This window comes from Erinaceus europaeus, chromosome 6 (genome assembly GCF_950295315.1).
Source record: "Erinaceus europaeus chromosome 6, mEriEur2.1, whole genome shotgun sequence".
Taxonomy (NCBI): Eukaryota; Metazoa; Chordata; class Mammalia; order Eulipotyphla; family Erinaceidae; genus Erinaceus; species Erinaceus europaeus.
In genome coordinates this window covers 4,458,841-4,596,711 of record NC_080167.1, presented here as the reverse complement: position 1 = coordinate 4,596,711, position 137,871 = coordinate 4,458,841, and the positions used below count along the sequence as shown (strand labels likewise).

The 137,871-nt window shown below is 55.5% G+C and overlaps 4 protein-coding genes across 17 annotated transcripts in view; 2 read left to right on the top strand and 2 right to left on the bottom strand.

The window, feature by feature from the left end:
* GLTP (glycolipid transfer protein) overlaps positions 1 to 9,030 on the bottom strand; it is a 20,462-nt gene extending 11,432 nt beyond the window's left edge. The window contains exon 1 of the mRNA XM_060192611.1: positions 8,759 to 9,030. Coding sequence (XP_060048594.1) covers positions 8,759 to 8,861 — 103 coding nt within the window. The 5' untranslated portion in view covers positions 8,862 to 9,030. The remainder of the gene's footprint in view (positions 1 to 8,758) is intronic.
* Positions 9,031 to 26,281: 17,251 nt separating this feature from the next.
* Positions 26,282 to 39,165, top strand: TCHP (trichoplein keratin filament binding). 2 transcript variants are annotated; one of them, XM_060192596.1, is made up of 13 exons: positions 26,282 to 26,440; positions 31,294 to 31,487; positions 33,010 to 33,214; positions 33,524 to 33,580; positions 33,929 to 33,997; positions 34,240 to 34,413; positions 34,571 to 34,683; positions 35,121 to 35,187; positions 35,511 to 35,683; positions 36,098 to 36,179; positions 36,823 to 37,008; positions 37,647 to 37,790; positions 38,266 to 39,165. In XM_060192596.1, exons 2-13 carry the CDS (start codon positions 31,294 to 31,296, stop codon positions 38,296 to 38,298), a joined length of 1,497 nt encoding a protein of 498 aa, XP_060048579.1. In that variant the 5' UTR covers positions 26,282 to 26,440; the 3' UTR covers positions 38,299 to 39,165. The 2 variants fall into 2 exon arrangements, with proteins under 2 accessions (XP_060048579.1, XP_060048580.1); XM_060192597.1 differs by lacking the exon at positions 26,282 to 26,440 and having other exon boundaries at positions 31,354 to 31,487; positions 32,951 to 33,214.
* A 3,558-nt stretch (positions 39,166 to 42,723) lies between these two features.
* On the bottom strand, positions 42,724 to 93,847 carry GIT2 (GIT ArfGAP 2). 13 transcript variants are annotated; one of them, XM_060192569.1, is made up of 21 exons: positions 93,549 to 93,847; positions 91,567 to 91,606; positions 88,701 to 88,834; positions 85,172 to 85,284; positions 84,578 to 84,683; positions 82,333 to 82,419; positions 82,115 to 82,245; positions 80,241 to 80,335; positions 71,990 to 72,035; positions 70,062 to 70,113; positions 67,300 to 67,372; positions 66,960 to 67,057; positions 65,052 to 65,163; positions 62,319 to 62,461; positions 60,665 to 60,814; positions 57,372 to 57,620; positions 55,438 to 55,527; positions 50,101 to 50,183; positions 49,572 to 49,760; positions 45,472 to 45,535; positions 42,724 to 44,589 (listed from the first exon to the last, which is right to left on the bottom strand). In XM_060192569.1, exons 1-21 carry the CDS (start codon positions 93,807 to 93,809, stop codon positions 44,377 to 44,379), a joined length of 2,529 nt encoding a protein of 842 aa, XP_060048552.1. In that variant the 5' UTR covers positions 93,810 to 93,847; the 3' UTR covers positions 42,724 to 44,376. The 13 variants fall into 13 exon arrangements, with proteins under 13 accessions (XP_060048552.1, XP_060048555.1, XP_060048553.1 ...); XM_060192572.1 differs by having other exon boundaries at positions 60,710 to 60,814; XM_060192570.1 differs by having other exon boundaries at positions 70,062 to 70,110.
* Positions 93,848 to 100,327: 6,480 nt separating this feature from the next.
* On the top strand, positions 100,328 to 137,252 carry ANKRD13A (ankyrin repeat domain 13A). The gene is made up of 15 exons (XM_060192613.1): positions 100,328 to 100,456; positions 108,844 to 108,976; positions 111,531 to 111,655; positions 116,010 to 116,055; positions 119,335 to 119,478; positions 121,358 to 121,547; positions 124,606 to 124,672; positions 125,837 to 125,918; positions 126,804 to 126,865; positions 127,737 to 127,867; positions 128,421 to 128,578; positions 129,509 to 129,616; positions 132,248 to 132,408; positions 134,179 to 134,246; positions 135,552 to 137,252. Exons 1-15 carry the CDS (start codon positions 100,373 to 100,375, stop codon positions 135,745 to 135,747), a joined length of 1,755 nt encoding a protein of 584 aa, XP_060048596.1. The 5' UTR covers positions 100,328 to 100,372; the 3' UTR covers positions 135,748 to 137,252.
* The last annotated feature ends 619 nt before the right edge of the window (positions 137,253 to 137,871 follow it).

Below are 137,871 nucleotides of genomic sequence, written 5' to 3'. Positions count from 1 at the left end.
CCAGTTCCTTACCCCACCCTACTCCACCCCCAGGAAAAGATCAGCTGCCCCCCCCCCCTCCTTTCCTGAGACAGCTCTAACACACTCAGCTTCTAAACAGTCAGGCCTGGGGTCTCCCTGGGACACAGCCCCCTGGCCCCTTCTGTGCAGACCACGAAGCACCAGGAAACTGTGCCCGGAGTAAGGTTCCCATGGCAAGTGGTAAATATTTGACCGTTTTCCTTTCTTTTTCTTGTTAGTTCTGCACAGAAGGGGCCAGGGGGCCCTTTCAATCTCAGAGAGACACAGACACAGGAGAGACACCCCAGCCTCTGCTCCATGCTGGTGAAGCTTCCCCTGCAGTGTCTCCATGTGGTGCTGGGAACTCGGACCCAGGTCCTTGCATCCGGTACAGGGTGCGCTCTGCTGACTGAGCTATCTCTGTCTCCCAGCCCCGCCACCTCCCACATGCTGAGTGCACCGACCTTCTCTACTTCAGCCATGCTGGATGGGGCTTCCCTAAGACTTTAAAGACTCAGTTATGACACGTGAGAGATGTCACAGGAGAGAGACGCCAGAGCATCATTCCAGCACATGTAGTGCTGGGGACTGAACCAGGACCATCAGGCCTGGAAGTCTGATACCCCTAGCAGTGGGGCTGCCTCTCCAGGCACATGTTGGGGTGTTCAGGGCAGCTGAGTGAGGCTCTTCCTGTGGGCTGGGAGCCACTTCTCCAACCCCCGCTGTGCTCCTGCCGCCAGAAGGTGACCCGCAGAGCAGTCAAGCCCCGGTGACACCTCAGGCTTCCTGCTGCGGCCACATCCCCGGACACCCAGGCTCCTTCCTCTCTTTCCAGGCGGGCTCCCGGCAAGACCACAGCAGAGTCTGGAAATTTCCATCCACCCACGCTGCCCTCAGTGCCCGCCTCTTCCCCTACAGGAAGTGGCGGGGGCCACGGGGGTGGGGGGCTGTGACCCTACCGCCAGCCTGGCACTCGGGGCCGGCTCCCCTGGGGACAGACTGCAGCCCGGCACGTGGGATCACAGGAGAGTCGGGCCTGGGGACGCGGCGAGGGGGGCGCAGCTCTGGGAGCTTCTGCTCTAGACTCAGCTCTTTCTTCCAAGGGGCTGGATGATGAGGTGGGGGTGGGGAGGGGCAGGCTAGCTTTACAGGCCCTGGGTCACGAGGGTCAGAGGGAGGCACTCGGGTAACAGGCGAGGGGCATGAATCATTCATTGCTGTGTCTGGGGGAGGGGGTGGCCAGTCTGCCATAGGGTCCATTTGGAAGGTACAAGCCCTGAAGATACCCACCCAACTAGGGTCTATGTATCCATCGGGAAGAACCAGGCCTGGGGTGACAGCCAAGTGGTTCTGCAAAGACTTGCACACCTGAGGCTGAGGTCCAGGTCTAATCCCAGCACCACCATCATCCAGAGCTGAGCAGTGCTCCGGAAAAGAAGGAGAAAAGACAAGAAAAAGTGCAGAAGAATTCCAAATGCCGCTTTTAAAAGTCACCTCCGTGGGGCCAGGTGGTGCTGCACCTGGTTGAGTGCACATGTTACAACGCTCAAGGACCTGGGTTCAAAGTCTGGGTCCCCACCTGCAGGCAGGAAACTTCATGAGCGGCTGAAGAAGGCCTGCAGGTCTCGGTCTCTCTCTCTCTCTCGCTCTCGCTCGCTCTCTTCCCCTTCCCTCTGTCTCTATGCAATAATAATTGTTATCTCCATGACACGTAACTCTCTGACAGCCTCTTTGGCAAAAACCAGCCTTGAATCATGTGTGTGTTTTGAGGGAACTTGGAGCCTCTGGTGCCTCAGGCATGGAAGTCTGGGGTGACGTCAGTGGTGCTGTCTCCATAGCCCTGGCTCAGCCTTTCAACAAGGCAGCAATGGCTTAAGACATATTCCATCAAAGGCCAGATCTCTCCTTGAAGGGAGTATAGAAGGGACTCAGGGAATGGCCTGGAGGGTGGTTCAACAGATAATGCGTCAGGCTCTCAAGCAGAAGACTCTGAATTCAGTCCCTGGTATTGCTTGTGCTAGAGTGAAGCTCTGGTTCTTTAATAAGTTTAAAAAAAAATTAAGGGACTTGGGGGAGAGTGAGGCAAAGAAAGCATTATTTCTGAGCCCTGCGGTGTGAACCGACACCCTGACCTCCGGATAGAAAGATGGGGTTTCTACAGGGTCCCAGAGAGGGCTGACGGCTGGCGGAGCTGCGCACCAAAATAAATCCGTGAAGATAGAACAGGCCCCCATAGAGCAGTGCTGTCGGCAGGGAACGGAGCAGCCAGCAGCCACCACCCCGGCCATTTTAAAACCAAAAACAATGAAACCCAAAAGGAGAACCTAGTACTTCCACCAGCTGCCAGCTCACCGGAGCAAACCACTTCCTGTCACTCCCCTCCCCCACAAACAGCACCCAAGGGCGCACTGTGGCCTGGAGGAAGGAAGGCTGCCCAGAGCCTGAGGCCACCATGGAGGAAGGAAGGCTGCCCAGAGCCACAGTTGGGTGGCAGGTCCCAGTGTTTCACCCTCTGAAGCTCAGTCTCCTGAGAAAGGGTGTGGACTCTCCCTCCTTATGAGACACTGTGAGGCTGGGGGGCTGGGGCATAGCTGTAAGAGCTTTTGCTGGGATGTATGAGGCCCTGGGTTCAAGCCCCTTCACCACCAAAGAGCAATAAAGTCAAAGCCAAGTACAACTACAGGGATGGATGGTGAAGCAGTGCTCGCTCTTTCTCTCTCTCTCTCTCATCCAAAAACAAAAAACAAAAAACAAAAAAAAAAAAAGTGGTCCGGGAGGTGGCGCAGTGGTAAAGCTTTGGACTCTCAAGCATGAGAGGTCCCAAGTTCAATCCCAGCAGCACATGTGTCAGAGTGACGTCTGGTTCTCTTTCTCCTCCTATCTTTCTCATTCATAAATAAAATCTTTTTTAAAAAAAAAAAAGAAAGAAAGAAAAGAAAAAAGGAAAGAAACTGGGCCAGGGAGGCAGCTCAGTGCATTCATGAAGCCCTGACTTTGATCCTGATACTGAATAAAAATAAGGACTGTGACCAAGGGGGAGCTCACCTGGCAGAGCACACTCTGCTGTAAGTGAAGCTGTGGGTTCGAGCCCCAGCACCATGTGGGAGCACCACGTGCAGCACTGGGGGAGGCTCCATGGCTGGTGGAGCTCCGGTGGTGTCTCTCCTCTCTCCTGACCCATCTCCCCTCTTCTCCTCCCACAGAACAGAGAGTGAGGGACTGAGCTGCAGAAGCCACTTAGGCGATGGGCTCATGCCCTGGCTTCCCCACCGGGTGACTCCACACCCGGCTCACTCTGATTCACTTTCAAATCAGTGTGCGCTGGGACCCCGCCTGGAGACCACCTGGGGGGGAGCCCTGCACACCTGGTCCCCTGGTCCGGGGTCCCAGCGGCTTAGACAAGTCGCCATGGTGACCAACCACTGTCACCTCCTCTAGCTGAAAGGAGGCTGGGACAGCAGGTCTCAGGGCCGCACTCCTCCCCAGGATCGGGGCGCCTGGGTTCCTATCATTCTGCGCTCGCCGGCCAGAGTGAGGGGGGACCCCTCTTTCTGGGGGCACTTGAGGCTTGTGACTAGACAGCCAGGCCTACAGATGCCCACTTAATGAACTGCCTGACCCCAGAGAGAACACCCCCAGATTCTGGGTCCCACTGAAGCCGAAACCACCCCTGCCAGCAGCTATGCCCCTGTCCTCCCCTCAGACGGTGAGAAGGAGCAAGGGGCCCCTCTGGCCAGTGTGGGTCACCAAGTGTCCCGGGAGCAGACCTGGCCTCAGGTACAAGCGCTGGAGACAAAGGTGGGTAGAGCCCATGGATGGTGGATGAGTGCTTTCTTTGCTGTCTGTCCCTCTCCAAATCTCTTTATGTCTCTGGAAGCACAGACAGAGCACTGGGCCAGGGCGGCGTGTGCCGAGACCTTGGGTTCTGACCTCTGGCACGTGTGTCCCCACTCCGAGGGGAAGACACTGTCATGGCCGGTCACTCGTGCCTGCGGGGAGGGTAGGAGGGGCCCTGCCTCCTCATTTGGAAAGGGAAGAAAGGCAGGCACTTCTAGAGAGCCCACAAAGAGAAGAGCGGGCCCGGGGACATTCCCTCCTCAGCAAACGTCACAGCTCACGGAGGGCTGTGCCCGGGGGACTCGGCACAGACGGGGCAGGTCCTGTGGAGCCAGGAGATGCTCTGCTGGAGTGGCCAGAGATGCTTCCCTAGGGATAAAAGGGCGTGTGGTGGGGACAGCTTGGGGCCTGAGGTCAGACCAGCACCACACGGGAGCACCTCACAGCACCAAGGGAGCTCTGTGGTTGGTGCAGTGATGCTGTGTGGTCTCTCCATCTTTCTTCTACTCTCTCTCCTTTCTCCTTTAAAAAAAAAAATGGTTGGGAGTCCGGCGGTAACGCAGCGAGTTAAGTGCAGGTGGCGCGAAGCGCAAGGACCAGCGGAAGGATCCCGGTTCCAGCCCCCGGCTCCCCACCTGCAGGGGAGTCGCTTCACAAGCAGTGAAGCAGGTCTGCAGGTGTCTGTCTTTCTCTCCCCCTCTCTGTCTTCCCCTCCTCTCTCCATTTCTCTCTGTCCTATCCAGCAACGACGACGACATCAATAATAACTACAACAATACAACAACAAGGGCAACAAAAGGAAATAAATATTTTTTAAAAGATGGTTAAGTGGAACCCAACATTCCAGAAGCAACTGTTGCCAAGAAACTCTTTTTGCTGCCCCCAGGGTTGTCGCTGGGGCTCAGTGCCTGCACTGCAAATCCACTGCTCCCGGAGGCTGTTTTTTGTTGCTCTTATTATTGTTATTGCTGGAGAGAGGAGGGAAGACAGAGAGGGGGAGAGAAAGACAGACACCTGCAGACCTGCTTCACCACCTGTGAAGCGACTCCCCTGCAGGTGGGGAGCCGGGGGCTGGAACTGGGATCCTTAAGCCGGTCCTTGTGCTTAACCTGCTGTGCAACCAACCGCCTCCCGCCATGGAACTCTTGGCGCCAACCAACCACTCAGAAAGCTGTCTCTCAGAGTGGGGTTAAGCGGGAGCCACTGAGGCTTCTAGGCAGGAGTGACCCCTCAGCTGTGGCCTCTCCCTCCCTCCTCCCACAGTTGACTGAACAGATGGAGGCGGTCACAGGCCAGCAGAGGAGGCAGATTACGGGGTCAGGGAGGATGAGGGTCACCCACAGAGGGCCGGCCTCCTGTGGACACAGTAGGAGCTGAGCTGCCGGGCATCCAAGCTTTGGGCTGGGATGGCTCCGCCCAGAGCTGCTGTGACACTCCCTGGTGGGTGGGCTTCTGCAGTTACTTTTGATTTTCAGAAGAGAAGATACTCAGGCAAAGAGAGTGACACACACCACCACCACCACCACCACCACCACCACCACGTCCCCAGATCAGAGCTGACGGACAGCTGGTCCCAAGAGTTCTAGGGAAAAGCCACCAGCGGCTAGGAGACCTACTCCCCGGGAGAGCTAAGAAGACTTTCTGTGGGCCGGGGCCGCTGGGCCTGTGTAAATGGGGCTTCTGTCTGCTCTGTGACAGCCCCCCCCTCTGCCTGCTCTCCCCCCACCAGCATGGAGCAAAGACAAGGGCCTTTGAGATGGGGGAGCGGGAGCGGGGCTCACTGCTGGCTCCAGCTGCCACCAGCCCGGCCCCTGAAGCCGGTGGATAATGGTGTCAAAGGTGAAGGTGCCGCCAGTATGAGGAGGAGAAAGAGAACCCCAGAGGGGTGCTCTGCCAGCGTTTCTCACCCCCACCCCCGGCTCCAGGGAGTCTCTCCTCACACCACCCCAAAAGTCAGAAGTCATTCCACCTTGCCAGATGCTGAGAACCGCCCGCTCAGACGGGTTCTGAATGTGCCTCAGAGAGCCAGCGACAAGCTGTCACAGCAGTGAGCCCCTGCGTGTGGGGACACTGCCTGCCCTCAGTGGGCACAGTGGCTGGGCCCCGCTAGGCACCAGGCAGTGGACTGGTCCTGGCCGCCCACCACTCCAAACTGGAGCCAGCGGAATTCAGTGACCACTCCTGCCACCCTCAGACCTGCCTGGCACTCGGGGCTCCCCCGGGGAAGTTGGCACTAGGGAGACACAGAGGCTCAAGTCACAACTACAACCAGTGCAGGGTTCGAGGCTCCAGGGGGACCACCACCCACCTCAGCCCAGGGGGAGTGAGGGCCTGCCCCGGAGGAGGCCGTGTCCAAGCTAAGGACCGGCCAGCTCACAGGTGGCAGCAGGACTCTGGCCTGGGCAGGTGTGTCCCCTGCCTGCAGTGCAGGAGTGACGCGGCAGGCCGGCTCCGGTTGCATATTCCTGACCGAGCCAGGAGGCGAGGGGCAGGCTGGGCTACTGTTTCCTCTCTTGCATTTTCCATCCAAGCCTGTGCCGGGGGTGGGGGTGGGGAGCCGGCTTAGGGGCAGCTTCCAGGGCTCCAAGGACCTTCCTGGACCCGAGGGAGGGTGTGCGTCTCTCAGAGGGAGGGGGTCCAGCTCAAGCATCCTGGGTCTGCAGTGGCCCCAGGACGCTGCTCCCCCTCGTCCTGACTCCTGACCCAAACAGGGAGGGAAATTCCAGGTGGTTGGTTCTAAGACTTCCTAGAAACAGGTCTTAGAATTCTGTGACTCTGTCTCTAGAACTCTGCCCTGGAGCGGCCCTGGAGAGGAGGAGGTGGGTCTTGGGTCTGGGGTGGGGGGTTTCCCAGGGAAGAGAGGGCTCACCAGGAGGGAGACCGAAAGGAGAAGCGGAGGCGGGTATGAGATGGGAGAAGGGAGGGCTCACTTTCAAGGAGGAGGAGGGAAGAGAGCAAAGATGGGGGAAGACCTGGGAGGAGAAAGGGGCAGAGGTGCTGGAGGCGTAGGAGGAGGCCTGGAGGTTGGAAGTGATTTGTAAGAGTAAGAGGGGCTGGGTGGTGGAGTAGATGGCATAATGGTTATGCACAGAGACTCCCGTGCCTGAGGCTCTGAAGTCCCACGTTCAGTCCCCAGCACCACGGCAAGCCTGAGCTGAGGGGTGTCAGGGCAGGTGGGCGATTAGGGGTGCACAGGGGTGGGGGGGTGCTGAAGTGCATCTGGGGATGTCAGGTGCCTGGGGGTGGCTGAGACTTGGGGTTCTGAGAGGTGAGTGAGATCTGGGGGTGTCAGGGGAAGGTGGCTGGGTCTGGGGGTGTCAGGGGAAGGTGGCTGGGTCTGGGGGTGTCAGGGGAAGGTGGCTGGGTCTGGGGGCGTCTGGAGGGGGTGGCTGGGTCTGGGGGTGTCTGGAGGGGGTGGCTGGGTCTGGGGGCGTCTGGAGGGGGTGGCTGGGTCTGGGGGTGTCAGAGGAAGGTGGCTGGGTCTGGGGGTGTCAGGGGAAGGTGGCTGGGTCTGGGGGCGTCTGGAGGGGGTGGCTGGGTCTGGGGGCGTCTGGAGGGGGTGGCTGGGTCTGGGGGTGTCTGGAGGGGGTGGCTGGGTCTGGGGGTGTCAGAGGAAGGTGGCTGGGTCTGGGGGTGTCAGGGGAAGGTGGCTGGGTCTGGGGGCGTCTTAGGGGGTGGCTGGGTCTGGGGGTGTCTGGAGGGGGTGGCTGGGTCTGGGGGTGTCAGGGGACGGTGGCTGGGTCTGGGGGTGTCAGGGGAAGGTGGCTGGGTCTGGGGGCGTCTTAGGGGGTGGCTGGGTCTGGGGGTGTCTGGAGGGGGTGGCTGGGTCTGGGGGTGTCAGGGGACGGTGGCTGGGTCTGGGGGTGTCAGGGGAAGGTGGCTGGGTCTGGGGGCGTCTTAGGGGGTGGCTGGGTCTGGGGGTGTCTGGAGGGGGTGGCTGGGTCTGGGGGTGTCAGGGGACGGTGGCTGGGTCTGGGGGTGTCAGGGGAAGGTGGCTGGGTCTGGAGGCATCCGGAGGGGGTGGCTGGGTCTGGGGTCGTCTGGAGGGGGTGGCTGGGTCTGGGGACGTCTGGAGGGGGTGGCTGGGTCTGGGGGTGTCAGAGGAAGGTGGCTGGGTCTGGGGGCGTCTGGAGGGGGTGGCTGGGTCTGGGGGTGTCAGGGGAAGGTGGCTGGGTCTGGGGGTGTCAGGGGAAGGTGGCTGGGTCTGGGGGCGTCTGGAGGGGGTGGCTGGGTCTGGGGGTGTCTGGAGGGGGTGGCTGGGTCTGGGGGTGTCAGGGGACGGTGGCTGGGTCTGGGGGTGTCAGGGGAAGGTGGCTGGTCTGGGGGCGTCTTAGGGGGTGGCTGGGTCTGGGGGTGTCTGGAGGGGGTGGCTGGGTCTGGGGGTGTCAGGGGACGGTGGCTGGGTCTGGGGGTGTCAGGGGAAGGTGGCTGGGTCTGGGGGCGTCTGGAGGGGGTGGCTGGGTCTGGGGGCATCTGGAGGGGGTGGCTGGGTCTGGGGGTGTCAGGGGAAGGTGGCTGGGTCTGGGGGCATCTGGAGGGGGTGGCTGGGTCTGGGGGCGTCTGGAGGGGGTGGCTGGTTCTGGGGGTGTCAGGGGAAGGTGGCTGGGTCTGGGGGCGTCTGGAGGGGGTGGCTGGGTCTGGGGGTGTCAGGGGAAGGTGGCTGGGTCTGGGGGCTTCTGGAGTGGGTGGCTGGGTCTGGGGGTGTCCGGAGGGGGTGGCTGGGTCTGGGGGTGTCTGGAGGGGGTGGCTGGGTCTGGGGGTGTCAGGGGAAGGTGGCTGGGTCTGGGGAGGACCTCAAGCAGGCGGTAGGGAGGACTTGGGGTGCAGTGGAGGCCATGGGACCTGGGGGCGGCGGGCTGGCTCGTGGGGGCGTGGGGCGTCGGGGTGCACGGGGGACGCGGAGGGCCCCATCCCGGCTCACCGAAGAAGGGCGGCAGGTGGGACACCGCCTCCAGGAAGGGCCCCGTCTCGATCTGCTTGTCCGCCGGCAGCGGCTTCAGCAGGTGCTCCGCCAGCAGCGCCATTTCGGGGTCGAGGCCCGCGGTGATGCCCCAGCCGGCGGCGCGGGGATCCACGCCTCGCCCGGGGCCGCTGCCGTCCGCGCCCGGCCCGTCCCCGCCCCCCGGAGGCCCCGCGGCCGCCAGCGTCGCCACTTCCGCCCGCCGCCCGCCCGCACCGCGAGCTCCGAGCGCCCCCGCCCGCCCGCCGGCGCCTAAGCGGCCGCCGCGCCGCCCCGCCCCATGCGCTCCGACCAATAGGCGGCCTCCGCCGCGCGCCCAACAACCAATAGGCGCCCGCCTCCGCCCGCAGCCGCGCCGCCATTGGCCGGGAGGCGGAGCCAGCCCGCGGGCGCGGAAGCGGGCAGAAGAGCCGCCCAGGTGAGCCGCCCAGGTGTGCCGCTCCCAGGTTCGCCTCCCGCCGCCCCCGCGGGCCCCCCAGCCTGGGCAGGCCGCTCGGGCCGGGTCCGCGCCCGCTGGGGGCGTGGGGTTCCCAGCCTCAGCCAGGTGACAGTCCCATCCTGCAGACACCTGCTCCTCCCCAGAGCCCGACCTCTGGCAGCCCCAGCGAATCCTTTGGACGGTGCTTGGGTGACTCCATCTCTATAGCACTCAAAAAAAAAAAAATGTTTTTAATAGTAAAAAAACGATTTGAGGGGCCGGGTGGTGGCTCACCTGGTTAGGCGCATATGTTACAATGAGCAAGGACTTTGGTTCGAGTCCCCTGTTCCCCACCTGCAGAGGGGAAGCTTTTCAAGTGGTAAAGCAGGGCTGCAGGTGTCTCTCTCTGTCTCTCTCCATCCCTAGCCCCCCCCTTCCCTCTCGATTTCTGGCAGTCTATATCCAGTAAATAAAGATAAAAAAGTTAAAAGAAAAATTAAAAGATTTGATTTACTCTTATTATTTATTATTGGACAGAGGCAAAGAAATCGAGAGGAGGAGGTAGAGGAGAGAGATAGAGAGACACCCACAGCTCTACTTCACTACTTCTTGAAGCTGCCCCCCACCCCCGCGGGTGGGCATCAGGGGCTTGAACCAGGTCTTTGTGCACTGTAATGTGTGTGCCTAACCAGGTGTGCCACCACCTGGTCCCTAAAAAAGGAAAGGAGAGAGCAGCAGTGGGTCCACTCAGGAACACGTGATGCTGAGGACCAAACTAAGGACACCAGTCCGCTGGGGCCAAAACTCGTCACTGTACCACCATTACGTCCCTGGCCACCATTTCGTCTTTCAATTCCAGACGGGGGTAGACAGACACAGAAGAGACACCACTGGGGGGCTGGGCTGTAGCGCAGTAGGGTAAGCACACATGGAACAAAGCACAAGGACCGGCATAAGGATCCCGGTTCGAGCCACTGGCTCCCCACCTGCAGGGGAGTCGCTTCACACACGGTGAAGCAGGTCTGCAGGTGTCTGTCTTTCTCTCCCCCTCTCTGTCTTCCCCTCCTCTCTCCATTTCTCTCTGTCCTATCTTTAAAAAAGAGAAAGAGAGACACCACAGCAGCAGCACTCCACCATCCAAGGTGCTGTGCATGGTACTCCCATGTGGTCCCAGGGAAGTGTGCGCCCTACCCAGTAAGCTATCTCCTGGCTCCAGGATCATGTTCTGTAGCCAACCAGTGAGGACGCCTGATTCCACACCTTTAACAATCAGGTAGGTACCTGTTTGGTCCACGCCCAGCCAGGACTCCTGTTGCCCCACATCTGGGCAATGCTCTGAAGTTACCCGGTGGGCCCAGCCCAGTTTACATTCCATGTCAGCTGCCGCCCAGCTGGGTCAGAACCTGGAGCTCAAGTCCTCTCCTCCACACACAGCCCACCTGGGGGCCTGTGTCCTAAACCCAGCACCCAGCACCCAACACCAAGGACCCAACACCCAGCTGCTTCACAGATCCAAAATCTAGCAGTCTGTCGTTGAAAGCCTCTGATCCATTCAGTACAGTCCCTGTGGCCCTGTGCTGGGCCGTGAGGATGGCAGGGACACAAATTCTAGCCAGAGTGACAAATACGCTGCTAGCAAATGAGTGAGCATGTGTGGAAGAAAATAATAATGATAGGGAGCTGGGCGGTAGTGCAGCAGGTTAAGCGCAGGTGGTGCAAAGCGCAGGGACCGGCGTAAGGATCCCGGTTCGAGCCCCCGGCTCCCCACCTGCAGGAGAGTTGCTTCCCAGGCGGTGAAGCAGGTCTGCAGGTATCTTGTCTTTCTTTCCCCCTCTCTGTCTTCCCCTCCTCTCTCCATTTCTCTCTGTCCTACCCAACAATGACATTAGTAACTACAATAATAAAATAACAAAGGCAACAAAAGGGATTGAATAAATAAAATATTTTTAAAAGAAAAGAATAATAATAACAGTGGAGGGGCTGAGAGGCTTCTCATGATGAGGATTGGGGTTTGAACTCAGGTACCATGTGTGCAGGGGAAGTTCCACAGGCAGTGAGTGCAGTGGTGTTATGGTGTTTTTCCTCTCTCTCTCTCTCTTTCAACCCCCATAGGTTTCTAGGATTAAAAGGAAAATAAAAAAAGGAATCGTACAGGTGCAAAATTCTGGTGACAGCCCATTGACAAGAAGGAGAAAAAGGCACAGAAAAGGAACAGAAGGGGCTGGGCGGTAGTGCACCAGGTTCAGACACATGGTGCAGAGCGCAGGGACCAGCAGAAGGATCCCGGTTCAAGCCCCCTGCTCCCCACCTGCAGGGGAGTCACTTCACAAGCAGTGAAACAGGTCTGCAGGTGTCTGTCTTCCCCCTCCCACCTCTTTGTCTTTCCTCTCTTCTCTTAATTTCCCTCTGCCCTATCTAACAACAACAAAAACAATAACAACAAGGCAACAAAAATGGCCTCCAGGAGCAGTGGATTTGTAGTGCAGGCACTGAGCTCCACCCATAACCCTAGAGGCAACAAAAAAGAAAGAAAAAAAAAAGAGAGAGAAAGAAAAGAAAAGCAGAGTGGAGAGTCACATGACATGGCTGTGTGTGTGAGTGTGTGTGTGTGTGTGTGTGTGTGTGTGTGTGTGTGTGTGTGTGAGTGTGTGCGTGCGCGCACAGTGCTCAGACTTCACATCTAAGGTTGGAAGAGGCAGGAGGTGTCCTGAGGGAAGCGGCATGTACAGAGCCTCAGGGCAGCCAAGAGCCGGTGTGGTGTGTGTGAGCGCCCCGGGCCCAGGAGGGGTCGGGGGCAGATTGATGGTGGGCGGTGAACTGCGACAGGGTGGGCCAAGGGGGAGGCGGAACAGCTGCTGGAGTTTCTCTCAAGGACAAGAAGAAACCACTAGAACTTGGAGAAAGAGTGATCAAACACATTAAAGATTTCCATTCTTTCTTTCTTTCTTTCTTTCTTTCTTTCTTTCTTTCTTTCTTTCTATTTTACTTTTCCCTTTTTGTTGCCCTTGTTTATCTATTGTTGTCGTAGTTATTATTATTGTTGATGTCGTTGTTAGATAGGACAGAGAGAAATGGAGAGAGGAGGGGAAGACAGAGAAGGGGAGAGAAAGACAGACACCTGCAGACCTGCTTCACCACCTGTGAAGCGACTCCCCTGCAGGTGGGGAGCTGGGGGCTCGAACCAGGATCCTTACGCCGGTCCATGCGCTTTGCACCATGGTGCGCTTAACCCGCTGCGCTACCACCAATTCCCAAAGATTTCCATTTTCATCTCAGGCCAGGTGGACAGAGGTTGCTCCAAGCCCAGGGGTGAAGCAGGTCTGCAGGTGTCTCTCTTCCTCTCTATCTCCCCATTCTCTCAATTTCTCTGTCTCTATCCAATAATAAATAAATAACATTTTTTTAAAAGAAAAAGAATGGTAGAGATTGACTTAAAAAGTCATTCTTTTACCAGTAGGATTATGACCTTCAGGGAGTCAAGCGGTAGCACAGCCAGTCAAGCGGAGCACAAGGACCTGCGTAAGGATCCTGGTTCAAGTCCTGCCCCTTCCCACCTGCAGGGGAGTCGCTTCAGAGGCGGTGAAGCAGGTCTGCAGGTGTCTGTCTTTCTCTCCTCCTCTCTGTCTTCCCCTCCTCTCTCCATTTCTCTCTGTCCTATCCAACAACGACGACAACAACAATAATAACTACAACAATAAAACAACAAGGGTAACAAAAGGGAATTAATAAATAAAATAAAATATTAAAAAAAAAAAAAAGAAGTTCCACCCATTCCCTCTCCTAATCCAGACCCAGCGAGTCCACCCACGTCGCATCTCCCCGTGAAGGGGCTTCAAGCCTCTGACTCTGCTGCTTCCACGCCACCCCGTCACTGTGGGCACCCCACGATACCATCTCCCTGACCCTCCCAGCCCACCCAGTGCCAGCACCCCACCCACCCTGAGAACACCTCCATTGAGTCCACCGAGCAATCACAGCCCACATGGGGACTCCAGAAGTGGGCGACGCCCTGATTTCCCCATCGCAGCCGAACCACCCAGCACTGCGACTGATGCAAGAAATGCCAGCGACAAGAACTGTCTTGCTGTGGAGCGTGGGCTTGGTGTGCCGGGTGGGACTCTGCACTGGGGTAGTGGAGAGCCTTGGAAGTTTTTCCATCCATCCATCTGTTCAGCCATCCAGCCATTCAGCCTCCAGCCAGCCAGCCAGCCAGCAAGTCTCCAGGCAGCTATCCAGCCAGCCATCCACCTATCCATTCAGCCTCCAGCCATCCAGCCAGCCACCCATCCATTCATCCTCCATCTATCCATCCATTCATCCTCCATCCATCCAACCAGCCAGCCATCCACCTATCCATTCAGCCTCCAGCCATCCAGCCAGCCATCCATCCATTCATCCTCCATCTATCCATCCATTCATCCTCCATCCATCCAACCAGCCAGCCATCCACCTATCCATTCAGCCTCCAGCCATCCAGCCAGCCACCCATCCATTCATCCTCCATCTATCCATCCATTCATTCTCCATCCATCCAACCAGCCAGCCATCCACACTTCCATTCAGCCTCCATCCATCCATCCATTCAGCCTCTATCCATTCAGCCTCCATCCACCCATCCACCTATCCATCCATCCACCCATCCACCTGTTGCCTTGACTCGGTTCTGGGGTGTGAACCCAGGGCTCTGTCTATACATAGGCCACCACCACTGGAAGGCCTACCCAGACAACTCTTCCACTCTGTTTTGTTTTGTTTTGTTTTGTTTGGGGGGGGGTGGATAAACAGAGAGAGAAGAGAGAAAGGAGAAGTATCACAGGGCTGTCCCAGTGTCTATGGTGCTCCCATGGGGTGCTGGGGCTCGAACCCGTGGAATTGCATGTGGCAAGGTGTGCTGTCTACCAGGGGAGCCCTCACCTGGCCTGATGACGTTAACTTTGATGACTTAGGGAGGTGGGGTTCCGGGTCTAACCCCCACCACCACCGTGAAGTGAGAACAGACTCTCCGTCTCTCCTCTGACTCCCCAGTGGTGTTTGTGACTGCAGGCTCCTGATCCCATGGATTATGAGTGGCTGCTGGTGGGGGGAGATGGGGGGGTTCAGTAGGGCAGCCTGGTGGTCTTAGCTTCAAGCTGACTCCTGCATCCTTCTGATGTTTCCCCATCTTCTCTTTCTTCTCCTCCTTCTCCTTCTCCTTCTTCTTCTTCTTCATATTCTATTTATTTATTCATGAAGATAGAAGGATGGAGAGAGAAAGAACCAGACATCACTCTGGTACATGTGCTGCCAGGGATTGAACTCAGGACCTCATGCTTGAGAATCCAGTGTTTTATCCACTGCGCCACCTCCCGGACCACTCTTCTTCTTTTTCAAATCTGTATTTATTGGATAGAGACAGCCAGAAATTGAGAGGAAGAGGAAGAGGGCAACAGAGAGAGAGGGAGAGAGACAGAGAGAGAGAGAGAGAGAGGCCAGCAGCCCTGCTTCACCACTCACAAAGCTTCCCCCCCCACACCCCGCAGGTGGGGAGGCCTGGGGCCTTGAACCCGGGTCCTTACATATTGTAACGTGCACTCATCCAAGTGCACCACGGCCCGGCCCCATGGTTCTTTAGACTGTCCTTAGCCCCCTGGCACAAAGCAGGAAGCCACAGAAACCTGGGATAGGCTGGTGGCTCACTGACTGTCCGTCAGGTGCATCCCACCCCACCCCCACGGATCCTTTGCAGAACCAGCCCGGTGAGTGGCATGACTCCTTGGTGGAGAGGCAGGAGGTTCAGCCCCACCCTGCCTAATTACTTGTCCTGCTGAGTCACCACAGCCAAGTTGCTCGGCTTCCCCTCCCTGCAGGGTCTGCAGGGGAAGATAAGGTGGGTCTTTCTGCCAGTTCCTACCTCCAGACAACAACAACGAGCCCTATTTGCCACGGAGCTGTGGCTCCAAGGAGCTACAGGCACAAGGCCCTGGGTTCTATGATGGCCACACAAATGCCAGAGTGGTGCTCTAGGCTCTCTCTCAAGACAAAAATAAACACTAGGGTGGTCTGGGAGGTGGCGCAGTGGGTTGGGCATCAGACTCTCAAGCGTGAGGTCCTGAGTTCAATCCCCGACAACACATGTATCAGAGTGATGTCTGGTTCTTTCTCTCTCTCCTCCTATCTTTCTCATTAACAAATAAATAAAAAATCTTAAAAAAATAAACACTAGGGGAGTCAGGCGGCAGTGCAGCGGGTTAAGCGCACGTGGCACAAAGTACAAGGACCGGCATGAGGATGCTGGTTCGAGCCCCCAGCTCCCCACCTGCAGGGGAGTCACTTCATAGGCGGTGAAGCAGGTCTGCAGGTGTCTGTCTTTCTCTCCCCCTCTCTGTCTTCCCTTCCTCTCTCCATTTCTCTCTGTTCTATCCAATAACGATGAATCAGTAACAATAATAATAATAACCACAACAATAAAGCAAGGGCAAAAAAGGGAATAAATAAATAATGAACACTAGAAAAATAGAGTGGGGGGGAGAGGGGGGTGGGTGGGTGGTGGCGCACCTGGTTAAGTGCACACAGTACCATCACAGGGACCAGGATTTGAGCCCACCGTGGACCCTACCTGCAAGGGGACACTTCATGAGTCATGAAGCAGGTCTGCAAGTGTCTCCCTATCTTCCCATTCCCTCTCAATTTCTCTCTTTCTTGAATAATATATATATATTCCTGGGAGTCTATTTGCACAGGGTTTTTTTCTCTGGTAAAAAAAAAAAGGGAAGGGAAGGGAAGGGAAGGGAAGGGAAGGGAAGGGAAGGAAAGGGAAGGGAAGGAAAGGAAAGGAAAGGGAAGGGAAGGGAAGGAAAGAGAAGGGAAGGGAAGGGAAGGGAAGGGAAGGGAAGGGAAGGGAAGGGAAGGGAAGGGAAGGGAAGGGAAGGGAAGGAAAGGAAAGGGAAGGGAAGGAAAGGAAAGGAAAGGGAAGGGAAGGGAAGGAAAGAGAAGGGAAGGGAAGGAAAGAGAAGGGAAGGGAAGGGAAGGAAAGGGAAGGGAAGGGAAGGGAAGGGAAGGGAAGGGAAGGGAAGGGAAGGGAAGGGAAGGGAAGGGAAGGAAAGGAAAGGAAAGGGAAGGGAAGGGAAGGAAAGAGAAGGGAAGGGAAGGGAAGGGAAGGGAAGGGAAGGGAAGGGAAGGGAAGGGAAGGGAAGGGAAGGGAAGGGAAGGAAAGGGAAGGGAAGGGAAGGAAAGGAAAGGGAAGGGAAGGAAAGGAAAGAGAAGGGAAGGGAAGGGAAGGGAAGGGAAGGAAAGGGAAGGGAAGGGAAGGAAAGGGAAGGGAAGGGAAGGGAAGGGAAGGGAAGGGAAGGGAAGGGAAGGGAAGGGAAGGGAAGGGAAGGGAAGGGAAGGGAAGGGAAGGGAAGGGAAGGAAAGGGAAGGAAAGGAAAGAGAAGGGAAGGAAATAGAGCCCAACCCCTCCACTGTCTACCTGGGTGGCTGTGAGTAAGCCCTGCCTAGCTGAGTTTTCTGTGACCACTGCAACAGATGGCCACAACTTGTTTCAAAGCATTAAAGAGGGCACAAGATAGCTGGCACCGAGCCCCAGCAATGATCCTGCAGCAATGGAAAAAATGGAGAAAATAGATAGACAGACAGACATATAGCTACAGACAGACAGACAGACATTGAAATAATAGTCAAACCATATCTGCTACCTTGGAAGAACTACAGTTTCCAGTAGAGGGAATGGGGACACAGAACTATGGGGGTGGAACCGTATGGAATTACAACCTGTTGGGGGTGGGGAGGTGGCGCAGCGGGTGAAGCGCAGGTGGCGCAAAGCACAGGGACCGGCGTGAGGATCCCGGTTCGAGCCCCCGGCTCCCCACCTGCAGGGGAGTCGCTTCACAGGCGGTGAAGCAGGTCTGCAGGTGTCTGTCTTTCTCTCCCCCTCTCTGTCTTCCCCTCCTCTCTCCATTTCTCTCTGTCCTATCCAACAACAACGACATCAATAACCCCAACAATGCTAAGCAACAAGGGCAATAAAAGGGAAAATAAATATTAAAAAAAAAAAGAAACAATGGAATTACAAGCTGTTATCAACCTCCTGTTATCTATTATGGTTTTGTAAATCAATATTAAATCACCAATAAAAAATCCAAAAATTAATTTAAAAAAAAAAAGAGGCCATGCCCTTAGGAGGCCCCGGGTTCAACCTTGGCACCAGGAGGTCAGCAGTGACGGGCATCTCTCAGGAGTCCCTGCAGAGAGGCTGCTGCATGGTGGCTGTTAGGAATGGATGTCCTGTGCTCTGCCGCCTAGTTCTGGCAGCTGAGGGCTCACAGATTCCAGGGACACCCTCCATCCCAGCTGCCAGACTTCCGGTAGGACTCCCTGTCTCCCAGAGCCAACTCGCTGGCTGTGACAGCTGCCTGCCAGCACTGCCGTCTGTGTGCTGTCTGTCTGCCTCTCCTCCCCTGGCTGTGGGCCGGAGGAACACAGCACCCCCAGCAGCCCCACACAGGGACAGCGCTTCAGTTACTGCAGCGAGGAGAGCATCTGATGCCTGGGAGACAGCACAGTGGTAGAGCGCAGACCTTGCCAGCCTGAGGCCCACGTTTAGTCCCTGGCACTGCCATATGGTAGAGCTGGCTAGTGCTGTGTGTGTGTGTGTGAGAGGGGGGGGGGGAGGGAGGAAGGGAGGGAGAGGGGGGAGAAAGAGGGAGGGAGAGAGAGAGGGAGGGAGAGGGGGAGAGAGAGAGGGAGGGAGAGGGGGAGAGAGAGAGAGGGAGGGAGAGGGGGAGAGAGGGAGGGAGAGGGGAGAGAGAGAGGGAGGGAGGGGGAGAGAGAGGGGGGGGGAGAAAGAGGGAGGGAGAGAGAGAGGGAGGGAGAGGGGGAGAGAGGGAGGGAGAGGGGGAGAGAGAGAGGGAGGGAGGGGGGAGAGAGAGGGAGGGAGAGGGGGGAGAAAGAGGGAGGGAGAGAGAGAGGGAGGGAGAGGGGGAGAGAGAGGGAGGGAGAGGGGGGAGAAAGAGGGAGGGAGAGAGGGAGGGAGAGGGGGAGAGAGAGAGGGAGGGAGAGGGGGAGAGAGGGAGGGAGAGGGGGAGAGAGAGAGGGAGGGAGAGGGGGAGAGAGAGAGGGAGGGAGAGGGGGAGAGAGAGAGGGAGGGAGAGGGGGAGGGAGAGAGAGGGAAAGGGGAGAGAGGGAGGGGTAAAGGAAGAGGGGGAGGAGAGGAAGAGGGAGAGAGAGAGGGAGACACAGATAAATAGGGACTGGGTGGGCAGTGGTACACCTGGCTAAGCACACATAGTACTAAGTGCAAGGATCTGGGTTCGAGGCCCTGGCTCCCCATCTGCAGGAAGGTTGTTTCACAAGTGGTGAAGCAGGTCAGAAGATGTCTTTCCTTCTCTGTCTCTAGCTCTCCCTCCTCTCTCAATTTCTCTTTGTCTTATTCAATTAAAAAAAAAAAGGAAACATGTCTGCCAGGTGGACTGATTTGTAGTGCTCGAACCGAGCCTCAGTGACTAGAGGTAAAAAAAGAAAAAAGAAGGGAGTCAGGCAGTAGCGCAAAGCACAAGGACCGGTGTGAGGATCCCAGTTCTTCTTCTTCTAGCGTTTGCCCTTCTTCCGTAGCCAGTCAACAGCGTCAGGTTGAGCCTGATGTCAAGTTTCGAGACCTCCTTTGAATCTGGAGAGGTGGCAGTCGTTGACTATGTGGGTCATAGTCTGTCTGGAGCCGCAGGGGCAGTTCGGGTCGTCTCTGGCTCCCCAGCAATGGATCCCAGTCTGAGCCCCCGGCTCCCCACCTGCAGGGGAGTCGCTTCACAGGCAGTGAAGCAGGTCTGCAGGTGTCTATCTTTCTCTCCCCCTCTCTGTCTTCCCCTCCTCTCTCCATTTCTCTCTGTCCTGTCCAATAACGGCGACATCAGTAACAATAGCAATAATAACTACAACAATAAAACAACAAGGGCAACAAAAGGGGATAAATAAATACATATTTAATAAATAAATACATACTAAAAAAAGAAAAAAGAAAGAAAGAGAAATATAGAGACGGGGGTTGGGAGGTAGCTCAGCCAGTAGAGCACACACCTTACCAAGACCTGGGTTCGAGGCCCGGCACTGCATGGCAGTATCACAGCCCAGGGCACGCTGCACGGATGCTGGGGCAGTACTGCGGCATCTCTCCTGCATCCCCCATCTGAAATAAAAACAACAATGAAGGAGTGAACACACAGGGCTCAGCAACAGGGCTTGGTGGGCACCTCCCACCAGAGCAGGGACCCACCCAGCCTGCCGAGCCCCCAGGGACTCCGCCAGCTGTGCGGCTGACTCTTTCCAAGATTGTCCTTCCCTTGGGGCCTCAGTTTCTCCTTATGTTAACCGAGTGTTGGATTAAAGGCGCTCCTGGGCCAGCGAGCTGTATCACTCACCTGCTTTGCCATCCATGTGATCTGGGTTTGAGCCCTGGCCCCACATGGGGGAACACTATGGCACTGGGGGGAGATGCCAGTGCTGTGGTTTCTCTCTGTCTCCATCTCTCTCTTGTTTTGTCATCTCTGGGGCCTCACAATTCTGGGCCGACTTTTCCAGATAGAGACGAGAAGGGGCTGGGTGGCGGCAGTGAACCCCGCAGTATGGGTGCTACCTACCGTGGATAAGGCTGCAGTTTAAGCCCCTAGGGGGAAGCTTCATGAGTGGGAAGGAGTCCTGTATGTCTTTTTTTTTTTTTTTTTTTGCCTCCAAGGTTATTGCTGGGGCTCAGTGCCTGCACCATGAATCCACTGCTCCTGGAGACCATTCCCCCCCTTTTTGTTGTAGCCTTGTTATGGTTATTATTGTTGATGTTGTTCGTTGTTGGATAGGACAGAGAGAAATGGAGAGAGGAGGGGCAGACAGAGAGGGGGAGAGAAAGACAGACACCTGCAGACCTGCTTCACCGCCTGTGAAGCGAATCCCCTGCAGGTGGGGAACCGGGGGCTCGAACCGGGATCCCTACGCGGGTCCTTGCACTTTGTGTCACATGCGTTTAACACACTGGGCTACTGCCCGATCCCCCCACATGTCTTTCTGTCTGTCTGTCTCCACCGTTCATCTCAACTTCTCTCTCCAAAAACTAAATAAGATATAATATACAGATAACAATGAGAGAGATGGAGGGAGGAGGAAGAAGAGGAGGAGGAAGAAGAGGAGGAGGAGGAAGAACCAAGGCTCAGAAACAACTTGGAGGAGGGCTGGGGAGAGTGTTTCTGCACAGACCTTCACGCCTGAGGCTCTGAAGTCCCAGGCTCAGTTCATGGCATCACCATCAGGCAGATCTCAACAGGCAACAGGGGTCCACTCTCTTTCATTAAAAAAAAAAAGAATTTAAAAAATATTTATTGATTGATTCCCTTTTGTTGCCCTTGTTGTTTTATTGTTGTAGTTATTGTTGATGTTGTCGTTGGATAGGACAGAGAGAAACGGAGAGAGGAGGGGCAGACAGAGAGGGGGAGAGAAAGACAGACACCTGCAGACCTGCTTCACCGCCTGGGAAGCGACTCCCCTGCAGATGGCGAGCTGGGGGCTCGAACCGGGATCCTTACGCCGGTCCTTGCGCTTTAAAAATGAATTTTTTTTTGTCTCCAGGGTTGTCACTGGGGCTCGGTGCCTGCACTACGAATCCACTGCTCCTGAAGGTTTTTTTTTTCTCCCTTTTGTTGCTCTTGTTATCTTTGTGGTTGTTGTTGTTATTGTAGTTGTCATTGCTGTCACTGTTGTTGTTGGACAGGACAGAGAGAAATGGAGAGAGGAGGGGAAAACAGAGACGGGAGAGAGAAAGACAGACACCTGCAGACCTGCTTCACCGCCTGTGAAGCGACTCCCCTGTAGGTGGGGAGCCGGGGGCTCGAACCAGGATCCTTAGTCCAGTCCTTGTGCTTAGGCCATGTGTGCTTAACCTGCTGTGCTATGGCTCAGCCCCTGAGAATTTTTTTTTTTTTTTTACTTATTGCCACCAGGGTCATAGCTGGTACCCTGTGCCTGCACTATGAATCCATGGCTGTCGGTGGTCATTTTATCTCCCCCCTTCCTTCCTTCCTTCCTTCCTTCCTTTTCTTTCTTTTCTGTTTTCATTACATAGGACAGAGAGAAATTGAGAGGGGAGGGGGAGATAGAGAAGGAGAGAGAAAGACAGACACCTGCAGCCCTGCTTCACTATTGTGAAGTTTTTCCCCTGTAGGTGGGAAGTGGGGGATTGAACCTGAGTGATTGCACATGGTAATGTGTGTGCTTAACTGAGTGAGCTACTGCCAGGCCCCCAAACAAAGTATTTAAAAAATAATTGGGGGGGGGCTGGGTGGTGGTGCACCAGGTTGAAGGCACATGTTACAATGTTCAAGGACTCAGGTTTGAGCCCCCTTCAGGGGGAAAGCTTTACAAGTGGTGACTCAGGGCAGCAGGTGTCTCTCTGTCATTCTCCCTCTCTGTCTCCCCCTTCCCTCTTGATTTCTGGTTGACTCTATCCAATAAATAAATATAGATAATAAAAAATTTGAATAATCACTTGGAACAAGCCAAAACGATCGCCCCCTCCCTATTGGGTTGGCCTTGAAAATCTCTGTGAAGACCAGAAGTGGTAATGCCTCTCCAGCAGATGGAAGCCAGTGGGGCTCTGGGGTGGGGGTGGGGTCTGAATGGAAGGTTCTGGAACGGAACACCAACCTCCAGCTGCTTCTGCACAGAGGCACAGGCCTGATGGAGTGAGGGCTGAGGAGGTGACCTCGTTCAGAGCGGCAGCACTGGGGCGGCTCCAGCCTCCCGGCGGAAGGGACAGGCTTGTCACGCAGCCTGGTTTAGGGGGTGCTCTTCCACACCCTGGGGCCAGGTACACATTACCAAGCACAAGGGCCTGGGTTCGAGTCTCTGTTCTCCACCTGCGGAAGGGACGTTTCCTGAGCAGTGGAACAGTGGGTTTAGGTATCTCTCCTTTCTGTCTTTCTCTGTTTTGTTCTGTCTTTCACCCTCTTTCAAAGAAAAAGGAAAGAATAACAGCTGGGCGTAGTGGAGTCACTGTGCCGGCACCGAGCCCCAGTGATAACCCTAGAGGCAAAACAAAACCCAACAACTAAAATAAGACATTTAATTACAAATCCCCAAGCCCAGGCTCCATCTCTGATCAATACGTCAGAACCTTGTTCACAAGGATCAAGTCTCAAGGGTTTATTTTATTTTATTTATTATTGAATAGAGACTAAGAGAAATTGAGAGGGGAGAGGGAAATAGGAAGAGAGACAGAGAGATACCTGCAGCTCTACTTCACCACTTGTAAAGCTTTCCCCAGGGCTTGAACCTGGGTCCTTGTGCACTGTAATGTGTGTGCTTAACCAGGTCTGCCACCACCTGCCCCCCCCTTTAATTGCCACCAGGGTACAGGCCAGGCAGCGGTGCACCCTATTAAGCACACACAGCAGGAAGCACAAGGACCTCTGCTCCCCATCTGCAGGAGGGACGCTTCACGAGCTGTGAAGCAGGGCTGCAGGTCTCTCTGTCTCTCTATCTATCTCCCCTTCCTTCTCAATTTCTCTCTGTCCTGCCAAATAAAATCAGAAAGAAAAAAAAAAAAAGGAAAAAATGGCCACCAGAAGTGGTGGATTCATAGTGCACTGAGTCCCAGCGATAACTCTGGAGGCAAAACAAACAAACAAACAAACAAAAAAGATTGCTGGGAGTCAGGCGGTGGCGCAGTGGGTTAAGCGCACATGGCGCAAAGCGCAAGGGCCGGTGTAAGGATCCCGGTTCGAGCCCCCGGCTCCCCACCTGCAGGGAGTCGCTTCACAGACGGTGAAGTAGGTCTGCAGGTGTCTGTCTTTCTCTCCCCCTCTCTGTCTTCCCCTCCTCTCTCCATTTCTCTCTGTCCTACCCAACAACAATGACATCAATAATAACTACAACAATAAAACAACAAGGGCACTTGATGTCCTCCTCCGGCTGGTGAGAGTTAAGCTGAAGCATAGAAACTAAACGCTGGGGATTGGGCGGTGGCGCAGCGGGTTAAGCACACATGGTGGAAAGCGCAAGGACTGGCTCAAAGATCCCGGTTTGAGCCCCCGGCTCCCCACCTGCAGGGGAGTCACTTCACAATCGGTGAAGCAGGCCTGCAGCTATCTATCTGTCTTTCTCTCTCCCTCTCTGTCTTCCCCTCCTCTCTCCATTTCTTTCTGTCCTATCCAACAATGACGACATCAATAACAACAACAATGATAACTACAGCAATAAAAAACAGCAAGGGCAACAAAAGGGAAAATACATAAGTAAATATTAAAAAAATAAAACAAATAACATACTTTAAAATAAGTCAATAAAAATAAATCTTAAAAGTAAAATTAAAAAAAAAACCCCACTGGAGCTCTGGAAGCAGGCCTAGAGCCTTGCATCTTGGGGAAGGTGGGGATGCCCCCACTGGACTAGAGAGAAACCAGAGTGGGTGGTGGTGAAGTGTCTTGGCTGGGCCTCCCGCTAATTAAGGCATCAGCCCCAAACACGTAAAACCAGCCTCCTCAGCCCATCCACATGCAGCCGTGTTCCCCACAGCAGGGAGGGCCACCTCTCAAAGGCCTGGGGACTCTGAAATGGGGACAAGGAGCTGGGTCACAGGGTGCCTGGGGGACAGGGGACAGAAGCCTTGGAGGCAGAGGAGTGGAATGACCCAGGTAGTGTGCATCCTGTCACCAAGTGGGTGGACACTGGCCGTGGGTGAAAGGGGGGCCCAGAGCCCAGGCTCGCCAGGCCCATGGCTTCCCACCCCCTCTCACATTTTTTTAAAAGATCTTGTTTGTTTATGTATTTATTTTTGCCTCCAAGATTATTGCTGTAGTACCTGCACTACAAATCCACTGCTCCTGGAGGCTATTTTCCCCCCTTTTGTTGCCCTTGTTGTTTATCATTGTTTTTGTTATTATTGTTTTTTTAAAGATTTTAAAAGATTTTATTTATTTATTTTAAATATTTATTTATTCCCTTTTGTTGCCCTTCCCTTGTTGTTTTATCGTTGTAGCTATTATTGTTGTTGTTATTGATGTTGTCGTTGTTGGATAGGACAGAGAGAAATGGAGAGAGGAGGGGAAGACAGAGAGGGGGAGAGAAAGACAGACACCTGCAGACCTGCTTCACCGCTTGTGAAGTGACTCCCCTGCAGGTGGGGAGCCGGGGGCTCGATCCTGGATCCTTACGCCAGTCCTTGCGCTTTGCTTAACCCGCTGTGCTACTGCCCGACTTCCAGATTTTATTTATTTATTAATGAGAAAGATAGGAGAGAGAAAGAACCAGACACCACTCTGGCACATGTGCTGCCAGGGATCAAACTCAGAACCTCCTGCTTGAGAGTCCAAAGCTTTATCACTGCGCCACCTCCCGGACCACATATTGTTGTTGTTGGACAGGACAGAGAGAAATGGAGAGAGGAGGGGAAGACAGAGAGGGGGAGAGAAAGACAGACACCTGCAGACCTGCTTCACTGCCTGTGAGGAGACTTCTTTGTGGGGGTCCTTGAGCTTCGTACTATGTGTGCACGTAACCTGGTGTGACACTGCCTGCCTCCCCCCCCCAGGGAATGCATTTCTCATTATTTCTCCATTGCCCTTGTTGTTTTATTGTTGTAGTTATTATTGATGTTGTTGTTGTTGAGTAGGACAGAGAGAAATGGAGAGAGCAGGGGAAGACAGAGAGGAGGAGAGATAGATAGACACCTGCAGACCTGCTTCACCGCCTGTGAAGCGACTCCCCTGCAGGTGGGGAGCCGGGGGCTTGAACTGGAATTCTTATGCTGGTCTTTGTGCTTTGTGCCACGTGAGCTTAACAGCTGTGCTACAGCCCGACTCCCTATTTCTCCATTTTTTAAAAATTTGTGCTTACTAGTAAGTTACAAGATTGTGGGGATCTAGTGCCACACCACACCCACGACCATTCATCTTGCCCCGAAGGACACGAATGATGTCATCTTTTTGATGGCAGAGTAGTATTCCATGGAATATCTATCCCATAACTTCTCTATCCCGTCATCTGTCGATGGGCATTTAAGCTGCTTCCACTCTTTGGTATGTCCCCTCGAATTAGTGTTTATCCGTTGGACAGATGCCCAGGAGTGGGACTGCTGCGTCATAAGGTAGTTACATTTTTTTTTTGCCTCCAGGGTTATTTCTGGGGCTCGGTGCCTGCACCATGAATCCACTGTTCCTGGAGGCCATTTTTTCCCCTTTTGTTGCCCTTGTTGTTGTAGCCTCGTTGTGGTTATTATTGTTATTGTTGATGTCGTCGTTGTTGGATAGGACAGAGAGAAATGGAGAGAGGAGGGGAAGACAGAGAGGAGGAGAGAAAGACAGACACCTGCAGACCTGCTTCACCACCTGTGAAGCGACTCCCCTGCAGGTGGGGAGCCGGGGGCTCGAACCGGGATCCTTACGCCGGTCCTTGCACCAAATTTGCGCCACCTGCGCTTAACCCGCTACACTACTGCCCGACTCCTTAAGTTTTTAAGATTAATTTATTTATTCTCCCTTTTGTTGCCCTTGTTTTTTATTGTTGTTGTAGTTATTATTATTGATGTTGTTGTTAGATAGGACAGAGAGAAGTGGAGAGAGGAGGGGAAGACAGAGAGGGGGAGAGAAAGACAGACACCTGCAGACCTGCTTCACCGCCTGTGAAGCGACTCCCCTGCAGGTGGGGAGCCGGGGGCTCGAACCCGGATCCCTGAGCCGGTCCTTGCGCTTTGTGCCACCTGCGCTCAACCTTCTGCGCTACCGCCGGACGCCCGGCGACTGCATTTTTATTTAAGGACATGCAGGGGGTGCATTTCTGTGAATGCAGAAGAACCCCAGCACGACTGGAGCACCTGGCGCCTGCAAGCCGGGCGCTTTTCGGTCTTGCCGCCTCCCCAGGCCCGGGTCCCGGGGCACCTGCAGCAGCGCCGCTCGCGGTGGTCCTCCCGCCGCCAGGGGGCGCAGGAGCGAGGCCCAGGCGCCGCCTCTGCTCCGTCCCCGCGTTGGGCTTCGCGCTGGCGTGGTTTGGTCCTCGCCGCGCTCCGTCGCCGGGGCAACGAGCGAGCGGGAGAAACGGCCGGCGGCTGAGCCAGGTGGCGGCGGGGTGCGGTCCCGGGGGCTGGACGCAGTTTCGGGAGCTGACGGGCTACTGGGGAGCCGCGCGGCCGGGGTGCTGCCGCCCTCCCCCCAGAAGCTCCAGCCCGCCCTGCTGCACGGAGACCCCGGGCCCTCCCGGGGCAGGAAGCGGCACTGCAGGTGCAACAGGGAGCCCCCCTCCACACTTTGCAGCCCCGGGCTGGGAGGTCCCCGGGATGCGGGGAGGGGCTTGTCCCTGCCGTTCGGTAGAGCCGCGGTAGGCAGGGCCCCGGTTTGCAGAGTCCCGGTTTGCAGAGTCCCGGTTTGCAGGGCCGCGGTTTGCAGAGTCCCGGTTTGCAGAGCCCCGGTTTGCAGAGTCCCGGTTTGCAGAGTCCCGGTTTGCAGGGCCGCGGTTTGCAGAGTCCCGGTTTGCAGAGTCCCGGTTTGCAGAGTTCCGGTTTGCAGAGTCCCGATTTGCAGGGCCCAAATTTGCAGGGCCCTGGTTTGCAGGGCCCCGGTTTGCAGAGTCCCGGTTTGCAGGGCCGCGGTTTGCAGAGCCCCGGTTTGCAGAGTCCCGGTTTGCAGAGTTCCGGTTTGCAGGGCCCCGGTTTGCAGGGCCCCGGTTTGCAGAGTCCCGGTTTGCAGAGTTCCGGTTTGCAGGGCCCCGGTTTGCAGGGCCCCGGTTTGCAGAGTCCCGGTTTGCAGGGCCCCGGTTTGCAGAGTCCCGGTTTGCAGGTCCCCCGGTTTGCAGGGCCCCGGTTTGCAGAGTCCCGGTTTGCAGAGTCCCGGTTTGCAGGTCCCCCGGTTTGCAGGGCCCCGGTTTGCAGAGCCCCGGTTTGCAGAGTCCCGGTTTGCAGAGTCCCGGTTTGCAGGGCCCCCGGTTTGCAGGGCCCCGGTTTGCAGAGTCCCGGTTTGCAGAGTCCCGGTTTGCAGAGCCCCGGTTTGCAGAGTCCCGGTTTGCAGAGTCCCGGTTTGCAGAGTTCCGGTTTGCAGAGTCCCGATTTGCAGGGCCCAGGTTTGCAGGGCCCTGGTTTGCAGGGCCCCGGTTTGCAGAGTCCCGGTTTGCAGGGCCGCGGTTTGCAGAGTCCCGGTTTGCAGAGTCCCGGTTTGCAGAGTTCCGGTTTGCAGAGTCCCGATTTGCAGGGCCCAGGTTTGCAGGGCCCTGGTTTGCAGGGCCCTGGTTTGCAGAGTCCCGGTTTGCAGGGCCGCGGTTTGCAGAGCCCCGGTTTGCAGAGTCCCGGTTTGCAGAGTTCCGGTTTGCAGGGCCCCGGTTTGCAGGGCCCCGGTTTGCAGAGTCCCGGTTTGCAGGGCCCCGGTTTGCAGAGTCCCGGTTTGCAGGTCCCCCGGTTTGCAGGGCCCCGGTTTGCAGAGTCCCGGTTTGCAGAGTCCCGGTTTGCAGGTCCCCCGGTTTGCAGGGCCCCGGTTTGCAGAGCCCCGGTTTGCAGAGCCCCGGTTTGCAGAGTCCCGGTTTGCAGGGCCCCCGGTTTGCAGGGCCCCGGTTTGCAGAGTCCCGGTTTGCAGAGTCCCGGTTTGCAGGGCCGCGGTTTGCAGAGTCCCGGTTTGCAGGTCCCCCGGTTTGCAGGGCCCCGGTTTGCAGAGTCCCGGTTTGCAGGGCCCCCGGTTTGCAGGGTCCCGGTTTGCAGGGCCCAGGTTTGCAGGGCCCCGGTTTGCAGGGCCGCGGTTTGCAGAGCCCCGGTTTGCAGAGTCCCGGTTTGCAGAGTTCCGGTTTGCAGGGCCCCGGTTTGCAGGGCCCCGGTTTGCAGAGTCCCGGTTTGCAGGGCCCCGGTTTGCAGAGTCCCGGTTTGCAGGTCCCCCGGTTTGCAGGGCCCCGGTTTGCAGAGTCCCGGTTTGCAGGTCCCCCGGTTTGCAGGGCCCCGGTTTGCAGAGCCCCGGTTTGCAGAGTCCCGGTTTGCAGAGTCCCGGTTTGCAGGGCCCCCGGTTTGCAGGGCCCCGGTTTGCAGAGTCCCGGTTTGCAGAGTCCCGGTTTGCAGGTCCCCCGGTTTGCAGGGCCCCGGTTTGCAGAGTCCCGGTTTGCAGGGTCCCGATTTGCAGGGCCCAGGTTTGCAGGGCCCTGGTTTGCAGGGCCCCGGTTTGCAGAGTCCCGGTTTGCAGGGCCGCGGTTTGCAGAGCCCCGGTTTGCAGAGTCCCGGTTTGCAGAGTTCCGGTTTGCAGGGCCCCGGTTTGCAGGGCCCCGGTTTGCAGAGTCCCGGTTTGCAGGGCCCCGGTTTGCAGAGTCCCGGTTTGCAGGTCCCCCGGTTTGCAGGGCCCCGGTTTGCAGAGTCCCGGTTTGCAGAGTCCCGGTTTGCAGGTCCCCCGGTTTGCAGGGCCCTGGTTTGCAGAGCCCCGGTTTGCAGAGTCCCGGTTTGCAGAGTCCCGGTTTGCAGGGCCCCCGGTTTGCAGAGTCCCGGTTTGCAGAGTCCCGGTTTGCAGGGCCCCCGGTTTGCAGAGTCCCGGTTTGCAGAGTCCCGGTTTGCAGGGCCGCGGTTTGCAGAGTCCCGGTTTGCAGGTCCCCCGGTTTGCAGGGCCCCGGTTTGCAGAGTCCCGGTTTGCAGAGTCCCGGTTTGCAGGGCCGCGGTTTGCAGAGTCCCGGTTTGCAGGTCCCCCGGTTTGCAGGGCCCCGGTTTGCAGAGTCCCGGTTTGCAGGGCCCCCGGTTTGCAGGGTCCCGGTTTGCAGGGCCCAGGTTTGCAGGGCCCCGGTTTGCAGGGCCGCGGTTTGCAGAGCCCCGGTTTGCAGAGTCCCGGTTTGCAGAGTTCCGGTTTGCAGGGCCCCGGTTTGCAGGGCCCCGGTTTGCAGAGTCCCGGTTTGCAGGGCCCCGGTTTGCAGAGTCCCGGTTTGCAGGTCCCCCGGTTTGCAGGGCCCCGGTTTGCAGAGTCCCGGTTTGCAGGTCCCCCGGTTTGCAGGTCCCCCGGTTTGCAGGGCCCCGGTTTGCAGAGCCCCGGTTTGCAGAGTCCCGGTTTGCAGAGTCCCGGTTTGCAGGGCCCCCGGTTTGCAGGGCCCCGGTTTGCAGAGTCCCGGTTTGCAGAGTCCCGGTTTGCAGGGCCCCCGGTTTGCAGGGCCGCTGTTTGCAGAGCCCCGGTTTGCAGAGTCCCGGTTTGCAGGGCCCCGGTTTGCAGGGCCCCGGTTTGCAGAGTCCCGGTTTGCAGGGCCCCCGGTTTGCAGAGTCCCGGTTTGCAGGGCCCCGGTTTGCAGGGCCCCGGTTTGCAGAGTCCCGGTTTGCAGAGCCCCGGTTTGCAGGGCCCTCGGTTTGCAGAGTCCCGGTTTGCAGAGCCCCGGTTTGCAGAGTTCCGGTTTGCAGGGCCCCGGTTTGCAGAGTCCCGGTTTGCAGAGTCCCGGTTTGCAGGGTCCCCGGTTTGCAGGGCCCCGGTTTGCAGGGCCCCGGTTTGCAGAGTCCCGGTTTGCAGGGCCCCGGTTTGCAGAGTCCCGGTTTGCAGAGTCCCGGTTTGCAGGGCCGCGGTTTGCAGAGTCCCGGTTTGCAGGTCCCCCGGTTTGCATGGCCCCGGTTTGCAGAGTCCCGGTTTGCAGGGCCCCCGGTTTGCAGGGTCCCGGTTTGCAGGGCCCAGGTTTGCAGGGCCCTGGTTTGCAGGGCCCCGGTTTGCAGAGTCCCTGTTTGCAGGGCCGCGGTTTGCAGAGCCCCGGTTTGCAGAGTCCCGGTTTGCAGAGTCCCGGTTTGCAGGGCCCCGGTTTGCAGGGTCCCGGTTTGCAGAGTCCCGGTTTGCAGGGCCCCCGGTTTGCAGAGTCCCGGTTTGCAGGGCCCCGGTTTGCAGAGTCCCGGTTTGCAGAGCCCCGGTTTGCAGGGCCCTCGGTTTGCAGAGTCCCGGTTTGCAGAGCCCCGGTTTGCAGAGTTCCGGTTTGCAGGGCCCCGGTTTGCAGAGTCCCGGTTTGCAGGGCCCCGGTTTGCAGAGTCCCGGTTGGCAGAGTCCCGGTTTGCAGGGCCGCGGTTTGCAGAGTCCCGGTTTGCAGGTCCCCCGGTTTGCAGGGCCCCGGTTTGCAGAGTCCCGGTTTGCAGGGCCCCCGGTTTGCAGGGTCCCGGTTTGCAGGGCCCCGGTTTGCAGGGCCCCGGTTTGCAGGGTCCCGGTTTGCAGGGCCCCCGGTTTGCAGAGTCCCGGTTTGCAGGGCCCCGGTTTGCAGGGCCCCCGGTTTGCAGAGCCCCGGTTTGCAGAGCCCCGGTTTGCAGAGTTCCGGTTTGCAGAGTCCCGGTTTGCAGAGCCCCGGTTTGCAGAGTCCCGGTTTGCAGAGTCCCGGTTTGCAGAGTCCCGGTTTGCAGAGCCCCGGTTTGCAGGGCCCCCGGTTTGCCGAGTCCCGGTTTGCAGGGCCCCGGTTTGCAGAGTCCCGGTTTGCAGAGTCCCGGTTTGCAGAGTCCCGGTTTGCAGGGCCGCGGTTTGCAGAGTTCCGGTTTGCAGGGCCCCGGTTTGCAGGGCCCCGGTTTGCAGGGCCCCGGTTTGCAGAGTCCCGGTTTGCAGGGCCCCGGTTTGCAGAGTCCCGGTTTGCAGGTCCCCTGGTTTGCAGGGCCCCGGTTTGCAGAGTCCCGGTTTGCAGGTCCCCCGGTTTGCAGGGCCCCGGTTTGCAGGGCCCAGGTTTGCAGGGCCCAGATTTGCAGGGCCCCGGTTTGCAGGTCCCCAGGTTTGCAGGGCCCCGGTTTGCAGAGTCCCGGTTTGCAGAGTCCCGGTTTGCAGGTCCCCCGGTTTGCAGGGCCCCGGTTTGCAGGGCCCAGGTTTGCAGGGCCCTGGTTTGCAGGGCCCGGGTTTGCTGGGCCCTGGTTTGCAGAGCCCCGGTTTACAGAGTCCTGGTTGGTTTGCAGGACCCCGGTTTACAAAGCCCCGGTTTGCAGAGCCCCGGTTTGCAGAGCCCCGGTTTGCAGAGCCCGGGTTTGCAGAGTCCCGGTTTGCAGGGCCCTGGGGATGGCCTGCAGCGAGTGGTCTCCAGGATGCTGGTGCCCGGGCCTCGCGGGGCTCCGGGGCGATGACAGCTGTGGGGGGGGCGTCTGTGCCCCCAGACGCGGGTGCCCCCAGCTCACGGCCCCGCCACCCCGCAGATGGCGCTGCCCACCCTGTCCTGCTCGTGGGGCGGACACAGGCCTGCGGAGCGGCAGCAGGCCCGGCAGCGCCAGCGCGAGCAGGAGGCCCGGCAGCGGGGGCAGTGGGACCAGAACAGCCGCTACTTCCGCCTGTCGGATGTGCGCAGCTCCAAGCAGGCCGAGTGGAGCTCTCAGGCCTCCTACCTGCGCAGGTGACCGGGGCGGGTGGCCGGGTGGCAGGTGGGAGAAGGCGGCACCCGGGTGGGTGGGAGCCCCGTGGCCCCCCAAGGGGGGGCAGTGCTGTGGTATCTTTTCTCTTTACCTCTGTCTTTTTTTTTTCTTTTTAAAAATATTTATTCCCTTTTGTTGCCCTTGTTGTTTTATTCTTGTAGTTGTTATTGATGTCGTTGTTGGATAGGACAGAGAGAAATGGAGAGAGGAGGGGAAGACAGAGAGGGGGAGAGAAAGACAGACACCTGCAGACCTGCTTCACCGCCTGTGAAGCGACTCCCCTGCAGGTGGGGAGCTGGGTCTCGAACCCGGATCCTTATGCCGGTCCTTGAGCTTCATGGCATGTGCTCTTAACCCGCTGCGCCACCACCGGACTCCCTCCCTCTGTCTTTCACACAGGGAAATAAAGAGCGGTGGGGGTGGGGGGTGCACCCGGTTGAGTGCACACACCACTGTGCACAAGGGCCCCAGGTTCAAGCTCCCCGTCCCCGCCTGCAGGGGGGAAGCTTTACGAGCCGTGCTGTAGTGCTTGCAGGCGTCCATCTCTGTCTCCCCTTTCCCGCTCAATTCATCTATGTTGCTCTGCAGTAAAATAAATAGTCAAAGTTGGGGGGGGCCTTTGAGCTGGGGAGGCGGTAGCGTTGTGTATGTGGGAGGCAGGCCCTGGGTTCGTTCCCTGGCACTGCATTAACATCAGAAGGAAGTGTCTGCAGGGCCAGGGGGCGAGCGTAATGCTTCTGCAAAGGACTGTCGTGTCCGAGGCTCTGAGGTCCCGGCTTCCATCCCCGGCAGCACCACCAGCCGGAGCTGAGCAGGGCTCCGGGAAAGGGTAGAAATAAAGAGAAGCAGGAGTCGGGCGGTAGCGCAGCGGGATAAGCACTCGAGATGCAAAGCGCAAGGACCGGCGCATAAGGATCCCGGTTCAAGCCCCCGGCTCCCCACCTGCAGGGGAGTCGCTTCACAGGCGGTGAAGCAGGTCTGCAGGTGTCTATCTTTCTCTCCATCTCTCTGTCTTCCCCTCCTCTCTCCATTTCTCTCTGTCCTATCCAACAATAACAACTACAATGACAACAAGAAACAAGGGCAACAAAAGGGAATAAATAAGTGAAATAAGTATATAAAAAAAGAAATAGAGAGAAGGGTCCATAGACTGGAGAAGTCGCCCTGTGCCCTCATCCCCAGAGGAACCCTGACTGGACCACATCTTCCCACACGCTCCCCTGGCCTGTAAGGATTCTCAGATGCAGAACCAGACGCAGACAGACGTCCTTCCGGTGCCCCGCTGCAGAACGGGGACGGTGGGGCTGAGCCAGCCTGCTTGCAGGGAGCTGTGCCGCCAGAGGCATCCCTGGGCACAGTGCCCGCTGTGGGACGCAGCTGGGAGACCCTTAGCGACCAGGCCCCCTGACGCCCCCAGGCTGAGCTGGCCACCCCGCACCCCCAGCATGCACGTCCAGGCCCCCTGACGCCCCCCAGGCTGAGCTGGCCACCCTGCACCCCCAGCATGCACGCCTACCAGCGCGAGAAGCTGCAGCAGGCGGCCAGGCAGCACCTGGAGGCCCGGCGGGAGCGGCTGCGACAACTGCTGGTGGAGGAGCAGGACCTGCTGGCCCGGGAGCTGGAGGAGCTGAGCCTGGATGGCCGTGAGAGCAGACTCCGGGCGCGGCACGGGAGCCTCAGGGCGGCCAGAGAGGAGCAGAGGAGGCGGGTGAGTCCTGCTCCATCTGTCTGTCTGTCTGCTCAGCACAGGCCCGGCCCGCGCACACTCTCCCTCCCCTTCTCTTGGCCCAGCTCCGAGCTCCCGGTTTGCAGAGACCTTCTGAAGGGGTCGGAGGCCTCGCTCAGCCCCTCCGCCTTCTGGAGCCTTCTGGCTGTTCTGAGACTGAGCGCAGCACCTATGATGCCCCCTCCTGTGACTGTGGGAAGAGGCCCCTGCAGCCGAGCTGAGCCGGGCTGAGCAGAGGCTGCCGGATGTGGGGGAGCTGTGAGGACGTGAACGCTTCTGCTTTCTCCACAGACGGCTGAGCAGCTCCTGTACGAGCACTGGAGGAACAACAACTCCAAGCTCCGGGAGGTGAGAGCCCAGGAGATCGGCAGCCTCTGAGCCTTGCGTTAGGCATTGAGAGATGAGTGTGTCACTCTTGAGAGGGTATGCGGGCTGGGGGTCGAACCCAGGGCCTTGTCCGCAGAGTCCTGTGCTCTGCCTGCCGGGGGATCCCTCCCCACCCCCGCTGCCTGTGGTGCCAAGGTAAATGGAGGAGGCAGTCTGCCGTCTGACCGCTCCGGCAGGTGGCCCCACGTGGGGCGCAGGGAGGAGGGTTGTGCCACTCTGCCCACCCGGGCCGGGCCCCCGAGCTCACACCCAGCGTGTGGCGCTGTGCCCCGTGGCGAGGAGATTCGCCGGCTCCCCTCCTCCCCCCAGATGGAGCTGGACCTTCACAAGAAGCACGTGATCGACTCCTGGGGGGCGCAGAGAGAGGAGAAGAAGCAGGTGTGGTGGGGCAGGGGCTGTCTTTGTCTTTGTCTTTGGGGGGGTGTCCTTGTTGAGAGAGAGCCCTGCCCAGCCACACCTGGGACACGTGTCCGGACCCTCGCGAGCTGGCCGGGCAGGGGAGCAGGCGGGTGTGGGCGGGCAGCCTGGCGCAGGGTCAGTGCGCTGGGAGCACCTTGCACCTGGGGCGGGACACGCAGCCCTTGGGGACCCAGCGGACCTGGACTCCCTCGCCCCCGCAGCAAGAGGCCAAGGAGGAGAAGGAGAACGAGCAGCAAGAGAACGAATACGAGGCGGCCCGGAGGGAGGCGCTGGCCCGCCTGCGGGCTGAGGAGGAGAGGCGGCGGCAGCAGGAGAGGCTGCGGGCCGAGGAGCTGCGGCAGCAGGTGCAGGAGCTGCGGCTGAAGGAGACGGAGGTGAGGGGGCGCCCCCGGGACGTGAACCCCGCTCGCAGTGCCTGCCCCTCCCTCCCGGGCCCCGACTCCAGCACCCACCTGCCCCCACCCTCCCGCGCGTCCGCGAGGCTGGGCTGGGGGCCGCTGACCCCAGAGCTTCCCGGCGCTGTGCTCACAGGCCACCAAGCTGCAGAAGGAGCAGGAGAACCTGCTGACCCAGCGCTGGGAGCTGCAGAGGCTGGAGGACGAGAGGAAGCAGATGGCGGCGCTCAGGCAGAAGGCGGAGCTGGGGTGCGAGAGCTGAGTCCTGCCTGCCCTGCCCGCCCCTGCCCTGCCCTGCCTGCGCTGCCTGCCCCTGCCCTGCCTGCCCCTTCCCTGCCCTGCCCCTGCCCTGCCTGCCCCTTCCCTGCCCTGCCTGCCCCTGTCCTGCCTGCCCCTTCCCTGCCCTGCCTGCCCCTGCCCTGCCTGCCCTGCCCTGCCCTGCCCTGCCTGCCCCTGCCCTGCCCCTGCCCTGCCTTGCCCTGCCCTGCTTGCCCCTGCCCTGCCCAGCCCACCCGGCCCTGCCTGCTCCTGCCCTGCCCACCTGGCCCACCCTGTCCTGGCCCTGCCCTGCCCTCCCCTCCCTGCCTGCCCTGCCCTGTCTGCCCTGCCTGCCCTGCCTGTCTGCCCTGAGCCCTGTCCACCCCATGATGGTCAGCGTGGAGCCTGAGGCCCGTGTTTGCTTGCAGGCGCTTCCTGAGACACCAGTATAACGTGCAGCTGCACCAGCGCGCCCGGCAGGTCCAGGAGGAGCTGGTGAGTGCAGGGGCGGCGGCCCACATCCTGGCTGAGTGTCCCCCTCAGAGCCTTGCACCCTTCCCTCCCCAGGAGGCTGTGGAGTGTCCCTCACTGCACCGCCCGGGAGAGCCCCCCCCCCCCCCCGCTTGCTTAGTGTGAAGCCCTCCTGGTGCTCCCCTCCATCACCAGGCCGGCCGTCCTGGGAGCTGCCCTGACCCTCGTCCTGAAGGGCCACGGTGGCTGTGGGGACAAGGGTGGCGCGTGAGAGGCTCGGTCACCCACGGGCCCTCGGGAAGGGCAGGGTGGCAGCTGCGGAGGGCACCCACGGCTTCCTTCCCCAGGAGGCAGACAGGCGCATCCTGGAGGCCCTACTGGAGGAAGAGGCAGCGGAGCAGCGCCGGGAACAGGCCCGGCGAGACCAGGCCCTGGCGGATGCCGCCCAGATGAAGCGCGCCATCGAGGAGCAGCTGCGGCTGGAGCAGGAGCGGGAGGCAGAGCTGCAGATGCTGCTGAGGTGAGGCTGGGCCCTGGCGAGTCGAGGGGTCTCCAGGCTGAGGCCCGTCTCCCCAGCTCATGAGGATGAACAGGCCCAGGGATGATCTTCGAGCTCCTGGGTTACGGGCCACCGAGGCGCCAGGCCCGGAGAGAGAAGGGGCCTGGGAGCGTGGGGGCACCTCAGGCCTGCACCCTCCCCCCTCCCGGCTCAGGGTCCCCAGGGTGCTGCTGTGACCTGGTTGCAAGTGCCCACCGGCTGGGAGGCGCTCAAGGGAACAGAGGGCCGTGGGCACTCACTGTGGGCCCTCGCCTGCGGCCTCCTGCGGTCCGGCTGCGTTTGACGGGAGGCCGGCCCACAGCCAGGTGTCCACGGCTGCCGCCGGTGGCTCTGGGGGCCTGTCATCCCCTGCCGTCACGGCTCTGTGTTCCATAGGGAGGAGGCCAAGGAGGTGTGGAAACAGAGAGAGGCCGAGTGGGCCCGAGAGCAGAGCGCCCGGGACAGACTGATGAGCGAGGTAACCCTGGCACCCCTGGTCTGGCCGGGGGCCGGGACAGTTGGCACGCACACTCTGGGGACGGGATCCCTTGATCCGAGCTCACTCAGGAGATGAGTGCAGGGCCGTGAAAAGGCCACACAGACCCCCACCGCGCTGACTCCAGGCCTCTCCCTCTTGTCTGCCGTGTGTCCCCATTGCGTGGGACGGCAGGCCACGCTCATGTGCGTGTGGACACGGCCCCTTCACGGGCTGGCCCCTCATCTGCCACGACAGCTGTTCAGGGCAGCGGGGCAGACAGTAGGGCGTCGCCTCCTGACACCCTGGAATCCCTGGAAACTGCCTTTTCTCCCCAGTGATAGAATAGCACGTCCTCACGTAGAGCCGAGTCCGCTGCAGGTGTCCCTCCCACCCACGGCCATTTCTGTCCCCCCAGAGGCTGGCCGGTGGCCGTGGCCGTGGCGATGGCTCCTGGGTCTGATGGGGGGACATGTGCTGGCCTGGGGCCAGGCATGTCCTGCGCAAAGCCCAGGCTAAAGAAAACGCTCCCCCGGACGGCTGTGGTTTCTTCTTCCCGGTCTCACACTGGTCACCGTGTGTGACCCGGGGGCGGAAGCCCAGGTTGGGCCGGCCCGACTCCCCTCCTTCCCTCTGCGGAGCACAGGTTCTGGCAGGGCGACAGCAGCAGATTCAAGAGAAGATCGAGCAGAACCGACGGGCGCAGGAGGAGGCCCTGAGGCTCAGGGAGCAGCTGATCCGCAGCCTGGAGGAGGCCAGGGAGTCGGCCCTGCGGGAGAGGGAGGAGAGCGAGGAGCGCAAGTCTGCCCGGAAGCGGGAGCTGGAGGCCCAGGTGGGGGCTGTGGCCCGGGAGGCCCAGAGACAGCCTGACGCGGGGCCAGATTGGGGAGTGGTGTGTCTGTCCCTCTGGATTTCTGGCCGTTGTGCATCTCCCAAGGCAGCAAGGCTGTGGCAGCTTCCCCTCCCCATCCCCGTCCCCGTCCCCGTCCCCGTCCCAGTCCCCTTGCTGTGTTTGGAATCTGGGAGCCTTGTAGGTAACCAGGTGTCCTGGCCAGCAGCTGAATGGGGGGCGTCCCCCCACTCCCTGAGGCTCCGGCAGGTGAATCCCCTCTCTCTCCCTCCCTCTCTCTCTCCCTTTCCCTCTCTCTCCCTTTCCCTTTCTCTCCCTCTCTCTCCCTTTCCCTTTCTCTCCCTCTCTCTCTCCCTTTCCCTCTCTCCTTTTCCCTCTCCTTCCCTCTCTCCCTCCCCCCTCCCTCCCTCTCCCCTTCTTCCCTCTCTCCCTTTCTCTCTTCCTCTCCATGTCTCTCTCCCTCCCCCTCCCTCCCCCTCCTTCCCTCTCTCTCCCTCTCTTCCTCCCCCCTCCCCTTCTACCCTCTCCCTCTCTCCATGTCTCTCTTCCTCTCCCTTTCTCTTCCTCTCTCCATGTCTCTCTTCCTCTCTCCATGTCTCTCCCTCTCCCTCCCCCCCCAGGTCGCAGAGCAGCAGCTGCAGCTGCAGGAGGCCGACCAGCAGGAGGTGGCAGCGCAGGAGGCGGCCAGGCAGGCGGAGCAGCTCTCGGATGCCCTTCTGCAGCGTGAAGCCACCCTGCTGGCCAGACAGGGCTTCCGGCCCAAGGTGGGCACCGCCCCTCTCTCGCGAGCCCCCCTCCCCGGCCTGGGGCGGCTTTGCTGGCTCGCGGCCTGCCAGCCTCTGAGCTGTGGGCCCACGGTGCCCGCCGGTCTGAGAAGGTGCCCGTGCTGATGGGTCCTGCCCATCCGGCCCTCTGCCCCCTCCTCCCACCCCTCCCTCTCTGGCCGCCCCCCCCCCCCCCCCGACTCCTGTGTAGAGAAGCAGAGCGTCCCTGCTCTTGCGGGGTCGCTGGGGCCTCAGCCAGTCCCTGCAGACTCCGCGGGGCGTTGTGCGACGGTCCCGGGCAGTGGCGCTGGCGGCACAGGGGTGGGAGCAGAGGCAGCGGGTTCAGGTGAAGCCCCTCACGACTGGCTCTGAGCCACACGCTGCCCCCGGCCACCTCAGACGCGTGAAGCCACGTGCTCTGTGGCGGGGTCACTGCCCACGTCCGGTCGTTCTAACACCTGCTCTCTCTCCGCAGCCTCACGGGCGCCCCAGGGTCGCGTGGGACTGACTGCTGGGGTGCCCGGCCGCCAGCCCCCAGCAGGAGGCCCACCCGCCCCTCCTCCACGAGAGGTTTTATCCATGTGTGGACTGTGCTGCACGCCGCCCTGTGACCTGGCCGTAAATGACATTCGATCCCAAGTCCGCTGGGGGTGTGGCCGCACTCGGGGACGCGACATGTGGCCCCACTGTCCTCGGCCTCCAGCGGAGACTCCGGCCGGAGAGCTGGGGCCAGTCTACTCTCTCTTGCTGCCGCAGACGTGTCGCCGTTCTCTGGCCAGCCAGCTGCGGTCTGGGGCAGCTCAGCTCAGCTCGTGGGCCCAGTGCTCCCACCCAGAGCATACCTTGTATTCTGCAAGAAGCCAGTGAGCCCCGTGGGAGCTGACAGGGCTGCTCCCCAGACAGCTGAGGGGTGTCTCCTGCAGGGACACGGGGAAGGGACCACAGTGCCTGTGCTCAGGAGGGATTCCGGAGGGGCAGGTCTAGCCGGCCCTCCGGCCTGCACTTTGAACACCAATTTGGGGGACCTTGGGGCTGTGAAGAGGCGCCAAGGGACAGAGACACTGAAGCTGAGGAAACCAGCTCAGGCTCAGCCACCGTGAGACCAGAGGCTCGCCCCAGTGGCACAGTGCTCAGCGGGCACGGCAGACACACCTGTCCCTGCGGTGGTCACCATCTTCTCTTTATGACTTCCGTTTCTTTTCAGACTTTTCCTGACTTTTATGTTGTGTCCCTTGGGCCAGCTCAGCTGTGAAGACCTCAGCCTGGCTGTCTTGTCTGGAATTCCCCGGGGCCCCACTTCCATTATGTTCGTTCACACTGATTTCCCGACGTCGGCGCTTCATTGATGGTGAAATAAAGTTTGGCTTTGACCGATGCCTCCCACTGCCTCTCACCGCTGCCTGGCTCACCGAGCGACAGCAAGTGGCTGACGTGGCCCACCTCTGCCAAGTGGGTCCTCCGTGACTGGGCACACTGTCCACGGTTCCTTTCTCTCTCTCTCTTTTCCTTTTTTGCAAAAGCAATGTTGTTTCCCTCCGATCTCCACTGGGAGATCTGTAGACCACAGGGCGTCTGGTCTGCTGGGCTTGACCTCAGGATTTGTTGAAGGTGGCCGGTGACCCACCCTGTGAGTAGCAGGGCAAGCTACACGGTTCCCTGCCCGTCCGCTTCCTGTCTCCACCGCGTCAGATGTCTCTGGCGTCTCCCTGTTGCAGTCAACCTGTGCTCGTTCCACATGGACTCTGCCCGCCCCCCCCCATGGGAAATGGCTGACAACAGCATGCATCTGTTAATGAGAGTGACAGAATAGGAGAGGGAGAGAGAGAGCTTCACTGAGGGACATGCACTGTCCAGGGGACCGAGCTCAGGGCACCACGCCTGTGAGCCCAAGGCCCTATCTGCTGTGTCCTCCTGGGGCCCCCAGATCCTCTCCCCGTGGGCTGTGCTCCCAATGCAGAGAGAACAGCTCTGCTGTCCCCACCCTGCTGGATTTGGCACTAAAAACAAACTGAATAGTTAAAAAGACAATGGCTAAAGGGAAAATGCACAAATACTCAAGTATTTCGCCAAGCAGGAAATCCAAACGGGGCAGTAAACATGGAAAGCACATAGTCGTATTATTAATCACAGAAATGCAAAGGAAAACCAGGAGCGCCACGGCAACCCACCGGCCTGGCGGAAGCAGAGGCACCGCCCGCAGCTGCTAATGGCTGCTGGGGGCGGCACAATGGGGGCGGGCTCTCGCTCTCTGGACACGGCTGCTCCGGGGCCTTGAAAGAGGAGAGATGGGGGTCGGGCGGTAGCGCAGCGGGTTAAGCGCACATGGCACAAAGTGCAAGGACCGACCGGTGTAAGGATGCCGGTTCGAGCCCCCGGCTCCCCACCTGCAGGGGAGTCGCTTCACAGGCGGTGAAGCAGGTCTGCAGGTGTCTGTCTTTCTCTCCCCCTCTCTGTCTTCCCCTCCTCTCTCCATTTCTCTCTGTCCTATCCAACAACGACGACATCAATAACCACAATAATTACTACAAGGGCAACAAATGGGAATAAATACATATTTTGGAAAAAAAAAAAACAACCAATCAGCCAATCAGTGGATCCATTGAAGTCACAAGACAAAATACACAACGGCCTCCCAGGCCCTGCTCACTGAAGCCCACCCCCAGGCCCTGGGAGGAGGACCATGGAGACCGGCGTCCAGGAGGTGGGAGCCCGGGAACCCCCCTTCCTCTGCCGAGGGGTGGCCCCTCCCACCTGCCCTCTCCCAGAAACTGCTGCCCCCTGCCGTCTCCCGCCATCCCAGTGCCGCAGGGGCCTGCCCGGGAGCACACACCAGGCTGTGGCCAGGGCCTCAGTTTCCCTGTCTGCAGAATGGGGTGATCTCAGCCCCTCGTTCTGAAGCTGCCCTCACTGCATCCAGTCACCCGAGGGGCCACGAGCTGACTGAGCGGTGGTGCCAGGCGCTGGTCCCTCGTGCCCCCTCACCCACGCACCCACCGCACGTGCTCCCAGGCCCTCTGCCGGGTCCTTGCGAGGGTCGGGGGACTGATGACGGGGAAGAGGAGAGGAACAGCGGCTCACCAGGGGGCTGCAGGGGACAGATCCTCTGGCTGGCAGGCGGCAGTGAGGAGTGGACCCGTCCCCACACCTGCAGGCACCTGTGTGGCGGGGTGAGGGCCGAGGGCGGTTATCAGCGGGACCTGCGTCGTCCTTGGCTGCGGGCATCTGAGTGTGGACCCCGGGGAGCGGCGGTGACCACCCTGCCCCTGCCTCGAGCCTGGTCGGGGCACGAGTTCCCCAGAGCTGCCGTATCTGAGGTGAACTGGAGACTGCTCCAGGGAGCAGCTCTAAGGGGGAAGCCAGCCCACGGAAGGCACTGTGCTCCCCAGACACCCCCAGACACCCCCATACACACACACACACACACACACACACACACACACACACACACACGGGGAAAGGGACCTCGGTGACCAGGTCCTGGGTCTTCTTCTCTCTGGGAGAGACCCCCAGATGTCCCTGTCTGGGGACTGTGGGTGACGCTGTCACCATCCGCAGACTGCAGCGGGCCTGGGCCGGACGGGCCTTCATGCTGCCTGTGTCACCTGGTGGGAGCTGGGGCTCGGCACCAGGCCTCCTGGAACGGAGTCAGCCACACGGTGACAGGCTGGGTGCAGCTCAGGCTCCACTCTCTGGTCAACCCCCAGTCCCCAAAGATAAAAAAGTTGAAATAGGGGGTCGGGCGGTCGCACGGCGGGTTAAGCGCAGGTGGCGCAAAGCACTGGGACTGGCGTAAGGATCCCGGTTCGAGCCCCCGGCTCCCCACCTGCAGGGGAGTCGCTTCACAGGCGGTGAAGCAGGTCTGCAGGTGTCCGTCTTTCTCTCCCCCCTCTGTCTTCCCTCCTCTCTCCATTTCTCTCTGTCCTATCCAACAACACGACAATTTAAAAAAACAAGGGCAACAAAAGGGAATAAGTAAGTATTAAAAAAAGTTAAAATAAAAAATAAAATGAACTTAAGGTATAAATGTGGAATAAGACACATAGATCTTTTGCTATCAGGTTTCTTTTTTTTAATTTAATTTATTTTCCCTTTTGCTGTCCTTGTTGTCTTTTTATTGATACTGTAGTTACTGTGTTGTTGTTGGATAGAACAGAGAGAAGTGGAGAGAGGAGGGGAAGACAGAGGGAGAGAAAGACAGACACCTGCAGACCTGCTTCACCGCCTGTGAAGTGACTCCCCTGCAGGTGGGGAGCCGGGGGCTCGAACCGGGATTCTTATGCCGCTCCCTGCGCTGTGCGCCACCTGCGCTTAACCCGTTGCGCTACCGCCCGACTCCCGCTATCAGGTTTCTGTTAAGGAGGCTATTTGAGAGGACCAGGTGGTGGCGCACCTGGTTAAGCACAGGCATTACAGGGCACAAAGACCCAGGTTCAAGCCCCTGGTCCCCACCTGCAGGGGGAAAGCTTCCTGGGTGGTGACGCAGAGCTGCAGGTGTCTGTCTGTCTCTTTCCCTAGTTCCTCCCTTTCAGTTTCTGTCTCTACCCAATAATAAAAATATATACTTAAGAAAAAAAGAAAGCTGTTTGAAAAGCATTTCTGAAATTATATAATGATGGAAATCATTCACCTCAATGGAAAAAGAAATCTTTGATAAGCACAGAGGGGAAAAAAAAAGAAAAAAAAAAAAAGTAAAAAGAAAGAAAAGAGTGTCATTGGGCCAGGGAGAGAGCATGAGCACAGCAGTTTAGCAGTTATCCAACAGACTCTCAGGCCTGAGGTTCATTCAGGTTCGATCCCCGGCACCATCGTAAGCCAGAGCCGAGCGGTGCTCTGGTTGAAAACAGAAAGAGGCCTGTCATTAGTGTGAAGTGCAAGCCCCGGAGTATGTCAGAGCTCTGCAGCGGTGAGCTGACGGGGACACGGAGCCCCCATCTTCCTAAGAGCCTCTTTATTGCGTAACTGGCAGGTACACGGTGCAGAAAACGATTTCTCGACGCTTTCGGAGGCTGTCCCATAATTACAAGGGGGAGGAAGGACAGACAGGGCGAGTCAGACGGGGCAGAGTCCGGGCGACGTGGATGACACGTCTGAGCAGAAGGCATTTTCTTTTTCCTGTGCAGTATTCTCGTCGGAGAAACAAGGGTGGTGGGTGAGTGTTCCTGGAGCGGCGACTCCCCGGAGCTGGGGCCACCGTGGCTGAGCTCTGGGCTGGGACCGGCCCGCCCTTCTTTGGCACACGAGAACTGTCTGCGTCCTGCTGGAGCTGGGGGCTGCGAGCGACTGTGCCCTCTCTTCAGCGAGTGCCCGGCTCACAGAGCGCACCTCTGTCCTCTCGGCTCTGGGGACGGGGACTTGGGGAGATGGGGTGAGATGGAGGCTCACGGAAGGTGGACGTCCAGAGCTGCCCCACAGGGCCCCGAGGAGCCGGAAGGGGAGGCTGCGGAGGTGACCCGGCACATCTGGAGGGCACCCCACCTGGGGCCTCTGTGGAGTCTGGGCATGGGGCTGGGGGTGGGGGCACACTCCTCTCTGGTGTCCCTGTGACTTCAAAGGCCTCCCGAGTGCCCGGAATCCTTGACTTCCTCGAGGCTCAAGTGAAGTTGCCGCTTCACCTGACTCACATGAGCCGGTGACTTGAGGCGACTCGTCACTCTGTCCTCCCCCAAAGTCGCGTAAGCGCCAGCAAGGCGACAGAGGAGACACTAGCTCAGGTGACTGTGTGACTCTTACCTTCGACCAAGTCCTCAGAGACGAGGAGTCGTGTGAAGTGGGCTGTGAGCGGCCGAGGGAGCCAGGGCAATGGCAGGGGCGGACTTTCCCTCCTAGTTGAGTGGCAGTGACATCTGAATCTGAATGGGTGGCATGGGGCTGCTTTTGGCTTCTGGGGCGGACATTCCTCTGGGTTGTGCTTCTAGAACGGGACGTCCGGCCTGGGCGGGCCACTTTGGGTGTGCTCCCAACCGGACACGGGAGGAGGGACAGGCACAGGGACTTCAGGCTGAGAGCCGGAGAGAGAGAGGGACAGAGACGGAGGAGCAAGGGACAGAAATCAGAGCGACACGACAGGTGACAGAGCAGTGTAAAGAAGCGGGGCCCTCGCTGTTCCCTTCTGAGGGGACCCGCTGACCGCACAGTGCCGGCTTGCGGACACATCAAGAGGTTTTTGATTTTTTTTTTTTCTTTTTCTTTTTCTAACCCAATGTTTACAAGCTCGTTTATGGTTGAGACCACAGACTGAGCCATCTTGAAGGACGGAGAAAGTTCTCGCCGACCTTGAACAGTGAAGCTGAGCTTCAGGCCGTCTATGGCGGTGAACTCAGCAGTCGCTGACGGTGCCCATGGGAATGGGAAAGCAAACCAGCCAAACGGGCACAAAATAAGGCAAGTGGGTTAAATTAACAGTTGAATAGTTGTTAGAAAACATGCAAAAATAATACTGAATTTTCTTTCTCTCTTTTTTTTTTTTTTTTAAGAAAAAAATGTTCCAGCTTTTGTTAAGTGTTCCTGTAAAAACCGCAGGAGTCCCGCACCTACACCTGCAACTGGACTCGACAAAGCCCAGAGACACGGGGCCGGCACTCGCCGCTCAGCTGCTGTTCTCTTTGGTGGTGATGGTGACCAGCTGCTTGGCGGCCTTGGCGATGTCATAGGCACACTGGATGACCTGCTGCGTGACCAGCTGGATGTCCGCGGGGGGGCCCAGGTCCCCCGGGAGGGTCTTCTTGCACTCTGACTGGAGTCGGTAGGCGCTGGACGTCAGGAGGCGGAGGGAGGTCCTCGCCGTGTCAGACTTGGGTTTCTACGCAGAAAAACACAGCTGGGAGTCGGGCGGTGGTGCAGCGGGTTAAGCGCACGTGGCGCAAAGCGCAAGGACGGATGTAAGGATCCCGGTTTGAGCCCCCGGCTCCCCACCTGCAGGGGAGTCGCTTCACAGGCGGTGAAGCAGGTCTGCAGGTGTCTATCTTTCTCTCCCCCTCTCTGTCTTCCCCTCTTCTTTCCATTTCTCTCTGTCCTATCCAACAACGACAACAACAAATAATAACTACAACAATAAAAAACAACAGGGATAACAAAAGGGAAATAAATACATATTTTTAAAAAAACTAATGCCCGCTACCCTCAAGGTTTGACTGTGAAAAGTATCACCTGGTCCACAGGGCTGGGCGGTGGCACGTCTGGGAGGATGCACATGTTACCTGCACCGAGATCCAGGCTCAAACTCCCAGTCCCCACCGCACCAGCAGGAGGTAGGCTTCACAGCAGCGAAGCAGGACTGCGGGTCTCTCCCCCCCCCCCCCCATTTCTCTCTGTCCTACCAAATAAAGGAATGAAAAGGAAAAAGGGTCACTGGGAGTGGTGGATTTGTCATGCAGGCATGGAACCCCAGCCCTGGTGGCTATAAAACAGTAGTAGTAAGAAGAAGAACTGAGCAAATTTTAAAAAAGGAAAATATTTGTCCACTAGGGCGACATCTTCCAGATAAAACTCTGTCCTGCTACGGCTGTGTTTATGAGCTTTTAGCTCAGACATTGCTCTTGTATTAAAGCCAAGGTACTTCAAAGCCCCACTGAAACATTTCCACACATGAAACTCTCCGTACGCCAAGGAAGTTCGGACATTGAACAGATCTCTTGGAGTTAAGTGAAAAGGCGCTGATCTGAGTAAGCAGGAGGTGACTCACTTTGGGGAATAACGCGGCCATCTCTGTAACAGCGTCGTGGATCCGCTCTGAACAGGGGCTGTAACTGCAGCGAGGAAGGAAGGGCTCGGTCAAAGGCAGGAAGGGTGACTCCCAACAGAGGACGCCGAATACGCTCCCTTTCTCCCCCCCGGACGTGGGGCTGTGGCCACAGCCAGCGGCTGTGAACCCCACGCAGACAGAAGACATTCTGATGTGAAGTAGGGTCGCTCTCCGTCACTCCCACAAGTTCTTTCAATTGGACTGAGATAGTCTCCGGTGTGAAATACAGCCTACAGCAAACGCCAGCCCGGTGGAGCCTCAGAGCAGTTATTCACGCAGAAAGAAAGAAACCCACGCCCGCTGAGGTTGCGCGCTCGTTTTTCAGGCACGCAATTCCTAGTTTCTAGAGAGAAACAAGGACTTCCACCCCAAAGACCAGAGACAAGGAGAATAAACTAGAACTGGGGCAGGTCCCGGTCAGTGAAGCAGGGCAGCAGGGGTCTCTCTGTCTCTCTCCCTATCTTCCCCATCCCTCTCGATTTCCGGCTGTCTCTATCTAATAAATATAAAAAATGCAAAAAAGTGGTCCAGGAGATGGCATAGTGGATACAGCATTGGACTCTCAAGCATGAGGTCCTGAGTTCAATCCCTGGCAGCACATGGACCAGAATGATGTCTGGTTCTTTCTCTCTCCCATCTTTCTTATTAATAAATAAATAAAATCTTTAAAAAATTATAAAAAAGAAAAATAAATACATTTAAAAATGCATGTAAAAGTCCTTTGTAAGGGGCTAGGTGGTGACGCACCTGGTTGAATACACACGGTACGATGCCCAAGGACCTGGGTTCGAGCCCCCAGGCCCCATCTGCAGGGGGAAAGCTTTGCGAGGGGTGAAGCAGAGCTGCAGGTGTCTGTCTCTCCCTCTCCCTCTATCTCCCCTTACCCTCTTGATTTCTGGCTGTCTCTATCCAATGAATAAAGAGAATAAAAACATTTTAAAAAGTCATTTGTAAAATGATTTTTTTTTTAAATTTGCTTACTGGCCTGGGGTGGCGCAGTGGTTAGAGAGCAGAGCACTGTACTCTCAGGCAGGAGGTCCTGAGTTCAATCCCCGGCAGCACACACACTGCAGTGATGTCTGGTTCCTGCTCTCTCTCTGCCTAGCTTTCTCATTAATAAATAAATTCTAAAGAAAAAAGAAGTTTGCTTAATGATTCATGGTTTTTGTGTTTGTTTTCAGATAGAGACAGAGAGGAAGTGAAAGAAACCAAATCGCCAAAGCCTCCTTCAGTGCAGCGGGGAGCCTGGGTCTAGCACAAGGCCGGGCAGCACACCGTCCAAGGGAACCTTTCTCTGGCCGGACTGCCCCGTGGCTTATTAATGAGGCCATGAGGCTTCAAGAAAAGGGCCCGTGAGAGTCGGGCGGTGGCGCAGCGGGTTAAGCGCACGTGGCGCAAAGCGCAAGGACCGGCAGAAGGATCCCGGTTCGAGCCCCCGGCTCCCCACCTGCAGGGGAGTCGCTTCACAGGTGGTGAAGCAGGTCTGCAGGTGTCTGTCTTTCTCTCCCCCTCTGTCTTCCCCTCCTCTCTCCATTTCTCTCTGTCCTATCCAACAACGACATCAATAACAACAACGATAATAACTACAACAACAAAAAGACAAGGGCAATAAGAGGGAAAATAAATAAATAAAAAATAGTGAAAATAATTTTAAAAAATAACTCACAAGGAAAGGGCTCGTATGGCAGCCCAGGAGGTGGCACAGTGGGCAAAGTGCTGGACTCTCAAGTGTGAGGCCCAGGGTTCAATTCTTAGGGCCACGCGTGCCAGAGTGGCGCTCTCATTCTCCTTCTGTCTCATTTATAAATAAATCTTAAGGGAAGAAAAAAAGGCTTACGAATGCCCTCCAGTGGGGAGGAGAGCCACGGGCCAGGTGGAAACAAATGCCCGCAGGTGAGAAACGACTTGGTCTGTGCACGTTAGGGGCTACGGTCCCCGACACAGGCCTGTGCCCAGGCCCACGAGGCCCAGGCTGCATGGCTTTTGGGCGAGTGTGTTCACAGGCCTCCCATTAACGGAGGGCCATGCCCAGGAGCTCTATGTGTTCCCGACTATGGCTCCTGTTGGGACTCCTCGTCCTGCTAGAGAAAGGGTATTTCCGCCTCCAAGAACGTCCTGCCAAACTTCATTCCTGAAATGCTCTAGGACGTTTTCCACAGGCTCTACAGAGGAAGGCTGCAGTCACCCCCAGAAGGCACCCTAGCCTGGACACCTAGCTTCCTGCACGGCAGGGGGAGCTTCTAGATTCTGTGACTGTGTGTGCGGAAGAGGAAGGAGGAGATGGCTAGAGGACAACGGGAGCTGGTGGGAGAACCAGGAAGTGAGAGCAGGCTGCAGGGACGCCAGAGGAGGGACTCGGACAGGGCCTGGGTCTGGCACACCTCCAGCTTCTCAGCCAAAATGTCTCAGATGTGGAAGTCACCAGAGAGAATGCTAGAATGCTGGACAACTTACAAAAATACAAATTTTCTAGACCGATTCTGGTTCACAGCAAGAGTGAGCTCATGAGCGAGTTTGGTCACTCACTCCATTTTTTTTATTTTTCTGTCTTCAACAAAGGTCAACAAAGCAGTTCAACTGGGAAGGTGCCTGGTTCGCCAGGAGAGTGATCCACGCTCGAGTCCAGCCCTCACCGCACCGGGCAGCTCTGGTGCTAAGCTCTCTTTCCTTCTCTCCTTCCGTCAGTTCGGATGGAAGCCTGAGCAGTGACCAAAAACTCAAGTTCTCAACTGTAACGAGCACTGCACTGCGTTGGGCTCTCTGAAGGTGGAGATGGCCTGAGGGAAGATACTCTATTTTCTGACAACCATCAGAGGGCCTGAAACACAAGCACGGCACTTCTGAGCAGGCAGATGAAGTGGAGTGCACTGTTTCTGGTGGGAGAGCCGAAGGCAGCAGCTAACCTAAGTATCAAGACACCTGAAGAAAAGGGAAAGGGCCACTTTAAAGGCTGCTCTGCCCGACCGACGGAAGTCGCTCGCGGTCACAGCTGGGACGCTGAGCAGAGGAACCAAACACACGGAGGAGTGTGTGGGGACCCTGAGGCTGCAGGGGGGAGGGAGGAAGAGTCTGTAATCTCGGGGGAAGGAGGCTCAGCAGGCCCCTCTCTCTCTCAGGAAGGCAGGCAGCGCTTCCTTTCTTACCAAGTGGACCGGACTGAGAGCAGGCTGGGCTATACAGACAAGTCAAGGTAGAAAAGGAGAGGTTGGGATGGGGCGGCACACAGGAGAGGGGCCCGTCTGTCTGTCTGTCTGTCTGTCTGTGGGAGCGAGCAGAGGCGATGGCGGGGGTGGGGATGGGGGGGGGTAGCCCTGTGCTCCTGAAGCCTCTCCACAGAAGCCCCAAGCTCGCTCGAGTGGGTGGAAGGGGACCGTTGTTGGGTCCTGACCCAACTGCCGCTTTTGCAAAATCAACGTGATGACATGAAACCCTGCTTGTGTCTCCAACAGGCCGGCCACGGGGACCAGGCTGTCTCCCTGGACAGCTCAACTCAGGACACCTTATAGGTGGGCTAAGGAGACCCCAGAGAGCAGGCTGGACACTGCCTCTCGGGCTCCCCATCTTGGGCAGGGCACTCCACTACCCAGCTGTGTGCAACTCTCCCTTAGAGACAAACTGTCCTTCGTGAGAAGACAAAAACTTGAAAAAAGTTACTTTTTTTTAAAAAAAAATGTTTTTATCTTTATTTATTGAATAGAGACAGTCAGAAATCAAGCAGAAGCAAGAGATAGAGAGGGAAAGAGACAGAGAGACACCTGAAACCCTGCTTTACCACTCGCAAAGCTTTCCCCCTGCAGGTGGGGACTGGGGGGCTCGAACCTGGGTCCTTATGCATTGCAACATGTGTGCTCAACCAAGTGTGCCACCACCCAGCCCCGAAAAAATTACTTAAAAAAAAAAAAGATCAAATTTATGAATCCGTCCCGAAGCCTGGGAATTTCAAACCCCCTGAAATCAACGGACTGAAAGCCAGAGTGTGTCCTGAACCGGGGCCACGTCCCTGCCGGGCCCACGAGGCACACGGCTCGCAACCCGCTCACCTGTCGTGCTTGTTCTCCTGGGCCGCTCTCAAGAGCTCTTGTATGTTTTTGGTGATCTGCTCGGTTTTCCGGATGACGTCCTCGGTGCTGGGGAGGACGGGGCTGGGGGCCATGTGGGGCTCCGCCGTGTCTGGCACCGAGCCGTCGCCTTGCCACGCCGTGCTGCTCTGCCTGCCCTTCTTGCCCGGCCTGTGGACACGAGAGAGGGCGCTGAACACACGCGGCTGCCTGTTTCCATCCCTGGGAAGGGCGCCGGGAGCCGAGAGCGCGGCCGCCCTGTGGTTTTCTGCATCCTGTCTGGCAGGAGAGCAGGTGCAGCTCACATGGGGGCAGGCTTGCTCCACCAGGGGGTGGGAGGGAGGTCGTGGCCCACAGAAAGGGGCAAGGCCTGCGGGGAGATGTGCGGAGCACGCGGGGACTGGGGGTGAGAGGGGACGGGGTGGAGGTGGGGGGGTGAGCTCTGCCGCCTGAGCCCCGGCTGGCGATGCCCCTGCCGGCGATGCCCCTGCCCGCTCTCGAGCCGATGTACCCTGTGTCATCTGCGTCCCTGTCATTGGGGGTGTTGTCATAGTCACTCTCGGGGGTGCTGTTCTGCTTCTCCAGCCTGGATGCCTACGAGAGAGGAGAGAGGGGCAGTTAGTTTGGGGCAGGAGACGCGTCTGGGGGCTTCCCCAGCAACTGCCACGTGTTAGGCCGTGAGCTTTCACAGCCTGCGCCTCCTCTGCCACGAGAAGCCAGCCTTCCTGGAAATTGAGCGGAAGATGAACAGGGAAAATGGCATCGAGGATTGAGGGGTCGTTTCTTCCCTTCATGGCACCAGTTCCCTCTTAGCTCCACAGACAGCGTCTTGGCACAAACTACCACACGGGTATACAGGGCAACACCCCCACCCTAAGTTCTCGAAGAAGGGCTTCACCCCAGGGGAGACCTACTTAAAAGGAAGCCAGCCAGGGGCTGGGTGGTGGTGCACTTGGTTAAGCGCACATGCTACAATGAGCAAGGACTCGGGTTCGAGGCCCCAGTCTCCCACCTGCAGGGGGGAAAGCTTCACAAGCAGTGTTGCAGGCGTCTGTCTCCCTCTCTATCACCCTCTTCCCTCTCAAATATCTGGCTGTCTCTATTCAGTAAATAAATAAAGATACTAAAAAATTTTTTTCTTAAAAAGGCCAGCGGCCTGGGCGGCGGCGAGGTGTCTACAGCCATCAGACTTGCGAGCACGAGGTCCCATGTTCGATCCCCAGCACCACATCCATCAGAATGATGCTCTGGTTTTTCTCTCTTGTAAACAAATGAATAACTAGATATTGTGGGGAAAAAAGGGGAAAGAAGGGGGGCAGGGGACACACCCAAGGCCACAAGTCAGCAGAGAAACAGGCCTGAGGCTCAGGCCTCCGGGGTCTACCTCCTTCTCCAGTGGCTCCCGCCTGGGGCTCCGAGACTCACTCGAAACCTGTCCAGCTCTCCGGGGACTGCAGCTGGTTTGCAGACCACCCCCACCCACAGCTGTGCCGACTGACTGATGGCCACGTGCTGCTCGGAAACCAGCGTGGAGGAGCCCGCCGTGAGCCCTGCTTTCAAATCGCTCGTTTCCCAAAACGTCTATGGAACTCTTAAAACATGCAGGTCTGGCGCCACCGCCGGGAGTTAGGAGTGGCAATTGTGGCACTGTGAGCAGACGGCAGACTGCCACACATGGGCCTTGGGGCGAGGATATCCCTTCCCGGGGCGGGGGCGGGGGGGGGAGGCGGTTGTGCCAGTTCTAGAGCGTTAAGTAAAGGCAAGTCCCCCTCGGGATTTATGTTTGAGTTTCTGGATCTAGAACAGAGATCTGTAGAGGCTGCTTCAAAGTCTAAACAGGTGACCTCGCAAATGACAGCTATGAGGTGTTTCCAGCTGTCTTGAGTTTGGTGCAGGTTAATCAAAACAGACCGGGCCTTTGACTGATGCTGCCGTGCGGCGAGGCCCCAGACGTAGTTCCGAGTCTTGCTCACACACATCGCAGCCCTGCGGTTTGGCCCGGAGCAGTGGCTGCCCAGATCAGGTCTTCTCGGCCCCTCACTGAGGATGCTGCTGGGCCTCTGAAGGTCCCGGGTGACAGGGACACGCAGGGTGAGCGTCCTTGCTCACCTCCAATTTGCTGACCTTCCTCGTGGCCTCTCCCCCTGCTTCCCCAGGGCAAGGCTGCTCTTTCCCTGTGGCTCAGCTGCCCCATCTCTGTCAAGTGCTGCTCGGCCCATGTCACTCGGGTCACTCGGGTGGAGGGCACTCGTGCTGGGCTCCTAAGACTCAGTGGAAACGCTCTTGCTACCCAGTCAGACTCATGTGGCAAGTACGTCAGCCTCTGGCTAGGAGCCTGACCGAACACCTTCAGAGAGCTCAGGTCGGCAGCCCCCCGCCTGACGCTTACAGGCTTACAGGCCCTCCATCCGTCCCGACAGGAAGCTCGGTGTCACCTGGGCAGGGCGGGGGCTGAGAGCGGGGAAATGGTGAAGCCAGGTGCAGCCAGAGGTGAGCTCGACCCCCCCACTCCACTTCTCACCTTTCACAAGGAGCATCTGGAGTCTGTAGATGTGCTTCCTTTTAGTTCTCTCTCTCATACACAGGCGCGCGTGCGCACGCGCGCGCACACACACACACACACACACACACATACATACACGGGTGACTGCATGTGGCATTTTACATAAATGGGCCCTTAAAAACCTTGTATTTAAAAATTATCCTACTTCGCTCACTATTATCATTTAATCAGATGTGAATGAGTGTGCAGTGGGAGCTAAGGCATGAGGAAATGCACTTTACATTATAGACGGTTGTTTTCCAGGTTTAATTTTTTTTTTTTAATTGCCACCAGGGTTATCGCTGGGGCTCAGTGTCTGCAAAATGAATCGACTGCTCTTGGAGGCCATTTCTTTCTTTCTTTTTTAAAAAGTTTTTTTTTCCTACCAGAGCCCTGCTCAGCTCTGGCATATGGCGGTGCAGGGGACTGAACCTGGGACTTTGGAGCCTCAGGCTTTAAAGTCTCTTTGCAGAACCATGATGCTGTCTCCCTCCCATGCCTGCCATCTTTTCTTTTCTTTTCTTTTCTTTTCTTTTCTTTTCTTTTCTTTTCTTCTTTTTCTTTACTTGATAAGACAGAGAGAAACTGAGAGGGGAGGGGAAGATAGACATCTGCAGTGCTTGTTTTACCCCATGTGAAGATTCCTCCTTGTAGGTGGGGACTGGAGGCTGGAACCCAGACCCTTGCGCATAAGCCTGGCCCCTGGTCTTCTACCTCTAGACTGCAGCTGTCATATTATCAGAGAGACAGCTCATATGTGACCTGCGGTCTCTCATGAAACAGAACTTTATTAACTAGCTGCCTTTTCTGGAACAGCCTCACTGCATACCCCCCTGCCCCCCGCCCCGGCTGTTTGGGACCATCCCCGGGGATTTCAGAACCGCCTTCACCTTCCCCACACAAGACTCAAGAGTGTTCATCCTGCCTGAAGGCAGGGGCGCACTGGCAAACGCCTCTTGCCTGCTTTCTAGTATGTATGAAACTTCTCATTTCTGTTGACGTAGTTATTGGCGACGGATCACTCACTGCCCAAGGTGGGAACATACAGATCGTTCACTTCCAGCGGGGGAGGGAGGGTCTAGAAAATAGAACTTAACCTAGAAAACTCCACATTTTTACAGGGGGTCTCTTCACCTCTGGTGCAAGTTGATTACAAACCAAATGCATTAGTCCACGATGAAGAAAAAGGACCAAGTTTCATTAAGGGGCTTAGGAGGAGCCCCCCCACGCACGCACACACATGCAAAGAGAATCTTCAGGTGCCGTCCGCAGGGCCAGGAGACAGACAACGTGGCAGCTACTCACCTGCTACCCCTTCATCATCGTCAACACAAGCACAGGGCAGGGCTGTGAGCTAGCTAGGGTTTGAAACCTCGTGGAGAACTGTGTGGGCATGCAGTTAGGATTGATTAGTTAAAAATGCTTTCTGGAAGCTGTTAATAGAAAAGTTACTTTAAAGCTGCTGCTGGCTCAGTTTCAACAGAGCTGTATTTTCTCTGGAGATGGATCCCATTATGGGGAGGGGGGGCGGGGAGCTGGCATAACGGTTCTGCAAAGAGACTCTCATGCCCAAGGCTCCCATGTCCAGGTTCAATCCTCCCGACCACCATAAGCCAGAGCTGAACAATGCTCTGGTAAAACAAAAAACAAAAACAAAAACAAATGAGATTACAGATGTGATAAAAAGCCAGATCATGGGAGTCGGGCGGTAGCGCAGTGGGTTAAGTGCAGGTGGCGCCAAACATAAGGACTGGCGAAAGGATCCCGGTTTGAGCCCCCGGCTCCCCACCTGCAGGGGAGTCGCCTCACAGGCGGTGAAGCAGGTCTGCAGGTGTCTGTCTTTCTCTCCTCTTCTCTGTCTTCCCCTCCTCTCTCCATTTCTCTCTGTCCTATCCAACAACAATGACGTCAATAATAACTACAACAATACAACAAGGGCAACAAAAGGGAATAAATAAATTAATATAAAAAAATGAAAAAAAAAAAAGCCAGATCACAGGGAAGCTATCAAGAATCATCAGCATTACCAGTTTAACTGACTTAACTGCTAGCCACGCATAAAATTTGTCTCAGTAAGTCTTTGTGATGAATTTCAAAACCACCAAAATTAATAATTGTCTTGGGGCTGGGGAGGCAGCATCATGGTTCTGCAAAAGACCTTCATGCCTGAGGCTCTGAGGTCCCAGGTTCAGTCCCCAGCACCACCATCAGCTATGCAGGTCTCTGGTCTCTGTATCTTTCTCTCTCTCTCTCTCATTAAAATAAATCAAATCTATTTAAAAAAAGAACTGTGTTAACTAACAAGCCCAGGAGGTGCCCTGGGTACAGAACTTGCCTTCCCGCACGCGGCTCTGGACCTGATCCTTGTCACTGAACACCATGGTCAGCCCCGGGGGGAAAGGACTGAGGGAGGGGGGTGGGATGGGATGGGACTATATCAGATGGGGAGGTTGCTTTAGTATTTCTTGCTCTCAAAAAAGAACCAAACACTGGGTTGAGGAGGCAGTGCTGTGACTGCACGACGCCCTGGGTGTGGGTTTCTTAGCTGGCGCTGCATAAAACCAACAGCAGCGCGCAGTAGCCAAAGGAGGCTCATCTGCGTCTTACTCACTGGTGGTGGAACAGAGCCGCGGCGTCTCTCCTGTCTCGCTCCCTCTCTACCTGTCATTCACCCTCTCTCCAGGAGAAAGGAAATAAGATGGCTGCTGCCAGCAGTGGAGCTGTGCGGGCGCCAACCCCCAGTAAAAGCCCGGGGGGGGGGGAGAAAAAAAGAACAAAGAAAAGATCTCGCGGTGGTCTTTGGGAGCAGAACGTCTGTCGCCAGAGTCCCGAGAATCCCGGCTCGGCTCGTTTAACTGCAAAGTCAGTCTCTGGTGGCCCCTTTCTCCGAGTCTGTCTGGAATACAAATCCCTCGCCAGCAGCTGGGGCTTCATGAGAGAAGCGGTCAGCTTCGCAGCGGCTCCCGGGCTGCGGTCCTGCCGGACACGCGTCCACACGCAGCATGCCAAGCGGTAAAAAAGAAAAACAGTAATAAAGGAAACAGCAGCCAGCTGTCACAGAGCCCGAGCACCCAAAGATGCCATCCCGGCGGCTGGCTGTGCTTGGTGCCTGGTGAGCGTGGTTCAACATGACGTGAAACCGAGCAGCGTGGAGTTAGACAGAGGAGGCTGCCTCATGCCTGTCCGGGTGTGTGTGTGCCAGCCGCCAGGCCAGGTGCCATGCAGGGCAGTTAGGGGCCCTCCCCCGAGAAGCAGGAAGCCCCGGGCTGCCCCTCCTCCAGAGAGCAGAGCGGCAGTGTACTTAACCCTTCGGGTGCTCTCGTCCCTGGACCAGGAGAGTGTGGAGGGGAAGGAAGGCAGAGATGAGGAGGAGGTCACAAACGCACTCCTCCCGATCTGAAAGGGGAAAAAGAAACATCTGGAAGGGGAAAGTACAAAACAAACAGAAAGCCCACCACCTCCCCTGGCTTCAGCGCACCCCAGCTAAGAGAACCCTGGAAAGCAAGCCTGGGGGGGGGGGGGGTGGCACAGGCGACTGCCTGGCCCAGCAGCTGCTCAGATCCCCGCCGGGCTGCCTCTCCTCCTCTGGACGCGTGGGGGGGACCCTCACATTACCGGGTGCTTTTCCGTGGGGGAAAGGGCAGGACCTAACAGTTTGGTCAAGTGTGCCAATAGCTTTGTCTCTTCCCGGCAGCCCGTCTGAACAAGCGCTCGCTTTCCGAGCAGGACTGGTGAGGGGACAGGAGAAACGCTACGCTATGCTACGGCCGTGCGCGGCCCATTCTGCTCTCTAGTACAGACAGAGCCGCTGCAGTTACGGCGCTCATCCGACCTTGTTCCGACGATTACAAAGCACATTGCGAAAACCAGCAAAATGTGGCTTCTCCTACATTTTGTTCACAGCTATACCAGGATAAGAAACTTATCTTAGATCAAACGTCACAACAAATAAATCAAACCACCGGCAATGTTCAGCCCAGAGAGTTTCCAAAGTTGAATGAACTCCTGATTTCAACACAGCCACTCTACAATTTTGCCACAATAAAGCTTGAATCCCGGTTAAAATAGGGTTTAATTTGCTGAACCACATCTGCTACATTGACTCTGAGAATTTTTTTGGAAGCTTCTATACCACTGAACGAGGATATAATAACTCCTTGAGAGAGAGGGGAACACTATTCTGAAAGAGACATCGTGCGTTCAAATATCTGTAACATTCTGTCAAAAATATAGGTTTTTCGAAATAAAGAACTCCAAAGGGAACGCGGTGCTCGGAGCCACCCACCACGGTGAAGCGCGGGTGGGGGGGGGTTGCACCCCGAGACAGAACTCAGCGCTGAGAGCGCGGTGACAGCTGAGCCTTCAGACCTCAGCGCTTAGCGAGCGGCAAAGCAACGCTTGCTGCAGAAGGGAGGAAGCAGGCAGGCAGCCACAGGGGAAGGTGGCCAGGGCCGCCAGACTGCAGGACCGGGGAGCCAGCCCGCTCCGCTCGCCACGACGAGGCTTCGGCTCAGGGCAGGACATGGGCCTGTCAGCCGCGGAGGAGATGACATTTCTGTGGTGACTTTGACTTTTGCCAAATGGGGAAAGAGGCTCACTACAAAAAGGCTTTGTGGCCCAGAAGGTGGCCCAGTAGACAGAATGTCTGCTATGCAAGGCCCCAAGACTGACCCCTAGCACAGCATCAGCCGGAGTGAAGCTCTGGTTCTCTCTCAAGTGGGTAAATTCATCTTTTTTAAGTTTCAATGTTGGGGAGTCGGGCGGTAGCGCAGCGGGTTAAGCGCACGGGGCGCAAAGCGCAAGGACCGGAGTAAAGATCCCGGTTCGAGTCCCTGGCTCCCCACCTGGAGGGGAGTCACTTCACAGGCGGTGAAGCAGGTCTGCAGGTGTCTGTCTTTCTCTCCCCCTCTCTGTCTACCCCTCCTCTCTCCATTTCTCTCCGTCCTAGCCGACAACAACAAAAAAAGGTTCCATATTGGTTAACTGGGAAAGTTATTGTGAATACACGGAGGGAGGGAGAGAAGCAAAAGGCCCAGAACTCCCACTCCCCACCTCGACCCCTTGGGAAACTTCTGGCCAGGGGCTCCGTGTGCCTGCGGGACCCTCCCCGGACCCCCTGGGCAGGCTGGAGGAACAAACGCAAGGACGCCTCGTGCGGCGCCAGACATGCGGGGACAGGGGTCCCGGGGCTGCAGCAGTGGGGCGGGACAGGCCGTGCAGAGGGAAGCAGGCTTACTTACATGTGCGGGGAACGGCGGGAGCCTCGTCCTGCTCTCCTCCGGCCGCTCCGCGTCCCCCAGGGGAAGGTAGGGCTTGTGGCCGGACCCCGTCTCGTACATGGACATGGGCCGACTGCCTCGCGCAGATGGACGCCGCTTAAGGGAAGAGTGCTTGCAAGTGTCTGGGTACTCAGAAGCGGTCTGTACCTGATAAACACTGGCTGTGGACTGTTTCCTGAGGTTCGAATTTTCACTCTGGAGTGTCTGAAGCTGAAAGAGACGTTTGGCAGTGGGACTGTGTTTTCCCACAGCGAGCGGATAAAGCAAACAGCAGCAAGTGAACACACACAACCTCCAGCTCGAGCGACGGCAACGGTTCACAGCTCGCTCGCTCGCTCGCAAGTAGAAGGTGGCCGCGAACACAGCCGCCCTCGTCCAGAACCAAGGCAGCACACTGCCCGCACCTGCGACCTAAGCCAACTAAACGCCTTCGTTGCTGTAAGACTCCAGCTATGACCCTGGGGGACTCTGGGGCTGTTCAGAGAGTGCGAGGCCATTGGAAGCCCACCTAGGCCACCGGCTTGTCCAGGGATCCCTGAGAATCTGCGAGTGTCCGGGTGCCGGCAGCGGCCACAGAGCTGCTCTGCCAAGCGGGGAGACAGAGAAGCCCGGTGGGCACCGGGCCGGTGACTCTTCCCAAGAAGCCCACAGGGACAGGCGGCATCGACAGGCTTTTATTACGAGACACTCGGTGTTCCCAACAGGGTGGCGCTAAAACAACAGAGAGAACCGGCCCGTCGTCCTGGAGCAGGGTGGAGGCGGCTGAGCTGGGCCCCCATGGCCAGCCCGGCCCACCCGGGTCATCAGCCGGCTTCCAGCCCGGCCGGAACATTCGGCTTCGCTCGCCCGCCGTTAAAGGCTCCACCCTGCCTGGCACCACCCTCCTGGCCTCGCGTGCGGCTGCTGCATGGTGCCGGGCGCCTCGGAGCTAAGGGCTCAGCAAGGAATCGGCATTTTCGGGAGTCCGGTCTGCACGATGTCCTTCCTCTCAGGTGCTCCTTCATCGTCTGTGACACTTTCCAAGCCAGGGGCGCCGGGGGCTCAGCTGTCTTCTCTTTGGCAGAGACTGTAAAGCTGGATCCAACTCCTCGCTGGGGCCGAGGCTCGAGGTCCGCGAGCATCTGTTTCTGCACCGGAAGATGGTTACTCTTTCCATGGCAAACCCATTCAGTGTTAGGAGTTACTTTCAATGTCTACTCAGAAAGCCACCAATATGTGAGACAGACAGCGACAGCAGTAGCTGCTCCTCTTCCTTAATTAGTGTCCTTCCCAAGAAACTGTTAAATGTGAGAGAGCAGACACAATCACGCCACATCGATGTGTGTCGGCACACGTCAGCCAGGCAAGCGAATTCTACACGCTTCTGTCAAGTTAACCGTGGCCAGCTGTGGGGAAAGCTTGCTTCTCCTGGGTTAGTACCTTTGTTCTTAGTTCAGCAAGTGGTCTGCTAAGGAGTGACAGGCCACTGCCACACTGCCAAAGCGTCTGGGGTATAAATTTCATCTGCAACCAGCTTCCCCGAGAAAGAGAAAGGACAGCTGCAAAATGACAAGCCGCCACAGAAAATTCCGACATTCCAGGATCCAGACAGGCGTTAAGGGGCCTGTCAAAATTCTTTCCTGGGGGACCCGGGCCTTAGAGTGAAGCTGTCAGGGCTGCAGGAGGAGGAGTAACCGACGCGTGCTCCTCACGGAAGCACTAACGTCTGGCCGTGTGTCACTGTCGACATGAAATTCAGCCCCTGTAATTTTTCAGACAAAGCCTTAAAATCTAGAGGTTTCTGCAAAGAACTCTTCCTGCCTCAAAACCCCCTGGCCTGAATGTGTCTGGATGGACACAAGTTCCCGCCCGGTCTTCGATTTGAAGACTATGAGCTCCGTTTAGGAAAGCTGGTCCTGGCTAACTCAGCAGGAGCCGTCCCGCGTGAAGATCAGAATGCACCTTGTTGGGAATATTAGGACCGGAAGTGGGAAGCCACTGGTACGTTCCATAGGTTCTAGGTAATCAGACAGTACTTCTAAGAGCTGAAGAGACTTCCTGAGTGAGAGCAAAGGAGTTCTCTCTGCACGTCTTAAAGACGCTGGCACGGTCTGCAGGTACTACGAGAAGCACTGTGGCATAAAAGTGATGCTGGGCAGAGGGGTCTGTGGTGGCAAAGTCAGCACGTTTTAGAGAAGGCACCTCAACAAAACGATCAGTTCAGTTAAGGGGCCAAAGTGTCACCCAGAAGCTCTGGCAGCAGAGGACACGGGGCTGCAGCACAGGGGCTCCTGGTCTGTGTCCCGCAGCTGCACACCAGCCCAACTGGCGAGTGACCAAAATGAGACTGATTCAGTTCTCCTGCCTCCCTGTAGCAAGGCCAGACGTGGACGGCACCGTGTCCTCTGCCCTGGGCAGTCAGCCTGAACGGGGCTCGTAGCTCTGGCTGCAGCCGCATAAATGCCTTGTTTCACTCTGCCTGAAGGAAGGCGAGCAGCGGCCCGTGTCCAGAACCGCTGTCGGCAGCGCTCCGCAGCCCGGGAGGGAGAGCCTCTCGCGGGGCCCTTGCTGCTATCAGCTCCGCTCTACTGGAGGGGTCACAGGTGTGTGTATTCCTGGCTCCCGTGAGGCTGTGACAGAGAAAATGCTGCACAAATGGGGGCTGTCTCTCGCTGGCATACAGCACGGAGAGTAAAAGCCTCCTAGTTACTGAGCACCCACTCTGGGTTCTGTGGACATCACACACCAGTGGTTATAACTGTTAAAAAAAAGAAGCAGGGGTGTGGGTCAAACTTAGCAGCAGAGTGGAGAACAGAAGAGCATGGCGGGGCGGAGCTCGGGATGCTGGGAAACAGGGCCGCCTGTGCCTGTCCAGGGCTTCTGTCTGTTCCGTCTCCGCTGGGAGAGGCACCTTCAGAACCAGAAGCAGGAAGTCACACCCGCAGGGGTGGGGTGGGGTGGGGGGTCCTGGTTCCCAGAGAGCACAGGGCAGTGCGAAGGCCACCGCAAGTGGCAGAAACACTCAGCCGGGCGCTGTGCTCCCGCGACCTGGGAAACTTCCTCCGGACTCAACTCTCAGCAGGCAGGGCTCCTTCCTGTGCAGAACTCAGACGCACGCAGCTCCCACGCAGACAGCCTGTCACCTGTGCAGCTGCCGCTCTGCCCTGACCCTGAAGCACGCGCCGGGGAGTGGGGGGTGGGAGGGGTCCCTACTAGAGAGGGTCCCTACTACGCAGCTGAAGAGTCAGCCGCCCTGGCGCTCAGCGGCGTGTTACCTTTTTCTGCATGGTTCTCAGCTCGTCACTCAAGTTGTCATTCACCTTCATTAGCTGCTGTATCTTGGCCTCAGAAGCCACAAGGGCGTTTTTGACCTCCATGAGCTCCTGCACAGTGACTGCCCCGTCTGACAAGTCTGAATCTAGGCTCTGAAAAACACATCGGGGGGGATACGGTCACGACCTGAGATGCTGACGCCATGCCATGCGAGGCTGACTGACGGCTAGAGAATTTCGGCTTCTGACCGCGCCAGCCGGATCACGCGCTCAGACCGAGTGGAGATTTCCGAGAGCGATGCAGGTGGGCGCGAAGGCAGGCTGCCAGTACCAACAGAGAGGCGGTGGGGTGGCAAAGCCCCCGACAACGGCCAAGTGTCTGCTCGCCGACCTCTCTCCTGCTTTATTTCTCTTTGTAATTCGCTCTTTCATTGGTTATCACTCCAACTACAACAAATCTCTTTTTGAGCACTGGGCAGTGTCCCAGGGACTTGGGCTACGAGGAGACGCCTCCTGCTTCCACAGTTTACACCCCAGCAGAGCAGAGTGAGCGAGCGAGCCGGAGAGATGAAAATGAGTCACATGTCACGTGACAGCAGGTGGCGAGCACTGGGGAAATGGATGGCCCGGGGATGGGGAGGGCTGGGGGCGCTTTCTCTTTAGGGAGTGGGGCCAGCCTTGAGGAAGTGGGACATGAGCAGGAGCCCGGAGGAGGTAAGGACATCCACCACAGGGCTGCCTGGAGGAGGCAGTGCAGAGCCCAGGCAGAGGGAGTAAGAGGGAGCGCCCACGGGACCCTGCCCTGCAGGGTCTCTCTGGGTGAGCCTCGCCCTTCTGGGGAGTCTGGGAGGGGCTGTTTCAGGTGGGATGAGTGACGCTCACCGTCTCTCTGTGTGTGTGCCCTGGGCCAGCCAATGGCAGGCAACAGCACCTTCCAGTCAGACACAGGCTGGAGAATGCCAGACACTTGTCCCCAACTTTAAACCAGCTGTCCGTGCTGTCTCCTGCTCCCCCGAGACACGGCCGGCCCACTATGGCCAGGACAGGGCGAGGTCACTGTTGCCTTTCCCCTCACTCACACTCAGCCCAGGCCCCGAGGCAGGCGTCTGTGTGCATTCCTGTCCGGGCCTCCCTCCACTAGAGCAGAGTCCTCTGGTCGCCGTCGCCCTGCCCTGCCCTACCCTGCCCTGCCCACCCCAAAGCTTCCTGGGCTCGGCACTGCGAGGGTCCCGGCCCTCCACCCTGCTCACAGCCCTGCGTGGGGGACATCTGTCAGGCGCACCTTCTTCCTACAGGTTTCCCCTGCAGCCTCCAGCGCCCTCGCCCTGCCTCCTAAGACACCCAAGAGCCACCCGCGTGTAAAGCTGCCGCCCCCGGCTCCCCTCCTCGGATGCGTGATCCCGCCTCTCCCTCTCCCACCCCACCTGTGTGTGTCCTCACGAGGGCAGAAGGCGCCAGGCCTCCCCGGCAGCCCTAAGTCACAACTGCATCAGGGCTGCACTGAGCAGCTGACTCAGAGACAAAGGGACCCAGGGCCTCCTCCTCTGAACTCAGCCAGCTGTTGCTCCACTGTGCACAGGGCTCGCCCCCAGCGGACAGACAGACAGGCACACCGGCGAAGCCGCAGGGGGGGGGGGCTTCAGGAAGGTGTCCTTACCTTCTGTCGACTGGCTTTGCCGGCTGTGGCTTCCAGATCCGCATCCTCGTCGGACGCCACGCTGTCATAGTCCGGCTGGTCGTTGTCCTGACTCTCCACACTGTGCTGGCTACTGACTGCTTTCAGAATGAGCTCCACATTGTCTGCCGACAGAAGCAAACGGCTCTGCTGCAGGCGTGCAGATCGCCCCTGGCCCCCAAGAAGGTAGGATTTTTTTTTTGGGGGGGGTGGGTTAGTCATTTGAAAGGCTGAAATACAATGACGTGACAGCAACACTGTCTCCACAGCAATGTGGGCTCACAGGGAAAGTACACCCCGCACGGCAGGGGGCGGGAGCCTGGTTCCGACCTGCAGGTCGCAGCTGGATTAGGAGGGCGCTGTCCACCTAAGGACGCTGGCTCCGGTCAGTCACGCGGGGGCAGAGCCCAGCGCCACAGCACAGAAACAAAACCGCCGCAGCTACGCAAATCAAAGCAGAAAGGGAACTGCTGCGGTGAAGCCTGGAGCCGAGGTGCCCAGCGATCAGGCAGACAGGCACATGGCCCCAGGCCAGCAGAGACGGGCAGAGGAGGAAGGGAAGGCCCGTGGGGCTGGGGCGAGGCTGCTGGCTTGGGCACATGCTGAGTCAAAGGTCCCACGAGTCCCCGAGTCTCCGCTCCTAGGTGATATGATGTGTGGTATCTGGGTGATAAATCATGGCTAGCTAGAGGGGATTTCTCATTTTCAAAACCAGTATTTAAAACTACATGCTGTGGTCCAGGAGGTGGCTCAGTGGATAAAGCACTGAACTCTCAAGCATGGGGTCCTAAGTTCAATACCTGGCAGCACATGTACCACCAGAGTGATGTCTGGTTCTTTATTTCTCCTCCTATCTTTCTCATTAATAAATAAACAAAATATTTAAAAACAAAAACAAACAAACAAAAACTACATGCCAACCGAGTACAGAAGTAATAGGTTCGATGCCGAAAATTCAAAACTAATCAACAAGGGTGACAGCAGACTCGCTGGGTGTCACTGACGTGTGTATTAGTTTCCTCTGAGACTCTTGCTGAGCAAGAGTCGTGGCACTGCAGGGGTCGTGGGCAGTGTGTTGGCACTGCGCTTCTGGGGCTCACACACTTACGTATGTGAGTGTAAATGGACAGAAAGTATAGCGTGAGGCTTATACACTCAAAGATGTGTGAAGCTGTACTCTCGAAATTTTAGTGTATTGTAAATGGTCACTCAACAATATCTGTTGAAAAAAGTACCTTCCCAAGGACCACACTAGTGTCAAGACCAGATTTACTAATTCATACTACGTCACTGAATATTCTCAGGGGAAAAAGACTTTGTGTCCTAAGTACATATGACTGATGCTGGCTTACTGCTGGTGGCCGCTAACGTTACTGCTGTTCTGTGTAACGAACCAGTCAGTCTGAGTCCATCTCCTCAATCAACATTTTAGAATGGAACCACCAAATCAAAATTCAGGTACATTTAGAGGCTTGAAACTGATACGTGAGCACCCTCACCAAAACTTAGGAGGCTTTCTCGAACGTCTTTGTTCCAAGAAGACAAGGCAGTTGTCAAGTTACTGACCACATTACATATTTCTTCTGTTCAAATGTTTGATAATAAAAATATCTTTCTGGGGCCCGGGCAGTGGCGCACCTGTTTGAGTGCACAAGGAGCCAGGTTCAAGCCCTCCACCCCCACCTGAAGGGGAAAGCTTCACAAGTGGCGAAACAAGGTTACAGGTGTCTGTCTGTCTCTCTCTCTCCCCCCCTCTCCTCTCAATTTCTCGCTGTCCTATCAAAGAAGGTTGATAAAAATAAACCTGTACGTATATTTCTGTCGCTCCAAGTGGGATTGGGTAAGAACTCGCTGCTAAGGAGGGAGAGTGGGAGGTAAACTCCAGGGTGCCTCAGACTGATCGAGGTGGGTACTTGTGCCCTCCCACCACGGGGAGCCCCACACATTCTCACTGCAGACATTCAGAGTCTGTTAACAACACAGGCTATTTAGAATCCAGCCTTCCGGGCAAGCGGCAGCAGGTGAGGTGCCAGTTCAATCGAGAGGGCTAATGTCCTTGTAGCTTTGAGTAAGACTAAGGACAGACAATGGGCTAATAACTTCAGGAGACAATTTCACCTGAAGACAGCTGACCTGAGAGGGAAAACACCACTTAAATATGAAGAGCAACTGGGAATGAATGTTAACATAGTAATGATTCACCAGGGTTCAAGGAGGTAGACTTTTTTTTTAAATAAATATTTATTTTATTTATTTATTCCCTTTTGTTGCCCTTGTTTTATTGTTGTAGTTATTACTGTTGTTATTGATGTCGTCATTGTTGGATAGGACAGAGAGAAATGGAGAGAGATGGGGAAGACAGAGAGGGGGAGAGAAAGACAGACACCTGCAGACCTGCTTCACCGCCTGTGAAGCGACTCCCCTGCAGGTGGGGAGCCGGGGTTCGAACCGGGATCCTTGTGTCGGTCCTTGTGCTTTGCGCCACCTGCGCTTAACCCGCTGTGCTACAGCCCGACTCCCGGAGGTGGACTTTTTGTCAAAGTGTATCACCAATAAAATGCTCAAATCTTTAATGATACTGCTACGTTGGGGACCATTTTCATTTACATCATTTTATAATGTTATTTTCACACTTTATACAAGTCATAACATTTATAACTTAACATATGCAAAGCTTAGGCCGGCGCAGCCGGAAGTGAGAGGTGCGCGAGTTACCTTTGGAGCCAGAGAGAGGACTGCCTTGCTGTCTCCTCCTGGCATCACTGAGAATATCAATGACCAGAGTGGCAAACTCATGGGCATTAAACCGAGCTAGTTTCTGCCTGCCCTGAAGAAAAGAGTAAAAAAAAAAAAAAAGTCTCAGATGTGAAGATACAAAAGCATTCAAGTGAAATCTGTCAGACGACCGCTAGACCCTCCAACACGGTCAAGGCCACACGGCTCCAACATGGTCAAGGCCACACGGCTCACACGACAACCACGTTGAAACAAGCATCTCCACAGTGTGCACTCGCTGTGTGGACAGAGACAAAGCCACTCCACGCCTCGCTCCTGTCCTGTCAGCTCAGCTGCTGTTCCTAACGTGACACCGGAGAAAGAACCCTGGGTTGCTGGCATGGCCAGGTGGCCAGAGCTCTGCTAGGTGAGCCGTCTCTCCGGCCCTCACTTCAGTTTTGAAGTAGATCTGCCAATGGAAAAATGGCACAAACGGGGCTGGGCGGTAGCACAAGGACTGACATAAGGATCCTGGTTCGGATCCCCGGTTCCCCACATGCGGGGGGGGGGGGGTGTGTGTGTGGGGCGCTTCACAGGCGGTGAAGCAGGTCTGCAGGTGTCTATCTCTCTCTCCCCCTCTCTGTCTTCCCCTCCTCTCTCCATTTCTCTCTGTCCTATCCAACACCAACAATGCCAGTGGCAACAATAACAACAAGGGCAACAAAATGAGAAAAATGGCCTCCAGGAGCAGTGGCTTCACAGTGCAGGCTCCGAGATCCAGAGATAACCCTGGAGGCAAAAAAAAAAAAAAAAAAAAAAAAAAGGCACAAGCAGCCATTTGCCAGTATAAACTCCTGGACTTAAGTCAATTTTCCTCCTTCTGACAGATGTCCCACTATTTTAAAAAAACTTTTTTTTTTAAATTATCTTTATTTAGCTATTGGATAGGAACAGCCAGAAATTGAGAGGAAGGGGAGATAGAGAGGGAGTCAGCTCTCCTTCACCGCTTGTGAAGCTTCCTCCACGGGTAGGAACCGGGGGCTTGAACCCTGGTCCTCGTGCACTGTAACATGTGCACTGAACCAAGTGCTCCACCATCTGGTCCCTTGGACGCCTCACTATGAAAAATCATCGCGCAAAGCTCAAGAACTGGTCTAAGGATCCCCACCTGCAGGGGAGTTGCTTCACAGGCGGTGAAGCAGGTCTGCAGGTGTCTGTCTTTCTCTCCCCCTCTGTCTTCCCCTCCTCTCTATTTCTCTCTGTCCTATCCAACAACGATGACATCAATAACTACAACAATGAAAAAAAACAAGGGCAACAAAAGGGAAAATAAATAAATATAAATTTAAAAAAAAATCACCGAGCACCAACCTTTGTGTCTTAACTATAACATTTTCACAAATAAGGAATACCCATGTGAAGGAATGCTGCTCGAAGGTTTTTTTTTTTTTTTTTTTTTAAACCAGAGCTCTGTCCAGCAGTTCTGGCTTATGGTGGTGCTGAGGATTGAACCTGGAACTTCCGGACCTCAGGCATGAGAGCCTGTCTGCATAACCACTATACAATCTCCCCTACCCCAGTTTACCCCTGGTGTGTCGCCTGAGTAATCTTTCTACATCATAATATACTTTGTTCATTTCGTCGAACTTTCACGAATGCCTTTGGGCTGTTTTCCTGACTGCTGACGAGATCAAACACTTCTCCACAGACAGATGCTCTTTCCTTTTCTCTTCCTCACTCACCTACCTGTTATCCGCCCCCCACTGCCCGTGCCAAGTGGTGGTGGTCGTGTGCCTGTGTAATGGTAGCCTCGCTGCAGTCAAAGCCTTTCGGGTACTTTGCACTGGGCAAACAGAACGCCAGCCATCCGCCAAGACAACACTACTACTGAGCGCTTCTCAGACTTGCCTGGTTCCTCGTCGACGAGTATTCGGGATTGACCGGGAGGAAGGGGACGACGGTGGTCTCGGTTACCAGGGTGCTGTGGTTTTGCGTGGCAAGCCAGACTAACCGGAAGAAAGAGCCAGAGACAGAATCGTATCACCATGAGGGTGTCGCTGCCCCTCAGACAGCCTCGGCTCCCGCGGGGAGGTGTGGGGGGAGCACACTTGGAAGCCAACAGACACGAGGGCAAGTGTCGACACGCGTGTTATCAGGACAGCAGAAACTGGGCCAGCGAGACAGGCTGGCAGCTTCTCGCTGCCCCCGGGGACAGACGCTTATTAGTTAAAGCCACATATGAAGTCACCTGCATCCGTCTCTCGCCTGTCAACTTCATCGTACACGTCCATGGCAAGTTCTTCAAACAAATGATTACTTAGCTGAAAGCAAAAAGATATCAGGACACAAGGGACAAAAATTAACGCCAGGAGGACAAGGGGAGACCGTGACTGAGTTTTATCCTTCTATTTCCAGTTCTATCCAAAGCCAGAGCTTCCAAAACTCCCGCCGACAAAGTCGCACATCCCGAGCCTCTAAGAACGCTTGCCCGTCTAGCAGCCTCCCTACTTTCTGACAGAAGGAAGAAGTGCGTGACCTTGACTGCAGGGTCAAGTTTGGGGGGGGGGGGTTGTTGGTTTCCCCAGATAAAAGGAGGTCAAAGCAGCAGAAGGCAAGACATGTCACCTAGACCCTGGCTAAGTCTCTGCGATGCCCCTCCTGTGTGCCCAAGTGGCAACAGCCAGCTGGGCAAGGACAGAGTCGTCCTCAGCCCCAAACAGCTGGGGGCAGGGGCAGGGGTCGAGGTCGGGGGAGTCTCTCTGGCTCTTCCTGCACTTCTTTGGCCATGAAAGTGCCCTGCTTCCTCCCTGCTCCGTGAGGGACCCCTTCTAGCCGGCCACCGCAGCTCCCGGCACGCTGACATGCTTGGTAAATGCCACACACTGAGCAGAAGGCACTGTCCGCAGTCACTCACAGTGGCGGCTACTGACTGCACGGAAACGTATTCAAAGGGGCACAAAGCACACTGGGTGCAGAGGAGGCCGGCTGGCTCGCAAGTTCTACCACTAAGACTGGGTTTCAAAAAAAGACACGCATAGGAGACCAGAACTGGAAGAAATGAACCCACTGCTGGGCCCACAGCGGCTGAGATCCCTTTCTCCAGGTTCTGAATTTTCTCTCGAGTGGCTGCACTGCATTGTAGTTAAGTAAACTCCAAGGGCCTTCCTCTGGCCCAGGTGCAGGAGGACTGAGGACTTGAACCTGCACCCCAGAGACGCAGTCTGCTCAAAGGGGCTGCCGGACAGCAGGACCATCACTAACCGCAGCACTGGCTGAGGACTTACACCCCAGGCCCCGGCTACCATCCTAGAAACACAGCAGCTCTCTAAAGAGAGGAACTACGGGGGCCGGGCGGTGGTGCACCTGGTTGAGCGCACACATTACAGTGCATAAGGACCGGGGTTCAAGCCTCCAGTCCCCACCTGCAGGGGGAAGCTTCACCACTCTCTGTTGCTTTCTACCTCTCCCTTCCTCTCAATTTCTAGCTGTCTCTATCCAATAAATGAAGACACTACAAAAATCAAAAGAGAGTGAGCGAGACAGAGGAACTACTGCTGGCCAGGACCTGAGGGACCCGAGATCTGTGACTGTCTCACAACGCCAGCCTGTACCAGCTATTCTCAGGGAGGGGCAGGGGAGGAGGGAGACCGGAAGTCACTGTGCTGGGGAGAAGCCCACAGACAGGAAGGCAGGTACTGTGCTGGCCCATGCAGTTCTGACCCCCAGGCTCTGCTGGGCCCGTCTCTCCCTGTCCTCGGAGAGCACAGCCAGGCAGGAAGGCTCGGCGGCTGCTCCAGCTCTGAAAGCTGAAGTGAATGTGTTCTTAGGGGTCTAGCTGGCATCAGCCACCTGCCACAGACTCTACAGCCCCAATCTCAGCGCCCTGTGTAGCAAGCGCACGGCCCCAGGGAAGCTGGCTTGTATCTGTAATGTTTGAGTTACTCAAAACCAAAAAACCGGCTTAAAGGCCAGGACACCATATTGTGTGCTGACTCCAAGGCGTTCCACCTTCCAGTAGGACTGTCTTCATTTCAAAAGGCCAGAAGACACAGACACACAAGACCAGAGATACACAACACAGAGACACCAAACAAATTGCATCAATCACATTTATTTCATGTTACAGTTCAACGCTAGCAGGGGTCAAGTCACTGGTGCGAGCACTCTGTGAAGGGGGGGGGGGGGTTTGCAGACAGAGGTAGAAATGAGGGGAGTTCTACACGCAGACTTGGGGTGAGGGTGGCCAGAGAGCTCCACTGCCCAAGCCAGGGACAGAGACTGGGGCGGGGAGCAGGAGCGGCAGCTTCCAGCACACACTGTGGGGGGAAGGGGGAAGCTGGGCAAGGAGTGCAAGGAAGTTGGACGCAAGGAAGTCGGACGGATGCCCCCTCGGCTGTGACCCAGAGAGCGAGCAGCAAAGCTGGGGAGTGCGAGCTGGTGGTTACACGGCCAGGGCACCGGAGGACTCGCTCCTGGAGAAGCAGAGTTCCCAGCACCCTGACCGAGGCCAGTACGGGCAGAGGAAAGGAGGCAGATTACAGGAGGGTGAGGCCGGAGAAGCGGGCCAGCTCTGAGCGCATGCCGCGGGCAGGATGGCCAACTCGTAATGGCATTTAAGGCAGGCGCATGGCCTGGGACGGGCAAGAGGGTCACAATGGTGGCTGCACCAGCGGCAACCGGGGACTCTGCGGTACTCACGGCTCCAGCACTGGCTGGCCTTTCTCACTCGCCAGCGTCAGAAGCAACACGTGGGCAAAGCCCTCGCACCCATTCACACCGAGAGGAGCCGGGGGCCTCTGACAAGGAGGGGTCGCCTCCCATGTCCCAGGCACACTCTTCGCCTTACTGAAGGGGGAAGCAGAGCCAAGGGGCGGGACACACCGAACCCAACAGCACTTCAAGCCCTGTGGCCGCACACACTGGTCTGCTCCCGACCCAACCCCGTCTCAGAGAACAGGACGAAGCTATCTGACCCCACACTGTAGTTCACTAGCAAACACAGATACTCACAGACTGGAGTTTCTTCTTAGCGGCTTTTGCCAATTCAGACAAATCCAGGCTGCTAAGAAAATGTACAAAATGAATGAACAAAATTATTTTTTGCGAGGTCTACAGAGACTTGAGATAGTCAAGGGATCAAGACAGTCATTACAGTTCATGAACACGAGAAATAATTCTACAGCCCAAAGCAGAACTGAGCGCAACAACAGGGCAAAAATAATTCCTTCTAGAAACACCATAAGCATGTAACAGCATAAAGGAAAAAAAAATTTAACAGTCAGCTATCCATGCTAAAACAAACACTACAGGCAGCTAGCTGGTGGGTATGGGGAATCTGACACACAGTGGGTATGAAGCCAAGACTCTGAAGCTTTAATATTGTAAACTTATGCTAAGGCCTTGGAAAATCCAATCCCAATCTACTGCCAAGTTAGTCTCCAAGCCCTTCTGTTAGAAGTCCTATTTTTGAAGTATTACAAAAAAAAAAAAAAAGGGAGTCGGGCGGTAGTGCAGCGGGTTAAGCGCAGGTGGCAAAAGCACAAGGACTGGGGTAAGGATCCCGGTTCGAACCCCGGCTCTCCACCTGCAGGGGAGTCGCTTCACAGGCGGTGAAGCAGGTCTGCAGGTGTCTGTCTTTCTCTCCCCCTCTCTGTCTTCCCCTCCTCTCTCCATTTCTCTCTGTCCTATCCAACAACAACAACAATAACTACAACAACAAGGAAAAACAAAAGGGAAAATAAATAAATACAAAAAAAATAAATAAACTAAAAAGTGGAGCACGATGGTTATGCTAAGAGCCTTCATGCCTGATACCAAAGATACCAGGTTCAATCCCCAGCACCACTGGAAGCCAGAGCTGAGCAGTCCCCGCCCCCGGGGATGGAGAGGGGAACATAAAACAGAAAGCGGGCGGGCTGTGGAGGGGCAGACGGCCACTTCACAGACGGCCACGACACTGCGAGGGCTGACGGCTCACTGCTGCAGCCAGGAGCCCACCTGGCCCTCCAGACCCGGGGTCGACAGACTGCAGCTCACTCTGTATTCAGACCACAAGGGAAGAGCGGTTTTCACATTTCTAAGTGGTTGGGGAGAAACAAAAATAAAGGCAGGGGAGTCGGGCGGTGGCGCAGCGTGTTAGGCACACATGGTGCAAAGCGCAAGGACCGGCGTAAGGATCCCGGTTCGAGCCCCCGGCTCCCCACCTGCAGGGGAGTCGCTTCATAGGCGGTGAAGCAGGTCTGCAGGTGTCTGTCTTTCTCTCTCCCTCTCTGGCTTCCCCTCCTCTCTCCGTTTCTCTCTGTCCTATCCAACAATGACGACATTGATAACAATAATAACTACAACAATGAAAAACAAGGGCAACAAAAGGGAAAATAAATAAATATGAAAAAAATTTTTAAATTAAAAAAAAAAAGGCAGGAAGACTACTTCATACGTGTGGAAAAAAACATGGAATTCAAACTTCAGCATCCGGAAACAAAACGGGTGGGCACACCCTTCGTTGACGGGCTGTGCACGGACGCCTTCAGCTGCAGAACTGAGAGGGCCGGGCGGCGGCGCACCCGACTGAGCGCCCACGTCACCACGCACAGAACCAAGCAGTCAGGGCAGGGTGGACGACCTATCAAGCCCAAGACATTTACGATCTGGCTCATAACCACCATGAATTGCTGAGCCCTGTCATTCATTCACAGCTGCCTGAAACTGTGACATGGTCACCGACTCCATTTCCCTGTTAATAAAAGTCATGCTCTGTCAAACTTCGGTCTTAGATGGCGGTTGACTTACAGCCGTCTCATTTCCAAATTGCACAGCCGTAGAAGAGAAAAATGTATGGGCTTGGTGAAACACAAGAGTAGAATACACTCACACACCACACGCGCACAGAAACGAATGGCAGCGGCAGGCAGAAGGGGAGAGGCGGCGGGCGGTCTTACCTGTCTGCCATCTGAGGTATTAGAAAGTGCTGTCCGTTCTTGTGATCTGCAACAGAAACGAAGTCAAAGTTTTGTGGGTGCACATACAGTAGGACGCAGGTAAGAAGTCTACGGGGGAAGCGATCGGAGGGGTGGGAGTCACCCAGAGACCCGGTGAGCAGCAGCAGCGGGGGGATGGCGTCTCTGCGGCACAGACCCCGCGTGGCCGAGCGGAAAGGCGCTGCCCACTCTCGCTGATGGACCCTTCGGCCTCCCGCACCCCCAGCTTGAGTGACGCCGCACTTGGGGAGCTGGACTGGCTCAGAGCAGCAGTCCCGGTGGGATGGTGGGGGGGTCTCCGTCTTCCTCTTCCGATCAACGAAAATCAATGCAAGACTGCCTGCCTCAGACCTGGCAGGGCCGCTCCGCAGTGTGACGGGGAGTAAGGCCACGGCACGCGGGCTTCTGTGGGAATCTGAAGTCACTGCTCCTCTCTCGGGAAGACAGCTGGTGATCTAACTTGCTAGGAGACGACCGGGCAGCTTGATCACTTGCTACGCCAGTTGGCAAGATGTGACAGCTGCAACTGCCACCTCCAGGGTTATAGCTGGGGCTCGGTGCCCACATTACAAATCCACTAACCCTGTGACCATTATTTAGATTTTTTTGAACAGGAGAGAAATTGAGAGAAGAGGGGAAGACAAAGAGGGGGAGAGAAAAGAGAGACACCTGCAGACCTGCTTCACCACTTGTGAAATGACCCCCCTGCAGGTGGGGAGCTGAGAGCTCGAACTGGGATGCTTTCTTGGGCCCTTACACTTTGTACCGTGTGTTTAACCTGGTGTGCAACCACCCAGCTGTATTTTTTTTATAAATATTTATTCTCTTTTGTTGCCCTTATTGTTTTATTGTTGTAGATATTACTGTTGTCGTCACTGTTGGATAGGACAGAGAGAACTGGAAAGAGATGGGGAAGACAAGAGAGGGGAAGAGAAAGACAGACACCTACAGACTTGCTTCACTAAAGCCGGTCCTTGCGCTTGGCGCCACCTGCGCTTAACCCGTTGCACTACGCTACCACCTAATTCCCCCGGCTGTATTTTTTTACTAGACTTGAAAACCTGGGAGTCGGGCGGTAGCGCAGGTTAAGCGCACGTGGTGCAAAGGACCGGCGTAAGGATGCCGGTTCAAGACCCCAGCTCCCCACCTGCAGGGGAGTCGCTTCACAGGCGGTGAAGCAGGTCTGCAGGTGTCTGTCTTTCCCTCCCCGTCTCTGTCTTCCCCTCCTCTCTCCATTTCTCTGTCCTATCCAACAATAACGACATCAATAACAACAACAATGAAAAAAACAAGGGCAACAAAAGGGAATAAATATTTTAAAAAGGGGGAGTTGGGCGGTGGCGCAGCTGGTTAAGCGCACGAGGCGCAAAGCGCAAGGACCGGCGTAAGGATCCCGGCTCCCCACCTGCAGGGGAGTCGCTTCCCAGGCGGTGAAGCAGGTCTGCAGGTGTCTGTCTTTCCCTCCCCGTCTCTGTCTTCCCCTCCTCTCTCCATGTCTCTCTGTCCTGTCCAATAGCAGCAGCAACGGCAGCAATAACAACAACAAGGGCAACAAAAGGGGGAAAGTGGCCTCCAGGAGCAGTGGATTCGTAGTGCAGGCACCGAGTCCCAGGATAACCCTGGAGGCAAGAAAAAGAAAAAAAGGGAGTCGGGCGGTAGCGCAGCGGGTTAAGCGCAGGTGGCGCAAAGTGCAAGGATCAGCCTAAGGATCCTGATTCAAGCCCCCCGGGTCCCCCACCTGCAGGGAAGTCACTTCACAAGTGGTGAAGCAGGCCTGCAGGTGTCTGTCTGTCTCTCCCCCTCTGTCTTCTCCTCCTCTCTCCACTTCTTTCCGTCCTACCCATTAACAATGACATCATCAACAACAACTACAAGACAACAAGGGCAACAAAAGGGAATAAATAATTATTTTTTAAAAACCATTTATCATTACTAATTTTTATTGCCACCAGGGTTATTTATCTCTGGGGTTCAGTGCCTGTAGAACAAATCCATTATTCTGGTGGTCTTTTCCCCCTCCATCTCTCCTTTTCTTCTTTTAAATAGAGACAGAGAAACACTGAAGGGGGGAGGGGAGGGGATGAGACACCTGTGCCAACTTTCTGAAAACAACTGTGAATTTCACTTCTTCCAACTGTGAAGACTTGAAATCTGGGTGGTGTGAGTCCTCTCTCCTCTTGTTATTTTTTTGTAACATTATCTTGACTATCCTAGTTCCTTGGCTCTTCCATGCAAATTTTAGAGCCAGCATGTATGTCTACCAAAATAAAAAGGAAAGAAAAAAAATCCCTGAGCTGTACTAAGTTTGCCATAATTAAATTGTGCAGAACTGACTGTCGAGCTTTCTAATCCACACACACAGTGAATCACTTCACTCACGCAGTCTTCCTGGGTATCTGCTATCGGCATTGTCTGGCGGTCACTATGAAGAACAGACAAGTATCTTACTAGGTTTATACCTTGGGATTAATTGAGAGTTACCGATACCGCTCCAGTTTCCATCTGATAATGGTGTCCTAGAAAAGATTGGTCTGGGTTTGGGCCGTGGCGCGTCTGGTTAAGACGCACATGGTACAATGCACAATGGCCCTGGTTCAAGCCCCGAGTCCTCCAACCTGTAAGGGGGGAGCCTCACAGACAGTGAAGTAATGCTGCCAGTATCTCTGTCTCCCGTTTGTCTCTATTCAAAAGAAATAATTTATTAAAAGTTTTTTTTTTTTTTTTTTAGAAGACTCATCTTTGCTTGGTCATCTTGTTCTCTGCAAGCCTGTCAGACTCACCTATTAGTTCTAGTAACTTGACTGGAGATTCTTTGGGATTTTTTCCCCTTAATGTTTTATTTATTTATTGGGTAGAGATAAAGAAATGAGAGGCGTGGGGGAGATAGACAGGGAGAGAGAGAGACACTTGCAGCACTGCTTCACCCCTGCAGGTGGGGGAGCAGGGGGCTTTGTTTTTGATCTCTATGAAAAGCAATCAACCTTTCGTCACTAAAGATGATGTTAGCTGTGGGTTCTCTAAAGATACTATTTATCAGATTAAGGAAGTTCTTTCTTAAAAAAAAAACGGAAGTCCTATAAATTCCTAGTTTAACATTAAAACAATTTTTAAAAAAATATTTACTTATGAGAGTCGGGCGGTAGAGCAGTGGGTTAAGCGCAGGTGGCATGAAGCGCAAGGACCGGCATAAGGACCCCGGTTCGAGATCCCTGCTCCCCACCTGCAGGGGAGTCGCTTCACAGGTGGTGAAGCAAGTCTGCAGGTGTCTGTCTTTCTCTCCCCGTCTTCCCCTCCTCTCTCCATTTCTTTCTGTCCTATCCAACAACGACATCAACAACATTAAGAACTACAATAATAAAACAACAAGGACAACAAAAGGGAATAAAAAATAAATATTAAAAAATTAAAAAATACTTATTCTCTTTGTTGCCCTTTTTATATTGTTGTAATTATTATTGTTGTTATTGATGTCGTCATTGTTGGATAGGACAGAGAGAGATGCAGAGAGGAGGGGAAGACAGAGAGGGGGAGAGAAAGACAGACACCTGCAGACTTGCCTCATCGCTTGTGAAGTGACTCCCCTGCAGGTGGGGAGCGGGGGGCTCAAACCGGGTTCCTTGAGCCATTCGCTGCGCTTTGTGCCATGTGCGCTTAACCCGCTGCACTACAGCCCAACTCCTGATCATCTATTTTTATATGGTCTGTTTTCTTTTAGTGTTTTATTATTTTTATATAATTGATAGCGACAATCAGAAATTGAGAGGACCGGAGAGACAGAGAGACATCTGCAGCCCTTGAACCTGGTGCACTCAGTGAGGTGTGTCACCACCCAACGCCCACTCTGTTTTCTAGTTCGCGTTAAGGATTACAAATCACATACTTGACTCTGTTACAGACGACCATTTTTTTATTATTAAAATTTTTTATATTTATTTATTTTCCCTTATGTTGCCCTTATCATTTTTCTTTTATTGTTGTTATTGTTGTTGTTGATGTTGTTTTTAGATAGGACAGAGAGAAATGGAAAGACAGACACCTGCAGACCTGCTTCACCGCCTGTGAAGTGACTCCCCTGCAGGTGGGGAGCCGGGGGCTTGAACTGGGATCCTTATTCTGGTCCTTGTGCTTTGCACCATGTGCGCTTAACCCGCTGCACCACCACCCAACTCCCACAGAAGACCATTTTAAGAAAGCAGAGACCAGGGAGTCAGGTTGTAGTGTAGCAACAACAATAACTACTACTACAAAAAAAAAGGGCAACAAAAGGGAAAATAAATAATTCAAAAAAAAAAAAAAGCAGAGACCTTATCTTTACCTCTCGATACTCCTCCCGTTTGACCTGTAGCTGTCTAATGTATCACTGTGACACACACATCCTGGAGACCTCAGCAGACGATGTTAAATCTCCTGCTGTCAACTGTCAGAGATTGATAGATCACAAAGAACAAAAGGGGGAAAGGGAAATCTCGTGGCCCAGGAGGTGGTGCAGAGCCTCGCACTGGAAACCTCAAGCATGAGACCTGGAGATTGGGCCCTAGTACTGCATATGCCAGAGTGACGTGATGCTCTGCTTCTCTCTCTCCTCCCTTCTTCCTCCTTCTCCTAAGTAAGCAAATAGCCACCCCAGCCCCCCCCATACACAGAGCTCATCACTGTGTTTATATACAATCACTTTTATTCCTTTTGACCCTGTGTCACATTATCTGCACCTGAAGCACTTTCCCTAGGACCTTCTCTTTGAGCAACTCTCTCTCTACCTGAGAAGGCCTCTCCTTGACCCTCCGCCCTGAGCGTTATTTTTGCTGGAAACTGATGTCTGGGTTATTTTTTTCTTTCTTTCTTTCAACATTTAAAACATACGTTCTACTTCCTTTCATCTCTGTGGTTTCTGGCGAGAAATCCAGAGATCCGAGGAACCCTCGGTGCGGCGTGTGTCTCTAACATCAAGGCGCGTCATGTTTTCACACACACGCACACACCCTCTGCTGTTTCAAGATGTTCTCTTCATCTTTCGTTTTCAGCAGTTTGATTCTGATGTGTGTGAGTGAGGATTGCAGCTTATCTCATGTGGAATTCACTGAACTTGTGGAGTCTGTATGTTTACGCCTTTCTCCAAATGCTGACTTCTTAGCCAACATGTCTTCATGCCTTCTGCATAATCCTTCTGAGAGTCTGAAGATGCAAACGGCTGACCTTGTCATCTTGCTCTATAAGCTTCTAGGGTTCTTCAGTTTTTCCCTGTCCTTTTTTTTTTTTTTACTTTGTTATTCAAACTGGGCGATTTTTTTAGTCATCTATTTTCAGCTACCACTCTTCGTCATCCCACGTTGCTACTAAGCCCGTCTGAGTCTCTTACTTTTAGCTAACGCACACCAAGCTTGGCTATTTTCTGTATGTCTCGCTTCTCTGAGGCCACATATTTCCTATTTGTTTCAAGAATGCTTATATGCACTTTCTTACTAGTTGTCTTGCCATCTTTGACAAGTCCAGCCTCCAGGTGATCTGGCACTGGGGTCTGTTGACTGCCTTCCCCTCCCGAGCCCTTGGGGCTTTCCTGGTTGTTATGTCAAGTCAGTATGGGTGGTGTCCTTGACATTCTGAATGACATTGTATTTATGAGACGCTAGAGTCTACCTCACAAACTTTAGAGTATGTTCACTTGGTTGTTTTAGCAGACGGCTGACAAAGCTAGGGTAAGTGACAGACAGAGAAAAGCAAAAGTCACCAGGATCACCCTCTTTGGGTCAAGAGAGTGGCAAAGCGGACAAAGCCGTGCATTCTTTTTTTTTTTTTAATTGCTTTAATATTTATTTACTCCCTTTTGTTGCCCTTGTTGTTTTTTATTGTTGTAGTTATTATTGTTGTTGTTGTTGTCTTCGTTGTTGGATAGGACAGAGAGAAATGGAGAGAGGAGGGGAAGACAAAGGGGGAGAGAAAGACAGACACCTGCAGACCTGCTTCACCGCCTGTGAAGCGACTCCCCTGCAGGTGGGGAGCCGGGGGCTCGAACCGGGGTCCTTATGCCGGTCCTTACGCTGTGCCACCTGCGCTTAACCCACTTCGCTACCGTCCGACTCCCAAAGCACGAGGTTCTGAGTTCGACCCCCAGCACCACACATGGCAGTGTTATGCTCTGGTTCTCTCTTATTAACAAATACATAAATCTTAGATAAATAAAATAAAGCAAAAAAGAGTATGTTCTTGGTCTGAAATTCAGGAGCCTGTGTGGCCACTACCGTGGGCTAGGGTCGCTCGAGAACGGAGGAGGACGAGCTCCAGGGGGGCCCCTACTCTATCTTCTAGGACTCCCGCTGCTTTCCTGCCCCTGGGGCAAGCAGCTCCCAGTCCAAGTCCAGCTTCCACCATCTCAGGCACCAACAGGACACTCACCAGCCACTAGGGTGGTGGTGCTTCCAAGCTCCTCTCCCAGCACGCACTGAGTTTTCACAAATGGAGCTCTGTGCATTTGGTCTCGGGTCTCTAGTGTTCAGTGGAGACCTGGGGTGGGGTGTGCTAGTCCACCTCACCAGAGCGGGGGGGGGGGGGGGGGGCGTGTGCTGTCCAGCCAGGCTGGAAAGCCACTGGCTTGAGGAGTGTGTCTGTTCTATGTCAAGACAGCCTCACAGCTTCTGCAAAGAGCCAGGCAGTAAAGTGCAGGCGGCTGGGGCCACACAGTAACACTTCAACCCGCTCAGCTCAGCGACTACAATGAGAAAGCAGCTAGTGGGTGTGTCGAGGGGCCGTCGCAGCTGTCTTTCAGTACGACCATACAAAGACATGAGCGAGTGAGAGCCTGGCCCACAGGCTCCCCTGCAGGTGGGGAGCTAGGGGCTCGAACCAGGATCCTTATGCCAGCCCAGATCTACAGCACCGGCAAGGAAGCTCGAGAGGCGCCACTCATTTCCGGGCTGTTTCCGACTCTTTACTTGTTGGATTTCTCCGACAACTGTGAAAGCTACTCCAAGTCTCATTATACACAAGAGCCGTTAAGATTTTAATTCAGGGGGCCGGGCGGTAGTACAGCGGGTTAAGCGCACATGGAGCAAAGCGCAACAACCGGTGTTAAGGATCCTGGTTTGAGCCCCCGGCTCCCCACCTGCAGGGGAGTCGCTTCACAGGCGGTGAAGCAGGTCTGCAGGTGTCTGTCTTTCCCTCTGTCTTCCCCTCCTCTCTCCATTTCTCTCTGTCTTATCTAACAATGATGACAATAATAATAGTAACAACAATGATAAACAATAAGGGCAACAAAAGGGAAAACAATGGCCTCCAGGAGCAGTGGATTTGTAGTGCAGGCACCAAGCCCCAGCAATAATCCTGGAGGTAAAAAAAAAAAAAAAAAAGATTTTAATTCAGTGGATTTTTTTTTTTTTGCCTCCAGGGTTATTGCTGGGGCTCCCTGACTGCACTATGAATCCACTGCTCCTGGAGGCCATTTTTCCCACTTTGTTGCCCTGGTTGTTTATCAGTGTTGTTGTTACTATTATTGTTGTTGTTGTTGGATAGGACAGAGAGAAATGGAGAGAGGAGGGGAAGACAGAGAGGAGGAGAGAAAGATAGACACCTGCAGACCTGCTTCACCACCTGTGAAGCGACTCCCCTACAGGTAGGGAACCGGGGGCTCGAACTGGGATCCTTATGCTGGTCCTTGCCCTTCGTGCCACATGTGCTTAACCCGCTGCACTACCACCCGACCCCCAATTCAGTGGATTCTTGAAACAGTCTAGGGGCCGGGCGGTGGCACACCTGGTAGGGTGCACGCACCACTGTGCGTAAAGACCTGGGCTCAAGCTCCCGGTCCCCACCTGCAGGGGGAAAGCTTCTCACGCAGTCAAGCAGGGCAGCATTTTCTTTCTCTATATCCCCTCTCCCCTTTCAACTTCTCTCTGTCCAGTTAAGTAAAAAGAAAAGAGGAAAAAAAAAAAAAAGAAGAAGCCACTGGGAGCCGTGGATTTGTTGTGCAAGCACCGAGCCCTCAGCAAGCAAGCACTCTGGTAGGAAAAATGAAAAAAGGAAGCAAAAGAAACAGTCTAGAGATAAATTAAAGTTCTGCCAAGTCAACACTCCAGGAGATGTGACCAGCTCTCTGATGGAAACATGGCAGTCGCGAGGTCAAGCCGAGAGGGGGGGGGGGCTTTCTTTGGCGATGCGACAGCAGAGGAGGGCACGTCGTGTCCTGCCCCGTCGGCCCAGAGGCCGCGGGTCTTTCACTCACCTGGCTTCCTGCCGCACAGGTAGAAGGCGAGTCTGTCCGTCAGCTCGTACTGGATTTCCACCAGGCGCTCTGCCAGCCCGTGGTGCCCTCCTTGCCTGGCAAGAGGAGACAAAGCGCCGCTCGCTCGAGCGCACTGACGTCTCCCTCCCGAGACGCTCGGGCCGTGGATCAGAACCAGCCTTCTGCAATAACGGACTGTTCCGTGTGAGGTGGAAAGCCAGCGTCTACTCTGGTCCCCGTCTGCCGTCCGTCCGTCCGTCCATCCGTCCTCGGGCTCTGCACCCTGTGCGCTCCACCTGCCGCGCCACCGCCCGATATGAACTGCCTTCCCGCTCTGAACCAGCCTTCCTCTCACTAGTTAAAACGATACTTCACAGGAAATTCGGGGCTGCGTGAGCGTGAGCGGGATGGCGGATGACCTCGTCAAACAGGCGGGGAGGTAAAAAGCCATCCACGGTCTGGGGTGGCCGCTCCCCAAACTGGATCAGGGTGCCCTGAAAACCTGCACGGGATGTATCTGCGGACCCTCCCTTCCGTGGCTACTCCAGGCTCCAGAGAGGCCTAGCAGCCACCTCAGGGTTTCTGATTCACACAGCGGCTGACCATTACTTACAACCTACAGTTAACGTTCTGCAATCCTTTTTCACTTCCTACCTACCCATACAGATTAGCTCTCCATCCATCCATCCATCCATCCATCCATCCTTCCTTCCTTCCTTCCTTCCTTCCTTTCCCGTCTTTCCTTCTCTTAAGCCCAAGAAGTAAGTGTAAGGATTAGAACTATGAGGAGCGGGTCCTTCAATTCTTGATCCCATCTGGACTCTCTATGGGGTTGTCAGAAAACTCCTGATGCATTTTTGCATAGATAAACAGAAAAAATACGCTGTGACTTTTCAGAGAACCCAGCAGCTCAGATACCACTGTGCCATCAGGGCCTGTGAAAGACTAGAAGCCGAGGCAGTGATGCACTAGGCAGAGAGAGCGCACACCACCAGCACGAGCTAGGCCCTGGGTTCAAGTCCCTGGCCCCCATCTGCAGGGGGGAAGTTTCACAAGTGGTGAAGCAGATGTCTCTCATTCTCCTTCATCTCTCCCTCCCTTCTCCATTTCTGTCTTCATCAACAAAAGAAAGGGGGGCAGGGAGCAAGTGGCTGCCGGAGGTTGTGAATGAGGTGCTGGCACCGAGCCTCAATGATAACGGTGGTGTAAATAATGAAAGTAATGGTTAGGGGGTCGGGCGGTAGTGCTATGGGTTAAGCGCACGTGGCGCAAAGCTAGTAAGGATCCCGGTTCGAGCCCCCGGCTCCCCACCTGCAGGGGAGTGGCTTCACAGGTGGTGAAGCAGGTCTGCAGGTGTCTGTCTTTCTCTCCCCCTCTCTGTCTTCCCTTTCTCTCTCCATTTCTCTCTGTCCTAGCCAACACCGACAACAATAACTACAACAATAAAAAACAACAGGGGCAACAAAAGGGAGTAAATAAATATTAAAAAAAAAAAAAAAAAAAGGTAAGTGGGGGCCGGGTGGTGGCGCACCTGGTTGAGTGCACATGTTGCCATGTGTAAGGACCCAGGTTCGAGACCCCAGTCCCCGCCTGAATGAGGTGAGCACTGCGAGTGGTGAAACAGGGCTGCAGGTGTCTCTCTCTCTCTCTCTCTCTCCCCCTTCCCTCTTGATTTCTGGCAGTCTCTATCCAAGAAAGAGAGAAAATAAAAAAAGAAAATAAAAAAGAACAGAACACAAAGTAAGCCTTCAGTCTGTCTCTCTCGGCACGCGCCAGACGGCAGTGCTCCAGGGCTCAGGAGCGAGCACAGGCGAGCCCCTCACCACGCACGCATGTCACCACGCACGCACGTCCCGTGCTGGCTCCCCGCTCACCTCGCACAGTCCACAGGCGTCTCCCCGCGGGCGTCCTGCGTGGCCGGGTCGGCCCCGTACACAGCCAGCAGCTCCGCCTGCAAGGTCTGGCCGGCTCTGGAGGCGACGTGCAGCGGCGTGTTGCCCTTCTCCTGGGCCCAGGAGGGAGGAGGGAGGCGTCGGCGTCACCGTCACCGTCACCGTCACTGAGAGCCTCCCACCCGGCGCCGCCTCCTTACCGGGTGGAAGAAGTTGGCCTGGGCGCCCAGGGACAGCAGCCGCAAGCAGGTCTCCAGGTTGCCTGTCCGCACGCTCGAGTGCAGCTGCTGCAACACGCAAAGCAGAGTGAGTGTCCCGCACGGCAAAGGGCAGGAGAGGAGCGCCAGCAGGGGTCTCGGGTGAGCCGGTCTGGCTGCCAGGGCTCTGGCTGCACACCTGCGCACCTACACGGCTGCGCACCTGCACGGCCGCGCACCTGCACGGCCGCACACCTGCACACCTGCGCAGCAGACTGTGCTGCGGCTCCCACACCGCCATGGGGCGTCTGTCTCTAGCAGGCATGCTCGGTCAGAGTCTCCGCCACAGAAAAGCACTTTACAGACAGCCGGGGCCGGTTTGGGTTTAGCCCCGAATGTCCGAAACGCAGTGAGCCTAGCACAGGAGTGGAGACCGACTCGGACGCCTACGACCACAGTCTGTCTGTCTGATCTGTCTGTCTGTCTGTCTGATTTACCAGGGCCCTGCTCAGCTCTGGCTTATACTGGCGCTGGGGCCTGAGCCTGGGCAGGACAGCTGTTTGCAGAATCAGGATGCTCTCTCTCCGACCACAATAAAAAGAAAGAGACCAAAGCTTTCAGGGGCTGGGTGGTGGCCCGCCTGGGCGAGCGCACACTTCACCCCGTGTACAGACCTGGGTTCAGGTCCCTGGCTGCCGCCTGTGGGGGAGTGGAAACCCCCGAGCTATGGAGCAGTGCTGCGGGTCTCTCTTGCCATCTCCATCTCTTACTTCTATCAAAAACACAGAGGGGGGAAGAAGGGGAGAGAATGGCCAATAGGAACATGCTAACACTGACGCCCAGTGATATATCACCTTGGTGGCAAAAAAAAGATCACATATATATATGTATGTATGTATGTATGTATTTCTATAGATCCAGGTAACACATACCAAGCCCCGCTGATGAATGGAATTACTTCATTGTCACAAACACACTTGTACAAAATTTTAAAATACAGAATCCAGTGGTCTGGGAGGTGGCGCAGTGGAGAAAGCATTATTGGACTCTCAAGCATGAGGTCCTGAGTTCGATCCCCGGCAGCACATGTACCAGAAAGATGTCTGGTTCTTTCTTTCTCTCTCTCTCTCTCTCTCTGGTTCTTTCTCTCTCTCTCTCTCTCTCCTCCTATCTTTCTCATTAATAAATAAATAAAATGAAAAAAAAAAACCACACCTCAGAATCCAGAGTCTCCATCTCCTGTATGAACAATGGTTAAGAGCCATGCTTTGCAGAGAAAGATGCTGCTTCCTCACGGAGACTCCGCACACGCAGAGGCCCACAGACAGACAGACAGACAGACAGACAGACAGCTGTCGGCTCATCTTACAAGGAGAATAAGCATCCAGCCGACTAGCGCTGGAGTCACGCCCGATTCCCAGAATCCTCCTCAACACGCAACCCAGACCTGAAGCCTCATACACTTTCTAGTCCCGGCTAGAAATAAACCCTGCAATGGTTTCCACTTCTATTTAAATAAACAAAACCTGACAGAACCGTATCTAGGGCTGGGGAGATACCATATGGTTGTGCAAAATGATTTTTTTTTTTTTGCCTCCAGGGTTATTGCTGGGGCTCGGTGCCTGCACTATGAATCCACTGCTCCTGGAGGCCATTTTTCACCCCCATTTTTGTTGGCTTTGTTGTTGTTATTGCTGTTGTCATTGTTGCTGGACAGGACAGAGAAATTCAGAGAGGAGGGGATGACAGGGGGAGAGAAAGATAGACACCTGCAGACCTGCTTGACCGCCCGTGAAGCGACCCCCCCTGCAGGTGGAGAGACGGGGCTCGAACCAGGATCCTTGCGCTTCGTGCCATATGCGCTTAACCCACAGCGCTAGCGCCTGGACACCGAAATACGATTTTGATGCCTGACACTCAAGAGGTTCCAGGTTCAATCCCCAGTACCACCACAAGCCAGACTTGGGCAGCGCCCTGGTTAACAGAGCTAACAACAACAACAACAACAAGTTTTTCAAAACCTCATCTGGAGAACAGTTTTCTAGAAACTCCCTTTTCTTCTTTGTCCTTGCAATCCACCTCCACGAATGGCTGCTGTCGGACTTAAGATTAAAGGTGGCACCAACTGCGAAGAAGGCAGAAGCTGTTAGTGGACAGAGTGAGTCTCTGGCTTGCTGGATGTTGCTCCTTTGAAGCGGCACACAGTGTCACCCTCAGCGCGGTGAGGGACTGTGAGAGGGCGGCCCACCTTACTGAGGTCTCTGGCCGTCACGGTGTCGTCATCCCGGCAGGGCAAGCGGTGCACGAAGGCCAGCATCTGGTACTTGGCTCGGATGAACTCTGCCTTGTTGGGGCTGGTTCGGGGACAAAGAGGACAACGGTGAGTGCGCCTGCAGCTGTGGCCCCCCGCCCCCCGATTTTCAGACTGCAGGTGAGCAAGGACCCATGCCCCCCGCCCCAGAAGAAAACGACCCGCAGGGGAATGCGCCTGAGCGTGTCTGCCAGTCACTGCAGCGGCCGGGCCACCCAGGACCTGCAAGCCAGAGCCGCTCTCGGCGCCGGCCGCCTGTTGGCTGCTCAGGGGGGACAGGCCGTCTGGCGAGGAGGCGACCCAGAACTCAGATTTCTGGTCCGACTGCTTCTTGTTCAAGTGTCTACGCCTAGCTCTGATGGTATCTCTGCGTCCAACCCCGAGCTTCACACTGGAGACACTTACTGACTCGGGCTGGGCCAAAGCACCCAAAGGAGCTTGGTCACAGCAGCCCCGCAGCAAGGCGCCCGGCGCACGGGGAGGGGTGTCCCGTGCGCTGCAGAGAAACCAGCGGCCCCACGCGGCACTCACTGCACTTTATCCTGTGGGTTGGCTTTCCGCCTCCCGCTCATGAGCGACGCGGGGTCCAGCAGCGAGTGCTCCCAGATCGAGTTAGCGCCGTTGTTGTACAACGTTTCCACCATCTGCGAGCACACAGCAAAAGCCACATGGTGAGTGCTTTCCACAGATGGACAGCAGGACACAGCTGGGCTCGCAGTGACGGACTCCGTTAGTTACCCTGTGACTCACAGGAGAAAGGGGCAGTAACTGCAGTGGGAAGTCCTGCGTGGGGTTCCGGCCCTCTCTCACAGTGACAAACAAATCTTTACAAGAGAACAACAAAGTGGAAAAGAGGACCCTGCATGTAAGATTCAACTTCAGGGGCTGGGGAGATAGCATAATGGTTCTGCAAAAAGCCTTTTACACCCGAGGCTATCAAGTCCCAGGTTCAAGCCCCAGCACCACCATCAGCCAGAGCTGAGCAGTGCTCTAGTCTCTCTCTCTCTGTGTATTTCTCTCATTAAAGTAAATTAAACATAGCTAAAAAAATAATAATAAAATAAAGTTAAGATTCGAGTTTAACCAGTAAGATAACTCAAGCCCCAAATGGTTTGGTCATATTCTTACACTAGTTCCGAGATTGTTTCCGTTTTTTGTTTTTTTCCCCCTCCAGGGTTATCGCTGGGGCTGGGTGCCTGCACTATGAATCCACCGCTCCTGGAGGCCATTGTGCATTGTTATTGTTGCTGTTGTTGGGTAGGACAGGGAGAAACAGAGGAGGGGAGAGAAAGACACCTGCGGACCTGCTTCACTGCCTGTGTGAAGTGACTCCTCCCCTCCCCCCGAGGTGGGGAGCCGGGGGCACGAACCAGGATCCTTGTGTGGCTCCCTGCGCTTCACCCACCGTGCTGCCACCTGCCCGCCCGGCCACTCCCTTCCTTTTTGCCGCCCGTCTTACTGGTGAGGCTCACTCCCTGCACACTCGGCCTCTCCTGGCAGCCATTTCTGTCTGTTTGCTTCTCTTCTCATTTGTCTGGTTCTTTAATAAATTTTTTAATATTTATTTTCCCTTTTGTTGCCCTTGTTTTTTTTTTTTTTTTTTTTTGCTGTTGTTGTTGTTGTTATTGCTGCTGTTGTTGTTGGATAGGACAGAGAGAAATGGAGAGAGGAGGGGAAGACAGAGAGGGAGAGAGAAAGACAGACACCTGCAGACCTGCTTCACCGCCTATTTGTGTTTGTTCGATATAAGACAGGGGAGGCAGGTGGTAGCGCAGCGGGTTAACTGAAGGTGGCACAAAGCCCAAGGACCAGCATAGGGATCCCGGTTTGAGCCCCCGGTTCCCCACCTGCAGGGGAGTCGCTTCACAGGCGGTGAAGCAGGTCTGCAGGTGTCTGTCTTTCTCTCCCTTCTCTGTCTTCCCCTCCTCTCGCCATTTCTCTCTGTCCTCTCTGAAAACAATAACAGCAATAATAACAAGGGCAACAAAATGGGAAAAAATGGCCTCCAGCAGTGGATTTGTAGTGCAGGCACCGAGCCCCAGCGATAACCCTGGAGGCAAAAAAAAAACCAGCCCTGGGCCCCAGGGCAGTGGCACACCCTGCTGAGCGAGCCCCCAGACCCCACCTCAGGGGAGAAGTGAAGCAGGTCTGTAGATGTCTCTCTCTCTCTTTCCCTCTCTCTCCCAATTTATATCTGTCCTATCAAGTTAAAATAAAATTGAAAAAGATAAGCACTAAAAAAGGTCATAAATATTTTTTCCTTTTAATTCTGGGTAGAGACAGAGGGAGAGGAGACAGCACAGCGCTGCTCCACGGTCCATGAAGCCTCCTCCGGGGTGGGTGCTCCCATGTGGTGCAGGGGGCTTGAACCTGGGTCCTCACCGTCAAGTGTGCGCTCTCCTGGGTGCGTCATCTGGTCCCTAAGCTGACATTTAAACCTCGCAAAGTCTCAGGGCCTGGTTCTATGACACAACCTGGGATCGGAGCAGTCTGAACAGCTGTCACTCACTTTCACGGGACAGTAAACTGTTAGAAACTTCGGAACCAACATTTACAAACAAGATCTATTTCCCAGTGTTAAATCTGTTTCTGACGCTAGTGGAGAAGAGTCTCCCCCCAGGGCTCCAAGCCCACGGGTCTGGCCCCTCAGTTTCCCCAGGTTCGCTCATCCGGGGCTTACTAGCTGCCACAGACTTAGCGGAGCACGTACTCAGGACAAATGCAGGCAAAACACATGCCTCACCCGGACCTCCGACAGAGCCAGAAGAAAGTGGAGCCCAGTGGTCCGGGAGGTGGTGCAGTGGATAAAACACTGGACTCTCAAGCATGAGGTCCTGAGTTCAATCCCCAGCAGCACATGGACCAGAGTGATGTCTGGTTCCTTCTTTCTCTCTCTCTCTCTTTCCTATCTTTCTTATAAATAAATAAATAAATAAATAAATAAATAAAAGTGTACCCCAAAATGGAAGTGCAGGTGACAGCACGCTGGGCCCCCAGACAAAACAGCTTCTACTTAACATTCAGTGAGTGCTAGGTGTTCAGTCAGCACGCGTTAACCGAGTGTGGTCTCTAGTGGCAAGACCTTTGAGAAGCTGAAATCAGTTGTTTCAGGAGGCTCAGAGGTGTCCCAGCCCCGGGTCTCATCAAAGGAGGAAAGAAAAACATTCTCGAAGCTTCAGCTGGTGGTCAGGGGCGTGAACGGCAATTCTGAGGCGGTAGCGTGCAGAAACATTCATCAAGGCACTCGAAAAAGATGGACTGGTTCAAAAACATTCTACAAAGTCAACAGCAGTGGGGCCAGGCAGTGGCGCACCTGGTTAAGCGCACACATTACAGAGAGCAAGGACCCGGGTTCAAGCCCCCGCTCCCCACCTACAGGGGAAAAGCTTCACAAGTGGTGAAGCAGGGCTGCAGGTGTCTCTCTGTCTTTCTCCCGCCTATCTTTCCCTCCTTTCAATTTCTGTCTCTATCCAATAAAAAACAATGTATCTTAAAAAAAAAAAGAAGGGGGTCAGGCTGTAGCGCAGCAGATTAAGCGCACGTGGCGCAAAGCGCAAGGACCGGCATAAGGATCCCAGGTTCGAGCCCCTGGCTCCCCACCTGCAGGGCAGTTGCTTCACAGACAGTGAAGCAGGTCTGCGGGTGTCTGTCTTTCTCTCCCCCTTCTCCATTTCTCTCCGTCCTAACAAGGGCAACAAAAATGGAAAAAATGGCCTCCAGGAGCAGTGGATTCATAGTGCAGGCACCGAGCCCCGGCAATAAAACTGGAGGCAAAAAAAGACAGACAGACAGACAGACAGACAGACAGAAAGAAAGAAAGAAAGAAAGAAAGAAAGAGGAAAAGAAGACAAAGAAAAAAGAAAGTCAGCAGTGAAGACCCTGGAGAACACTGGGTGACTGTCTGTCTCTGGCTGGGCTCTGGAGGTGGGCTTCCTGCTGGGAGGAAGACCCCTCCCTCAGAGGGGGACTCAGTGGCTGTGTCGCAGTGCCGGGCACAGCACCTCCCCTCTGCCAGGGTCGCCACTGCTGCGGGCGGCTGCAGGAGCCCCGAGCCCTTTACCTGCAGCAGGGTCGGCGGCCACGGCGTGTGTCTGAGGTGCCGCACCTGCGAGATGTGGCGCCCCAGGCTCCGGTGGACCCCGCAGCACTCATCGCAGATGAACGTGCCCCTGTTCACCGACGCCCAGGAAGGATCTGCAGAGGAGGAGGACGTGTGACGCGGGGTCGGGGGGCCGGGGGGTCGGGGGGCCGGGGGAGGGAAGCTGGGAGGCCCCCGCTGCTCTGCCGGCTGCCACGGCGAGCCCACCGTGCCCGGCTGAAGCCCCCGACAGGCTCGGGCCGCAGGTGTGGTCCTCCTGCGACCTAGCAGCCTTTGCACGAGAGGCCAGTTAAGGGATGACGGGCCTGGGGAGCCGGCGTATGGTTTGCAGAGACCCTCATGCCCGAGGCTCCGAAGTCCCGGGTTCAGTCCTCTCTGCACCGCCACCACACGCCAGAGCTGAGCAAAGCTCTGGTAAAAACAAACAAACAAACAAACACCTGAAGAATCATTTCAAAGCCATGGTCACAAGTGGCAAGATAACATAACTGGGACAGTGAAGGGTTCTCGGAGGGTCACCTCCAGAGTCAGAAGCCTCATAAAACCTCCAGGTTGTTACAGTCATTCAGACGCATGCGGAGACCCAGCCTGCAAACACACCGACAGTCATGAGTCACTTTAAATAAACCACTTGGCCCAATCTTGCTACTGATCTGGAAGGAGAGGAGTTGTAATCATGGTGGCTTCAGAGGCGAAGATGTAAAATTAAAATGAGTGGTCTGTGCATGTGCGTGTGCGTGTGCGTGTGCGTGTGCGTGCGCGTGCGTGCTCACGTGTGTGTGCACCAGTGTGTGTGTGTGTGTGTGTGTATGTGTGCACGCACGTTCGTACAACATTTGTTCCTGTGAACCCACATGGAGCTTCATCAGCCTTTGAAATAAGAAATGCTTCCCCTTGGGAAGCCATAAGCTGAATTCGCACTCAGACAGCGCTAACGAGACCCAAGGAAAGGCTTTCCACGTTTCATCAGACTCACAAGCCGGTGACAATAGGTGCCACTCAGGCCGCCTGGTCCAAGGGTTCAACTTTAGCCTGCTTCAATTCCACAACCATCTGAAATGCACGCACACCGTCTTTCCCATTTGCTAACTGTCTATGCAGATCCTTTCCAACCATATAATGAAAAGTTATGGGATTCCAATCAAAGGCACATTCTTGGGAGTCAGAGTGTGGTGGTTAAGAGGGTTGGCTCTGGCGACAAGCCGCCCAGAGCTTGAACCCCGGCTCTGCCCCTGCCCCCCTCCCCCCCCCTCCCCCCCGCAGCCCGAAAAACACAGTGGAGGGCCAGGGAGAGGTAGCACAATGGTTCTGCAAAAGACTTTCAAGCCTGAGGCTCCGAGGTTCCAGATTCAAGCCCCAGCACCACCACACAAGCCAGAGCTGAGCAGGGCTTTGGTGGAAAAATAATCAACAGGGGCTGGGGAGACAGCATATGGCTATGCCAAAGGCTTGTATGCGGGGGCTCTAAGGTTCCATGGTCAATCCCCAGCATCACCATACACCAGAGCTGAACAGGACCCTGGTAAAAATAAATGAACTCCTTAAAAATCAAAACAACAAGGGGGGACTGAGAGGCGGTCCCGTGGATAATGTCCTGGATTCCCAAGCATGAGATCCTGAGTACAGCCTCCAGCGCCACGTGTGCCACAGTGCTCTAGCTCTCTCTCTCACTAGCAAATAAAATATTTGTTCAAAGACTTACGCATTTATTAATGACAGAAAGAGGAAGAGAAGGGTGAGAGACAGAGAGAGAACTGCACTCCAGCATACGCCGTAAAGGGACAAAAGCCTAGAAGCTGGGATATCACCTCCTTTCCACTGTGTCACCTCCCAGGCCGCATAAATAAATCCTTAAAGGGGGGTGGGGTGGGGGGTGGGGTGGAAATCTGTGTACTCACTGGAAAAGTGAAGTATTTACTAACATGTGATCACGACACATGCTTACTCCGAAATAAATCAGAAACAAATCGATTCAAGAAGCGCGCAAGGGCCTGAAGCCAGGTCAGCGGCTCAACGGCAGAGCCGGAGCTGCGGGCCTGGAGCCTCGGGTTTCTTCCCCGGCGCCACGTGCCCCAGCGATGCTGCTTGTCTCCCCTCCTCGCTGTCACGTGAATTGTTCTTCCCTCATACAGTGAAGCAGAACAAATAAATAAAAAGCACAGGCTGGACACATCAAGATAAGGGACCCCCATGGCTGGCCTGGAAGTAGGTGGAGGGTCACAGCCAGGACTTGCAGAGCGAGGTGAGATGGTGGCCGCTCACAGACTCGGGGATCCTGGAGGAAGTTACACGGGGACAAGGCACCCACAGCCAGGCTCCTGGCCGGCTGTCTCCAGGGCACTGCGGGCCAGAATCCAGTCACAGAGCATCAGGGTGTTAACGACAGGGCAAGAGCGAAAGCAAATTCAAAGGCGGACAGCCGGGGCCCACGGTCTGAGCAGATCACAAAGGAGAGACCTTTACCTCCGTGCGCGTGAAAGAGTTCAGGACACGCCTGCCTTCCGGGAAGACGGTCTCACCCACACCTCAGAATGGCAAAGTCCCCGCTTCTAAAGGTAACGCACACACTTGGCAGAAAAAGCTGCGGGCTCCTAGCTGCCAGCCCACAGCACACTTCAGGGCAGCCTAATTATGCTCAAAACAGGAAGGAAGTGACTCAGGTCTCTGCAGAGCAGGCCCGAGAGACGACAAACCCCATACGATGGGAGGGAGAAGGCATCTGCGATGCAGGAGGACGGCACAGGGTTCAGGGCGGCGGGGGGATGGGGGGGAGCCCCTTTCCTGCACCCCCAGAAGCAGGACGGCACCTTCACAGAGGAAGTCTCACCGTGGACGCCTGTGGGCCACGCACAGCACAGAGAGTTCAGCTGAAGACGGGCAAGAAAAGAAGGAAGTGGGATAAGTGACATTTTCCGAGAACAAGATGGAGTCTGGAGTCTGTCGTCCTAAGCTCCTGCGGCCGGCTCTCATCTGCAAAGGCAACCGGCATGCGCGCGAGCACATGCAAACACACATGCATACACGCACACACACGCACATGCTCCCCAGGCCAGGAACCAGCCTGACTTATCCCAGTGCGACTCGCGACTCCACATGACTGGGGACAGTTGCAAAGAGGCTGTGCGCTGACTTCATGAGGATGGGTGCCGGGTGCCAAGGGAGCCATCCTACCTTGGAACCACGTCCAGGTCCCAGCAGATACACGGGGGCTGGGAGGTGGCCCAGGGACCCACCTGTCAACTGGGTCCCAGCCGCAGGGGCAACTCTGCAAGTCTGAAGGTGCCACCTGGGTGGGGTGGTCCTGCCCCCTTCAGGACCCCCAGGTCACTCCAAGGCCCCTCCAGAAGCCCCCAGGACCCCGTGCCCCAGCTGCCCGGATGCCCATGCCCGGCGTCTGGTATGCGGGCTGTAATTACCGCCCCAGTTACAGATGCAACTTGCAGCTTCCAACCCAAACCGGAGTGCTATGCCCCCCACCCCCACCCCACACACCCTGGGTGGACACCCTGCCGGCCCCCTGACCCCTGGTGGATCCCCCGTCAGCTGCCCCCCATGTAGCTGGGACCCAGGCTGCTGTGACCCCCCCCAGTACAAATGGTGTCTGCAGTCCCCCCACTCGGGCTGGGGTCTGCCCCTGGGGGTGTGGGGAGGAGGGGTGACACCTGCAGGCTCCGGGGGTCCCGGGGCACCTGCCTGGCTGGCACTTCCCGAGCCCCTCCTCGGGGGAGGCTGGGGGCACCCCGGGGGGAAGCTGGAGGAGCTGGGGGGGTTGGGGGGACCCTCAAAAGGGGCTGCAAGGTCCCGGGAGAAACTAGAGGACCCTGTAGGGGGCTGAGGGACCCTCAGAGAAGGCTAGGGGTCCCGGGGGGAGGCTGGAGGGACCCGGAGGGGACTGGGGAGACCCAGGAAGAGACTGGGGGGGGACCCGCAGGGTGCTGGGGGGACCTGGGAGAGACTTGGGGTCCCGGGGGAGGCTGGAGTACCCCGTAGGGGGCTGAGGGACCCTCAAAGGAAGCTGGGGGTCCTGGAAGGGACTGGGAGTCCCGGGGGAGGCTGGGGGGACCCGGGGGGAAGGAAGCTGGGGGGACCCGGGGGGAGGCTGGGGGACCCGGGGGGAGGCTGGGGGGACCCGGGGGGAGGCTGGGGGACCCGGGGGGAGGCTGGGGGACCCGGGGGGAGGCTGGGGGGACCCGGGGGGAGGCTGGGGGACCCGGGGGGAGGCTGGGGGGACCCGGGGGGAGGCTGGGGGTCCCGGGGAGGCTGGGGGGACCCGGGGGGAGGAAGCTGGGGGACCCGGGGGGAGGCTGGGGGGACCCGGGGGGAGGCTGGGGGACCCGGGAGGAGGCTGGGGGACCCGGGGGGAGGCTGGGGGGACCCGGGGGGAGGCTGGGGGACCCGGGGGGAGGCTGGGGGGACCCGGGGGGAGGCTGGGGGGACCCGGGGGGAGGCTGGGGGGACCCGGGGGGAGGCTGGGGGACCCGGGGGGAGGCTGGGGGGACCCGGGGAGGCTGGGGGACCCATAGGGGGCTGAGGGGCTCTCAAAGGAGGCTGGGGGTCCTGGAGGGGACTGGGGACCCTTAAAAGGAGGCTGGGGGCACCCGAGGTGGCTGGGAGATCCCTAAGAGCGGCTGGGGGACCCCGCAGCGCAGCCCCCCCCCCCGCAGCCCAGGACGCGGCGGGACCGACGGAAGGCGGCGGCAGGGCGGCGGCTCGGGGACAGGCGGGCGCGGGGACCCCCGGAAGCTGCAGGGCCCACCGGAGGGGGCGGCCCCGGGGTCCCTCGCAGGACGGGCCCGGACGGCCACTCACCCGGCCCGCTGCAATCGGCGCACACCTCGCTGCTCCGGAGCCGCTTCGACATGGCTCCCGCCTCCCACCGGCCGGGAAGCAGACGACCCGGGTCGGCCAAAGCGGCGGCGGCGGCGCTTCCGCTCTAACGGGTCCCCGCCGCAGCGCTGGCGGCCGCACCTCCCCTCCGCTCTGCCCCGGCCCAGCACGCATGCGCGGGCAGGCGCCCCGGGGAGACGGGCGAGTCACATGACCGGAAAGGGCACGCTGCCTTGTCGCCATCTTGAGTGAGGGCAGCTCCGGGTCCCAGCATCTCCTGCGTCCTGTCCCTCTGCCTGAGTCTCTCTGGCTGGAAGGGCTCTACTCACTAGTTAATGCCAGGAGGGTGATTCCACATCTAGTAGCCAGAACTCTGCACCCACAGCCTTCAGGAGGCCATCAGTAGTAGTCCATCCATGGCGTGACTTGGTTCATTCATTTGTTTGATATATACTGATGGAGCCCCAGTGATGTTGTGTGCCTCCCCTGCTTCCTTCCAGATACCGGAGTGACCGCAGACAGCAAAGAACACAGAAAAGGGCTGGCCGGGTGGAACTAATTTCTGACTGCAGAAGATCTACAGGAAAATAAGTAAAATTTTTTTAAAAAAATGCTAAGTTTCTGATTGCAGAAAATCTACAGGAAAATAAGTAAAAGAATTTTTTAATTTTTTTTTTTTTTTTAAGGCTGCAATCTTAGTCTTAAATGAAAAGAAAGAAGATAGTATGGGATCTGCCTCTAGCCCACAATTTGCATTTTTAGGACCTCAAACCTAAAAGTCACTTTTACAGTCTTAAATGGTTGTAAAGAAGAAAGAAAAGAGGAAGAAGAATATTCAGCAGAACTCAGATGTGACCTACAGAGCTAAATACTTACCATCTGGCTCAGGATGAAAGGGATAGCTTTGCAGAAAAATGTGCTGTGCCTGCCCCACAGTTGCCACTCAGTACCAGTAGAACCTATTATTTTTGGTATTGCTGTTATTTTTCTAATTCCAACTTGGTTTTTGTTTGTTTGTTTGTTTGTTTTGTTTTTGGCGGACAAGACTATGTAGGCTAATTTACAAGGTGGTTTGTGTTGGATCCAATGAAATGAGATTAATCCATGTGTTGAGGAGAAAAGGTGTGATCAGAATGGCAATGTTTCATCTTGGATGGAGCGGAAAAATGTGTTAAGTGAGGTCAGCCAGAAAGAGAAGGATGAATATGGGATGATCTAACTCACAGACAGAAGTTGAAACACAAGACCATAAGGGATAACTCTAGGCAGAACTTGGCCTGGAGTTGGTGTATTGCACCAAAGTCAAAGACGCTGGGGTGTGGGATGATGATGATGATGGAGGAGGACCTAGCGGGGGTTGTATTGTTATGTGGAAATGTTATGCGTGTACAGACTATTTTATTTTTTCATTTTTATTTTTTAAAACATATTTATTTGGGGGCCAGGCGGTAGTGCAGCAGGTTAAGCGCACGTGGCGTGAAGCGCAAGGACCGGCATAAGTATCCCGGTTTGAGCCCCTGGGGGGGTGGGGTCGCCTCACAAGCAGTGAAGTAGGTTTGCAGGTGTCTGTCTTTCTCTCCCCCTCTCTGTCTCCCCCTCCTCTGTCCATTTCTCTCTGTCCTATCCAACAACAATGACAGCAACAAAATGAGAAAAATGGCCTCCAGGAGCAGTGGATTCTTAGTGCAGGCACAGAGCCCCAGCGATAACCCTGGAGGCAAAAAATAAAATAAAAAATAAAAATATTTATTTATTCCCTTTTGTTGCCCTTGTTGTTTTATTGTTGTAGCTATTATTGTTGTGGTGGTTATTGATGTTATCGGAGAGAAATGGAGAGAGGAGGGGAAGACAGAGAGGGGGAGAGAAAGACAGACACCTGCAGACCTGCTTCACCGCCTGTGAAGCGACTCCTCTGCAGGTGGGGAGCCAGAAGCTCGAACTGGGATCCTTACAAACTATTTTATTTCACAGTTGACTAAGAAAGTAACAAATAGTAATAATGGCAATGACTAAAGATTATGTTTAACTGTGCAGCAAAACCACTCTGATCCCCATCCTCTCAGGCACTGTCTGGATTTGAGGTGATTTGTTGAGAGGAAGAGATATGGCGCCTGCCACTGTGGAGTTCTCAGACTGGTGAGGTTGGAGAGCTGTTCAGTAACTATGGAAAAGGAGATGAGGTCTCACAAGCCTTCTGAAACAGAGAGAGTCCTGCGGGAGTTCTTGGCAGCACTGGTCTCTAGTCCACTTCCCTGTTTCTGTTAAGTGTAGTGTGGGGAGAACCACAGGATTTCCACATATTCTGAAGCCTGGTATGGGTGCCATCCTAATACCCTTGCATCTTGCTTTGGTTAGCGGACTCACAGACCTTCTAGACTCAACACGTGTGGAGAATGGATTAGGCCAGGAGTCCTGAACAGCTGTTGTTGCAGGCATGTGAAGTTAGATGCCTTCGAACTCTGCGCAGTTCTGTGGTCTAGCTGCGAACAGCTGTATGGGCAGCCAGCTCAGACTGTTGAGCTTGGAGTCTGTAAGTTGGCTTGGTTCTTCATTGAATCAAGGAGGTGAAGTGTATTAAGTCGAATCCCAATTAATGAACTATATGTTTGCGGTCTGCAGTCAGGCCTGGGTCTTATTAAGTGATCTTTCCAGCCAAGAGGTTAGCATTTAAATAGTTAGTCGAATGAGTAAATAAGTAAGTAAGTGGCCCAGATGTGCGCTAAGCCACCCATGTTACTGCTGACAACATTGAACTATAACTTGGTTCAGAGTGCAGGTAGAAGCAAAATTATCGAAGTGGCTCCCTGCTTCCCCAAAGGGATTTTTTTTTTTTAATTTTTAAATTTTTTAAAAAATTTTATTTATTTATTTTCCCTTTTGTTGCCCTTGTTTTTTATTGCCATTGTAGTTATTGTTGTTATTGATGTTGTCGTTGTTGGATAAGACAGAGACATGGAGAGAGGAGGGGAAGACAGGGGGAGAGAAAGACAGACACCTGCAGACCTGCTTCACCGCCTGGGAAGCGACTCCCCTGCAGGTGGGGAGCCGGCGGCTCGAACCGGGATCCTTACATGGGTCCTTGCACCTAAACCTGCTGCACCACCCACCGCCTAACTCCCCTTCAGAGGGTTTTTTTGACCATGTCTGGAGATATTCTGGGCAGACCCACTAGCAGCATCCTGTGCATGAACAGGACCACCCCCCACCCCCCAGCAATACCAAGAATTATCTAGTTTAAAGTGTGCCTAAGTCCACGTAGAACTATCCTTTATTGTGAAAGAATTATAAGTCACTTTTCCAAAGTTTCTCCTTCCCCCTCTTAAACTAGTGTTGCAGCCTGGGAGGTAGTTCAGTGACGGGGTGCAGGACTTGCAATGCAAGCCAGCATGAGGTCCCCGGTTGAGTCCTAGCACCGCATAAGCTAGAGTGATGGATGCTCTGGTTCTCTGTCTTTCATTAATAAGTAAATAAAAGTGGTTCGGGAGGTGGCGCAGTGGCTAAGGCACAAGACTCTCAAGTATGAGGTCCTGAGTTCAATCCCGGCAGCACACGTACCACAGTGATGTCTGGTTCTTTCTCTCTCTCTTCTATCTTTCTCATTAATAAGTAAATACAATCTTTTAAAAATAAGTAAATAGGGAGTCGGGCGGTGGTACAGCAGGTTAAGCTCATGTGGCGCAAAGCACAAGGACCGGCATAAGGATACCAGTTCGAGCCCCCGGCTCCCCACCTGCAGGGGGAGTCGCTTCACAGGCGGTGAAGCAGGTCTGCAGGTGTCTGTCTGTCTCTCCCCCTCTCTGTCTTCCCCTCCTCTCTCCAGTTCTCTCTGTCCTGTCCAACAACAACGACGACATCAATAATAACTACAACAATAAAACAAGGGCAACAACAGGGAATAAATAAAATAAAATAAAATTTTTTTTTAAAAAAGAAAATGAGACTTTTTGTGGGGGCCTGGTGGAGCCCACACATCACAGTGCGCAAGGACCTGGGTTCGAGCCCCCAGTCCCACCCGCAGGGGGAAAGCTTCACGACAGAAGCAGGGTTGCAGCCGCCTCTCTCTCTCTCTCTCTCTCCATCCATCTCTCTCTCTCCCCCCTCTCCCCCCCCTGTCTCCATCCTTCTCTCTCCATCTCTCTCCCCCCTCTCTCCCCCTCCCTCTGTCTCCATCCCTCTCTGTCCATCCCTCCCTCTCTGTCCATCTCTCTCTCTCCCATCCTCCATCTCTCTCTCTCCCATCCTCCATCTCTCTTTCTCCCCCCTCCATCTCTCTCTCTCCCCCCTCTCCATCTCTCTCTCTCCCCCCTCTCCATCTCTTTCTCCCCCCTCCATCTCTCTCTCTCTCCCCTCTCCATCTCTCTCTCTCCCCTCTCCATCTCTCTCTCCCATCCTCCATCTCTCTACTCCCCCCTCTCCATCTCTCTCCCCCCTCTCCATCTCTCTCTCTCCCCCCTCTCCATCTCTCTCTCTCCCCTCTCCATCTCTCTCTCTCCCCTCTCCATCTCTCTCTCCCCCCTCTCCATCTCTCTCTCTCCCCCCTCTCCATCTCTCTCTCCCCTCTCCATCTCTCTCTCCCCCCTCTCCATCTCTCTCTCCCCCCTCTCCATCTCTCTCTCCCCTCTCCATCTCTCTCTCTCCCCTCTCCATCTCTCTCTCTCCCCCCTTTCCATCTCTCTCTCTCCCCTCTCCATCTCTCTCTCTCCCCTCTCCATCTCTCTCTCCCCCCTCTCCATCTCTCTCTCTCCCCTCTCCATCTCTCTCTCTCCCCTCTCCATCTCTCTCTCCCCCCTCTCCATCTCTCTCTCCCCTCTCCATCTCTCTCTCTCCCCTCTCCATCTCTCTCTCCCCCCTCTCCATCTCTCTCTCCCCTCTCCATCTCTCTCTCTCCCCTCTCCATCTCTCTCTCTCCCCTCTCCATCTCTCTCTCCCATCCTCCATCTCTCTACTCCCCCCTCTCCATCTCTCTCCCCCCTCTCCATCTCTCTCTCCCCCCTCTCCATCTCTCTCTCTCCCCTCTCCATCTCTCTCTCCCCCCTCTCCATCTCTCTCTCCCCCCTCTCCATCTCTCTCTCCCCTCTCCATCTCTCTCTCCCCCCTCTCCATCTCTCTCTCTCCCCCCTCCATCTCTCTCTCCCCCCTCTCCATCTCTCTCTCTCCCCCCTCTCCATCTCTGTCTCCCCCCTCTCCATCTCTCTCCCCCCTCTCCATCTCTCTCTCCCCCCTCTCCATCTCTCTCTCCCCCCTCTCCATCTCTCTCTCTCCCCCCTCCATCTCTCTCTCCCCCCTCTCCATCTCTCTCTCTCCCCCCTCTCCATCTCTCCCCCCTCTCCATCTCTCTCTCCCCCCTCTCCATCTCTCTCTCTCCATCTCTCTCTCCCCCCTCTCCATCTCTCTCTCTCCCCTCTCCATCTCTCTCTCTCCCCTCTCCATCTCTCTCTCTCCCCCCTCTCCATCTCTCTCTCTCTCCCCTCTCCATCTCTCTCTCCCCCCTCTCCATCTCTCTCCCCTCTCCATCTCTCTCTCCCCCCTCTCCATCTCTCTCTCTCTCCCCTCTCCATCTCTCTCTCCCCCCTCTCCATCTCTCTCTCCCCCCTCTCCATCTCTCTCTCCCCCCTCTCCATCTCTCTCTCCCCCCTCTCCATCTCTCTCTCCCCCCTCCCCATCTCTCTCTCTCTCCCCCCTCTCCATCTCTCTCTCTCTCCCCCCTCTCCATCTCTCTCTCCCCCCTCTCCATCTCTCTCTCCCCCCTCTCCATCTCTCTCTCTCCCCCCTCTCCATCTCTCTCTCTCTCTGTCTCTCTCCATCCCGCTGCCTCTGTCCAGTACGCACATAACGACCAGAAAACGAAAAACCCAGCGAGCCGAGGAGGCTGCGGGGCTGCCCAGCTCCAAGAAGGCGGCGCGGGCGTCAGCGGGGCGGGGCGGGGCGGGGCGGCGGCGCGGGGCGCGGCGGGTGCGGACGGGACCAGGGCTCGGGGGGCGCGGGGGGCGCGGGGGCTGCGCGGGGGCTGCGCGGGGGGCGGCGGGCGAGGCCGGGGCGCGGGCTGGGGCGCGGGCTGCGCGTTCGGGGCGGCGGGCTGCGCGGCGGGGCCCGGCCGGGGCGGCGGGCGGCGGGCGGCGGGGCGGGACCGGGGCCGGGCTCCCCCCGGCGCGGTGGTCGGGTCCGCGCACTTCCCCGTTCGGGGCGGTTCGCCCGGCCGAGTCGGTTCCGAGCTGTCAGCGCGGGCGGAGCGCGGCGCGGTGGGCGCGGCGACCCCACCGTCCCCGAGCCCGCGGCCCCCGCGGGGGATCGCCCCTCCGGTGCCTCCGCTGGGACCGACCGCGGTGACCCGCAGACCCCTGGCCCGGGGGGATCGTCCTCCCGTTCCCGGTGACCGCCCCTCCCCGCCCCCAGCCCGGCCGAGTGGCCAGCCCCCCTCCCCGGCCCGGCGACCCCTCCCCTGGGCCCAGTGTCCACCCCACCCTGGTCCCGGAGGCGGCCAGCCCCCCACCCCGGCCCAGTGTCCACCCCGCCCTCGTCCCGGTGACCATCCAGCCCCCAAATCAGGCCGAGTGGCCAGCCCCCCACCCCGGCCCGGCGACCCCTCCCCTGCGCCCAGTGTCCACCCCACCTACCCTAGTCCCGGTGGCCACCCCCCCTACCCGCCGCCCCTTGACTGCTCCCCACTCCCCGCTTCCCAGCTTCCCAGTGACCCACCTCCTGGCCCCAGGTGACCCTCTGCTTCCCAGTGTCCAGCCCCTCCCCCCCCCGCCACCACTAGCCCCTGGGGACCCCCCCTTCCTGCAGGTGCCCAGCCACCTCCCGCCATGTCGGCCCCGGAAGCCTTCCCGCTGCACCTCCTGGTCTGGAACAACGACTACCGGCAGCTGGAGAAAGAGCTGCAGGGCCAGGTGAGTGAGGCTGGGGGCAGGCCCTGCACCTGGGGTCTGGGGGGTGTGTGGGGGGGAGACCCCCGGCTAGTGCTGCCCGGCCTGCACACCCCCTTCCCCATAGCACGTGGGGCGGTGTGATGATGATGATGATGATGATGATAATAATAATAATAATAATAATAATGGCATCCTGCTCCCTGTCCAGCGGCCAGCAGCCCCTCCCAGAATCCCAGGGTCCTGGGGAAATACTGACAGTAAGGGTGCACACACCCCCCAGTGAGTGCTTGTGTCAATAACAGCAACAACAGTAGTAAGAGTACAGGCGAGCGCTGAGTGCTGACAGCGGGCGCCCGCTGCTCTGATCTCTCAGCTTTTTCCGCGTCCCTGGAGAGTAGGGATGGTTGGTCGTGCTTGTGGTTATTACTATTATTATTAAATTCTTATTATTTGACAGAGAAGGCCCTTTGAGCAGTAGGTAAGGCTGTACAAGGTCGCCCACTTCAGAAATCCTGACTTGGGGCTCCTCACTCCGGCCAGGTGGGCACACCTGTGAGGCCCTATGCCCTGTCCCACCCCCAGAGATGTGAGGACAGCTGCCACCCCTCATCCTGCTTCTCAGTTGGGTTCTAACTGACCTTGTGACCTTGGGAGAAGCATCCCCCCCTGGCCTACTCAGGCTTGTTGGCTGGGTGAGTGCGGTGGGGCTGATGTGGGCAAAACCTGATGATTGGGAGTCGGGCGGTTAAGCGCATACACGTGGCACAAAGCACATGGACCGGCGTAAGGATCCCGGTTCGAGCCCCCGGCTCCCCACCTGCAGGGGAGTCGCTTCACAGGCGGTGAAGCAGGTCTGCAGGTGTCTGTCTTTCTCTCCCCCTCTCTGTCTTCCCCTCCTCTCTCCATTTCTCTCTGTCCTATCTAACAATGATGACATCAATAACAACAATAATAACTACAACAACAATAAAAAAACAAGGGCAACAAAAGGGAAAACAAACAAACAAATAAATAAAATACAATAAAAAACCCTGATGACTGACTGAGCAGCCAGGCCTGGGGCTGGGCTCAGGAACCAGCATTGGAACGAGGCAGATACAGTGTGTGAGAGAGCCCGGTTAGGGCATAGAAGCTTCACGTAGCACCTCCTGTCTTTGGCGTGAATTTCTTGTGTCTCTTTAAAAGCTGGCTTCTCCTCAGTTATGGGGTGACTTGGAGGCCTCCCGTGTAGGGAGTGGGTCCCACTGGCCACCCGCAGCAATCCTGGAAAGCACGGTGTCCTTGCAGCCGGGTCAGGATCTGTCACAATGAGGTGGCTCTCACTGATGTCATCTTCCTTGATATTTTTTTTTTTCAGATTTTATTTATTAATGACAAAGATAGGAGGGAGAAAGAACCAGACATCACTCTGGCACATGTGCTGCTGGATGGAACTCAGGACCTCATGCTTGAGAGTCCAAAGCCCTATCACTGCGCCACCTCCCAGACCACCTTCTTTGAGACTTTTTTCTTTTAAATTAAAAAAAAAATTATTATATTTATTTATTTTCCCTTTTGTTCCCCTTGTTGTTTTTATTGTTGTTGTTGGATAGGACAGAGAAATGGAGAGAGGAGGGCAAGACAGTGAGGGGGAAAGAAAGAGAGAGACACCTTCAGACCTGCTTCACCGTCTGTGAAGTGACTCCCCTGCAGGTGGGGAGCCGGGGGCTTGAACCCGAATCCTTACGCTGGTCCTTGCGCTTTGCGCCTTGTGCGCTTAACCCACTGCGCTACAGCCTGACTCCTGAATTTTTTCTTTTTTTAATATTTATTTATTCCCTTTTGTTGTCCTTGTTGTTTCATTGTTGTAGTTATTATTGTTGTTATTGATGTCATCGTTGTTGTCTAGGACAGAGAGAAATGGAGAGAGGAGGGGAAGACAGAGAGGGGGAGAGAAAGATAGACACCTGCAGACCTGCTTCACCGCCTGTGAAGCGACTCCCCTGCAGGTGGGGAGCCGGGGGCTCGAACCAGTCAGGCAAAGAGGGCCTTTATTCACCCGAAGTGAAGGCAGGAGTTTACGTGGAGTGCAGTTTTTTTTTTTCTTTCTTTTTAAAACTTATTTAAAAATTTATTTATTTCCTTTTTGTTGCCCATTTTGTTTTATTGTTGTAGTTATTATTGTTGTTGTTGTCGTCGTTGTTAGATAGGACAGAGAGAAAATCGAGAGAGGAGGGGAAGACAGAGAGGGGGAGAGAAAGACAGACACCCGCAGACCTGATTCACCAACTGTGAAGCGACTCCCCTGCAGGTGGGGAGCCGGGGGCTTGAACCCGGATCTTTACACCGGTCCTTGTGCTTTGCGCCACCTGCGCTTAATCCACTGCGCTACCACCCAACTCCCGTTTTTTGTTTTTCAAACAGAAAAAAAAAAAACTTTGATAAGAACAAAGGTTTGGTTTATCATCTAAAGCATGGCCTGGCTGACTTGTCTCTACCTCCGAGGAAAGTGTGCACTGAAAGTTTTGTGGACTTCTTATCTCCAAGAGTGCTAATAAAGATTTTTCTTCTGCCCCCAGGGTTATTGCTGGGGCTCGGTGCACCACGAATCCATTGCTCCTGGAGGCCATTTTTCTCCCTTTTTATTTTATCATTGTTGTGGTTATTATTATTGTTGTTATTGATATCATTGTTGTTGGATAGGACAGAGAGAAATGGAGAGAGGAGGGGAAGACAGAGAGAGGGAGAGAAAGACAGACACCTGCAGACCTGCTTCACTGCCTGTGAAGCGACTCCCCTGCAAGTGGGGAGCCAGGGGCTCGAACCAGTTACCTTATGCCGGTCCTTGCGCTTTGTGCCACGTGTGCTTAACCCACTGTGCTACTGCCTGACCCCCCCCCCTTTTTAACTTTTCAATTAACTTTATTTATTGGATAGAGACAGCCAGATATCGAGAGGGGAGGGGGAGATAGAAAGGGAGCGAGAAAGACACCTGCAGCCCTGCTTGACCTCTTGGGAAGTTTTCACCCCCACAGGTGGGAATCGGGGGCTCGAGCCCAGGCCCTTACACATTGTAACATGTGCCCTCAAATGGACATGCCACCACCCACCCCCTCTCTTTCTTTAATATATATTTGTTTTCCCTTTTGTTGCCTTTGTTGTTTTTTATTGTTGTAGTTATTATTGTTGTTCTTAGATAGGACAGAGAGAAATGGAGAGAGGAGGGGAAGACAGAGAGGGGGGGAGAGAAAGACAGACACCTGCAGACCTGCTTCACCACCTGTGAAGGGACTTCCCTGCAGGTGGGGAGCCGGGGGCTCGAACTGGGATCCTTACGCCGGTCCTTGCTCCTTGCGCCACATGCGCTTAACCCACTGCGCCACCGCCCGACCCCCAAGATTTTCACCTCTTTTTAAGAATGCTTTATAGTGTTCAGAGTATGGCTTCTTTTTGCTATTCACTTTTTAAAATTAATTTTGGATAGGGACAGAGAAGTTAAGAAGGAAGAGGAGATAGAAAGTGAGAGAGGAGAGAGAGAGAGAGAGAGAGAGAGAGAGGCCTGCAGCACTATGCTTCACTGCTTGTGAAGCATCCTCCTGCAGGTCTGCTGTTCACTTTTTAAAACTCTTTGCTTCTTTATTTAAAGGAGACAGGGAGGGAAAGAGGACCAGAGCATCACACAGCTCTAAGCGGTACAGGACTTGAACTCGGGACCTCGTGCCTGCCGATCTGTAGCTTTATCCGCTCTGCCAGCTAGATCCTGGGCTGCTGCTATTTTTTTTTTTTTTTCTTCAGTCAGCTCACTGCTCAGCCCTGGCTGATGGTGCTGGGGATTGAACCTGGGAGCTTTGGTGCCTCAAGCATGAAAGTTGTTTTGCACGGCCACTATTCTTAAATGTTAAACCCTTTTTAATGCTGTGGCAAATGAAATCGTGCTCTTGGTTTCAGTTTGAGTGGTTTCAAGTCTGTTGAGTTCCGCTGGGTCTTTGTGGGCTGCTGAACTCACCCACTGGTTCTAGAGCTTTCTCAGTGGATCCTGAGGACTGTCCATACTTGAGATGGTGTCACCGTGAATACCCTCCCCCCCATCTGCTTTCATTTCTTTCATTTTTGTTTTAATATTTATTTATCTCCTTTGGCTGCCCTTGCTGGTTTTTATTATTATTGTAGCTATTGTTGTTGTCATTGTTGGATAGGACAGAGACAAATGGAGAGAGGAGGGGAAGACAGAGAGGGGGAGAGAAAGACACCTGCAGACCTGCTTCACCGCTTGTGAAGCGACTCCCCTGCAGGTGGGGAGCTGGGGGCTCGAACTGGGATCCTTTGGCCGGTCCCTGCGCTTTATGCCACGTGTGCTTAACCCGCTGCGCTACCCCCCGACTCCCTCCTTTCTTTTTTTCTTGCCTACTTGCAGCGGCTAGAACCTTGTCCAGTTCCTCAGCTCTTGGGGAGCACACACTCATATACTCTCAAACTCTTGATGCTGTTCTCTGTGGGCTTTTATTTGCTAGGACAAAGAGAACCTGAGATGGGGAAAAGGGGACGGAGAAGGAGAATGAGAAATACCTGCAGCCCTGGTTCACTGGCAGGTGGGGGCTGGGGGTTTGAACCTGGGTCCTTGAGCGCTTAATCAGCTGTGCCGCCACCTAGCCCAGCTGTGGGAGTTTTCACGGGTGCTCCTTAAAGATAATACTTCCTTCTGCTCCTAGCTGGTTGAGTTTCTTTTCTTTTTGTTTTTAACAGAGCACTGCTCAGGTCAGGCTGATGGTGATGACAGGGCTTGAACTGGAGACTTGGGGACCTGAGGCTTGGAAGTCGCCATGCCACCGCTGTGTCATCTCCCCAGCCCAGTTCAGAGTTTCAATCTCAGTTCTTTTATATTTATTTATTTTTAAATTTAAAAAAAATATTTATTCCCTTGTTGTTGCCCTTGTTTTATTGTTGTAGTTATTATTGTTGTCATCGTTGTTGGATAGGACAGAGAGAAATGGAGAGAGGAGGGGAAGACAGAGAGGGGGAGAGAAAGACAGACACCTGAAGACCTGCTTCACCGCCTGGGAAGCGACTCCCCTGCAGGCGGGGAGCCGGGGGCTCGAACCGGGATCCTTACGCCCGTCCTTGAACTTTGTGCCATGTACGCTTAACCCACTGTGCTATCACCCTACTCCCATTTATTTATTTATTGTTGGATAGAGACAGAGGGAAGAGAGAAAGAGAGAGAGAGAGAGAGAGAGAGAGAGACCTGCAGCCCTGCTTCACCACTCGTGAAGCTTTCCCCCTGCAGGTGGGGACCCAAGGCTTGAACCTTGTGTGCACTTAACCAGGTACACCACTGCCTGGCCCTAATTTTATTTATTTTATTTTATTTTTTAATTTTATTTTTATTTACCAGAGCACTGCTCAGCTCTGGTTTATGGTGGTGCAGGGGACTGAATTGGGACTTTGGAGCCTCAGGCATGAGAGTCTCTTTGCAGAACCATTATGCTGCCTTACACCCCCCCCCCACACACACACACACACACTTAATCTCAGTTGTTATGTTCAATGATTTGATGCAAACTGGAGGCTCGAATGAGACTCCAGGAAACAGAGGTGGCCCTACCCTTTGGACTGCACGACCTCTCTGGGCAACACACTGGCCACACCCTTCAGGATGGAGGGGGTGGGAGGGAAGGGCTGGGAGGGGCAGGCCCTCATTCCAGGAGTCCTGTTGCAATCTGGGTGCCTGGATGAACACTGGGGCCTGGGGGCAACCTGGACACTCGTGCACTTAACTGAACGTCTCCAGCCAACTCTGCTGCCCCGTCTTCAGGGCCCAGGCGCTGGGACCCCTCTGCGGGGAAAGCGCATGAGGAACAGGCTGGGTGACTTGCTGCTTATCATCCCGTCCTGCCCGCCTACTCTAGCGGCCTCTTGCCAGCCTCCACGTCCCTGGACGGCTCCAGGTCAAGACAAGACATGTTGGCATGGCATGAAAACGTTCTCTGAGTCCAAAAGTCCTGTGGACGTTTGCTGTCTTTGGAAGGACACCTAGAACTGCCTTTTGAGCATATATATATATATATATATATATTTATATTTAAGATTTATTACTGAGAGAGAACCAGAGCATCACTCTGGGACAAGCAATGTTGGGAGCGAATTCAGGACCTCACCCCCTGCGCCACCTCCTGAGCAGCTGGGTCTGTCTTTGTTGTTTTTACTAGGACAGGGTTAATGTCCTGGGATGACTTTTTTTTTTCAGAGAGAGAGGGAATTGGAGTAGGAGAGAGAGGGAGAAGGAGAGAGAGAGAGACTCCCTAACACTGAAGCTTCCCCTATCCCATAATCCTCTTCTGTGTTGTACCCAGGGCTTATCAAATGGCAAAGCAGGCACATTCCAAGTCACCTATCTTGCCGGCCCATCTCTTTCTTGTTTGTTTGTTGTTTTGTTTTTGTTTTAAAAACATTTATTTATTTTCTGAGAGACAGAGAGACAGCCCTGCAGATACCACCAGTCCAGCCTGTCCAGCCTGAGCTCTACCCACTGAGCTATCTCCTGGGCCCTGAGCTGTCTTCGGAAGGCAGCGTCTGTCTCTCTCAGGTGTGGCTCACAGCAGAGAAGCTGCCACTCACTGCCACAGCCCCAGCGCCCCAGCGCCCCAGCACGGGTCCCAGGAGGAGGGAGGGCACAGCACTGCAGACCCCAAAGGAGGAAGCCCTGGAGGGGAAGGGGCGTGTGTGTGGCTCTGTGACTGCCCAGTGCCCCTCCGGCCTCAGGACGGCGCAGCTCACCGCACCAGGACTGGGCTGTTCGTGTCTGGGCGGCTTTTCTGTAGTTTCAGTTTGGTGGAAGCCCAGCACTTCCTGTCCCAGACCTGCCGGCCGACATGTGCCTATCCAGACACCCCCAAAGTCCTGCCCTTATTTAGACTGAATTATTTTTAGTTTTGATTTTTTTTTTTTTTAATGGCTTGGGGGCTGGGCCTTGGAGCACCTGGCTGAGCGCATAGGCGACAGTGCTCAAGGGCCTGAGTTCAAACCCCTGGTCCCCAGCTGCAGAGGGGAAGCTTCTTGAGCCGTGAAGCAAGGCTGCAAGTGTCTGTCTTTCCCTGTCTCTGTCTTCCTCTCCTTTCTCTATTTCTCTCTGTTCTATCCAACAACCATGATAGCAATAACAACAACAATAAACAGCAGGGGCAACAATCAGGAGAAAATGGCCTCCAGGAGCAGTGGATTCATAGTGCAGGCACCGAGCCCCAGCATTAACCCTGGAGGCAATAAATTAATAAATATAACAAAATCTAAAAAAGAAAAGAAAACAAAACAAAACATGGCTTTAGCATTGATTTACAATCTTCTAAGGTTTCAGGGCATCGCGTCACACTACCAGAGTGACTGCCGCCCACCACACCCCCACCAAAATCCCTGTGCCCGTCATGCCAATGACGGTCCCCGCCACCCGTGCGCCTGCCCGTCCCGCCCCGCCCCGGTCCCTCTGATCACCACCACCATCCACAGATAGCTGGAACTTGAGAGCTGTCACGAGCTTAGGCGGTGCTGGATGGTTGGAGGTCTGTCTACAGTTAACTTTACAGGAAAAGGAACTCAGTTAATGATCATGGTGCTTTTTTTTTTTTTTTTTTTTTTGATAGAGACAGAAATTGAGAGGGAAGGGGGGAAATAGGGGAGAAAAAGAAACAGCTGCAGCCTTGATTCACCACTCAAGCTTCCCCCCTGCAGGTGTGGCGTGGGGGGGGGGGGCTTGAATCATAGAACAGATGTACTCAGGGACCCCACCACCTGTCCCTAGTGATCATGTTTTTTTTTTTTTAATGTTTTATTTATTTATTGAACATTTTATTTATTTATTCATGAGAAAGATTGGAGGAGAGAGAAAGAACCAGACGTCACTCTGGTCCATGTGCTGCCGGGGATTGAACTCAAGACCTCCTGCTTGAGAGTCTGATGCTTTATCCACTGCGCCACCTCCTGGACCACAAATGATCATGTTTTTATTCTTCTCCCCATACCTTTTTCTTTCTTTTCTTTTCTTTTCTTTTCTTTTCTTTTCTTTTCTTTTCTTTTCTTTTTTTTTGTGTACAGCACCAGGAAGGATCCTAGGGCCTCAAACATGCATGACACCACCACAGAGTGTCTTTCCGAGGTCAATGTTTTATTTAACCTGAGAGAGAGAGAGAGAGAGAGACAGAGAGAGACAGAGACTGAGAGACTGGCACGGCTCCGGCTTGGCACATGCCCGTGGTGCCGCCCCAGGATCCTCTTGGCCCCCCAGTTGGTATCTGGGCCACGCCCGCGTGCAGGTGTCTGGCTCCCACAGATGGCGGTTGTCACCGTGCGGACGCTGTTGTCCTCTCAAGGCCCTCTCACCAGCGCCACCATGCTGCCTGGGGCTCAGCCAGCGACGCCCCTGCCGTGTCTGTCCACAGAACGTGGAGGCGCTGGACCCCCGAGGCCGTACGCTGCTGCATCTGGCCGTGTCGCTGGGGCACCTGGAGTCGGCGCGTGTCCTGCTCCGGCATAACGCGGATGTGACGAGAGAGAACCGCGAGGGCTGGACAGGCAAGTCTGCCTCCTGGTGAACGCCAGGCTTTCCTCTTGCGTGTCTGCTTCCCACCGTCTCTGGTGGCTTCTTTGCCTTGGGTGGGCCTCTCTCTCTGGGCTGTGGGCCGGGTGAGCCTGGGACGCTGCCACCTGGTCCGCCTGAGCGGGTGACTCCTCCAGAGAGCAGATCTGGGGTACGGCCCTCCCACCCCGCGAGGGGACGAGGGGACTCCGTGGACTCAGGAGGGGGGGGGGGGAATGGGGTAGCCTTTTCCAGAGAAGTCCTGACACTGCATTCTTCTTCTTCTTCTTTCTAGTTCTCTGACAATGGTTCAGAGGGCTGGTCTATTAGGCCAGCAAGGATTTGCACACTTGCACGTGCGTAAGCCCTGCCCACTGGCCCTCCCAGCCTCCCAGCCCCGCGCTCAGTCACGTCCACTCCCCGCGGGCAGGCAGGCCGGGGCTGGAGAACCAGGTTGGAGCAGGAGGGCGGCAGCACTGGGTCCAGGCCCAGAGTGTGCTGGCCCTTATTTCTTTTAATTTATTTATTATTGGATAGAGACAGAAATCGAGAGGGAATGGAGGGGAGATAGAGAGGCAAAGAGACAGAGGCCGGCAGCCCTGCTTCACCAATCATGAAGCTTCCCCCCACACGTGGGGACCAGGGGCTTGAACCCAGGCCCTTGCACACTGTAGTGTGCGTGCTTAACCAAGCCCACCGCCAGTTGGCCCTCTATTTTTTTCTTAGATTTCCTTGCTAGTATTATTATATATATTTTTTATTTTTATTTATTTTTTTATATTTACTTATTCCCTTTGTGGCCCTTGTTGTTTTTTTTTTTTTTTTTATTGTTGTAGTCATTATTGTTGTTGTCGTTGTTGGATAGGACAGAGAGAAATGGAGAGAGGAGGGGAAGACAGAGAGGGGGAGAGAAAGACAGACACCTGCAGATCTGCTTCACCGCCTGTGAAGCGACTCCCCTGCAGGTGGGGAGCCGGGGCTCGAACCGGGATCCTTATGCCGGTCCTTATGCTTTGCGCCACCTGCGCTTAACCCGCTGCACCACAGCCCGACTCCCACTATTATTATTATTTTTAAAGATTTTATTTATTTATGAGAAAGGAGGAGAGAGAAAGAAAGAACCAGACATCACTCTGGCACATGTGCTGCTGGTGATTGAACTCGGGACCTCATGCTTGAGAGTCCAAAGCTTTACTACTGCGCCACCTCCTGGACCACCCTTGCTATTATTTTAAAACCTCATTTTAATATGTTTTAAGGATTTTTTTCTTTTAATAAATCTTTTAAGTGTTTATTTATTTTCCCTTTTGTTGCCCTTGTTGTTTTATTGTTGTAGTTACTATTGTTGATGTCATCGTTATTGGATAGGACAGAGAGAAATGGAGAGAGGAGGGGAAGACAGAGAGGGGGAGAGAAAGACAGACACCTGCAGACCTGCTTCACCGCCTGTGAAGCGACTCCCCTGCAGGTGGGGAGCCGGGGGCTCGAACCGGGATCCTTCCGCCGGTCCTTGTGCTTTGCGCCACCTGCGCTTAACCTGCTGTGCCACCGCCCGACTCCCTGGGAATTTTTTTTCCTTAAGTTTCTGGTGTCAGGACGTCACAGGGGCTTTGCCCCTAAAGCGACCGATAGATTTCTGTGTCTAATGCGAGAGACAGAGCCCCCGCCCCACGCAGCACCAGAGACAGCACAGGGCCACGTGGCAGCCACCGGCCCGGCCACAGTGCTCTCCAGTGCTTCATTTCTTTCCTTTTAAATGAACTTTTTAACTTTGCTTTAAATATTATTTATTTACTGGATAGAGACAGAGAGAAATTGAGAGGGGGTAGTGGGAGACACACCTGAGGCCCTGCTTCACTGCTTGTGAGGCATCCCCCCTACAGGGCTGGGGGGCAGGAGCTTGAACTCGGATCCCTCTGCTTTGTAGCCTGTGTGCTCAGTCAGGTGCACCTTCGTTAACTGACTGTCTTTGCTGGGGTCCCACTGCTCCGGATTGGCATTTTCAGATAGCTAGAGACAGAGACAGAAAGACAGAGGGCAAGACCGCAGAGCGCTGACACTTCCCAGTGTGGCGAGAGCCAGGCTGGAACCCGGGTCAGGAGCCTGACAGAGTAGGTGCACTTGCAGGTGAGTGAGTTTGCTGACCCCTCCTCTCTCCTCTCTCCCCTCCCCTCCCTTCGCCTTCTCTTCCCTTCCCTTCTTTTCCTGCCAGGGTTAAGGCCGAGTCTAGATTCACCACTCTCAGAGGCCATTTTTCCCCCGGCTACAGGGTGAGAGGCAGAGAGAGGAGAGACACCGTGGCACCGCTCCACTGCCCGTGAAGCTTTCTCCCTGCAGGTCCTCCCGCGAGGTGGCCAGGGCCTTGGACCCAGCAACGCCGGCCCCCACCTCCACTTCTTCTCTCTCCTTCCCTCTCCTCACTGACTGAAGAGCTCACAGGAAGAAGTCACGGCCACAGCTGGGAGCACGCGTGTCTCCCCCCACCCCACCCCCGGACTGGGCAGGAAGGTTCCAGAACCCCAGTGATGGGAACGTGTTTTTCCTTTCCAGTTTTACACGAGGCCGTGAGCACCGGCGACCCCGAGATGGTGCACACAGTACTGCAACACCGAGACTACCACAACACGTCCATGGCCCTGGAGGGCGTTCCCGAGCTGCTGCACCGGATTCTGGAGGTACCACACACGGGGCCGGCCGGGCCTTCGCCTGAGCTAGACACCCACACGCTGGCGGGAGACAGCTGAGGACCTGGAGTGGAGTCTGAGGCCTTGGGAATATAGTCTGAGCGCCACACAGCATCCTTCCTTGACTTCCCTAGTTAACATCTTTTTTTTTTAATTGGGGAATTAATGTTTTACATTCAACAGTAAGTACAATGGTTTGTACAAGCATAACATTCCCCAGTTTCCCATATAACAATACAACCCCCACTAGGTCCTCTGAATCCTTCTTGGACCTGTATTCTCCCCACCCACCCACCCACCCACCCCAGAGTCCTTTACTTTGGTGCAATACGCTAATTCCATTTCAGGTTCGACTTGTGTTTTCTTTTCTGATCTTGTTTTTCAACTTCTGCCTGAGAGTGAGATCATCCCATATTCAGCCTTCTGTTTATGACTTATTTCACTTAACATGATTTTTTCAAGGTCCGTCCAAGATCGGCTGAAAACGGTGAAGTCACCATTTTTAATAGCTGAGTAGTATTCCATTGTGTATATAGACCACAATTTGCTCAGCCACTCATCTGTTGTTGGACACCTGGGTTGCTTCCAGGTTTTGGCTATTACAAATTGTGCTGCCAAGAACATATGTCTACACAGATCTTTTTGGATGGGTGTGTTGGGTTCCTTAGGATATATCCCCAGGAGAGGAATTGCAGGGTCATAGGGTAGGTCCATTTCTAGCCTTCTGAGAGTCTCCAGACTGTTCTCCACAGAGGCTGGGACCTATTTACATTCCCACCAGCAGTGCAGGAGTGTTCCTTTGACCCCACACCCTCTGCAGCATTTGCTGCTGTTCCCTTTTCTGATGTAGGACATTCTCACAGGAGTGAAGTGATATCTCATTGTTGTCTTGATTTGCATTTCTCTGACAATCAGAGACTTGGAGCATTTTTTCATGTGTTTCTCGTCCTTTTGGATCTCTTCTGTGGTGAATATTCTGTCCATGTCCTCTCCTCATTTTTGGATGGGGTTATTTCTTGTCTTGTTGTTGAGTTTGGCAAGCTCTTTATATAGTTAACATCTTGTGTCACATTACAAGATTCGGGCCGGGGCCATGGGTGTTAGTGCACCTAGTGGAGGGCACACCTGACCATCTGTGAGGACCCATGGGAGCACCGTGCAGGCGTGAGGATTCAGCAGTAGTGGTTCTGTACTGAGGTGTCTCTCCAGCCTTCTCTGTCTCTCGCCCTCTATCTGGAAAGTGAGCTGGGGGAGGGTAGAGTCGGCTAGAGTAGTGGAATCACACAGGCAGAAAGCGCCCCCCCCCCCACGAAAGAAAAAAGGCTCAAGACTGTAGTCACATGTGTGCATAAGACACATTCACCTGCACACCTGAGACTTGAACCATCACACCAGAGGCCCCGCTCCCCGTGCCCCCTCTCCGATTCCCTTCTGTAGTCACCGCCATTTCCAGAGTCTTAAGGGTCAGTTTGGTTACCTTCTGTTCATTTCTGCAAGTTGCATCGTTTTCATTAGTCACGTTTCACCTCTGTGTGACGTCATCTAATAGCTGTCTTTCCCTCCTTCCTTCCTTCCTTCCTTCCTTCCTTCCTTCCTTCCTTCCTTCCTTCCTTCTTTCCATCCATCCACACTTCATTTCAACATAATCCCACCATCCAGTTCCTTCCATTTTGAACTCGAGGCCTTATGTCCGCTTTTCTAATGGCCAGGTAGTTAGTTCTCCAGGGGACCTATCCCATGACCGCTTTAGCCAGTCTTCTGTTGATGGGTCTTCTGGGACAACACTTATTTTGAAGAGGTGTGAAATTGTGCCCCGAAAACACATTTGGTGTCGTAAATCAACGTTAGCTCAACAGAATAAACAAACACTTAAGAGAAAGGGGCACCAGACAGTGACTCTGTCTCCATGGCCATTGGCTTTTAAAAAAAGAATTATTTTATTTATTCCCTTTTGTTGCCCTTGTTTTTTTTATTGTTGTAGTTATTACTGTTGTTGTTATTGATGTCGTTGTTGTTGGATAGGACAGAGAGAAATGGAGAGAGGAGGGGAAGACAGAGAGGGGGAGAGAAAGACAGACACCTGCAGACCTGCTTCACCACTTGTGAAGCGACTCCCCTGCAGGTGGGGAGCCGGGGGCTCGAACCGGGATCCTTATGCTGGTCCTTGTGCTTTGTGCCACATATGCTTAACCTGCTGTGCTACTCCCTGACTCCCTATTTTATTATTATTATTATTATTATTATTATTATTATTATTATTATTATTGCCACCAAGGGTATCGCTGGGCCTTGGTGCTGCCACTAGGAATCTTACCCTCCTGGCATTGATTTTGTCCCCCTCCCGTTCTGTTATACTTGATAGGACAGAGGGAAGTGCGAGGTCAGGAGGAGAGACAGAGACACTGGTAGAGGAGAGACAGAGACACTGGCAGCCATGCTTCCCTGCTTGCCCATGTGGAGGGGGGGGGCTTGAACATCACCGTGCAAGCGAGGTAACGCGCGTAGAAGACAGACAGATGCAGAGCTTCCTTCTGGTGTACGTGACTCTGCTGATGTACCTCAGGACCTCACGCTGCTAAGTTCACTCCAACCGCTCCACCATCTCCCGGGCTCTGGCAGTCATTTTTCTTACACTATAACAAAGCCTTCTGTGAAATGGAAGCCCCCCTCCCCCATTCCCTCTATCTGCCGTCTGACTGTCTCTCCGTGACCTGGCCGCCTTGCTTAGCCAATGCCAGTGCTGGACCTTGCCTCCTCTGGGGTCCGTTTTCTGTCTCCCTGCTCTGTGTTTCTCTAAAAACTAGTGCAGAGGCCAAGGAGACTGCATGAAAGTGATGCAAAACAACTTTCATACCTGAGACTGCAAAGTCTCAGGTTCAATCCCCAGCTGCACCACCTGCCAGAGTTGAGCAGGGCTCTGGGAAAACAAACCAGCCAACCATGGGGCAGAGCCTGGGGGGGGGGAGGGGGCGGGATCAGAAAAAATCTCCTGAAACTTCTAGCATTTACCTTCATGGATGGATGGTCACTATAGGGTTTCTTCTCTTTTTCTTTTTCTCTTTTTTTTTTTTTTTCCTCCTCCAGGGTTACTGCTGGGCTCGGTGCCTGCACCATGAATCCACCGCTCCTGGAGGCCATTTTTTTCCCCCTTTTGTTGCCCTTGTTGTAGCTTCATTGTGGTTATTATTATTGCCCTTGTTGATGCAATTCGTTGTTGGATAGGACAGAGAGAAATGGAGAGAGGAGGGGGAGACAGAGGGGGAGAGAAAGACAGACACCTGCAGACCTGCTTCACCGCCCGTGAAGCGACGCCCCTGCAGGTGGGGAGCCGGGGGCTCGAACCGGGATCCTTACGTCGGTCCCTGCGCTTTGCGCCACATGCGCTTAAGCCGCTGCGCCACCGCCCGACCCCCTTCTCTTTCTTTTTACCAGAGCACTACTCAGCTCTGGCTTGTGGTGGAATGGGGGATTAAACCTGGAACATTGGAGCCTCAGGCATGGAAGTCTTTTATTTATTTTTTAAATTATTTGTTATTGGATAGAGACAGAGAGAAATTGAGAAAGATGGGGGAGATAGAGAGGAAGAGAGAGAGAGAGAGAGACGCCTGCAGACCTGCTTCACTGCCTGTGAAGTGACTCCCCTGCAGGTGGGGAGCCGGGGGCTCGAACCGGGGTGGATCCTAACCGGTCCTCGTGCCCTGGAAGTCTTTTTTGTATAACTACATGCTACTTCTCCCCCTTCCCTCCCCCCAAGAGCTTATGCAAGCTTTTCAAATGCCTTTTATGAGAACTAATGGGAGGTACAAAAGAAAGGGCAGGAGGTGTCTGTGGTGAACGTCTGCAGACAGCCAGTCTAAAAATCTGAAGGGAAGGAAGGAGGGGGCGAACTCAGCTCCCTGGGGAGTGAGGTCTGGCGGCCTCTCACAGAGCATCGTACCACGCGACTGGCTTCCGGCACATTTCTGTCACATTCCCACAGAAGAGCTGGAGTCCCCGATGGAGACGAGTTCCCCGTTGCTTAGAACAGCCTGTCCCCACCTCTGTGGCAGCCCCTGAGCCCACCCTTCCGGACTCAGCCTTCTGTTCCTGCTCGAGCCTGACCCTCCGGCCTCGGGGTTCTCCCTTCAGCTTCCTCCCCGTCCACACGTTTTCTACCAAGAGCACATACTCCTGGGCTATCAAATGAGCGCATTCATTTCACTGGCTTTGCACTTCCTTCTCATTTCTGTCACACTCTCTCTTTCCTCTCCTCCCTGCCCCCTTTAAAGATTCCTGTCAGCCCTTCCTTCTGCATGTCTCCAGCGAACAGTGTGCAGGGTGACTGATTGGAACTCTCTCCCTCCAGGCCCCAGATTTCTATGTGCAGATGAAGTGGGAGTTCACCAGCTGGGGTGAGTGCCTGGGGTTAGCCGACTGTTTCCCTCTCCACATTTACTTAGCCCGAATACAGGTTTATTTTTCCTTTGTAAAAGTTAACGTATATTTTTCAAAGACATCTAGGAAGTGCAGAGGAGGGAATAAGGAGGAAGTCTCGGGGGTCGGGCGGTAGTGTAGCAAGTTAAGCTAAGTGCATGTGGTGCAAAGTGCAAGGACCGGCGTAAGGATCCCGGTTCGAGCCCCCGGCTCCCCACCTGCAGGGGAGTCACTTCACAGGCGGTGAAGCAGGTCTGCAGGTGTCTGTCTTTCTCTCCCCCCTCTCTGTCTTCCCCTCCTCTCTCCATTTCTCTCTGTCCTATCCATCAACAAATGACATCAACAACAACAATAATAACCATGACAAGGCTACAACGACAAGGACAACAAAAGGGGGAAAAAATGGCCTCCAGGAGCAGTGGATTCATGGTGCAGGCACCGAGCCCCAGCAATAACCCTGGAGGCAAAAAAAAAAAAAAAAAAAAAAAGGAACTCTCACCAGACCCCCCCACCCCCAGTCAGTGTAACCACGATTCACGTTCCAGGCAATGCCTGTCTTTTTTCCCCCACGCAGAGAATTTTTTTTATCTCCCAAGAAACCATAAATATAACATGTAAACATTCCTTCTCACTTGTCACTGATAGTGGCCATTTACCCACATTTTTAGTTTTTTTTAATTTCTTTTTTCTGGGAGATTAATGTTTGACACCCGACGGCAAATACAATAGTCTGTACATGCGTAACATCTTCCAGTTCACATTCTTAGTTTTATGAAACATCACTTTCGGGTTGGGAGACAGGACGTGCACGTGGGAGGGGACGTCCCGGGTTGGGTCCCCAGCACCATGGACACCAGAGCGGAGTGGTGTTCCGACCTCTCTCCTTGAAACCACCCAGCCAGTCAGTTTATTCGGATGCTGCCTGAAATGAATAAAACCCTAGGAAGTAGATGTCCCATGATTTATTTTCTTTTTCTTTCTTTCTTTTTTTTTTTTTTTCTGTCTCCAGGGTTATTGCTGGGGCTCTGTGCCTGCACTATGAATCCACTGCTGCTAGAGGCCATTCCCCCTTTTTATTGCCCTTGTTGTTGTTGTTATTATTATTGCCATTGCTGTCCTTGTTGCTGGATAGGACAGAGAGAAATGGAGAGAGGAGGGGAAGACAGAGAGGGGGAGAGAAAGACAGACACCTGCAGACCTGCTTCACTGCCTGTGAAGTGACCTCCCTGCAGGTGGGGAGCCAGGGGCTCGAACCGGGATCCTTACGCCGGTCCCTGTGCTTCGCACCATGGGTGCTTAACTCACTGCGCTACCGCCTGGCCCCCGTGATTTCTTGATAGTTGTTCCTTTTCTCAGTAGTCGAGCTTGATTCTCCTACAGGGTGAGCCCAGTGTTGGGGTGGAGAGATGGCTCTCTGCAATGGGGTGCGTTGCCCCCAACGCCGGCGTGAGGCCGACAGTCACGGCCACAGACGCTGTGCTCACATTCCGTGTCCATCTGTGAACAGCTGGCTCCGAACACCCTGGGCTCTGGCCCGTTTTCATCCCCAGACCTGCCTTTCAGGCAAGAAGTCCTGTGTGTCATGAGCCATGAAATGCTGTGAGCTGAGCACAGAGGGGCTGTAGATGCTGCTGTGAAACCCTCCTCTCAAGCCAATGGCTGCCGAGATCCAGGGTTTTTTTCAGAGCGGCGTGTCGGAGACATTGGTCTTTTGAATGACGGGGCTGACAGTCCAGCAGATGGCCATCTGGTGGGGGCCGGCGGGAGCGTGAGGAAGGCCAGATGGCGGGACCCTCGCTCCGGTGGGGGGTGGTGGCCACTGGGAGGGGTCCACTTTGGGGGTGAGGTTACCCCTGGGAAATTCTCTTAATGCTTCCTCCTGACAGAGCCACATCTTGCGTAAAGAGTGGCACATGGGACTAGGCGGTGACACACTGGCTGAGCGCACACGTTACCATGCCCAGGGCTCCGGCACAAGCCCCAGCTTCCCACCTGCAGGAGGAAGCTTCACCAGTGGTGAAGTAAGGCTGCAGGTGTCTCTCTGTCTCCTCCTCCCACTAGATTTCTTTCTGTTTCTATCCAATAAATAAATATAATACAACAAAAAATGAAGAAAGACCAAGCTTTGTTTTTTTTTTTTTTTCCTCCAGGGTTTTCACTGGGGTTCAGTGCCGGCACTACGAATCCACTGCCGCTCCTGGAGGCCATTTTTCCCATTTTGTTGCCCTTGTTGTTCATCATGGTTGTTATTATTATTGCTGTCGTCGTTGTTGGATAGGACAGAGAGAAATCGAGAGAGGAGGGGAAGATGGGGGAGAGAAAGACAGACACCTGCAGACCTACCTCACCGCCTGTGAAGGGACCCCCCCCCACAGGTGGGGATCTGGGGGGCTCGAACCAGGATCCTTACGCTGGTCTTTGCACTGTGTGCCTGACCCCCCTGCACTACCAGCCGCTCCCCCAAGCTTTGTTTTTATTTGCCTCCAGGGTTATCCTTAAGCTTGGTGCCAGTACTACAAAGCCATGGCTCCTGGTGGCTATTTTTCCCAGTTTATTTTTCCCATTTTATTTGACAGGACAGAGAGAAACTGAGAGAGGGAGGAGGAGATAGGGAGAAAGACAGATACCTACAGCCCTGCTTCAATGCTTGTGAAGCGTTCCCACTGTAGCTGGGGAGTGGGGGCTCGAACCCGGATCCTTGGACATGTGTTCTTCACTGAATGTGCCACCACCTGGCCCCTTGCCAAGTTCATTTTTGAGAGTGGGTACCAAGTCCAGTTCTGTGCCTTGGGCCCTGCCCTTCTGTTAAGAATGTGAGGCCTGGGGTCAGGCGGTAGCGCAGCAGGTTAAGCGCACGTGGCGCAAAGCGCAGGGACCAGCGTAAGGATCCCAGTTGGAGCAGGGGATCCCACCTGCAGGGGAGTCGCTTCACAGGCGGTGAAGCAGGTCTGCAGGTGTCTGTCTCTCTCTCCCCATCTCTGTCTTCCCCTCCTCTCTCCATTTCTCTCTGTCCTGTCCAACAACAAATGACCTCATCAACAACAATAATGACCACAACAAGGCTACAACAACAAGGGCAACAAAAGAAAAAAAAAAATAGCCTCCAGGAGCAGAGGATTCATGGTGCAGGCACCAAGCCCCAGCAATAACCCTGGAGGCAAAAAAACCAAAAAAAAAAATGTGAGCCCTGGATTTCTGGCCTGGGAGTCCTGCTCGGCCCCGGGGTCCAGTCTGAGCGGCACGCTTCTCTCCCACAGTGCCCCTGGTCTCCAGAATATGTCCCAACGATGTCTGCCGCATCTGGAAGAGCGGCGCCAAGCTACGCGTCGACATCACCCTGCTGGGGTTCGAGAACATGAGCTGGATCAGAGGGCGACGCAGCTTCATATTCAAGGGGGAAGGTGAGCGAGCCCGTGTTCTCCCAGCCACCAGGCCACTGTGGAAGGGAGTGTGTCACCAGCAGAAGCTCCCGCTCATGGGCCCTGTTTTGTTTTGTTTTGGATTTCTTTATTGGTGGATTGATGGTTCACAGCTGACGGTAAATACACTAGTTTGTAAGTGCGTGACGCTTCTCGGTTTTCCACATGACGACTCGACCCCCTCTAGGTCCTCCCGTGCCATCCTGTTCCAGGATCTGAACCTCCCCCCACCTCCACACACCACCTCCAGTCCAAGTTCTGCTTCCCTTCTGATCTTGTTTTTCAACTTCTGTCTACGAGTGAGATCAATCCCGTCTTCATCCTTCTGTTTCTGACTCACTCGCTTCACATGTAACGTCTGCATTCAGTCAGGCGTGCCACTGCCAGCCCCACGGAAGCGCCTTACCTGGTCCTGCGTGGGGCATGTGTGCCGGCTGCCCGCATCACTTCCTCGGCTCCCACTTCTTGCACGTTCCCTCTCGTCTGGATAGTCTCCTGTACCATTTGCCACCCTGAGCCTCTGGCTCCAAACCCATTTTATATCATCTTACATCCCCTCATCATCATGACCCTCCTTTAAAAGGGGGGGGGGCTCGTGTGTTCCAGGAGGTGGTGCAGTGGACAGAGCACTGGACTCTCAAGCGTGAGGTCCTGAGTTTAATCCCTGGCAGCACATGTACCAGAGTGACGTCTGGTTCTCTCTCTTCTCGTCTCCTATCTTTCTCATTAATAAATAAAATCTTTTAAAAAGGGGGGGGGGCTGAGTGGTAGTGCACTTAGTTAAGTGCACATGTGACCGTGTATAAGGACCCGGGTTCAAACCCCAGTCCCCACCTGCAGGGGGGAAGCTTTGCAAGTGGTGAAGCAGGGCTGCAGGTGTCTCTCTGCCTCTCCTCCTGCCTGTCTCCCCCCTCCTCTCAATTTCTGACTGTCTCTATCCAAGAAATAAAGATAATAGAAAAAAAATAAAAGATTTTTTTATGAAAGCTTTTTTTTTTAAAATTTAATCAGAGCACTATTCAGCCCTGGCTTATGGTGGTGTGGGGGACTGAACCTGGGACTTTAGAGCCTCAGGCATGAGAGTCTGTTTGCAGAACCATTATGCTATTTTCCCTCCACAGATTTTTTTTTTTCCTTATTGAGAGAAAGAGAGTCAAAGCATCACTCTGGCACATGCAGTGCTGGGGGCCAAACTCAGGACTTCACGCCGGAGAGCCCAGTGCTTTAGCCACAGCGCCACCCCAGGCCACATTGGGTGTGACCTTCCATTCCGCTGGACTGGCACGCTCAGGGCCTCCAGTTTGATGTCCAGTGCCGAGCAGCTCTGGCTTCTCTCTCTCTATCCTCCTCCCTTTCCCTCTCTCTGCCCCGTGTGTCTCATACATATTAAACAAAATAAATCTTAAAAAATGACCTTGTGGGAGTTGGGCAGTAGCGCAGCGGGTTTAGCGCACGTGGCGCAAAGTCCAAGGACCGGCGTAAGGATCCCGGTTCGAGCCCCCGGCTCCCCACCTGCAGGGGAATCGCTTCACAGGCGGTGAAGCAGGTCTGCAGGTGTCTGTCTTTCTCTCCCCTTCTCTGTCTTCCCCTCCTCTCCATTTCTGTCCTATCCAACAACAATGGCATCAGTAACCACAAGGGCAGCAAAAGGGAAAATAAATAAATATTTTTTTAAAATGACCTTGTTACTACAGTTCTTTCTGTTGCAAGCCAAGAACAGGAAGTCTTGTCAATACCTGCGTCTGGGGGGAAAGGCCCGGCCACCCCGGTCGTCATGGTCGCCGGCTTTCTCAGCTCATGCGGCTGGCGGTGGGGACGGGGTGGGCTTTGAGAGACTGAAGCGCCCTGTTTCCGCTGACAGACAACTGGGCGGAGCTGATGGAGGTCAACCATGACGACAGAGTGGTCACCACGGAGCACTTCGACCTCTCGCAGGAGATGGAGCGCCTGTCTCTGGACATGATGAAGCCCAGGAGCAGGGAGGTGGAGAGGCGACTCACCAGCCCCGTCATCAACACCAACCTCGACACCAAGAACATCGCCTTCGAAAGGTGAGAGTCTCTCCCATCACACTGCCAGCTGAGGCTGAGGGCAGCAGGGCTGGAGGGCTGGGCTTCTCCTAACTCGGCACAACGAGTCCCAGTGGTCTTTGCTCTGTCCAGTCAGTGGAAACCACGGCTGACAGTCTGTGTCGTGGGTCACTCTTTTCTTTTTTTAGCCCAGCAGTTAACTCTTGGAGAATTGTCTTCCCCTTTACCTTACGGGTCCGGGCTAAACGATTTTACTGAAATTCTGTTTTGGGTTTGGTGGCGTGTGAGGCAGGAACCTGGGGGTTCAGTTCCACCCCAGACTCTACCAGAGCTCTGGGGTGTCCAGGCCTCACCTCCCTTTGACAGCATGTGTGGATGCCTTCGGGGGGCCGGCCAGGAGGCGCAGCTGTGGCTGGGCTTCTGGTAAAAGAAACATGGGACTGGGTGGGTCCCTAACAGTCCTGCATGTCTGCCTGGGATGTGACATCCAGCTGGTCACCGGCGCGCACGCAGGGGCAGTCCAGAGTCAGACTTTCGTATTCTTTCTTTCCTTCCTTCTTTCCTTCATCTCTCTCTTCTCTCTCTCATTTATTTTGCTTCCAGGATTATCGCTGGGGCTCGGTGCCAGCATTAAGAATCCACTACTCGGGGGTCGGGCGGTGGCGTAGTAGGTTAAGCGCAGGTGGCGCAAATCACAGGGACCGGCGTAAGGATCGCGGTTCAGGCCCCCAGGCTCCCTACCTGCAGGGGGGGTCGCTTCACAGGCGGTGAAGCAGGTCTGCAGGTGTCTGTCTTTCTCTCCCCTTCTCTGTCTTCCCCTCCTCTCTCCATGTCTCTCTGTCCTATCCAACAACAAACGACATCAACAATGGCAATAATAACAACCACAACGAGGCTACAACAACAAGGGCAACAAAAAGGGGGGGAAAATGGCCTCCAGGAGCGGTGGATTCATGGTGCAGGCACTGAGCCCAGCAATAACCCTGGAGGGGAAAAAAAAAAAAAAAGAATACGCTACTCTTTGAGGTCATTGTTTCTATCTTATTGGGTAGAACAGAGAAAAATCAAGGGGGGGGGGAGATAGAGAGGGAAAGAGAAAGAGAGACACCTGCAGACCTGCTTTACTGCTTCTAAAGCGACACCCCTGTAGGTAGGGAGCCGGGGGCTCAAACCGGGATCCTTGCACAGGTCCTTGTGCTTCGTAGTATGTGCGCTTAACCCGCTGCACCACTGCCCGGCCCCTCGGACCTTCTTTCCTTGCTCTTGTACCCAGCAGAAGGTCTGTTACTGTAACTGAGCATTTACTTCCTAGGCAAATGTAAGAGTGGCCAGTGCCTCTCTAGTGTAGGTTGAGCTCTGGAGCTGAGTATCAGCCGGGGGCAAAGAGAAGCCCGGAATGCCACCGTGTGTGCTGGCCAGGCACTGCGGCCACTGTGGGGGTGGCACTCCGAGGCAGGCTCTGCTCTCGTGCCAGGTGACAGCCATTGCCTTCAGGGACAGAAGGGCTTAAGGATTGACACTGGCCTCCCCGTAAGGGCCTGGAAGTGCTCACCACAGGCCTGTGCGGGCCGGAAGGGGCTTAAGCTCAGGGCTTTGCACGTGAGGCTGGAAGGCAGGCTGTCCTTGAACTTGAGAGCAAAGAACCAGGTCACTGGCGGAGACTCGAATGACTCGGTCTCTCCCAGCTTCTTCCTTCGCTGCAGGAAGGAGCCCTTGCGCGTCTGAAGCCCTTGACTCTGGGCTGCCGTGGGCAGAGCCCCGGCTCCTCTGGTGCAGCAGGCCGCCACAGCCACTGAGAAAGGGGTCTAGGAAGAGCCTGTCGCCATCAGCGGCAGATGGCAGATGGGGATGGCGGCGTGGTGCCTCTGTGCTGGGGACTGGGCGGGCTTCATGCCTGCAGAGCCGGTACAGTTACCTTCTTTTGCAGCTGTCAGTGGGCGCTGCAGGAGTCTCGAGAAAACGGCCCTTTGCTCCTCTGTATGTGGGGCGGAGAACTGAGTATCTGCTCAGTGAGCCGGTCTTGGGGCCAGCGGGGGCCAGAGCCGCTCTCGTGTGTGGTGTGAGTCCTCCTCTGACCGGCGGGAAGGCGCCGGCCTCTGCCACTGTGACAGCCTGTCTGTCCCTTTCTTTCCGCCGACCTGACCCTCGTAGTGGCCACTGGCAAACTACTCCTCAAGCCTCCCTACCCCTGACAGTGTACACAGTGGTCACTGCCCTCCCCAAACACAGTCCTGAGCTCAGGCTCTAGTCTGTTCACTGAAAGGGATGCCTTGATTTTCCCATCAAGGGCAGCGGTGGGTGGGGAGGGGAGTGTCACCCCCCAGCAAAGGGTCGTGGGTTCGCCTCTCCCAGGGGCACAGCCTCCTATGACAGTCAGGGCACGGGCTGCTCTTGGTCCCCAAGTGTGTTTTTTCCTGGAGAATGTGGAGCTGGGGGACCTGGGCTGGGAGGCACTTCCCCAAAGCTGGAGCCGTGTGGGTTATCGGGCCACTCAGGAAGGCAGCCCTGTGGAGCTGGACAAATGGCTTTTCCACACCCCTGCCGTCCCAGACCTGAGGAGATCCTGGCCACTGGGGAGGGCTCCTGCCTGTCTTCTGAGGATAGGGGTGACCCACACCTCCCCATCTGCAGGACTCATGCACTGAGCGGGGGCTGCTGGAGGGTGGTGTGACCTCTGACCCGGCAGCTCGAATAATCCAGGTCCATGGTGTGCCCAGGGAGCCTGGGACCCTGCCCCCCAGCACTCAGGCCTTGAGGACACCTGAACCCTAGATGTCACCCCCCTTGTCACTAGTGTGGGCAGTTTTTGTGACGAAGCCTGGAGTGAGACAAACTGACAAAGTGAGCGTGTGTGTGTGTGTGTGTGTGTGTGTGTGTGTGCATGTGTGCGTGCGTGTGTGCGTGTGTGCGTGTAACGAGAAAGCCACCTGTCACGGACACCACCCTTCCGGGCCCCGCGGGACCCTCATCCCCCAAGTCCCCGTCACTAGATGCAGCAGGGAGGGCCCCGGCGGCAGCAGGGACGGGTCTGCGTGGCGTGTTGTACATGTAGCAACTTGTGGTGTTCACTCTTTATCAGAACCAAATCCGGATTCTGGGGCTGGAGAACAGATAAAGCGGAAGTTGTTAATGGTTACGAAGCAAAGGTAAAAGGATAATCTTGAGATTTTTATACAGCTGTGTGGTTTCTTTGCAAACGGGAACTCTGTTCCTCAGATTTCTCCCTGTGCCCTGCCCCGGGCAGCTCTGACTTCTGGCTTTTGTTCCATCTGACTGTCCTGGACGGGCTGGCATGTCCTGAGGAGTCTAGTTATGCTCAAGAGCAGACAGTGCTGGAGAGAAAGGACCCTCCTCTAATTCCTTTGACATGTCCTTTCATGGCCGCTGAGTGAGTGAGTTGAAAACCATGAAGTTAACTAAAGGGCCTCCGTTTTTAAAGCCCGAAGCGGCTTCTGCCCGGCCCTGACATCAGTGCAGTTAGAAAGTCCTCGTGATACTGGAGACAGGAGCTGACGGAATCTTCTGGCGTCCTGTCAGCTGGAGAGCCGCTCTGGCCTTTGCTGAGCTCTGCAGAATCTGCTGCAGCGGCCGGCCGTGCGGGGAGGGAGTGGGGAGCCGGGCGCCCAGGAGCCTCCGGTGACCCCGGGAGCAGGCGGCTGCCGTCACGCTCAGCGAGCTCCAGCTCCAAGCAGCCCTGCAACCAGGCTCAGTATCTGTGATGCGGCTTGGTTCTCCTCCCACCCCATTGTCCTCAGGATGCTCACCCTGGCAGTGAACAGAACCCTTTTTATTATTTAAAGAATATTTTATTTTTATATTAATGAAAGATATAGAAAGACAGAGCTCTGCTCAGCTCTGGCTGACGGTGGAGCTGGGGATTGAACCTGGGGCCTCAGAGCTTCAGGAATGAAAGTCTTGCAGAACCATGCTGCTGTCTCCCCTGAGACCTTCCAGAACAGAGAACCCTGCGTTCACCGCTTCTGCCTGGCAGCTGGCAGGTCCCCACAGAGGAAAAGTCAATGCAGAGCCCTCAGTGCACCGCATGCCCAGCACAGGCCCAGCCTAGGGTGCGCTTGCTTGGGGCGGCGTCGCACCCCAAGACCCGCCACCTCCAAGCCGCCGCCTGCCAGACACACGGAGCCTCGGCGGCCCCAGATGCTCCAGCTGCGGAGGCCCCTCTGCCTGTCACCCAGCTCCTCTCCACTGTGCTGGGCTTTTCCGGCTTAAGCATTCTTGCACCTGTTGCGCTTGTCCTTGCGTCTCAAGTCCCCGGGTCACTGTCCTCTGTCTGCACTCGGCTCTGCTCTCAGGTTTACACGGTGAATAACGTGAACGTGGTCACCAGAATCCGCACCGAGCACCTGACTGAGGAGGAGAAGAAGAGATACAAAGGTAAGGAGTGTGCCGTCCCGGGTTGGGGTGACCCCGTCTCTGGCTTCCTCCCCCCCCCAACACACTCGGCCGACGCCCCCTCGGAGATGAGCTCGGGCGCTCAGAGCTGCCGCCGTGACGGGAGCCACCCGCGTGGCTGCTTGCTGTTGAGGGGGAGAGTGGGCGGACGGGGGCTGTGTGTGTGACAGAGTCACAGTGGGAGATGGGCAGGAGCCCGGGCTAGCAGCTCAGACAGGGCCGCCCGGCTCGGCCGGCTGCTGGGTTTGTGGCCTTGTGCCGTCCCCGCCAGCCTCGGCCTCCTCAGCCGTGAACGGGCCTCAGTCATCCAGACCGTCTGTCATCGCCACACGTCGCTCTCAGGACAGTGCCTGCAGTGCACAGTCACAGCTACTGGCGCTAGCACCCAGGGGTGGCAGATGAGGAAGCCGAGGCCCTGGGACACAAAGGCAGTGACCAGTTAGTTAGACTGGGCTCCACACCTGGCTCACTCCAGAGCCTAGACACTTGCCACTTGTCTGCAGAGCTCATATATGCACAATGACTTTTTTCTTCAGAGAGAGAGAGAGAGAGAGAGAGAGAGAGAGACTATAACACCAGAGCTGCCCTCAGTGCTGTAGTGCTCCCATGTGGTGCCGGGGCTCGGACTCGGGCTGCTTTCAGCGCTGTCTCTCCGTCCGCCTGCTTGAACCCCTGTCACCGCTGAGATTCCAGCAGGAAGTGAGATGCACAGAGATGCCTGGTAACCGTGGGCGATGCCCTCAGCCTGTGTGTGAGCCGATTCCCCGTGTGGGCAGCACAGGCCAGGCGCGTCCGCAGGCGGGAAGACTCTTCCCGTCTAGCACAAGCCCTGCTCTGTACCGCACACTAACCCGGGCCCCTCTGCAGCGGACAGGAACCCGCTGGAGTCTCTGCTGGGAACGGTGGAGCACCAGTTTGGCGCCCAAGGGGTGAGTCAAAGCGGCGGGGCTCCAGTTCACAGAAGGGAGGCAGCTTTCCTCTGCTGGTCACACAGGGACCCTGGCCAGGCCACTCTGCCTGCAGAGGCTCAGGGGTGACTTCCCCAGCCGGGGCTGAAAGCGCTCCTTCAGAAGAGCATCAGCTGGGAGCCGGGCGGGGCGCAGCACGTTCAGCGCAGGTGGCGCAAAGCACAAGGACCCGCCTAAGGATCCTGGTTCGAGCCCCTGGCTCCCCACCTGCAGGGGAGTCGCTTCACAGGCGGTGAAGCAGGTCTGCAGGTGTCTGTCTTTCTCTCCCCCTCTGTCTTCCCTTCCTCTCTCCATTTCTCTCTATCCTATCCAACAACAACGACATCAATAACCACAATTTAAACAAGAGCAACAAAAGGGAAAATAAATAAATAAAAAAAGGAAGAGCATTAGCTGAGTGAGGTTGGCTCTTGTTTCCCAGAGCCCTCAAAGCTCTTACTAGTGGCACTGTTGGGGAGTGGACCTTGGCCTCCGGGGCCTGAGGCATGAAAGGCAGAAACGTTACGCTATCTCCCCAGTCCGAGCGAGTCTTTAAACGTGAGGATTTCAGGTCCTGACACAGAGGCCGGTACTTCCTGACCTGCTTGCTATAAGCCAGGGCCTCTCTCTAGAGTTGGAGCGTTTGCCGTGTCTGTAGTCAGGAGCTCAGGATGTGGAGAGCAGGGCAGGGGTGGGAAGTGGAGAGGCCCAGCAGCCTTGACCTGTGGCTTGGCCGACCCCGGGCAGGTGGTCTTGCTCTGTGCAGCGATGGACTGCCCGGTCTGCAGCTGGCTGCCTGTGCCCAGGTGGGCAGCAGTGGGCATCCTCACTCCCCTGAGTTCTGGCTTGGCAGGACCTCACCACAGAATGCGCCACCGCCAACAACCCTACAGCCATCACCCCTCACGAGTACTTTGATGAAGAGTTTGACCTCAAAGACAGGGACATCGGAAGGCCCAAAGAGCTGACCATCCGGACACAGAAGTGAGAGGCTCAGCGAGCGCTCCCAGCGCGGGCGGGCAGGCTCCCTCCCCGGGGTCACTCATGTCTGCAAACTGCCTTCAGCAGTGACAGCCAGCCCTGCAGTTCCCACCTTCTCATGAGCCCTTCCTCAGAGCCGGACCCAGGCCCCTCCACGTTTATGAATTACTTTGTGCGCCCCTGGGAGTGAACTCCAGGCCTGGAGCACATGCACTAAGCCCCTGGGAAGTGGTCTCCCGGCCCCTTCCTCGTTCTTTTATCTTGGAGAGGGGGAGACAGAGAGGCAAGAGATGCCACAGCACAGCGCCATGTAGTCTCAGAGCACGAGTCTAGGTTCCAGCACAGGCCAGGTGAGCTCTTGCCCAGACCCCAACCTGCGTTTCCTCGGTGTCTCCCTGGCAGCCCCGCTTCAGCATGCTCTAGCTCCCCCCCACCCCAGAGCCTCAGGTCAAGGAATGGCCGCTCTCTGGGAAGACGGGCGGGAGACGCAGCTCTCCTCTCCGCGCCCCTTGGCTCACCCTCACCAGCCTGCGCCCGCCCGCCCGCCCGCCCGCAGGTTCAAGGCCACCCTGTGGATGTGCGAGGAGTTCCCGCTGTCGCTGGTGGAGCAGGTCATCCCCATCATCGACCTGATGGCCCGGACCAGTGCCCACTTTGCCAGGCTGAGGGATTTCATCAAACTGGACTTCCCACCAGGGTTCCCTGTCAAGATAGGTACTGGGAGACAAACCCTGGGCGCTCAGGGAATCAGGGCGCTTTCTGCAATTCAGCAGCAGCAGACGCGAGGAGCGGGACTCAGAATGAGCCTTCGGTTTAGAGGGGGGGCTCGGGAGGTGCTGTGGTCTGGGCTCCCTTTGCAGACCAGCCTTCTAAGACCCTCTGGCAGTTCTACTCAGAGATGGCGCTAAGGGGTATGAATAGGCAGAAAAGTGTGACACAGTCACTGTTTTTTTTTTTTTTTTTTTTGCCTCCAGGGTTATTGCTGGGGCTCGGTGCCTGCACCATGAATCCACTGCTCCTGGAGGCCACATTTCCCCCTTTTTGTTGCCCTTGTTGCTGGAGCCTTGTTGTGGTTATTATTGTTATTGTTGATGTCGTTTGTTGTTGGATAGGACAGAGAGAAATGGAGAGAGGAGGGGAAGACAGAGGGGGAGAGAAAGACAGACACAGGCAGACCTGCTTCACCGGCTGTGAAGCGACCCCCCCCTGCAGGTGGGGAGCCGGGGGCTCGAACCGGGATCCTTACGCCGGTCCTTGCACTTTGCGCCACGTGCGCTGAACCCGCTGCGTCACCACCCGACCCCCCCAGTCATTGTCTTAATGCCGACGCTGACTGGAGTGAAGCTTCAAGTCAGATAGCGCGTGAGGAAGACAGCTTACAGCAGTCTTTTGCCGTGTAGGCTCAGAGGGGCCTGCACAGACACCACTGGGGGGGGGGGGGGGGGGTCGGCTCCCGCACAAATGTGCTCTACTCCGCCTGGGCTCAGTATCGCACTTTGACCCCAGGGAGAGCTGCAGCGCACCCCCCTCCGGCCCCCCAGCATCTAGGTGTGCCCCTCTGTGTCCTGGGGAGGGTGAGCACGGGCCAGGTGAAGCCGTTCGTGGAGTCCGCAGAGCTCAGGCGCGCTTGTGTCTCCCCGTCAGAGATCCCCCTGTTCCATGTCTTGAACGCGCGGATCACCTTTGGGAACGTCAACGGCTGCAGCACTGCTGAAGAAGCGCCTCCAAACGCGGAGGCCCAGACGGACGCAGGTAGTGCGACTGACCGGGCTGTGGGGTTTCGACAAGCGGTCTGTGTCCCGTCTGTTTTTACTGCCGACGGGGTTGTCGCTGGGGCTCTGTGCCGGCACTAGGCCACCACTCTTGGTGGCCAGTTTTCTCTTTCCTTTCCTTTTTTTTTTTCTTTCTTTGTATTTTATTTGATAGAACAGACAAACTGAGGGTGGGGGAAGGGACAGAGAGGGACACCTGCAGACCTGCTTCAGCATTCCTGAAGCTTCCCCCCTACAGGTGGGGATCTGAGGCCCGAACCCGGGTCCCTGTGCATGGTAATGTGCTCTCAACCTGGCCCCTGTGTATCCGGTCTTTGTACTACTTACCTATAGGGCTGTCAGAAGAGACACGGCGAGTTTCTTTCTTTTTTAATTTTTTTGATTATTCCCTTTTGTTGCCCTTGTTGTTTTAGTTATTATTGTTGTTGATGTCGTTGTTGGATAGGACAGAGAGAACTGGAGAGAGGAGGGGAAGACAGAGAGGGGGAGAGAAAGATAGACACCTGCAGACCTGCTTCACCGATTGTGAAGCGACTCCCCTGCAGGTGGGGAGCCGGGGGCTCGAACCCGGATCCTTACGTTGGTCCTTGCTCTTTGCGCCATGTGCGCTTAACCCGCTGCGCTACCGCCCGACTCCCGATTCGGCAAGTTGCTGTGTGAAGCAGCCTTAGGATGCTGGAGTATCATGTGAAGCCGGTCTCCTCTGACCAAAGATGCTACAGTCAGATGAAGTGGAAGGACCCCAGTGGAGCACAAGTGCCCCTTGTTCATCTTCAAGGACGGCAGCCTGACTGCAGCGCCAGGCTCACACAGTCCAGGGCGTCTCTGCTCACGAGGCCACACGTGTACCAGCATCACAGCCAGAGAGGGGAGCATTTCGGTCCGTCCTCAAAATGTCCTCGGGCTGCTCGCCATCAGTTCAGCTCACATTCGGGGCACAACTGGAAATGTACCTGACATGCTGTGCCCAGATCCAATCACAGATGAACCTTGTCTTCTTAGTTTTAATTTTCCAGCTACACGTTGTTAAGTTTAGAAATGTAAGGCCTCGGGTTCCAGTCCCCACTCCTCACCTGCAGGGAGGGAGGGTGCTTTATGAGCACTGAAGCAAGTCTACAGGTGTCTCTCTTCCTCTCTCCCCCTCCCATCAAAATTTATCTCTGTCCTATCTTTAAGGAAAAAAAAAAAAACAGGAAAGAAACAATTGCTTTAAAAAAGATTTGTAGTAAAAAAGTCACTCTGTTAAGATACAGCTAACTGAAGGTCACACAGGCATCTGCTATACTATTTTTTATTTATTTTTGTATAGAGACAGAGAAATTGAGAGGGGAGGGAGAGATAGAGAGGGAGAGAGACAGAGAGACACCTGTAGACCTGCTTCCACTTGCGAAGCTTTTCCCCCTGCAGGTGAGGACTGGAGGCTTGAACCCAGGTCCTTGCACATTGTAATGTGTGCGCTTAACCAGGCCTGGCCTCTCTGCTATACTATTAACTTACTATCAACACCTTTAAGTCTATATATTTCTTATAGCCCCTTTTTTTTGAGACCAGAACACTGCTCTGTTTTGTTCAGTGCTGACATTGAACCCACAACATTGAGGCATGTCACGCCTACCTGAGCCAACTCTCCAGACCCAAGCTTCTCCAGGTGCCTACTATCTCAGTAAAAACAGAGAGAAGGACACAATGATGTGACTGAGTATATGTCTACGTACACACACACACACCATCTCCCTCAAAGGATGAATAAGCAAACATTGGTCATATCTGTGACTTGGAAATAAAAGGCTGCAGAGAGCAAGTTCTATTTTTCATCTATCATTTAATATGTTTTTAATGGCTGCGCATTAATTTTGTTCCTTAAAAATAAGGACGAAAAAGGGCCAGGTGGTGGCACACGTGTTACAGTGTCTCTACAGTGCGCAAGGATCTAGGTTCAAGCCTTTGGTCCTGTACAGGGAAAGCTTCCTAAGTGGTGAAGCAGGGCTGCAGGTGTCTCTCTCTCGTTCCCTCTCAATTTCTCTTGTTTCTATCCAATAATGAATAATAAGAAAGGACAGGAAATAAGCAGTACTCTGGTATTTGGGTGTCTGTTAACCATTTTCATAAATCCTTTCACAAAAGGGGCTGGGGAGACAGCAGAATATTTCTGAAAAGGGACTCAGGAGGTAGTGCAGCGGGTTAAGCACAAGGACTGGCATAAGGATCCCAGTTCGAGCCCCCGGCTCCCCACCTGCTGGGGAGTCCCTTCACAGGCGGTGAAGCAAGTCTGTAGGTGTCTGTCTTTCTCTCCCCCTCTCTGTCTTCCCCTCCTCTCTCCATTTCTCTCTGTCCTATCCAACAACGACATCAATAACAACAACAACAATAAAACAAGGGCAACAAAAGGGAATAAATAAATATATTTTTTAAAAGTTCTGAAAAGACTCTCATGCCTGAGACTCTGAAGTGGCAGATTTAATCCCCAGCACCATCAGCCAGAGCTGAGCAGTGAGTGCTCTGGTTAAGTAAACTGATGAATTCAATTAAATAACAAATTCAGAGCTGCGCTGGGTTTGCATCACTAAGATGGGCCTCGGGCTGTTGTCTCCCGGCCCCCCTTGTGTTTCAGCCTCCCAGGTGACCAACTTCGAGGTGGATCAGTCCGTGTTTGAAATCCCAGAGTCGTATCACGTGCAGGACAACGGCAGGAACATGCACCTGCAGGACGAGGACTATGAGATCATGCAGTTCGCCATCCAGCAGAGCTTGCTGGAGTCCAGCCGCAGCCAGGTGCGGGCTCAATCGCCTGCCCGCCAGTCACTGGCGGTGTCCCCGAGGCTTTGTCTGTGAGAGGCTCTGCGTGGCCCCGGCCAGCACCACTCATGGGCTGTCCGCTATGTGGCCAGGCCCCGTGTGCTCCGACACTTGCTCGGACTGAAGCGGGAGATCCGTGCTGGTTCCCGCCGCCGTGTGTTTTTCTGGAATGGTAGCTATGAGCTTGTAGTGTCCTGAGAAGGAAAGTGGGTTCGAATCCCAACCTTCTCTCCAAAGGAAGGCCATTCAGTGAGGAAAGCAGTGGTCGATTCTGTTTTCTTTTCATTTCTACTGCAAGGGCTGTCACTCACATGTTCTTGGAGTCTTGCTAACTGCAGACAAGGATGGGGCAGACCCGAATCAGACGCGCTGCCTCTGCTCTCTCCTGTGGCTCTTCCTGCAGGCCTCCTCTGCCGGGGGCAAGTCTCTTCCTGCCTCTCCTGCCTTCTCCCTCTCTATTTCTTCTCCTCCTCTCCCTCCCTCCGGTCACTCTGCCCAGTACTCTCTCCTGTGTCTCCCTGGCTCTCCGGGCTCTTGTCCGCTTGTTGGGAGTTTGTCCTTTCCTGCCTTTCTTTGTCCACTCAGCGGATGTTTGCAGAGCGCTGGGCACTGCAGCCCGGTCCCCACGATCACAGGACTGCTCAGCCCTGACGGGGGACCCACACTCTGGGTGCACCCCCCGCCCCCAGCTCAGGTGCTAAGCATTTTCTTTCAGCTTTGAGTCCCAGAGCTTGGGTGATGTGAGCACCGTCTCCCCATATACCTATTCCTGGAAGCACTTGAACCCAGGGCCAGGCCCAGAGCAGGCACATTCTGTTTGAGAGCCTCCTGGGAGATTCGTGACCCCTGGACATCACTGTCTGTTCAGCATGCGTTGCTTTTTTTAGTGGAGTCGGCCCATCTCCCTCCAGTACCCACCTAAGCCTTTCTTTCCTTCTTTCTTCCTTTCTTTCTTTCTTTCTTTCTTTCTTTCTTTCTTTCTTTCTTTCTTTTTTTGGCCTCCAGGGTTATTGCTGGGGCTCAGTGTCTGCACCATGAACCCACTGCTCCTGGAGGCCATCTTTCCCCCCCTTTTGTTGCCCTTGTTGTTGTAGCCTTGTTATTGCTGTTGTTGTCGTTCATTGTTGGATAGGACAGAGAAATGGAGAGAGGAGGGGAAGACGGGAGAGACAGACAGACACCTGCAGACCTGCTTCACCGCCTGTGAAGTGACTCCCCTGCAGGTGGGGAGCCGGGGGCTCGAACCGGGATCCTTAGGCCGATCCTTGTGCTTTGCACCACCTGCACTTAACCCGCTGTGCTACCGCCCGACCCCCCACCTAAGCTTTTTTGACCAGACGTTTTGCAAAGGGAAGTGGCCCAAGTCGGGGGTGGCAGACAGCGAATCGCGTGCAGTGTTCCTGCTCTAAGACTCACGCAGTTTGTGGTGTGAAATCGCGTGCAGTGTTCCTGTTCTAAGACTCACCCAGTTTGTGGTGTGAACTCTGCCCGAGGTGGAGGCCTGAAGTCCCGGGACCACCTGCACTTGCAGGAGAGGAGAGGGCTGTGGCGGCTGGTCACATCGTGTGCCCCAGGCCTGACATGCGGGCGACCCCTTCCGGAGCCGACCCAGGCCCCTGAGGTTCAGAGGGCACCTTCAGTGACGGGTGTCTCGGTATTTTATGTCTCGTTCTGCTCTGGTTTCCTTAGCAGTACGAAGCCTGTCTCTCCTCTGCGGCATTTACACCAGTCACGTCTGCTTTGTAGGAACTGTCCGGACCAGCCTCTAACGGAGGGATCAGCCAGATGCGGGCCTATGACGACCAGTACAAGAGGTGACTGGCCGACCTCACTCCCCACGAGCCTGGGAGCCCTGGGAGCCCAGCGATGTGGCGCTGGACAGAGTCCTGAGAGGACTGTTCGCGCTCCTGTGCCCTCTAGTGGCGGCTATTGAGGCAGAATTTCCAGCAACTGGGAGGGGGGATTGCTGGACTCAGCAGGGAGGCCCTGCAGATGCTTGCTGACAGTAGTGACATGGGGGGCAGTGTCTACATCAGCTCCAAGGACAGTGACACAGGGATCTCCAGTGAGGGGTAGATCACATTAGCCTTTCGTGCTTTATTTTTTTTTGGGGGGGGCCTCACTGTTCTGGGCTCACTTTGCCAGATTCAAAGAGAGTGAGCCCAGCACCAGGGCTCCCCCATCCCGTAGTGCACCCCACTCGTGAGTGAGCCCGGCACCAGGGCTCCCCCGTCCTGTAGTGCACCCCACACGTGAGTGAGCCCGGCTCCAGGGCTCCCCTGTCCTGTAGTGCACCCCACTCGTGAGTGAGCCCGGCACCAGGGCTCCCCCGTCCTGTAGTGCACCCCATACGTGAGTGAGCCCGGCTCCAGGGCTCCCCTGTCCTGTAGTGCACCCCACTCGTGAGTGAGCCTGGCACCAGGGCTCCCCCATCCTGTAGTGCCCCCCCACATGGCAGAGCAGTGCCTTTCCAGCCGGCCATCTCACTGGGCCAGATTCTCCCTGGTTCCCCGAGACCAGAGCACCACTCAGCTCCAGTGTGCAGGGGCCGTGATGCAAGCCCTGTGCTCTGCTGGCTGACCCACCTCCCTGGCTGCCATCTTTCCTTCTTTCTTTCCAGTGGGGAAAACTAGAGAGATTGATTTTGTTCACCCTTGTCTCTAGCATAGGCACACGAGGGAGCTCCAGGTTCAGCTCTCAGCCCCTCACTTAGTCACTGGCACTGGCCCCACACACACTCTGCAAACGGTTAAGGGGCTGCAGGCGTCAGAGCAGAGGAAAAGCTTGTGCCTTCCACTTAGGAGCACCGTGGATAGAGGGGGGAACACCATGGGCAGCGGTAGACAGCATAATGGTCGTGCCAACAGACTCTCATGCCTGAGGCTCCGAAGTCCCAAGCTCAATCCCTTGCACCACCAGAGTAGGGCTGTGGTTAAAAAAAGAAAGGGAGAGGTGGCGGGGTGGGGAGGCAGCTCTGCGGCCTGTCCTCTCGGAACACGACTCGAGTGGGAAGGCAGCTGGGCGGGATCGCAGGCGTGTGAGGGGCCCTGGTGGCACCCCCAGCTACACATGCTTGAGCCAGCGTGCCTGTGCCCGTGTCTGTCCCCTCTGTCCACCAGGGCCATCCAGGAGAGCCTGCTGAGCAGCTCGGAGAGCCTGTGCCCCAGCGTCTCCGGTGAGACGAGCAGCTTCGACAGCGACCTGCAGCTGGCCATGGAGCTCTCGGCCAAGGAGCTGGAGGAGCGGGAGCTGCGGCTGCGGGAGGAGGAGGCCGAGCTCCAGCAGGTGCTGCAGCTGTCTCTCACCGACAAGTAGACCTGCCCACCGCGGGGCCGGGGCCGGCGGGTCCCACCTCCGGGCTAAAGGGAGGAGAGCGTCGCCACTTTCCATGAGCTGTGTCGGCTTGCAGGTCACATTCTACCAGCTTTAGGCGAGCCCCCGATGCCCGCAGGTTTCCAGGCCTGTTTTTATCGAGGGGTGGTTGTCACCAAGCAAGCTATGCTGAGTCAGGGTGCTTGCCTAGCTGCGAGCCGCAGCCTTCGCCTTCGCGGAGTGTGGCTGGGGAGCCCAGATACTTCCTCACAGTTCACCAAAGAAACGGATAACCTGTGCCGGTCTTTGTCCTCCAGCATCTCTAGACCACCCCCCCCCCCACCGCCACTGGCCCTCCTCATCCTCGTCCACTTCCTCCCTTCCACCTCAGCTGAGGCAGGAAGGAGGTGCGTACAGGATCTCACTATTAGGTTGGTTGACGACTCCATCAAGAAGCTACACAGATGTTGCCTTAGCCTTAAAGCTTACAGATGGCTGCAGGCCACCTCACTCCACTTCCGGGGGGATCTGATTTGAATTGGTAAAGGCAGTTTCCTTTGAGTGCAGGCTCCTGTGGGCCACAGCCAAGGCAGCTAACCTCGGCCCTCAAGGGCCTGTGAGAGCCTGAGGCTGCTTCCTGAAGCGGGAACTCTGGCAGGCAAAAACATCACGACAGCCAGACCCAGGTGTGCGGCCTTCTGTGAGCGGCCCAGGCAGCCCTGCTCCAGGCCCAGGACTCGTGGGCGCGGGACAGTAAGAGAACCAGGAGGCGGCCTCGGCGGCTCTGTGTTCAAAAGGATTTCACATTGCTTTTTAGAGTTCAAATCAACATCTTTTGTGGATGAATATATTTTTGAACGGAATCTTTTTATTATTTTTAAAAGAGATTTAAACAATAAAAAGCCAAAACCCCGACTATTCCCCGTCAGTAGCAATACAAGGTTATATACGTTTTAACCAGGTTTTCTCAGGCCTTTCTTGGATACCTTTAATAGTTGACCATTTTGCCTACGGCTCTGTAAATCCCGTCACGGCACACACAACCCTGGGACCTGCAGCAAGGACCCGTCCCGTCCCCACCCTGACACACTAGCCGCCTCTGCTGCGTCTGTCCCCTGCCCGCCGGCTTGGGAGACAGGGACCGTCCCAGCTGCCGTCTGGATCGCGCGCTTCGGTGGCCGGCAGCCCACTCCTAGAGGGGAAGAATCCTGCTTCTGACTCCTCGCCACCATCTGCTTTTTCTGTCCTGGTCTGACCAAAATCTGTTCCCTGCGCACGAGGCCAGTTCGCGACGCCTTCTACCTGGGCGAGGAGCCGACTTGCTGAGGTGGATCGTGGGTAACTCGTGTGCCTGTATCCCATGGCTCACTCCCAAGTCCTTGACTTTCTGGATGGAAGTCAGTTAAAAAAGGAGCTGAGCCCCTCACTGACCTGCCGCGGGCCTTTTCACCTTTGTGTTCTCTCTTCAAATGCAAATAAAGATTGCTTCCTTCGCAGGTGCTCTCACAGCTCCGTGTGGTGTGGGAGTCCTCTTTTCACACTGACTTCCTAGTCCCTGAGTGACCTCACTTCCCGGAAAGGGACTCACCATCGGCGCCGCCCTTTAGGCTAAAAAGGCCGCAGCTTCTCTCGGCCTGTGGCCTGCATCCTGCATCACAGCCCTCGGGCCTCCCCAGTGGGGGCTAAAGGCGCAGGCGGGGGCGGGGGGTGGGGAGTCTGCAGCGGGGATGGGGGGGCAGGCAGGTGGAGAGCAGCCTGGTGCAGCCATGTGCTGAGGGCGCTCAAGGCCTCCAGACACAACCCACAGGCAGTGACCGAAGTCGTTCGGATTCCAGAACTGAGACCTTGCTATTTCCAGGAAGGTGTGAAAGATCTGCTTTCCTTGCGGGGAAAGGAACTAGACTCTTAGCAAACCGTCAGGAGCTCCAAGAATTATGACTTGTTTCAGTTTCAGGTTTTTTTTGCCTCCAGGGTTATCACTGGGGCTGATGCCTGCACTACCTATTCCCCATTTTGTTGCCCTTGTTGGAAATGGAGAAATGGAGAGAGGAGGGGAAGACAGACAGACAGACACCTGCAGACCTGCTTCACTACCTGTGAAGAGACCCGCCCTGCAGGTGGGGAGCC

Excerpts from the sequence above, each read along its gene's own strand:
- TCHP (XM_060192596.1), top strand. The coding sequence starts at position 31,294 with ATGGCGCTGCCCACCCTGTCCTGCTCGTGGGGCGGACACAGGCCTGCG. Across the intron at positions 33,998-34,239 it reads AGAGAGAGGAGAAGAAGCAG|CAAGAGGCCAAGGAGGAGAA; the intron begins GTGTGGTGGGGC and ends TCGCCCCCGCAG. Across the intron at positions 35,684-36,097 it reads GAGCTGCAGATGCTGCTGAG|GGAGGAGGCCAAGGAGGTGT; the intron begins GTGAGGCTGGGC and ends TGTGTTCCATAG.
- GIT2 (XM_060192569.1), bottom strand. The coding sequence starts at position 93,809 with ATGGCGACAAGGCAGCGTGCCCTTTCCGGTCATGTGACTCGCCCGTCT. Across the intron at positions 82,420-84,577 it reads CGGCCAGAGACCTCAGTAAG|CAGCTGCACTCGAGCGTGCG; the intron begins GTGGGCCGCCCT and ends TGCGTGTTGCAG. Across the intron at positions 44,590-45,471 it reads TGGCCGCGTTATTCCCCAAA|AAACCCAAGTCTGACACGGC; the intron begins GTGAGTCACCTC and ends TTTTCTGCGTAG.
- ANKRD13A (XM_060192613.1), top strand. The coding sequence starts at position 100,373 with ATGTCGGCCCCGGAAGCCTTCCCGCTGCACCTCCTGGTCTGGAACAAC. Across the intron at positions 111,656-116,009 it reads TGCTGCACCGGATTCTGGAG|GCCCCAGATTTCTATGTGCA; the intron begins GTACCACACACG and ends CTCTCCCTCCAG. Across the intron at positions 124,673-125,836 it reads TTAATGGTTACGAAGCAAAG|GTTTACACGGTGAATAACGT; the intron begins GTAAAAGGATAA and ends CTCTGCTCTCAG.